This window comes from Puccinia triticina, chromosome 14A (genome assembly GCF_026914185.1).
Source record: "Puccinia triticina chromosome 14A, complete sequence".
Taxonomy (NCBI): Eukaryota; Fungi; Basidiomycota; class Pucciniomycetes; order Pucciniales; family Pucciniaceae; genus Puccinia; species Puccinia triticina.
The window spans coordinates 3979449-4103333 of NC_070571.1; the positions used below are offsets into that span (position 1 = coordinate 3979449).

Sequence of the window (123885 nt, forward strand, 5' to 3'; positions counted from 1 at the left end):
CTAGTTGCTTGATTAGGCCCCTCCTTGACAGCTCTTTCACAGAGTTTTTCACAACCGGCCCTTTTTTGCTTGTTGCTTTGGCACAGCTGGAGGGTCATCCATAGGGCCTTTGGGTCTTTGGGGATATTTTCAATGTCTGAATTGAGCAATCTTCTGTTGTCTCATTTTTTAATTAAAAATACGCCAAAACTTAGATCTAGGTTTCCACGTTTGTGTGGATTTAATAAACTTGGATTTGCGTCGCGTAGAAATGAGTAGAAAAAATCCGGGTGTGAATGCGGAAAAGGGGGTATAAAAAAAGAGGCAGGCTTTAGGCACGCCAAAAAATTCCCAGATGCACACCAAAAAAGGTGTGCACTCCTGACCACTCCAAGATTTTTGGAGTGCAGGATGGTTTACTCCAAAACCAGCCCCCATTTGGAGTGCACAACCCTGCACTCCAGGTGGTATGGAGTGAACACCCCGCCATGCCAAAACCAGCCCTCAGCTCCCCTCGACCGCCGGTCTGCAGCGGCTACACATGTCCCTCTCAATGACCGGGACCAACCGGTCATCAAGAGGACAAGCACAGCACTCTTGATGACCAGGGCGGACCAGTCATTGAGAGGACACACCCGTCTCAATGACCGGGACGGACCAGTCATCGAGAGGAAACACCCCTCTCAATGTCTATTCTGGTAATCAAGAGGGATGTGGCCTCTTCATGACTGGTCTGTACCGGTAATCAAGGGGATTAATTCATCCGGATGGCCGGGGGGTCTCAATGTAAGGACTTGGGATTGAGTCCTTCACTGGATGTCAAAGAGAGTGGCATGGGGGGGACGGGGCACAAATCTTGAAGTCAAAGTTCTAGTTTACGGCTGTTCTTTTCAGATGAGGAAGGAAGCTAGCACGGTAGAGATAAGATGAAGGGACCAGGATCTCTCAGTATGTACAATCAAGGGAAAGAGAAGAGAAGATAGAAGAGGAAAAGGGGATTAGACTTACCTAGCACGGTAGAGAGAAGATGAAGGGACCAGGATCTCTACCGGCTAGGAGAAGGAAGGGACTCAGACTAAGTACTCAGTGGATTATGTAATGTTATGACAGATCTTTTGAAACCCCACAAGGGGTGGGGGTTTACACTCAACGCGGCCACCTGTCACCGCATGGCACCCCGCGGATAGTTTTTTGGGGGGGAGCTGGTGGCGCTCACGGAGGGGGACCCAACATCAAGCAATTTTGCATCATTGGAAAATCCTGTTATGTCATGTTTGTAGTTGTTAATCCGCTTAGTGTACATAAATATCTTTTTGCTTGTTGAGTTTGAATAAAAAAATCAATCTGCTAAAGTAAAAATCATTGCTCTCCATCAACAAGACTGCCAATTGGGCTCGCGGCCCGCCCGGGTCTGAGCGCCAGTATTCTGCCACCTATGACCGACCTTGGGGGACGGTGTCTAAGGTTATGGCATGTTGGGGGCTTGTCACAATGCCACCCATTCTGTCGTCATCAAGACCGCCCTGGTTGTGTGAACAATCTGCTTGCTGTCATTGACACTGCTACTACACTGGGCATCCAACCGGTGTGCCTGCTGGCTCTTTGGCAGACATTGTGTGCCCCGCCATCATGTTGTCAACCACTGGTGGGTCAAACAGAGTCCCGAGTACGGGAAATCTCTGTCCTCCTGACGGCGAAACGCGCCCGCTGTGTAGGACTAGTAGGACTCATTTGGCAGGCGCCCCTAGGCGCGCACACCGCAAAAAGGTGGTGCCAACAACCGTAAAAGAGAAGCTCTCTTGTAAGTACACTAGAAACAACCAAAAGAAAGAGAGCAGAAGCAAGAGAAGATAGGGGGCTCACCCAGCTGGAAGAGAGAAGCTCCCTGCTGGACCAGGGGTGTGCAAGACCAAGTCTACGTATGTTCGCTTGGGACTGGGTTACGTAATATTGTAACACGGCGGGGGCTTCGCAATTCTAGGTCTTGCCGGCGAGCAGGGTAGGCACCTTCACCAAGAAAGCGAGAGATATCGACGCCGACGAGGGCTTGCGGACGCTTGATGATAAAGTCATGGTGCGGTCCGACGTCGGCTCGTTATATGAGATCATAACACCTCACTGTTTCGGTGCTCTGAGACGGACGCGCTTTGCGCTGCTGCCTTTAAGTTTTGGGAGCCTGTAGGTCTGAGTTTACCGACGCGTTTCGCGGGACGGGAAGTCATTTTCATGACTGTCAAATATTTATGGCTCTGCCAAGAAAACCCATCCGCTCCCCAAGAAATTTGTTTCGTCTTGATATCTCGTTGTATGTATAACATATTTGTTGTTCATGTTTGGAAGTTGGCCAAATTTACAAATCATTGGCTCGCAGATGAGCTGATCCACGGCATTAAAAGAAGTGAAACAAGCTGAAACAAGCTTCATGATGGATCATTTTCAGGAACGCGGGAATACTTTTAACACGGCAGGTATATGTACAACAAAATCCTGCCTGTACATAGAACAATTTGGGTTCACCCACCATCTCTTCGATTTATGAACTCGATTATTATACTTGAAAAAATCTTGCACGTATGATACACAGCTTGTCCTTCCCATCAAACATCTACAACACATCGACCATTACCCATCCTTGAATCGATTATACATACATTCAGCATGGAACATCACGTCTGTTTTTTACTCATGGCATTCCTATGCTGTCTTGATGTCAACATAATTTCCTGCGGATTGGTAAATAGGAATACCTTCGCAAAGCGGACCCATGAATATATAGATCTGGAGCTCTCTCTGGGTATGAGCGGTAGGAAGCAACCCATGGAGGGCAAGGTGAGATTTTGGGAACAAGTTTAGCTGAAACAAACCAAGCTGATCCAGACCCATCTCTATCATGCATAGTTACCACTGCCCAGTAAAACTGGAATGGAGATCAACAGAGCTGGATGGACACTGCTTACTCTATCTCCACTTGGTCCCGAGCAAGTTTCCGGTCGGAAAAGGGTCGCAAACATTGAAAATGAGGTGACCCATCCTCCAAAGCACTTGTGTGCACCATCAGTTGTCCCTCAGCAAATCATACCTTGGTCGTCGGAGCATCCTGAAAGAAGCAAGCAGACATCGTTGCATCCTCTGAAACTCTTCCCATCCACGAAAATATCAACCAGCATACAGCTTGGCGAAGCTGTCGATCATCAACAGCCATGTGTTGATGGACTCATGGCTAGTCAAAGAAACCCTCAAATGCCACATCTCGGGTTCAATGATTTTGGGCCTGGCATAATGCGTTCAAACAGCGTTCAACCCAGCCGCAGCCTTACTCCTCAGCTCAACAAAGACACTGATATTTTGAAATCTCATTACTCACTGGAGCCATTAGCAGGCAAACATGAAGGTACATCATCTACTGAAAGGCAAGGAACCAAAGACCAAAGTGATAACACCAGCAGCCTGTCTGAACAACTCAGAAGATACTACTCCTGTCAAATACTAGATTGGAATCCGGATAAAATCAACGAGATAGCTGCTTTAGCCACTCATTCCATGGTTTCCCAATTTTTTGAAAAGGCTCACTCTAGAATACAGGAGATGCATGGATCCCACTCAATCCTACTTCCATTCATTTATAAATTGGTGGTCAAAAAACCCACAAAGCACAATTGGAGAATCATTCTGAATGTCTGGAAAACAATCTGGGAAACTGAATCAAGTATGCAAGGTGATTTTCACATACTGAAGAAATACATTTGGCTCACAGACCTTATCACAGAAGCAACCCTTCCTGAAATATATCAAGATACTCCAAAGAACTTCAATGAAATTACTGGAAAACTGTGTCATGGGAATGGCATGTTGAATCCCAAATTGAAAATCATCCGGCGGCTCTCCGATGGAAGAACTGAGATGAGTTTTACTAACTGCCACAGGAAATGGGTGGCAGAATTGATCAGCATGTTTGAAAAAGATTCTTTTGAGCAAGGGACACCTCCAACACAACCTCAACTCCATGAAAAAGCCTTAACAAAATTGAACAAAAAAGCACAACTAATTTCTTCTGCAATGGACCAACTCAACTTCAGAGTCAATTCACTAAAAGAAATTCAATCCCTTCTAACAGTTGCAAAGAAAGTATGCCTAGACCAAAACATCCCATTGAAAATGAAGCTTACACCCAAAGGGTTGTATGTTCTTAGAAATCTTCAAGAAAAGAAATTTGGGCCAGATTCAACTTCTGAATCATTTTCCAGATTACCTGCTCATTTGAAGTTATATTCCATGTATCATCTCCGTAAAAACCTGCATTTAGTTCCGGAAGAAGTAACATTTTTACCAAAATTTATCAATAAATACTTCAATGAATTTTATCCTAGTACAGTGATCAATAGCTCTTTCTTATAAAATCCAATCAAGAAAAATTCACTGCCTCAATGAGTGGTAGTATTTTTGTTCAAGTATGAAACCTTTCTGAAACTTTTTCTTATTATCAGGCCTTTAGCATTTAGGAAGGCATCATTTCACAAATCATCAATCTTCTATTTTCTCATTTGAATATTATTTCATCTTGCCCATTGACTACTTCACCTAGAAAAAAATCTTATTTGTGTGCTTGCTTCCAAATATCACATATGCAACAGTGCAGCAGCTTTGTTGCACGCAACAGGTAGTGTAGAAAAAGTGCAGCAGATTTGGCCCTAGATGCTTTGTCCATGCCAGTAAGGTCCATTGCCATGATCCAATGATCTTCAGCCTTCTGTGCGGCCTTTGAGATTTGGCCCTAGACGCTTTGTCCATGCCAGTAAGGTCCATTGCCATGATCCAATGATCTTCAGCCTTCTGTGTGGCCTTTGCAGCCAATTTCATTGCTTTTTCCATAGAAGCCGCCCATTCCTTGGGAATTTTGACAAGCTCCTCTTGATTTTTGATAAGTATCCAACATGGCATCTTGATTCTTCATCTCGTTTCCTTTTAGCAGATTCTTGAGCTTTGGGGTGTTTTTCAGATCCAATGACAATACGGTTTGCTAGGTTGTCCTCCTCCTCCTCTGGTTGAGTGCTGCCACTTGATGGTACAATTTTGTTGGTCAATGGGGTGCTGCTTGGATTGCTTATCATAGTGCTTTGGGACTTTGGTTCCTTCAACTTTTTTTTCCGAGATCAACCTTGTGCTGAGTGGCCTGCCATTTAGGGTGGTCACATAAGATCCCCCAGCAATGATCAAGATTGAAAGTTGAATCATCTTTGGATTTGTACAGCTCCTTTGCCTCAGAAAGCTGAGAACAAAAGAATTATCAGCTAATTCTAAATATGACTGGCTTGAAATCTGGTGAGCCTACAATATCATTGCAGCTCATTCCGCTTCTCATCCAACGTTCAACTTGCAAATAGCATCCACCAAACTTGTTAAAAATCTGCATGATGTTACCCCAACAACATTTGACTGCATTGACCGGTTGCACCAATAATAGTTTTTGTGTCTTGGAGTGCTCGTTATCCTTGTTGAATTCAAGCACAAAGTCGGAGTATAGCTGGTGAACCTGTTCCCAGAAGGTTCCAGATTTCTGCCCAGTGCCAACAATACTGTCCCGGTTTGTATTCAACCATGCAGCACAGAGTTGCTTATCTTCTTCAATCCCCCATCTTGCAGCCTTCTTCTTTGGAGTAGAGATGGCCATTGGCACCCACTGGCGGGTACCCGCAACTCTTCAGCAGGTCCTTTATTCCCTGGGAAGTGCCAGCCAGCAGGCTTGGGGTGTTCAATTTTGGTAAAAAGTCAAACATTTAGCTTTACAACTGCCATGGTTTCCTTTAGATTGTAGGGGCAGATAGCTACCTGCTAAAGAGTGGCGGGTACCCGCCAGCGGGTGCCAATGGCCATCTCTACTTTGGAGCTTTGTTGGTGTTCTCAGGTATGACCAAATCTGGTGGGGGAGCCGAGGCTGTTGGTGTTGCATTCAAATCAGGCAGGTTTTGAGTTTCTGAAGTGATAGGAGCCGAGGCCATGGGTGTTGTATTGGGATTGGGTTGGTTTCTAGGCAAAGAGGGTCTGGTGGGAGTCATTGATCCTAGGAGTAGTGGATTGACAGGAACTTGTACCCTTTTGGGAGGCATGATGTTGAGGTTGTTGATGTGCAAAGTGTGCTTAAAAAATTGGAACACAACAACAAGTGGACCAAATTGGGGATGTAGCAGCTTGGAAGGTTGGATGCCAAAGCTGCCAAAACTAGCAGCCAAGGGCAACCTTGACCAACACCCGCAGAATTCAGATGCCCTCTCAGCAACTCTGCTGGAGGTCAAAAAAGCCTTGGGGGCCGCCAAAATTGGTCGCAGGTTGTGCAACTGCAGGAGCGTTGGAGATGCTCTTAGGGGGATTTGTGCAAGCCCTATAAAAATAAAATCTTGTGTTTTTGGTTCAAAAGTGGGCCGGGAAACCCTTGAACCAAAAGTCTATGAGTTATAGGTTTGAATAAACTTAAATAAATGTTGTGAATCACCATTTAGGTCATAATGAAAAGGTCTTCTAATTGATATGTTCTGGGGCTGTTATATTTTTTGACTGTGTCTGGTCAGGAGGAAATGGTAGATTTATATCTGTTCCAGTTTCTTTGCCCTTTTTCCCATCCCCAATTTCATTGCAAGGATGCCAGCCTCCTATTCAGGCTTGTACTTGTATCATAATTCCTGTTGAATGACTTGGATTTTTTGTGTTTCCATACATAGTTTGTTATCCATCTAAGACTGAGTTTTCTGAAAGAACATGTGTCTTACTCCATAATTTATGCAAGAGACCTATCTCAGATCTAGGTCCTATTCATAGCTCATAAAATGGACCTTAGCATATAATTGATGAAATTCTCTCTTTGTATGTCTCATAAGAATCTATGGAAATTCCACACTTATTTGTAAATTTCACGTGGCGCTGTGGTGATCCAGATCTGTGGCGCGCAACAAAACTGCCAAAACCTCAACTCACAGCCTAAAATACTTGCATATGATAGAATATTACTAGAGGAATAGATTCTACATACAAACTTAACCCTAGTCACTCACTTCAACTACCCAGCTAGCTCTTTTAGTATAGAGTTAGTTACAATTATAGGTTTAGTGCAGGCCATACCCAGGTGGAAAGTCATATAAATCATAAAAGGCATGCATATACAGAAGAGTATAGTTAGATTTACTAGTTAGGCAGGCCTCCACTATTAGCTACAGATCACCTCACGCAACCTGCGCGTTGGAGACTGCATTGACTAGGCCTCCACTCAACAACTCAACAGATTTGCGCGGACCTTACATTGATGCATGCGGTCAGAAAGCCTCCACTTTGGCAGTGCAACCAACCTATGCAGCCTTTGCCTTAAAAAGTACAAATCACACATTGTCATGCGGAACATCAGTTTAAGTTATGCACCCCTTGCAGAAGGCAGTGCAATCCACAGGGTCACCACCAGCAGAAATGCCTTGAGTGCAGCCCTCACCAGCAAAAATAACTCAGAAAAGAATATATAAGGAGGCCCTCCTCCCACCATTTTTCCAGCATCACCCAGGCAACCCAGCTCAGTGGTCACCAGTCATCATTTTGCCATCATCACGGAAGACACAGTCATCATACATTAACATAGAAATCTCATACCACACTCCATCATCATTTCCCTCTGCTGAAACCATTAAAAACCCAACAAAACATATTCTCACTTGATTATATTCTTTGCCCATCTTGCCATATAGAGGTTGTATACGCATCTTGTACTTGTTAAAACTGATCTAGGTCTGATAGAGACTACTACATACAAGTTCTCTCTGTCATAAAAGTCACGCCACAACAATAAATAAATTTGTTGTCAGAATTCTGTAGTATAATAGAGGGGCAGGTCTTTCAAACCACCCTTAACAGTAGTATTACTTAGCTGGAATATCATATTGTTATTTCCCCCTCAAAGGACTGCCAACCCATCCCAAAGGAGTTCTCACAGCGCAGCCACAATTTGTTGTAGTCTGTTACGTAATATACCATTACGTTACATCCCACACTGTCATGGTAAGTCATACTGTCATGACTTACCATAGGCATGGGACTTTCCCATGTTTCTCGACTTGACAGCACTATGCTATTACATACATATATACATATATATAGTCTATGTTTCTTCACTTGTTGTATTTTACTATTCCATTCTCTCTGTTCATTCCTCTACGAAATACATACACTCAAGTGTCAGACTCTATTAGGTTATGAGCAATTTTTCTCGCGTTTTCTCAGTTACAAAGTTATAAAGAGTCTCAGATCAATTTATTCCCCGAAGAAAGAGTTTAGTGGAAAGTTTATATTAGTATTGAAGTGTGTGCAGTGTTTGCAGGTGTATAGTGATAAATTCTAGTGTGAATATTGTTGTGTTGTGCCCGTTTTTTTAGTCTTAAGTGTATAGTTTTTTTGAATCTCTACCTGATACCCCTGAATATCTTTTTCCAAACTCAATCTACCTTATCCCTCTCTCTGCCATGGCCCCCGTCAACCGTTCCCCCAGCTCTATTGCCACTCGTTCCACCAACGCAGCGGCAGCCGCCTCGAGCAGCAACGCGGCCGGGAAACGAGTTGTACGCAGTCCTCCACCAACCTCTGACGACGAAGTTGATACAGTCATGGCACCACGAGAAGAACCACGCCAACATGTGCCTCAAGTCAACCTTCCAGACAATGATGCCCCTCTACCTCCCGATTTCTCATACGCGTTAGACCCCCGGAATAAGGACCAGATCATCAAACACGCACACCATCTTTTTCCAGAGGCGAAAAAGCTAATTCCGTTGGGTTCCAATTTCCGCACTTGGCTGATGAAAATGGAAGAACTCGCGGATTTTGCTCTTGATTATCGCAACTACTACTTCAAGGATTTTTCCCGTCACCCTGTTGATCACATCGCGCGTGTAATTTTCCGTATCGCTCTTTCCGACGAGATCAAGGAAGACATCAACCACCGCGATTCATGTTACGCCATTATGATCTCCATCCGGCGTCGCTTTACAACGTTCAGTCGTGCAGCCCAAATAAATCGATGGGCAGCTTTGAAGTCCATTCCCTGCGACCAAGGCGTCCCTGCCACTACGGTCGCGGCGACTTATCGACGACGTTTGTTGGATCTCAAAGAATCGGGAGCTTCTCTAACTCAGGATTCTATTTTCGGCATGATGCTTCAAGACTCAATTGCGCAGGGGTTGGCTTTACGACAAGAATTCAATTATCGAGTCGACCAGGAGCTGGCTGCTCGACGGCAAATCCCTTTACTGTTTGTCGAAATGATCGATCTTTTAAATGACTGCCAGGAGAAAGTTTGCGGCCGTGAGGCGGTACATCGAAACTCGGTACAACCTTCCACCTTTGAGGCTGAACCGAACCCTGCCCCGCGTCGGAACAATTCCATTGAAAGTCACCCTGACAACGTCTACACGATGGCCGCCTGCCCTTCGAAATTCAAACAATCGCCCTCTGCGGTCAGGCACTGTTTTCGTTGTGGATCCAGCAGTCATTTGATTAGTAACTGCCCTGTTCCCCCAGAAGCGGCGCCGAAGAACCCGTCAACTAATCATCAAACTCAGAATCTTCTGCAAACCCCTCAGTATCAAGCTTACTATCCAATACTGGCTCCACTGGTCCCGGGGTACAGTTTTCAGCAATTCTATCAACCAATCGTCCATACAGGCAATAACACGGCCAACACTGGTCGCCCCGCCGATAACTACCGGCCGGTTTATCCGCAAGGTTATCATCCTCAACCTGCTGCTCGCGAAGCATCGGCTGATGTTCCCCCAGATGGACCCCAGATGTTTGTTATGCAGCCTGCGCCTCCGATGTTTAACATGCCTCCCGAAATGTCCCCGATGATAGGTATGCAACCCGCCCCGCCCATGTTGTATGCAATGCCTCAAGACACGCCTTCGGCACCCGACATTCAGCCATCTGCTCAGATGTTTGAAATGGATTGCGATATCGTTTCGACTCAACCTTCTTTCGGCTGCTTGTCCTTTTCTGCCGCGTCCCCCGCTCCTTATGCGGATTTGCCTGCTATTTTTGACACCGGTGCTACTCATCACCTGACAGGTGACAGGTTAGCTTTAACCAACTTTACTCCCCTAAGTAAACCCATACCGCTGCGGGTAGCCACTAATGGCCCTCCTCGCTTCATTACAGCAAAAGGGACGCTGACTTTCCCGGGGGTGACTTCAACCCCTACACTGATCAATGATGTGCTGTACTGTTCCAATGCGGCTCACACTCTTGTTTCCCCCGCAGCTTTACGTCTCGCGGGTTTTTCACTATCTTTTCAGGCTGATTCTTTTTTCATCTCACACGGACGCCACTTCTGGACGCGCTCGACTCTCAACCCGGTTTCTAGGAAGTGGGAACTCCCTTCCCCTGCACGCTCGTTTGATCCTCCTCCTGTACATAGTTCATTGTCTCCGTCTGTCATTACTCCTTCCCAAACCAATGTACCCCGCCCTCATTCCGCCTGTGCTAGTGTTGTTGGATCTGTTCATCCGGTTTTGTCTTCGCCACCGACTTCTGCGCCTGTTGTTGTACTATCACATTGTACTGCTCTTCCGTCTGTATCCCCGGTCCAAACATCAAATGTGATAGTAAACAAAGATTACATCCCGTTTGAGTTTTCCGTTCCTGTTGCTACAAACAAGCCTTTTGAAATGCCTCACCTTACTGCAGATGAGTCCCTCCTGCTCCACGTACACCGGCGTTTTGGACACGCTAGCCTCCGAACAATACAGCGTATGATGACTCTCGGTGTAGCTTTGGGGCTACTCAAAACTCTTCCCCGTGGGGAAATCCAATGCCCCTCCTGTATGATCTCCAAAAGCGTTAACCAGAACACTCTCACCTCTGATCGCCGTGATTTTCAACCTATGGACGCATGGAATGTCGACCTGGTTGGACCCTTTGAGCTCGCTGCTCTTGGAGGTGGATTATATGTCTTGACGATCCGAGATATCGATTCCGGGTACGCTGAGGCGAAGGTTTTGGTCAAGAAAAGTGAAGCCTGTACTGTTCTTCAAGATACTATCTTACGTTTGGAACGTCGTACTGGTCAATGTCTGAAAATACTGCGTTCCAACAACGGCGGCGAATTCAATAGCAAGGTACTTGGCGAATTCCTAGCCAAAAAAGGCATTACCACCGAACGGTCTGTCGCCTACCATCACTACCAGAATGGTACTATAGAACGTTTCAATCGTACACTGCAAGACATGGGCCGCACAATTCTTTTAGATAGTACTCTTCCAAAAGAATTCTGGGGTCTGGCGTTTGTCTGGGCTTGTTACACTCTCAACCGGATCCCCAACGCGGCAAGTGGTGATGTGACTCCTTTCAAGAGGATTTTTGGTGTTAAACCAAATGTCGACCGTCTCCGGCCGTTTGGTTCCCTAGCTTTTGTGCACGTGCCCGCAGAGAAACGTTGTAAACTGGACAAACGTGCTTTGAAAGGCTATGCTGTGTTTTACCTCCCGGACTCCAAAGGTTGGGGATTTTGGATTCCGGATCTTGGCTCTTACTGCCATTCAGCTATCGCAACCTTTCCTGATTTTCCCAGCTCCATCTTGTCTTCACCCTCCTTTTCATTCGCCGATTCTCTTGTCTTACAACTTGGGAGTTTTGAAGACAAGGTTCTAGTGCAATCACAGGATGAAATGGTTGATATTATCTGCAACACAATCCCGCAAATTCTTGACGCCTTGGTACCTACTACTTACAAACAGGCAACCAAAGATGTTGATAGCGTAAAATGGTTGCAAGCAATAAATGAGGAACTTTTGAATCTCAACCGTCTAGGAGTATGGTCTGTAAAACCGGTTCCCAAGGGTACAAAGATTCTTTGCGCTAAGTGAGTCTTCGCCAGGAAACTGTCTGCCCTCGGGGTAGTTATACATTTCAAAGCCCGTTATGTGGCAAAGGGTTTCGCACAGATTGAAGGCGAACATTTTCACGGCACGTTTGCCCCCACCGCTACGTTCGTATCGATGCGACTGGTCTTGTCCATTGCAGCCATGAATGACTGGCCAGTCCACACTTTTGATTTTGTCGCTGCCTACCTTAACTCACCTATCAATGAGGAGGTGTGGGTGGCGCCCCCGGAAGGCCTCAATGTTGCTGCTGGCCATGCCTGTCTATTACATGAAGCCCTGTATGGTACTCGCCAGGCAGCTTGTTGCTGGTGGCAGCATTTATCAGCCACACTCAGACGGCTCGGTTACAAGAGCTCGCAATTCGACAGCAGTGTCTATGTTCTCCGCAGGCGTAACGGTCCATCAGTGATTTGGATACACGTTGACGATGGAATCTTCACGGGTTCGTCTACTCAGATCCTACGGGAACTGGAGTCCGCGTTATCGGACAGCCTGGAAATTAAGTGGTCCTCGTCTCTGTCAGATATCGTTGGGCTTAAGGTGACACGGGACCAGCGTGGTTTTAACCTTGGACAACCGAAACTGGTCTCCAAACTTCTCTCATTGCATTGGGACGGTGCCAGCCACGCCAAAACGCCTCTTCCGATTGGTAATTTACCGCTTTCATGCAGCGCGGACAACGGTTTAGAAGCGTCCAAATATCTCTCCATTCTTGGTTTTCTCAGTTATCTCTCAGCGGGATCCCGGCCTGATATTACTTTTGGCGTTAATTTCCTGTCACGTTTTTCAAAAAGCCCCGGAACTGAACACTGGAAATGCCTGCATCACCTTGTCAGTTATGTTGCCGCAACAAGGGATCAGCAGTTGATGCTGAAACCGAATGCAGCCAAACCTCGACTAGTCTGTTTCGCGGATGCTAATTGGGGTGGCGAGTTCTCTCGTTCCAACTACGGGATATTAATCTTATTTCATGGCAGCCCCATCCATTGGGTAGCACGACGTCTTGCTACGATTGCGTCGTCCACGGCACACGCCGAATACATGGCACTGGGACATGGGACCAAACAGCTACTATGGATTCGGCATCTTATCACCGATATGACCGGCTCGGAGACAACCGGCCACTTGTTCTGCGATAATCAGGCTGCGGTTAAGATTTGCTCCGATGAGGCGTCTAACAAGCGGACCCGGCACACTGATAGGGAGTTTTACATTACAAACCAAGCTCTATTTCAAAAACAGGTATCTCTGAGTTGGGTTGATACAAAGAATCAATTCGCTGACATTTTTACGAAGAACTTGCCAGTTCTCTCGCACCAGTATCAGGTCCGAGTGGTTCTTGGAGCGGTCTTGTCGAGTGGGGGGGTGTTGTAGTCTGTTACGTAATATACCATTACGTTACATCCCACACTGTCATGACTTACCATAGGCATGGGACTTTCCCATGTTTCTCGACTTGACAGCACTATGCTATTACATACATATATACATATATATAGTCTATGTTTCTTCACTTGTTGTATTTTACTATTCCATTCTCTCTGTTCATTCCTCTACGAAATACATACACTCAAGTGTCAGACTCTATTACAATTTCCCTAGTTGCCTGTTACGCTACACAAAAGCGGTGCTTGTTGTAGCGTAGGGCAGCTCTTGCACCGTTGACATATGGTTCTATGCACTTTATCTCTTTCTTCTGCTGGCTTATATAAACTTCAAAGTGGATACTGTTGTAAATGCAAAGGCATGTATTATCTTATTTTGCAGCATGTGCAACAACATAAATACACACGTGGCTTGAAGGTCCGACGTTTTGGACTCTGAAACAGCAACTCCACAGTGACTGTGCACATACTGCCGCAGCTATCAGGAACAAATGACTTCTGGAATAATGTGGTGGTACAACAGCAGTGATGTATGTTGGACTGTCCTGCAGGTCAACTGATACAAACTGAGCAACATTTAGCACCCAAGTCATCAATTCCACCTGGCCCCCTTCCCCGGGCCCCACCTGACACCAAATCGGTCATGCCAGTGTGTGAGGATGAGAACACAAAAGAGCAAGTAGTTTGAGACAGGAAAGAACACGGATCACTAATCTGTTGAAAAGCGAGAGATTTGAAAGAAATCACACAACTAAGATTTTATTTCTTGTTAGTTTAGCTGTATTTACAATGCAGTTCTTCTGAGTTTATCTTTTTACCTAAGAGCGGATCCAAGTCCGTAACAGAAAAGATAAGAGAACAGAAGAGAAGTTGGAAGGATCTGAATCGGATCTGGAAGATCTGATATCTCTATCAGTATCTGGTCTCACAACAAAGCTGTGAGGCTGAAGGGCTTACATTGGAGGCTATTGAGTCAAATACCTCAATCCTCGTTGATGCGCTCGGACAGGCGGGATACTATGCTAATGTCTACGTTCACGTTGCATTAGCTTTCCGCTTATCTAATGGGGGCTCTGCAGACAGACGACTCACCTCCTGACAGTGCCGGGGTGATTCTTCCTCTGAGGCTGGGACCGAGTTGGCCTTGGCGTTCCTGAGAGTCGTTGGTACTGCGGACTCAAAGTCTCTGTCAGTCCGCCGTCTTCTACTACGCTGGGGATCAGTTCGCATGACTCACCTTAACGGTTGCTTGCTCTGCTGGATCTTGGGGGGCTCTGCGTCGTTTGTTGACGTGGCTGAGGGGAGCAGAGATGTTAGCCGAAGCTTATTCATCCGCCTGGTCATGGGACTTATGCATATGCATAGTCTGAGGAAACGATCACTGACCTTTATTCCTGTTTGGGTTAGGTTTGCCACTAGGCCCTCTTTGCCTTTTCGGCGCGGGCGCGGCACTCAAATCTTCACAAGATTGTGGAAGGGTGCGATTCTAACAAGCGTTTGATTTGTGTGAAACGTGGGAAACATGGTGACTGTTTCTTGCCGGTTTCGACGGCTCCTCGATCAGCAGTCGCGGGAGTCGCGCCAGACGAGGATCTGAGGGCGCCGATTCGGCGGAGATCGGATGGGTGACGGCAGACTTAGCATGGTTGGCGGGTTCAGATGTTGAAGCCAGCGGACGAGCGATAGGTCTCTTTGAGATAGTAGTTGGGTTGGTGGGACTTGATTTGGCCTTGTTCTTGCTGGTGGTGTTGGTGGAGTTGGTGGTGATGATGATGATGATGACGGCTGTTGTTGTTGTTGTAGGGGGGTTCCGTTGGATGTTCGGGGGAATCGTCGTCATGCTAACTGCAACATTCGACGAGAGACAGTCGGCGTTGAGCTTGTAGACCAGGTGGCAATTCAAGGGCAGCTGCAAGACTGTTTGGAGTGCCAATCTGAAGACAATGGCGGCAAGTGTTGGTGGGATGGGGGATGGGACAGAGGCAGATCGTGTAGAGGAGGACTGAACTTGACGTGTTTGACCATCTTGCCGTCGCCGCCGACGTCGAGAGCGCCCGTTCTATGCCAGACGGCCAGGATGTCATCGCCTCTTCTGATACTGAGCACGGCCCCACAGATCTCCTTGTGTTCGCGGGTGGGGGATTGTTTGTCGTTGGAGAGGCTGTCCGGGTTGGCGATGAGCTTCTCGAGCCCGCCGCCGACGAGGCTGAAGATCAGCGTTTCCCAGAGCCCCCGGTTCGCCAGCCGCTTCTTTAGCTGGATCGTCCACTTCCCCCATCCTCCGTTCAGTGGGTCCTCCCATGCAGGCTTGATTGGGTCCACAAAGATGTGCAGGTCCGAGATCGGAAGGTGGTTCGACCGTCGACGCCAGCTATCATATACAAATTCAATGAACAAAACGTCTCCACCTGTGTAAACAAAGTAAAGCGAACAACTCAACTTGCGCGATCATCCGGAACTACATATGCCTCACAAGAATAGAAACTGAGCGACAGTAAACGTACAGCATCGCAGGACGTCCCATCGCTTTCCCGTACTCTTCTTCTGAGATTTTTCGGGAAGGGTGACGGTGCAAGAGCCAGAAGACCCGCTTGGATCTGAGCCAGCGATGTTGGCCGAGTGAGCTGTCGGGAGTGGGAGGGGTCGGATCGGACGCGTGCTCCTACTGCTCCTCTATCCCATTCGTATCTGAGTCATCTTTGAGCGCGTCTTGAGAACGGACTGTTGGTCGCCGGCGTGTTGGCTCGAACCGCAGAGGCGTAGTTAAGTTCGGTGTTGGCTGCATGTATCAGCCTCTCGAATTGACCGATCCGGGGTAAAACCCTACCCCACCGCAGTCGCCATCTGCGCTCATCTGAGTCTGCTTCACAACGTCTGCCTCCACCTCTATATAGTCCAGCCAGGGCTGATAAAGCTGGGAGCTGGATCCCCGCGGGCCCAGGCGGGCTTTCAGATGTTGCGCCCCAAAATTTCTACATGGGGAAATCTATGTAACTTTTTGGGCCATAATGGGAGGCTGCCCATTTTGATTATGCAGCCCGCTAGAGCCCGCCACAGAGCCAGATCTGGAGCCTGGAATACAGATTTTTGCATTAAACTATGTAGTCTCAGACAGTCTTGACCCTGTCGGGAGCTATAAGTCAAAGGGAAGTCTTCCAAGGACTTCCCATCATTCTGGGAACTCCTTCCAGGCCTAGATCTGAGTCAAATTTCGCAGGGAAATTTAGGCTTTGGGAATCTGGGAGCCTCCCAGATTGCTCCCAGATTGCGACGGGAAGGAGGAACTTCCTGTCAATTGGGAACTCAGATTTTTCCAGATTTCGCAGGGAAATCTGGGCTCGATCGTCCCAAATCCTTGATTTCCCTGGAAAAACTGGGAAAATCTGGGTTTCCAGAGGCAAGTCCTCCAGTCCTCCATTGATTTCTAGAGTCTGGGGGACTCGCAGATTTTACCGGAACTTCCTCCTCTTCTAGTCTTCTAGTACATAGTACATACATACACACTTCACACGCGTATGAGGCGAGTTTGGCTCAGTGGAGTGGACACGTGCAAGATGATGAAACAGAGGAAAGCCTCTGAGTTGGAAGAAGACTCAGGAGGAACTGGGGAGGAACGCGGGCTTCTTATGGCAGCGCGGCTACAGACCCAGAAACCTAAGCTGTTCCGACAAGAGGGGGACGTGTCTCCTGTTGCTCCATGCATCCACGATAACCGATGGGTTTACCTCACGCTTTCTTTGCCTCCCGTTCAATGCACGCCATGTTTTTGAAGCGCCACCAACTACCCTGTCTTGTTTTGTGCTGCTTTCAAGCGGCTCACTACATAGCCCGGCCTTCCCTGTCATTTCATGAAGCAGATCAAGAAGGTGTTTTCATCCGTTTTCTCTCCTCCTACATGATATATGTGAAATACGCAAATTACATGATTCACTGACAGGACGAAAACGGCTCCCTTCTCAGCTATACTGCTAGGTGATGTTGGCAGTCGACACCCTTCGAGTTCCGCAACAGTTTGGTCAGACGTACCGGAGAGTTCAAATGCCCAGCCAGCCGCGCTTCCAGTCGCCCAAAACCGTCAGTTACATGTCTCACCGCGTGGCAATCTAAGCTTAGAGGCAAAAGAAACTGAGTTTTTATGATCGTATTAATCTCCATCAGAGATAGGGGTCGCGGTCCCTACGACATGGGAATCAAGTATGAGCTTTCATTGCATCACTATCTTTGCATCAGTTCCATGATTTTGAAAACTGACAACAATAGCACTTGGATAAATCTCAGGGCCAGGAGCAGCGGATGAAGAATTTGTAATTTTCCGTAACCATCTCTCAATGTTTGCGAGGCACATTGAACGGGAATTTCTCAACTGCAAACCCATTCCGCACGAGGTTGGATTGGGGACAAGAATGCGACGCGATAAAAATAACACGTTGAAGGAATACCTTCAAGAACTAAGAGATATTTGGAATCTAATCGAACTTTGTAGGAAAGACCGTTTATTCAAGCCCACTGATAAGGGGTGTGAGGTTGAACCTCACCTGCCGACACAAGAAACTCCATGGATGCAATCGTTGGTCAACAGAATTTTTGAAGCAATGAGGTTTGTATAAATTCTAATCAGCTTGATGTGACAATTGATTGTGAAAAATTGAGATTTCCATTTGATTGTCACCTTCTTCCAGATTGAATGAGTTTTATGAACCCACAGGGACGAGCTCCACGGCGCCATTCAGCAAACTAAAAACTGAAGAGAATATACCGGAGAACACCAACAAGGAAACCACGAATGAGAAAACCTTGGAAGCCACAATGCAGAAAAGCCTGGACGTCGGACTGTATGATTTTCTCCTAGGGACCGGTCCTGAGCCAGGAAAACTGTCGGGGGACGTTCTGGATACCATCATAGATATGGCCAAATGGGAATGGCTCAAAAAATTAAATGATCTGTTGCACAGAATCCAGACGCTTCAAGTAGTGCGCAACTGGATTCGAATTCCTAGCAGTATGCATCCAAAAGATTGGGAATTCCTTTCGCTCCAGCAATTGGTATTCAGAGCGGTCGAAATTCTTCACAAGAGCAAAATTATACCTCCAAATTATCTAGAGATTTTCTTACAGCAGAACAATACACGTAAATTAGCTAGAATAATCACTGATATCACTGAAGAGGCTGCCGCTGGCGCCTCAACAGCCTCAACACCAATATTCCATCATAAGGCTCCGTGGTACTACACCAAATTGTGGCTTCTTGATGGATCTGAAGGTCGCTGAAATTCAGTTATTTGATAATCCTTGTCAATTTAGCTAAAATAAAATGCACAAATTTTTGCTCTGAAACGGTCATACATATCTCATCAATCCGATTGGGCCTGTTATCTTTCATCATTGTCTGTGCTAACCAGGCAATGGTGATTGTTCTCAAGAGGAAAATTGAAACAACCAGGATGACAGAGATCCAAAGCTCATTTTTGAGCTGGTTGTGTTGCCATGCTACCTTGTTGGCAACCAGCTTCAGGCCAACAAAATTCTCAGTGTCAGCTGGCTACTATGTCAGAGCCACCGTGACATAATGTCAAAAGCAAACATGAAATATTATTACGTAAGAAAGATACACTAGTACTGCTATTACTTATAATTAGACATATAAAACCTGGAATATTATTCCATATTCTGAATCTAAGCCTAATTTGACCTAGGGTGCCTCACTTCAAGGTACCCTTAATTGTTATTCCTTCCTTGTGTAAATTGACTTCAAAGTTTAAAAGGTGCACCACGTCCCTTGTGAATGCACCTGGATGCTTATATACATAAGCACATATGCTTTTACCCCAGCTTCAGTGATGAAACTGAGGTGTTGTAGTTTAGAAGATAGTAATATTGTTGTGTGGCGCATCCAAGCCCGCGTGCTCTGTAGTTTAAGGAGTGCTGTTTCATGAGGTTGTCCCCCCAGGGGCTCCAGTTTTGTCCTACCCCCTCCCTGGGAGCCCACTAATCAATTGATTAGGGCCTTCCTGGACTACTCTAACAACCGGCCCACTTTTGCTTGTTACTGCGGCACAGCTGGAGGTTCATCCATAAAGCCTTTGGGCCTTTGAGTATTTCAACTTGTGCCTGTGTTTATTTGTTGTAACTTTGTAAAAAAACACCCCAAAACTTAGATCCAGGAGTCTAGGATTCTGTGGATTTAAGAAAGTGGGATTCAACAACAAAATAGTTTTTTTTTTCCTTTTTGTGCCTTTCTTGCCTGGATAGGGGTTATAGATATCAATTATTCATTTTAATCTAGCACATTTCTGGATGGAAAAACCAAAACTGGGAATGTGCTTTGTGGTCATTTTTTCCCCAGAAATGCTATCATGCATAGTAGTCCTGTTGACTCTACGGGCTGGCAGATAACATTTCATTGAAATGGTAGGTTTGAAGACCTCATTCAAGATCAAGTTGATTCTAATTAATTAATCAACAGGCAATGTTGGTTTTGTGACAAATGCATTGAAATGGAGTCAAGAGAGGTGAGCCTAGCACCATATTTCAACTATGCACTATCACACATGGGTTTTGCCAATTCCTACCAACTTCTGATCATTCAAGAACATATTTTTTCCCCTTAGGAATCTATTTTGGTTCATGCAGGTCTATTTAAATATTCCCCTGGTCAATGTAACAATAGGAGGGTTCTAGAGGCCATTTTTATCACATTTTATCACTGAAATTTTGGCAAGCTTTCAATCATCAGAGTTAGTTTATTTAGATGAATCTGAAGAGTTTGAAAAATTGCAAAATTTGAATGCTAAATGGGATAAAAACAGCTTTAAAAATCTGATGTCAACCAGGCTAATGTAAGATTCATTTACAGTTTTAAATTGTGCATAAGAAGACTTTGTTGTGAACCATAAGATCACTTTGGGTATAGGAATGAGAAGGAGGCCTGGACATTTTCCCTGTTCTTTGCAGCGGCAAAGCCGCCTTGGCCTCTAGTTGCACTAATGCTACACTAAAAGTTAGCCAAATTCTGCTATATTATGTCACAATAATGCTAAGGTTAGTGTGCTTGCCCACCATTGGGAGTGTTTAGAATTTTGGTTCCCAGAAAGTTGTTTGTCTTTGTTGTCAACTTCCAGACAAGTTCAGGGCGCAGGTTTATCACAGAGACATTGTGAAAGTATGCAAGATTAAAAATACTAAGCCCTGCAGTCAAGCATATCAAAGTTTGGGTTGAACTGTATTGTTTTATCTTACACCCAGTCTGAGATGAGCGGCGGTGAAGCCGCCTTTAAATTCTAGTGATGTGAAAGGCCCATCTGAATTGGCATATCACCCTAAAAAAGGCAGGTATCATCTAGAGTTGAGCCAAAAAAGGATGAAAACAGGGTGAAAATATGAGTCACATCAAGCTTGGAGGTGTGTGGTACCAGATTTCAGCCAGGCATCCTGGCTTCTTAACCCATATAATATAAGCTTGTGATTTGTGTTTGTGTGTGTCTTTTTTCAATGTCTCCATGCAAATGCATGTGAGCTGTTTTCCACTTTGCCAATGTCACCTTTTTGTGCGCGTACATTGGGGTGACAGGTCACCAGAGGGGCCTTTAACAGCTCCATGACAAGTACAAACTGTCCAGAAAGCCATTAAAGCCACAGCTAGTCACATTTATGTTGGGTGAAACTCCTTGCACATTGACAAATTGATCAACAGAAATTCACCATAAATGATTGATCATTGGGCATTGAGTAACTATCATTTCATTATAGGTTGTAATTAAGTTATCCTTAGAGAATTAAATGGTTCTATACAACATTGCACAAGGTCCTGTGACAATTCTGCATCACTTCTGACACACTTCCCATTGACTTCTGAAGAATTTACAAATCATTTCCTAATCCACATCTGACTCACATCCAACCCAGAAAAACACAAAATTAGACTCTGGCACTCTATGGAGAGTGCATCAAAGTCTCCTCTGGTGCATGGTATTGAATTGTGATATATCAAAAAAACAATACAATATGTAGTATTGGCCAATACGGGTATATTATTGTGTTGTTTCACTATTTGTAAAATGTACTTGGTACATGTCAGGTACTGTGACATGTACTCTGAAGCTGAAATACATGGCCAAATCATATAAATCATTGGCTCTGACAAACTCCATTGCATCAAGAGAAGTGAAACAAGCTTCATGATAAATCAGTTTTCAATCACTTGGGGATGATTCTAGCCCTCAAGCTGACATCAATTTGGAAGGTACATAAAATTTTCCCTGGAAAAGAAAGAAACTCATTGGGGCTGAGTCCTGACCCATCATTCCCTTGATTAAAGTACTGAATTCTTTTATTTGTCAATATCGTTCACATATCATCCAGGACCACAGCTTGGCCCTCCCATCAAATATCTACAACTCATTGGCCATTGCTGATCCTTGAATAGAAAATACATATATTCAACATGCAACATCATTTCTGCTTTTTACTCATGGCATTAGTATACTGTCTTGATGTCAAGATAATTTCCTGTGGATTGGCAAGAAAGAATGCCTTTACCAATGGGGCCCAGTAAGATATAGATCTGGAGCTCTCTCTTGGTACGAGTGGTAGGAAGCAACCTGTGGAAGGCAAGGTGAGATTTTGGAAACAGACCAAGCTGAAAATAGCCGCACTGATTCAGAATTGTATTCATTTAACATGCATAGATTTCACCACCCAAAGAAACTGAAAAGGAGAGCAATAAAACTGGCAGGATAGCTCTTAATCAATTTCCACTTGGTCCAGAGCAAGTTTCCAGTCAAAAAAGGGCTGCAAAAATTGAAAATGAGGCATCCAATCCCCCAAAGCGCTGGTGTGGACCATCAGGTGCCCCTCAGAAAATCATACATTGGTCTTTGGTTCATCCTGAAGGTGGAAGCAAGCAGGTCTCCTTGCATCCTATGAGAGTCACCCCGTCCATGAAAATTTCAACAGGAGAACAGCTTGGTAAATATTTTGATCATCAGCATCCATGGGATGAGGGTCTCCTTGCTAATCAAAGAAATACCCAAACACCACATCTTGGGTGCAATGATTTTGAGCATGTTGCACATCCAATCCAGGCTGAAACAAGCCAAAGAATTACTCCTCAGCTCATGAAATACACTGATCATTTCAAGCTCCATTACCCACCAGGACTGTTGGCAGGCCAAGGGGAAGTTACATCATCAACTGGCAGGCAAGAAACTAATTACAAGATTGATAATGCCAGCAACCTGTCTGAACAACTCAGAAGATACTACTCCTGTCAAATACTAGAGTGGCACCCAGATAAAATAAATGAAATAGCTGCTTTAGCCACTTGTTCCATGGTCTACAAATTTTTGGATAAGGCTCACTATAGAATAAAGCAGATGAATGAATCACACTCAATCCTCCTTCCGTTCATTTATAAATTGGTGATCAGAAAATCCACAAAACACAATTGGAGAAGCATAATGGATGTGTGGAACACATTCTGGAAAATAAAATCAAGTGTGCAAGGGGATATTGACATACTGAAGAAATATATTTGGATTGCAGACCTTATCTCAGAAGCAACCCTGCCTGAAATATATCAGGGTACTCCAAGGAATTTAAATCACAATGGAAATCTATTTTACAGGAATGATATGTTGGATCCCAAGTTGAAAATCATCCGGCGGCTCTCAGACGGTAGAATTCCTCAGGTTTTTACCAAGAACCACAGGAAGTGGGTGTTTGAACTATCTAGCATGTTTGAGGAAGATTCTCTCAAGCAACAGGCACCTCCAACACAGAATCAACTCCATGAAAATGTCTTAACAAACTTGGAAGAAAAAGCGCAACTCATTTCTTCTGCAATGGACCAACTCAAATTCACAGTCAATTCGCCAAAGGAAATTCAATTGCTCCTCATAATTGCAAATAAAATATTCCTAAACAGTGACATAACACCCCATGTGAAGAAGCTTGCAGCCAAAGGTTCAGATATCCTTAGAAATCTTCAAGAAAACAACTTTGGGCCAGATGCAACTTCTGAATCATTTTCCAGATTACCCTTGCATTTAAAGTTATATTCTATGAACCATCTCCGTAAAAACCTGCATTTGGTTCCAAAAGAAGCAATATCTTTGCCAAAATTCATCAATAAATACTTTCATGAAATTTATCCTAGTGAAGTCAATATTCTTTTCTTATCAAAACCAATCACAAATCCCTAACTGCTTCAGTGAGTGGTTGCACCATCATTAAATTATGGAGCATTTCTGAATATTTGTCTTTTTATCAGGCCTTCATGCTTTAGGGAAGCTTCACTTCTCATATCATCACTCTTACATATTCTCATTTGAATATCATTTCATTTATGTCATCACTACCATTTATTTATTTTCTCTACCGTTTATTTCTAAAATTTAATTCCATAGAAATGGCTTCATTGTATGCTTGCTTCTGGATATCACATAAGGTTACATGCACATGTTCTCTTTCTGCTAGTTGTAGAGTATTTGCATATTTTTCAATTCTCCGTTGAGATGATGTTCTTATATGTCATAAATTTCAACGCTAGAACACAATCTATCCAAGTTCTAGTGTTGATTTGGCAGAGATCTTAATTTAGGAGTTAGAGGGGCATCTAGAGCTCTCTAAATGCCCATGGGAAGTCCTCCATTGTTAGCAAAGTGCTACCAGTTCACTTATGCACCAACACTTGCTGTTTTCCATAATTTGTTTGCTCTGCAGCCAAATTGGCTTGAACATGTCAGCAATATCTCCCAGACTATAACTGCATACTTGCATGAGGGGAATAACCTCTCAGACATCCTAATTTGTGACCACCAGAAAACAGTGGGTCAGCTACGCTAACATCAGGGTTACTTTAACATACATAGCACAGCAGAAAAGCTCTAGAAACCCAGCTAAGATGATGTTAGCTGTTACTTTAGCGCCAAAGCTCAAACATTGGGAAGCGCAGCGTTGGCTACACTGTGCTCCACCGCTGTTTAGCGTGTTTTCCTGCTAAGATTTGCGTAGCACAGCGGACTGTGAGTGCAGAAACGCTAAGGCCTGAGTATTCTTATCTTGCAGCCGCTAGGCTAAATATTCTTGGCCAAATAGTGTGCCTTGGCGTAGCAACCAGTGTTGCACCAGGTCCTCCAGCAAACCCTTCCAACCACACAACCTGCCAACCTGCATAATAAGTTGTGTCCACCCAGAGGTGTGAGGTTAGAGAGGGTTGGCTGTCCATACAAAGGCTTGTTTGTCTCTTCTTGTTTCACAGCGTGTGCAACACCATAACCACGTATGGGTGTTGCAGACTCTGAGACCCGTGAATCCATAGTGGCTGTGCAAATTCCCCAGCACCAGCCAGGAAAAAATCTGCATTCTCTGGAACAATGTGGAGGCACAACAGCAGGCATGTAGTTCTGACTGATCTGCATATCTACTGGTGCCGATTGAGCAGCTTTCAAAGCAATCAGATTATCCAGCCCGTCTTGACGCCCCTCAACGCCTCCCGAGCCCGCCTTGCAAACCTCACTCACAAAGAACCAAAAAAAGCAAAGGTATTTCCATTGACATGAACACACACACACACAAGAAGGTCAAGTGAGTATGTGTGCGTGAGGAAGAAGACACAAAAAACAGAAAGAATTCTGCGACGGGAAAGCGGACGGAGCGCTGATCTGATCACAAGCGAGAGAGTGTGTGGAAGGGGGGGCGGGCGGGGATTTTAACCAAGCATGTGACGTAAATCATGTAAGACGGGGTGGGGGGAAAGAAGTGTTACTCTTTCTTGCCGGTGTCGACGGCTGCGGCGTCGGCAGTGGATGCCGATCCGAGGGCGCCGAAGCCGGCGGAGAACGGATGGGTGACGGCAGGCTTGGCAAGGTCGGCGGGCTGAGAGGGGTTATTGAAGCCAGCAGACGAGCGATGGTTCTGTTTGAGATGGTAGTTGGGGTTGTAGTTTGGATGGTGGGCCTTGATTTGGCCTTGCTGCTGCTGGTAGTGTTGGTGGTGGTGGTGATGGCTGTTGTTGTTGTTGTTGTTGTTGTTGTTGCTGTTGTTATTGTTGCTATTGTAGGGGTTCTGTTGGATGTTCTGGGCAATCGTCGTCATGCTAACTGCAACGTTCGACGAGAGACAGTCGGCGTTGAGCTTGTAGACCAGGTGGCAGTTCAAGGGCAGCTGCAAGACTGTTTGGAGTGCCAATCTGAAGACAACGGTGTTAGTGGGATGAGGGAAGGGGCTGAGTGTGTGGAGGAGGACTGAACTTGACTTGTTTGGCCATCTTGCCGTCGCCGCCGACGTCGGGAGCGCCGGTTCTATGCCAGACGGCCAGGATGTCCTCGTCTCTTCTGATGCTGAGCACGGCCCCACAGATCTCCTTGTGTTCGCGGGCGGGCGATTCGTTGTCGTCGGAGAGGCTGTCCGGGTTCGCGATGAGCTTCTCGAGCCCGCCGCCGACGAGACTGAAGATCAGCGTCTCCCAGAGCCGGTTCGCCAGCCCCTTCTTCAGCCGTATCGTCCACTTCCCCCCTCCTACGTTCAGCGGGTCCTCCCATGCAGGCTTGATCGGATCCACAAAGATGTGCAGGTCCGAGATCGGGAGGTGGTTCGAGGGCCGCTTTATGTGCAAATACAGTGAATAAAACGTCTCCACCTATCCGAAAAAAAAAAAAAAACAGCGGGCGTGGTCAATCGGAGCTATAAGTCTAGGAGCAGAGGGACTGGTCACACGCACAGTGTCGCAGGAGCCTAACCGTCTCATCGCTTTCCCGTACTCTTCCTCTGAGATTTTTTTGGACGGGGGACGGTGCAAGAGCCAGAAGACCCATTTGGATCTGAGCTTATGTTGGGCGAGCGAGCTGTCGAGGGTGGGATGGGCCGGATCTGACGCATGCTCCGACTGCTCCTCTATCTCATTCTCATCCGAATCATCTTTGAGTGCGCCCGTTGCTCTTGAGATCGGACTGTTCGTCGCCGACGTGATGGCTGCCAACGAATTGAACGATCCTAATTTTCTTGGACGGTTTGCTGGACTATTTTGAACTGCAAAAACAACAGAGGGAAATGTCAGTCCATAATTTGATCGTTTCCTTGTTTCTCGGAAATGCTTACAGGTATGGTTTCCGGTAGATTGTTGTTGGGCGAGTTGATGGAAGGGTTTTTTGAGGTTGGATAGGTTATTACTATTGCTGTTGAAGATGCCGGGGGAGGGGGGCTGAGAGTGATCACCAACTCTGCCGAAGGTCTGGAAGGAAGATTTGCCGAATCCTAGCGAGTTAGGTGAGGCGGGGGACTGGGAGATGGAGTTTGGGAATACGCCGAGGGTGGGGGTGTTTCGCTTGGAGTGGAGAGGGTTGGCGGAGGAGGCCGAGTTGGGGTTGCTGAGGAGGGCGTTTTGCGAGTTGGCGGTCGTGAGACTGGGTTTCTTGGGGAGATGGGCGCTGGTATGGTTGTCGGCGGGGCTATTCTTGGGCTGTCCGTTGGATGATGAGGATGAGAGTCGGTTGAGGTTCGATGCTGAAGACATTCTTTCTCTTTTGGGGCGGTCAACTGGGTCTTTCTTTTCTGGAGGCTGGCCGTTGTGGAGTTTTCTGAGAAAATATTTGGTCAGGGGGGGTGACGAAACCCCGAGCTTAGCTAAGCAGACCCCGGGCTGCGACAAGCAGCAACCATAGCGGAGCAGCCCGCGGCGGGGGTTCCGGTCCAGACACCGCAGATCCGAGGGAATCCGGACACTCTGAGGACAGGATCCGCCTTCGCCGCTGGGCTGGGCAGATCCGGAATCCTTGCCGGATAGTGAAAAGCGGTCCAAAAGGGAAATCCGATGCGGGTAAACCGCGGAAACGGGGAATACCCGTCAAGCCCGCATGCATGAATCAGCAAGCCCAACCGCGGTCTGACGTGGGAGCAGACGTGGGGCCAACCTTCCTGCCCCTGCCTTGAAATTTTGGTGTGCTCCACAGCGGGATGACTCGGCACCCGCAGACTCAGTTGGTGCAACCCACGTGGTTCCCACGTGCGTAGCCCGCGGTCGGACAGGCAACCACCAACGGTGGCCTGCCGTAGGTGTCCAACGCGGGCCTCTCGTGCGTGCCCTGGGGGGGAGGGGATTGGCAAAAAAGGACTTGAACCCACGACCTCACTCAACCCACAAGTCAACACAAACACTAACATCATGCAGACACCACTAATTGATAACAATAGGCGCCACAAATCAAGCCAGAACCACATTTTCCCAAGTATCCTCAGAGTTTTAGACCTTGCAAATTTGACAAGTCTTTTTCCTTACATGGAAAGAGGCACAAAAAAACATGGTTTTTTTGTCTTCCTGGATTGGCCCATTATTGTGGGCCCACCCAGAGAATGATGTGGGCCCACAAGCTTTGGTTGGCTGGGGTCAAACTTAGCTAACTCCCTCAATTGGAGGTGCGTGGGGGCTGTTGCAAAGCAACCCTGCAAAGGAGGGACTCACACTCAACCTTGCAAAAGAGTAGGCAGCAGACGTCTGTTTTCAGTATTTTTTTTGTCCCTCCGTGGAAGCTACACAAGGACAGCTGGGGCCAAGTTAGCTGCTCCATAAGATGACAAAGAATCATGGCTCTGCTGGGTTTTTTTTTTTGTAACAATTGAACTTGATTTTTTTAAAAATGTGTAAGAGCTGCTAAGCTTTGACAGGTGTCAAAAGTATTGCTTTAACCAAGGGCTGTTGGAACAATGCACTCCAAAAACCCATGACTTCCTTTTTGTTTGATTTGGGATTCAAGAGAGGTTTTGGAGGGATCTGTAAACCCCACCTCCAGTGTGGTTTCACAAGGACTATCAGATGATTAGAAAAGCCTCTGGTACTTAGTCTCACCTCTCTTCTCTCCTAGTCCAGTAGAGATCTTGCACCCTTCTCTCTACTGGCTAGGTAACCTTTCCCTTTCTATTCTCTCTCTTTCCTCTAGTTGTACTTACAGAGATCTTGGACCCTTCTCTCTACTGGCTAGCCCCCTGAAATCCAGTACACATTGGAAATAGAAAGCTCCAAAGGCTCTGGCCTTGTCCCACTTGCCCGTTTCCTTGCTGTCCCCAGTGAGGGTCTACTGGGACCTTACAGGATCCAACTTCAAGAAGGTGGTAGGTGGAAGTGCTGATGTAGGCAGAAAAAAATGTCTACTCAGAATTTTGATAGCCTGTACCTGAGTCAAGATATAAAGAGTTGAAAATTTTGAGAGTTTTCCCCAGCAAAATGGGATTTCTGCTGCCTACTGTTTTGCAAGGTTGGGTGTAATTCCTGTCAGGATTCAGGTTTGAACTCAAACCAGAGGAAGCGCAAGGAGCACAACCCTAAACCCGCAAGGGGCAAGGTGAGCCCGTGTGACCTTCAGGTCCATGCATATGCATGTGAATCCCAGGCAGAGGACTAAGGTTTAGCTGTTGCCTCTGCTCCTTCCCCTTCAGCCACGTCAGCAAACAACAACGTGTCCAAGAGACCCAAGCAAACCAAATCACCTTCAATGTAACCAGGAATGCTGGGATTGAAGGGTCTCCTCTTGCAGTTGACCCATAAATTGGGAATACTGGGACCAACCATGGAGATGGAAGGCTTAGGCTTCCCTAGGATTGGAACTAAAGGGAAAACCCCTAAATGATCAGCTTCTGAATTCTTGGGGTTCAATTCATATTATTTACATGTGAATGAAGTTGTTCATTGTTTTCAATTTCTATTCTTAGAGAATGAAATGGTTCAATACAACATTGCACAAGTTCCTGTAACAATTCTGCATCAATCCTGACACGCTTCTCATGAAGAATTTGTAAATCATTTCCTAATCCACATCTGACTCATATCCAACCCAGAAAAACATAAAATTAGACTCTGGCACTCTCTGGAGAGTGAGTCAAAGTCTCCCCTGGTGTACACACCTAGGGATGGCAAAAGGGTACCTGCCTGCACTGACAGGTACCCGCAGACCAGTAGCGGGTGTCCAGTCTGAGTGAACTTTGAGGCAGGTACCCGCACCCGTGTCAGGTACCTGCGGTCAAAATGCCTCCCATACAGGCTAGGGATGGCCCTGGGTAATAGTTGGTGGGTACCCGGCGCCTGTAGGCAGGTACCTGTCTGTTTTTGCAGGTACCCGTTGGTGGGTGCCAGGTGCGGGTATGGGTGTCAAGAATTAGTGAAATTTTGTGGGGGTACCCACACCCGCAACAGGTACCCGTGTGCCATATTCCATCCCTATACACATCAGGGTTCAATGACTACATGGACAGATGTGGATCAGACTTCATAACAGGATTGGAGACAGACTACAACATGGAGGATTCAGATGTTGATGATATTTGATCTAGAAGAGGCTTAAGAATATAATTTGATGGAAGTGAAAAACTTCAAAGAACTAAGAGTTGTTTTCCTTATCAGACTATGTAACATAAGATATGTACAATAGATAGATTTATAAAGAAAATAAAAAGGTACCTAAGAGCTGGAACAGAGCCGCTGTCTACTTTTAGGTTGAGTCTGACTCTGAGATAAAGTGAGAAAAGGATAGCATTGGCTGTTGATGGTCTGCGGCCTGTCATGGTCAACAGCCATCATCATCTAACTTTCCTTTCTTGTTCTCTCCTGAAGGTTTGTTTGAGCCTTACTTGTATTGGTTTTTTGACCTGAGTGACTTTTTACTTTGTGTTGGCTATACGGCTGAGTAGAAATGCAACACAATCTACAAGATGAATGTTGCATCAGCTGCTGTTGTTTTATTCTAGCCTCTTCTTTCTTTGAACATGAATCACTTACCAATATTTCTTCCTGCTCTTTGAGTGGTATCAGGGTGTTTGCTCCGTCTTTTTTTGACGGTTCTGTCTAAGATAACTGAATAGAGTGTTGGCATCTATCTGTTCATCTTTCCATGAGTCTCTGCGACCGCTTAACTTTAGCGCTTGCTGAGATTCTCTTGATGAGCAATCTTGGGCCGGAATTTTCCGTAAGCCTAATCTTGCTGCTCGCGTGCGTCGGACCTGTTTACATCAGAAGATGATTTCAGTTTCACAACTCCTGCAGCGCGGGTTTGGACTGCGGAAATGGTTTGCTTTTGCTTACCAGATTCCACAGCTAATTCAGTTCCTGGCGTCTTCCTCAATTTATGAGTTAGGCGCTGTTCCCCTAAGCTGGTATTCTCACAGGAAGGAGGGGTTTTATCATTTTAGGGATGAGTGGAGACAGAATTCCAACAAAAGGTTGTGTACCTGCATTACACATCTTATTGACACCAATGTGCACCACCCCCCTGGTTGCTGAGGCATCAAGCTGCTTAGCTGACCAGGTAAGGCCAGATAGGACAAGTACAGCTTCTGTTAGACCAGATGAAATAATATGCCCAGGATCTTGAGGGAGCCATACAATCACCAACTTATAACAGCTGGGCTGGAATCAGCACTTGAATTGTGGATGAATTCCTGTCAAGATCTGTGGCAATGTTGTAACAGCTGTGCTGCTTTTAGCGCAGGGAAGCTGTTAGCGCAGCGGTTTTTTGTCCCGCCGCGCGCAGCGGCCAGACCGCTGGGCTAACCCCTTTTTGTTTTCCCTGGGAAAAAAAGATGATTTTAGCGCACTAAAAAAAGCGGCCACGTAGCGCTGAACCGCTGCGCTTCAGCGGTAGCTCAGCAGTTTGAAAAAGAAGAAAAAGAATGTTTAAATCATGTTAAATGTTGAGTATATTACTCAGGTTTTGTTTCTGGTTTCTGCTTCTCCCATGTCTTTCATCTTTCACATACATGTCACCAGTTGTATGTAGTTCATCTGAGGCAGCGGGTGTGGAAGGACCCTTTCATCATCCTTCCACAACCCTCAAACACCGCCCACATCGTGCCCGCTGTCCTCAGGTCTGTTTCTTCTTCTTTTCTCTCTTCTATCTCTCTTCTCTCTTTCTTTCCTTGTTTGTTTTTCTTCTCAGTCTGATGAAATCTGTCATCCTTCCACAACCCTTGAACACCGCCAACATCGTGCCCGCTGTCCTCAGCCCAGTTCAGCTCATCATTGAAAGAGGTTTAAAATACAATAAACTTCCGCTATCCGCTAAATTAGCGGATAGCGCAGCGGATTTCCGCTTCTGCTGCGCTATTGCTAATTGCCCTGGGTGGGTAGCGGTCAACCGTTGCGCGTAGCGAGTAGCGCAGCGGTTTTTTTAACAGCTTCTGCTACATGCCTCTGGGACGTAGCGGTGTGACCGCTGCGCTGCACTAAATGACCGCTTTTTTTAGCGCCGCACAGCGGTTACAAGATTGTCTGTGGGCCTCCCAGAAGTGATAAGCTAGATTTTGCTGCAAAAATTTAGACTTTTCAGGTCTAAACTGACATCCACGGGGGTCCCAGATTGCACGGGAAGTCCTCCAATCCCTTCTATCAATTAGCTCATGCGTCTTTGTCACCTTTAAAAAACACGTTTTTTCCCTGCGGATGATCACATATGTGAGATATGCATTGTAAGCTTTTGTAAGGCTCTTACAGTGATCAAACAACAAGATGTATTTCAAGAGCAAGAAAATTGAGAGCTACCTAGCTGAGCAGTTGTACAAGCCACATAGATAGACAGTCTGGAGAATCAAAAATAACAACAACATACAACTATAGATAAAAACGACGGGATATGTACGTGTATATATATGAGCGCCGAAGATATGCATAACAACAAGCAAGCGGATATATACTGAGATTGAATGCAAGAGAAGATACACTGGGTCCCGAACGCTACACCCCCTCTAGATTTTTTTGGGGGTCGAAGAAAGAGGGAAGCAACGGTTCGAAAGGCCCAAGGGATAAGGTACATATTTACAAAACGATGCCGACCGACTGATCGGAATCAAAGAGATCAAGCGGGGGGTTGATTAGAGGCGGGGGAAAGCGATTAGTTAGATTGTCGTTGGGTTTCCGGTTGAACAGGAGGGCGGCTTGATTCTGAATCGGTTTCATTTGCCGTAGCCTCCAGGTTGGTAGACGGCAGGCGGGGGTGGTGCGGGCACGTATGGCGACATCATCGGCGGGTTGTATCCCGGTTGTCTGTTATGTCCATGCAGTACGTTCCCGAAAGATGAACGCAATAAAACAAAAAGGGAAAACAAACGGATTTTGCTTTTATTAGCTTTTTCATGCTGCGATATTAGGGTTGATGAAGACTCTTACGTTTGAAATGATGGTGGAGGAAATGTGCTGGCGATGAGAGGCTGGAAGGTGCCTAGTTCAGCCTGCCAACCTGGATAAGGAGTTCAGATTAGACGACAAACGCCTAACGGATACAGTCTCGCTTTTGTCGCTTATCTTCAAGTGGAAGATCACAGAAGGCTAAACTCAACTGCAAATGTGGCAAGACCAAACCTCCTTATTCTTGAATGGGAACAGCGGAAGGAAGCAGATCTGTAAACGAGGAGGAACAAGACATAGATACGTCAGGCAAGTGCGCGCGTGGAATTTGTCTATGTATGTTGCCAGGTGACGTTGATTTGTAGACGAACCTCGAGCCAGCGCTGGCTTTTAGCTTGGAATACGCTGCCGTTGTTGCATCGGGGACAGATCCTGGCTTGACCATCGCCACCGGAAGGACTGACTTTCGTCGGGCATCCTACCCTTTTTTTCCCGATATCATGATGGAACAAAAAGATCCGAAAAGAACACACTTCAGTAACCCTCTTGTAAGCTCCTGTGGCTTGCCTTACTCCACAAAAACCACCTCACCACAATCGTCATAAAAAGGTCTGGCTGAAATCGGGAACTTACGATAGACAGATACAACATTCATCGCACATCTTCGGCCTCGATTTCTGATAGTTTCAAGCACGAAGTTCGATGCAATAAGTATTTGACTGCAGATGTATGCGCGTTTCTTCTTCGTCTAGTTCTTCTTGTTACCAGCTGATTTCTGCGGGCAAGCGCTTGCGGGAAGTGGGTTGATGGCTTTTATGCGAGGATGGCGAATGGCCGGGGGATGGCTGGAAGAGCTTGGCGATGGGTTTCCGAATGCCTGCTTTTGTAAGCCGAAGCAACGGTTGATAGGCAATGGCTTGGCTTGTGGAATCTCCAAAGCTAGATGTTTGGTATCGCCAGTCCGACCTGGGTGCTGGGAAAATACTTTCAATCGGATATCGCGGGCGATTATCGTGTGCTTGGGTGTAATTTCCACTGCAATGCTGATAAAAAGGAATACAACCGCGAACGCCCACTGCCGCAAGCCAACTGGAAGAAGGTACACGAGAGCCACAGAGCTGCCGGAAATGGGTAGATTCGGGGAAACTTGTCAGGGCGGAGCTGCGCTTGCTCAACAAGACAAGAAGACACTGCCACAGCCACTGGGACATGTAAAAAAATGTCTATGTATGTGCATAATTTATTTATGTATGTATATAGACCGGCTGGATGGATGATCACAGCTGATCACGGGATAAATTTGGCTGCCAAGTCCAAGTTTACGTCGCTTGAGTTCCGAAACTTAAATCGTTGAGCGACAGCTGACCGGTGACCGAGTTCGCTTGCGTCCTCTTGCGTTACGCCTGTCCGGGCCCCGGCCGACATAAATGCATGCCGTGAGTCGGCCTTGGCCCGCGATCCGGCCACCACGAAATGCCACATCAGTCGACGCCAAGAGCATCCCCTTATGGGGGGATCCGTGGCAACGAGGCTGCCGACCTCCTGGCCAAGGAAGCAACGAATAGGAACAAGAGCCCGGACCGACAACTACACCATAATGCATGCAAACTCACAAGATATCTCAAATCTCAAATCACGACACCCTCTCGGAAGGAGCTGAAGAAACGGATTTCCGATCTCCCAATCTTGCAGTCGGCACTGATCAATCAACTCCGATCGGGCCATGCGCCCCTCAACGCCTACCTTTTTAAAGTCAAACGAAGACTGGACCCCATCTGCCCCTTCTGCGAAGGCCGAGAAACTACCAATCACTTCCTCGACCTATGCCCAGCATATCGAAAACCTCGGAGGGAACTTATTCGGAAAGCCAGATCAAAGAAGCTCAAGGTTGACTCAAACAGACCTCATCTTCTACTCCATCTTTCAAAGGCGCATAGCCTGATTTTTGAATTCATCAGGAAGACAGGCCGGTTTCATTTCTTGGATTGATCCTATGCACGCTCTTGTAGTTTCACTTTTTATGTATTTTCTCCTTTTTTCTCTCTCTTTCTTCTTTCTTTCACCTCTCTCTGATTAGCTATCCTGTTACCGTGTACTCTCCTGAGTTTAACAATCTCTTTATGTTAATTCCTCTTTCCCTCTTCCCTACTTGTAAGTAGTCAGATACTTGAATATTCATAGTGTGCAATGCTCAAGGCGAAATTACACTTAAAAAAAAAAAAAAAAAAAAAAAAAGAGCATCCCCGGAGTCGCTCCTCAATTGACGCGCAAGCGGATGAGAGCGCTGCTGTAGCGCAAAACTGGAAATGCCCTTGTCCAGCTTCAAATCGTGCTGTCATAAGTCTTCGATGTGACCATGAGAACGCCGAGGTCAGCTATGTGACACATTGTGCTCTTAACAAATGTGTTTGACAAGAGACCGGGTATATGCCAAAGGATGTATGTAAACTGGTTTTGGGAAGCCGCTGGGGCAGGAGCACAGTCGAACTACGATCCAATTTCTGACATTCTCAATAAATAATAAAAATATGTAATATTCATGCCAACTCAACAAATAAAACCACACAGCAAAACTTGGTCCCTCAACGCCAGTACCTTTCAGACAACGTCATGGCGGTCTAAAAGGGTGAAAGTAAAAGCCCACAGCCCGTAGTGAAGGCTTCACAGTGCAAGCAAGATGAGGGTCCAACTCATTGAAGCACCGCAACCGCTGCACTGCAAGCAAGCGGTAAAATAGCGCAGCGCAGAAGCCATCCGCTTTTGTTGGTGCCAAAACGCGATAGCGGCAGCGGCCAGACGCTGTTTTCAGCGCCAGCGCAGCAATTTTTTTTGCTGTAAATTAGCGCAGCAGAAGCGGCGTAGCGGTTGGCGGCGCTTTTCTATTCTGTTGGCGGCTTTTTGCTGCGCAAAGCGTTTATAGCCCAGAGTGCTGCTGTGCTTTTCTCCGCTGAGTCGCTGTTTTCTGAAAATAGCAATGGGAGCGCAGAGCACCGCTGCCCTTTTGTGCGCTGAAGAGCGGGTGATTATCACCACTAGGGTTTAAGGGCGGCTCCGCCGCCCCGTGACCATTACTGCCATGTCAACTGCACACGTTATGTAAAAAGTTCCGACGGAATCGCATATCATTACGGGAACAGTTCTACAAAAGTTGAAGCAAGTCGCGGGTTCATGACCCTTGGTGAAGCCGAGTCCACTACTAAGTAATACCACACTAAAAAGGTTGATGGTACCTCAATTCCAAATTCCCAGCATAAAATTGAGAGAAAAATTTAATATTCCACAATAAAGGTCTAATTTAAGACATATCTATTAACTACATTGAGGAGATCTTTTGATGTTCCAATTTGGAAAATAGCCAACTTCTCCGGAGAAGTCACTCGTGACAAGGCTACATACAATTGACCATGAGAAAAAACCTGAGACTTCAATAAAAGTACTACATTATTCAATGTTTGGCCCTGGCTCTTATTAATAGTCATTGAGAAACATGCTACTACGGGGAACTGATTGCGGTAGACAGAGATCTTAGCCTGGGCCTCCCCCTTGTATCGCAGTGTTATCTTTGTTAATGTAACTTCTTTTCCTCTGTGAGACCCCGTCAAAATCTTCGCGCCCATCGTCCACTTTGTTAAGTGCGTCACCATCATTCGAGTACTGTTGCACAAGCCTTGCGGAATATTCAAGTTCCGTAACAACATTACAGGCATTCCAATTGCTAAGGATAAGTGGTGTTGAGGAAAGGCAGGGAAATCCAGTTTATTCAGACTTTCTTCTGGCAAGGAGTCCAAGGCTTAGAAATATCTCACAACAATGTGTATGGAGCGTCCGATTTCCCCAGCGATGTATCCATAAAAAAGGACCACATTCCTAATGAGTAGGCCACTCTTAATGCCGGCGTTGACACCGGGCCCAAAGTGTAATATGAAGCGCGGGCCATGCTGCATCGTGGAAAGAGTATCAGCAAAGAAGATTACGCCTGTAGGTAATTATTTTGTTGTCTCACAGGGCCAGTAGCCGGCAAAAAAGCTCGGATCTTGTTTCCTATATTGTCAATGCACAAGCAACCAGCAATGCTTGGGCGGACATAGGTTGAGTAGAGGGCATCAGGAGTAATAGCCCAGCAATCAACCTCCGCAATTATTTTGACAAAAATTGAAGTTTTGGTAATAGATGTTAGGTTGAGGGTGCCATTGAAAGAAAGCCAGGAGCTCCCAAAAATAGGATTCTTGGTGGATCGGCGAAGGAGAATTTTGTAGAGAGGATCACATATGTGTGAAGACGGCGTTGAAGATATAGGTCCTGCTGGGGAATAGAGATAGGTAATGAATTCATCTTGGGTAGGGATGTGTTGTAGTTGGGAAAGCGGTATGGAAGCGCTGACTGTTGGGAAAGCCATCTGGTCAACGTGGATGAAGAGAATAAGTTGTGGCATGAGTATCAGGTGTTTTATGGATGTTTGAGAAATAATATTTGGCCGTGGGGAGTGGTTTGCTGTGGGCAATGAATAGCTCAACAGTCCCATAAAAGACAAAGTCAATGTGGGCCGCCGGCAAAAGGGGGAAAAGGAAAAAATGTAGGGAGTAGATTATTACACTCCTCATGATTAAGGGACCACGCCCACAGTCTCATCTTCCCGGGTTTCGCAACCGTCCTCAAAATGGCAATACACGAAGGAACTTGATATCCCGGGACCCGGTCTCAGTATCCCGGAATTGGTGATATATGAGGGAATTAGTGATTTGCAGCAAACAGCGATACGGCCGAGAGCGGCATATGATTACACAAGGTGCCGAAGTCGGCATAACAACGAATGAAGCAAGGACCAATAGCGGTGAGAGGAAGAGATCAGGCCGAGGGTCTGACCTTAAGCAGAAGGCAAGGAGCGGCTTCCTGATCCGGAGGCTTCACAACCAGAAATAGGAGGGAAAAATAAAAAAGCATTGATGAGATGAGGATTTGGGCCACAGTATAAAAAAGCACGGCTTGTAGACAATTTAAGGTCATCGCTTGGCTCCTGCTCGGCGCCAATTGCTTAAGGAGCCAAGCGATCCAGGACAATCGTGACCTGTAGTTTATTGCAAAGTGGGGGGGGGGGCGGAATGCTGCCTTTTTTTTTTTGGTGTGAGCGTCGGTCCGCTTAATGTTAAACCATTAATTCCGCCCAGAACCCACAAAAAAAGTCTCTCTTGATCCCAGGATTTATTCCTACCCAGCTATTTCAGCGGAATTACAGCTTTTCAGACCTCAGAGCAGGGAATTGAATTAAAACACTAGGTGGGTGGTGGGGAGCTACAGACTAAGAGTGTGTGTTGAGGAGAGATCTGTGAGGTGTGAAACCTGCGTCGAGCACGGTGCTCACAGAACAATCAGCAAAAAGCGCAGCAAGCCACTCGCTTTTAAAAGCGCGTGCAAAGCGGGGACGAAACCGCTGCGCGCAGCCTGCTAGTTAGCCTTACGACTGTTGTCATCCAAAATGGCACATTGATATGATCTCAAATCAACTACCATCGTGCAGGTGTCTACCTTGCCAAGATTGAAATTGGTCTCAGGATATTGTGTGCACTCTGATTGAAACACAAGGGTCTCATGAGGTCATTTCCAGTTGGAAGTGCTATCCCTACAGGTTGGGGTGTTCCCTGGGAATCATGACAGCCTTTTCATGATTTTTAAAAGCTTGGTTGTACTGTTGAATCTTGATCAAAAGGACCACCTTGGTTTAGGAACCTTTTCTCTTCCCCTCCCCTTGAAGTTTCTGGCTAACTCGTTCAAAATTACTTCAGTTTATCCAGTGAAGATTGGAGTGGTTGCTTTTCCCTTCCTTTTCCTCTGCAAGCATGCATGATGTACACACTTCTTGATTTTGCAAGCAGCTGATTGAGGGGTTAGGTTTGATCATCACTGGAGATTGCATCTTTGCAAAAATGTATATTTTTATCGAGAAGTTAAGACGTCAATAAACGATGGTCGTTGCTGGACAGACTATGGGTGTGATAGAGAAGCTATTTACAAGTGATTGTAGACCGCTATTGGTTAAGCTGAAGATCATGCCGCTGTTGTGAAAATGATTGTATGAAGGGGATGAACTGGTAGGCAGGTGATTTCAATGCGCGGGAGCCGGCACTGACGCTGGCTGGACATACACCACTCCAGGTTGTGGCTGCACGGAGTAGATCTGAGCGGGAGGCGACGTCAATACGACGGTCGGGTTTGGGGGTGGTGGGGGAGGCGGGGTCACTACGACCGGTGGGGGAGGCGGGGTCACTACGACCGGTGGGGGAGGAGGCGTCACTACGACTGGTGGTTGAGTAACTTGCACGATTTGTGGTGGGGGAGGCGGGGGAGGATTGGGCTTGGGCGGGTCCGGTTTCTTGTGTAGGTCTTCGCACTTGTCTTGAAGCTCTTGCGTGTGCACAAAAAGGAATGGACTGAGTTGAAGGAATCGCGAAGCAATTCGTCGGGATGTCAGTCCTGGATGATAGGCTCGATGTTTGGATGCCGGAGGTAGGCAAGGAACAAATGAGAAGTTAAGGATCATACTAACCTTTCACAGACCACATGACAACATGCGTCATCTCCAGATAGACATCGTTCTCCCTTACGCAAAGATACGCAGGCTGAAGGACACGTAACGTTTGTGTCGGTGAAAAAGAATTATTTTGATCAGATGACTTCTCATTTGAGAGGGGGGGGGGGGGGCGGTAATTGAGGAGCACGAACTACAAACTTACTATATATAACGTTTCGTTTGGCCAGGGGCGCTGGATGTGCAGATACAGCGTTGAGCGCTACGAGTGATATGAAAATAGCAACGAAAGATAATCTGAACATTGTGGGTTCGATGTAATGAGTAACTGTGAAATGATGGTCGCTGATGGGGGTGGGAGGACGAGCCAGAGCCGAGCGGAAGTCATGAACATTTTAATAGGATGTTGCCACTGCCCGAACAGGCCCGAACAGAAACTACAGGTTGACGATGGCACGTGAGCCCTTGACTGATGAAACATCTTCACCATCCGACCTGGGTGGGAATAAATTGTGACCAGAGTATGTATCGGCGGCAGGGTCGTATCAAGAAGTCGAATTCCACCTGGATGTTTCAAGAATGCTTCTGCGCAATATACAGGAAACTGCTGACCGGTCTTGAGCCTGCCAGGGTCCATCACCGCCTCCCTCTGACCGAATACGTGTAGATACGTGTGTATCTTGGCAGAGAAGAATGGAATGTGAACCGCGGCGGAGGGTGAAGCCGATATGTGTTTCATGGCCGTGCGGTCGTCTCAGGTCGTCTCCTGTCGTTTCTCGAGTCTGCACCTGCTGTATTCTTCCAACGAACAAAGAACAACAAGCGTAGCTGAAGCATACCCTCGCCCGCCGGAGGCGCCTTGCATGAGGTCTGAAGGGGCAACCCCTGAGATAGAGACCCTGAAGGGCTCTCATTGGCTTGGCGTAGCTCGGGCTCAATGGATGTCCCCCGTGCTAGCAAACGACACTCGACAAGCAGAAGCACGATTTTCGGCGGCTGGAGGTCCAGACGGATCGGCAGGCGCTCAGCGGGCTCTTTCTGTAAACTGGCCTCCTCCTCCTCCACCAGAGATCGGTCGGGCAGATGATGAGCGGGCGACAGATGGAAGCCCGGGTGAGGTGGTCGAGGGCGAGGATCTGGGCGAGGATGGCGCGGTGGGTCCCGGGTGACGGTCTTCGTTTCCTAGGGCGGGGAGACGGGGGAAGGGGCGGGTTTGGAAGCGGAGCAGGTCGTGGAGGGCGCGCAAAAGGAGGGTGATGATGGACGGGGACCGAGAGGGGCAAACACTTCCACCGGCGGAGACACTGTGTTATCCCTGGCCAGATCCATGGATGAGGGCGGGGTGGATGACATGGGGGAAGAAGACGGAGGGGTGGGGGGCAGGAAGAGCCTAGAGGGCCAGCTTCGCGTCCTGCCGTCGCCGGAAACGCCGCTCGGCTTGCACATCCGGCAACACTTCTCCGGCACGCCGTCCAGCGTAAAGCTGTCCGGCTCCACCGGGCCCCGGTCCATCCTTTGTACCCCCATCACCATCCTTATCCGCTTATCCGCTTCTCCAGGCTGTTGTGCCCTAGGTCACAGTTGTACTCGGCTGCTGCTCAGCCAGCTGGATGAGAGTACATCAGTCTCCTCCGGACTCCATCAGGAGCAATACTTACTACCCTCGTCTGCGACATACAATGGAGAGGCTGTCTCATCTCCCTCGTGCTGCCGCGTCGATCCAAAACCGTCCGGTAAGTGCACTACAGGGTAGGCCCTTTGGAGGTCCTTTATACCCGGTCACCAGGCACTTGACCAATCTTCCCCGGGCGTGATAAGCACTGAAAAAATCTCTCAAGAATGAGATCATCAAGGACTATTCTCTAGTGGTGTGTGATGGTCGGAGCTTCTCTGTATGTTTGCAAAACATTAGATTTTTGTAGAGAATGAAGAACGTCAATGAATGATAATTGTCGATGTGCTAGAACAGCTATTTACAAGTACTCGCGGATCTCTTTCAGTTTAAGCTCAAGATCATGCTTCTCCTATGAAAATGTGTTGATGGAGTGGATGAAGATAATGGACAGGCGATTTCAGTGCGCTTGAGCAGGCACTTGGGCCGGCTGGGCGTACACGACTGCGGGTTGAGGCTGCACCAAGTAGGCTGTAGGAGGAGGAGGCGCCGTCACTACGATGGTCTGCGGTGGGTTTACTGGGGGTGGGGTTTTGGCCCGTTTCGGCTTGTGGTGCAGTGCGTCGCACTTGTCTTTGAGCGCTATCCACCACGAATGACGCATCGGACTAAAGTTGAAGGGATGGCAAAAAAGTTCAATGGGATATCAGTCCGGAGTATTGTAGGCACGATGTTCGGTAGAAGAAGGCAAGGATGAAATGCGTTTGCAAGACTGACTGGCTACAGACCACATGGCAGCAGGCGTTGTCTCCATGAAGGCAGCGCCGCTTCTGATGGAAGCTTGCACAGACTTGAGGCACGTTTGTGTCGGTGAGCAAGAAGTGATTTGATCAGGCATCAGAGTGTTTGGGGGGAGGGGACTTACCATGCCAAGTACTGCCTCGTTTGGCCAAGGCGTGAGGTTCTTCTTGACTTGCGTATACAGCATTGAGCGCTACGAGTGAGAGGAAGATAGCAACAAGAGATAATCTGAGCATTGCGGCTTGGATATGAGTGACTGTGGATTAGTGCTGGTGGTTGGGAGCAGTGATGGACCTTTTAAACCTTTTTTAAGATATCTTGCCACTGCCCGAACAGGCCCAAACCGATGGGACGCGAGCCCACGCCAGACGAAACGTCTTCGAAATTCAACCTGCATGGAAATTGCCGGGGAGGCTCGTTCGGATTGTTTCTGGATGCCCCGAAGAAGCCGATACATATTGTAAATGTTTCATGGCCGCCCTTTGTACGTCTCGTGCCTTGGACAAAGAGCGGGGCTGGAGCACACCCGTGCCCGGCGGAGGCTTCTGGCAGCTCCTTTGAGGCTCTTCCTGAGCCAGAGGATTTGTGAAGCCCAAGCTCATTAGGTCTGCCCTCAGCGCGATCTTCACGCCATAGCTTGCGTGGACGGGGCCATGTGGCCCGGCGGCCCCTCCCAGACAAGGCATGGTTGATGCCATCAACCATGCTGATGAGCAATCCGGGTAGAAGCCGGCAGAAGAATCCACGAGGAAAAAAGCCAAACGCGTCTCGAGTAAAGACTTCCCCTCTGCAAGGAGACAGTAGTACCGCATATGTACATATCCCAAAAAGCGTGCTTTCTGGCTCTGCCTACCGTACTCTTCAGCCTCCCCTGCTGTGCCCTCTGGTTGTCGGCGCCACCGCACCCGCGCACTTTGTCTGAAAATGTGGGTTGGCGCGCACCCACAGAGAGACTAATTTTGTCAGGAGCTGGGAAAGAGTTTAAACCAAGTCCCAGGACCATCAATAATGAAATTTGAATCACTGATGGCCCTGGGAATCAAAGTTCAGAGTATTCAACTCAAGTGGAAAGTAAAGAGTGAGGGCTAACTGAGACTCGCCGAAGCTTGATGAGGCTGTCATCCTTACTTGTCTCTTTGTAGGTGGTCTTCAACCAACACTGGGTCGCTACGCTACGCTACGCTATTTCAGCGCTACGCATTAGCGTAGCGGCAGAAAGCGCCCATCTATTTTGCATAGCGTTAGCGCGCTGTTAGCGCCGCTACGCTGCGCTAATTTTCAGCGGCGCTAACAGCGCGCCAATTCTTTGTTAGCGTTAGCGCGCCGCTACAGTCGCTACGCTACGCTGCGCTGCGCTACAGCGCTTTTAGCGGAAAAAAGCGCTTTTTTCCCGCTAAAGGCGCTGTAGCGCAGCGTAGCGCGCGCTCTTTTGCGCCCTGCATGTGTAGCGTTAGCGCAATTGCGCGCATCTGCGCTAACGCTACGCTATCAGCTAAAATAGCTGCGCACCGCGTGCGCGTAGCGTTAGCGCATATGCGTGCAATTGCGCTAACGCTACGCTAAAAAATAGCACATTTGCACTGCGCTATGCTACGCTAACCGCTATGGTTAGCGTAGTGACCCAGTGTTGCTTCAACCTTCTGCTTGTTTATTCTTTCAACAAGCCAAATCTGCTTTAATCCGCCAACTAGAACCTTGCCTGCTGCACTCAATTGGTCAAAGCCGTCTGTTTCCCATGGGCCAAAATGGGCTGGCTTCCTGATGTCCAATCTCCAAAATGTGTGATACAGACATTTACTCCAGGTTTGAGCCGTTCAAACAACACTTTTGAAAAAAGAGAAGCTGAGAAAGCAAAAAAACTGGAAAAGAAAACTCCTAGTATGAAAACATGAACCTATATCACCAGGAAAAAAAATATTGACACTTGATGGCAAGTGACATGATGCAGCTTTGGTTTCTGCTCCAGAGCTTCTACAGCGCTGCTCCAATTCTGCTCCTCCAGCACTTGTAGAGCTTGCAGAACTGCACCAGAGCATTCAATGTGGCACAGTCAGCTGATCCTAAATTTTTCCCAGGAACAGCTGATGCTCATCAAAAGCTGAGCAGTAGGCATTGACTGAGCCTGGGCCAAAGCTGAGCATTGGCTGAGCCTTGGCCACATCTGAGCATTGGCTATTCCCAGCCTGATACAAAGCCAAGTGTCAGCTGGAGCAAGAATATTCCAAATTTGTGCATCAGCTTAGCCAACAATGGCCCAAAGCTGGGCATCATCTTGGAAAAGACTTGTGCAGAGCTGAGGATAGAGATGTCACTTTGCACCTGGGTACCTGCCTCAAATTTCCAGGATTCTGGACACCCGCACCCGCACCCGGCACTCGTTGACGGGTACCTGGATGCAAAAGGCAGGTACCCGCGGGTACCTGCAGCCATCCCTCTCAATGACCGGTGTAAGACTCAAAAGGTGTTGTGAGACCCTTTTGCTGAATGGCGAAAGGTATGGATGAGGTGCAAGCTCTGCCTTTCTATATATCAGAAAACAAGACCACCAAGGTAAGCTTGGCAATTTATTTTGTGATAGGATATGTTCAAAGATGAGATATATAAGAGGATTGTTGTCGATGTCCAAGGTTGATGGGGTTACTGATGTATGAGATAGGTGATGGTGACTTGATGTCTCGAGTGGGGCTTGAACCTAGGTCCTTGGCCTGGGGGTATATAAGTTCAGAAAGTGAGGAGTGATGAGGGTGAGAGGGAGCTAAGCTCAACCAGGAGTGGAACCGGGGACTGGTTACTGGTCAAAGGTGTGTGACTGAGTGGTGATATAAATTTCAAATAAAGTGTGAAAGGTATGTGAAACTGAGTGGTGATATGAACTGATAACTGTGATATGGATAGAGGATAATATGAGTGATGATAAGTGAGTAGGGAATATAGACTCCGGATGGCATGAGGATCTGAGGGGGAATGTCCCCTGATGGGATGAGGAGAAAACAACTGGCAGGCAGAGGCCTCCTTATATAGACAATGATGAGGGGATTTAGCTCCAGGGGAGCAGCTTTGAGGGAATTTGGCTGGTGAGAAAGTAAAACTGAGGGAATTTAGCTAGTCTATCTACAATGTGTCCCTTTGATATGCAAACAGGATCATATATATTCATACAAGGATTTTCCAAGACCATAGGTATGCAAATGAGAAACAAACATATGCAAAGAGAAAATAGGAGGTGAGGACTGATAAAAGGAAGGAAGAAAATTAATTCATGTGCCGTATGCATTATGCCAAGTATGGTAGCCAAGAGTTGAGTCTGTGTGTGAACCCACTCGGACTGGTGCGTGAAAGGGGTGATTTGTGTATCTTCTGATCCGGTAGAGATATGAGGGTGGTTTCAGTGGGTGACTAGGGGTTATTTTGGTCCTAGATTCCATTTCTGCTTTCCATTTGGCTGTATCTTGAGGCGTTTTGTGAGTACACATAAAATTTTGAATTTTCCTCCTACAAACACAGGAATAATGACCACATCCTCCCCCAACTTATTGACTGTCCCCAGTCAATTATGACTTATGACTGTGTTTGATTTTATATGATGGAGAGCTTTGATCCAAAAAGATGATGAAATCATGCTTTGACTTGAGTGTTGATTGAGCAGTGATCCTCCGCAGACGCGGGATTTTGTTTGAGGGTTGAGGTATAAATTTGGTTGAGTGTGTGTTTTGAACCCATGATCTGATAGTTTTTGTGTTTTTCAGAGAGTGGGACTTAAACCCAAGTTCTATTACTGAGAGAGGTTGGTTTTACTGGGGATTTGAACTGCAGTCTGCTTGCGCAAAAAGTTGGGTTCATGAGTAGGGGTTGAACCGGCGTTCTGGCTGAGGTTTTAATTCTTGTTTGTTGGCGGGAATTGAAACCAGGTATGAGGTTGTAGCCTCCCAGGGGTTTTGTGGTTGGTTGGTGTGCGTGGAGTCCGCTTTGCGTGTGCCTTTGCGCTCTTTGAGTGCCTCGGGTGTTGAGTAGTCATCGGGGGGTATGTACTGGTTTTGCGTGATTGGTCGCGCAGGCCTTGCTGCTGCGCCCGCACTCGCGCTCTACGCTTTCTGGTGACGTGTGCGTTCCTCCAATTCGGAGTACGAGTCCGTGACAGGTCTTCGCGCCTGTGATCCTTTCTAGCTGGTCCGATCCCGGCTTTCGATCTCCAGCAGCTTCCATGCCTCCTATCAACGATCCACGACTACTTGATCGATTTGGCTAGCGGTTCTTCAACTAGGTAAGTCGTCTCCTGTCATCTTTGTTCGGAGTTCATGTCTAGCGGAAACGATCCGGAATCAACTCCTGTTCTCCGCTTCCTTTGTATTTAAGAGCCTCGCCAAACTTGTCTGATTGTCCTTACTTGCCAATACTCTTTGAACTCCGTAGCCAGTACTCGATGCTCTTCGATCATTCCCAACTATAGATTCTGTCTTGTTTGAAGCTGATCATAGTTTCCTTGTGTGGTTTTCTTCTCTAGAACAATGATTTTGGTTCGAAGTCGCAATATAAACTACCGTCCCATTATTGTTGATGCTTTTTAAATGTCTGAATTGTGATGAATGATGATAATAATATAGTTGTTTTTGAATTGCTGGTGGCAATTGGTTCCTTGGTCCTCAGCCGATCCGGTTGCGAATACAAAACACTTTATCCAGCGCTGTCTTCCGCGAGTTATTTCTAGTTGTCCAACCTGCATCGAGACGAGTTTGTGTCCGCAAAAAGCTTTTAATTTTTAGAATTCTAGCCGAATGAAGGATGCCCTCCCCCAACTTAGATGGTTGTCCTCAACCAAGAGAAATTGTAAGCCAAAAAACTACACAGAGGTCTTCTCCCCCAACTTATATAAGAAAAATTAGAACTTGAGAATGAAGAGGGATGGAAGGAAGGTGGCAATGAAAGATTGTTGTGTGAAAGAAGTGTAAGTTCCTCCCCCAACTTGAAAAGATTCTAACTCTGAGAGTGTAAGAATTTAGAGCTGATATCTGATTTTGATGAGTGTAGAAAACAAGAAAACAGGAAAAAATGATGAATGTTTAACCAATTCCAACAAGGAGCCTTGGGAGGTTGAAGGTTTTCTGGAGTTGTCCAAAGCGGTCTGGTGGAATCTTCAGGGTTGATTTAAAAATGAGCTTCTTGAGTAAGTAAAATAAGAGGAGAAATTGATTCCTGTGTGATTTGAGTTGAGATAGATTGTTGATTGATCTGAATTCTTGTTTCAGTTTTGATTCATTTCTTGAATGATTTGGTTTTGAGGCAATATCCGGAGGAACTGGTGGCGGCGGAGTCTCAAATGTTTCTTCAGAAGGCTGACAAATTGTATTTGGTTTGATTGAAGTTGGTGAGTTTATTGGTTTGAGATCTGTAAAATTTTCATTTGGGTGGCATAGATTGATGGTTCTGTCTTTCTTTTCTTCAGGGTCTGTATCTGTGGGTCCTGGGTCCAGAGGTGAAGGTTTGTTGAAAATTTCTTCATGTTGATCCAAGTGAGGTTTGAAGAGATGCTTGTTGAAGATTTTGTCTTTGAGCTTGTTGAGAGCTTGAATGCGGCTGATACACTTTCCTGATAGCTGATTGTTTTTGATGTGCCATAGCTTTCCATTCCTCCAGATTTTACAGAGTTGTTCCAGGAACAAAATTCACAACCTGGTTAGGTTTTGGACTGTTTCTTTGCCAAGTCGGAAAAGATATAAAATAATAACCAATATAATTCCGCTCATAACCTCAAAGCTTTTTATACTGATCTTTGATAGCTTCTTGATTCCCTCCACGATCATCATGGTCAAGGCCATTATCCAACATAACAAAACCCGTCCCATTTTGAGCCCTTGTGGAACCAAGCTGAACCCAAACGATCTTATATTATTTGTGCCGAGATCCCTCATGTTGTTCCAGCCTCTTCCTTGGCCTATTCTCGCAAGTGGTACTGATACTTTTATTCCATGCTTGGCTCCTGGAGATTGGTCTTGTAGCTTCGAGATATTCTGGGCGGTGTATGTTGGTGAGATTGCTGTTAGCTGAGCAAATGTTGTTGGTATTTTGACGCTGTCTAGTTCCTGGAGTAGCGCTTCTTCCGGATTCAATTCCTTCTCCTTTCCAGCTAGCCCCTTCTCTTTGGTCCATACTTTCTCAACCATCCGTCTTGCCGGGCTGCGTACCGGTGTTTTGGGTTCTTCCTCCTGATTGACATCCATTCGTTCCTCTTGGCCGGGCTCCTGGATCCTTAGGCTTCTTCGTCCTTTCTGATCTTCTGACCTTGTCATTGGGTGAGACTTGAGGTAACTTTCTGCACTAAGAGTTGGTGGTTCCCAGTCTATTGTTTGAGCTGATGTTTTGACTGAAGTTGGCTTTTGATCCTCCACTATTTCCCTGGATTCTTCTTGTATCTTGGTGTTTGCTGAAGCTGTAGCTACTACTGATTGGATTGGTCTTGTTGGGTTCCAAGGGATCTGGTGTCCATCAGGTAAGTACCAGTCTCTTCCGCTTGAGCTATACCTTACTAATCCTTCTGCTTTGTCTTTTGCCAATTCTCCACATTGGTTTGTTGAGTGCCCTTCTTCATGACAGTAGTAACAGTTCAAGTGATCGTAAAGTGGCATTGATGGCCTAGTATTCCCCCTCGAGAATTCTGAACGTTCCAAGGGTTGGTCCATAGTTTTATTTGGTGTGTAAGTTGCTGGTACCAGGCTTCTCATTTGCTGCTTGAGTGCTGACATATCCTGCGCTAGATCTTGAACTTGCTTTTCCATGACTTTGGGGTTATCCGTAAGCATCTTCTCTCGTTGGTGTTCATCTAGGTTCCTTTGCATGATTTGGTTGGAGTCTGAAAAGGTTCTGATGTCAAAGTATCCGTTCTCTTCTGTCTGGACTTCCAATTCTGCAGCTGCCGTGGCGTCTTTCCAAAGTGGTGGTTTGCTGCTTCCATCTTTCCCTTTTGGTATTTTTCCCTGACTGAAAAGGTGTCTTCTGATGTTTTTCTTGTAGAGGCTGTAAAATGAAGATGTGTCTGGTGAGAGTCAAACTCACGACCTCAGCTATGCTGAGACACATACTAGAGTGCTGCCTTTACCAACTAGGCTACAGACGCTTGTGGCTGCCAGATGGGTGGTTGGTTGGTAGTGCTCATGGGTCAATCCGACAGCCCTCCATACTGTGGTGATACATCATGGTAGCAGACTAACAGACAACTCAACATTTCTGGCTTTCCCGTCAAAATGCACTTAAAAATAATAGCAAGGCATCCTCTTTTTTGTTTATGTGCTCATTGCTGACTAGGTACTTGAGGATTGTGGTGAATTTCCCAAGGTATGCTTTGTATTTTTGATGACTGCTAAGTTGACCTTCCTTGGAGTATTCTTCTGCTACTTTGATTAGATCGGCTGTGGTGTATAGAACTGTGTCGTCCAATTCGCCCCACGATTCTACCATATCTTTTCGTAACTTCTTCCAATCACATTTGTTGTATCCGTCCATTGCCTCAAGTTCGCTCTTGAGTTCCTCCGTCTGCACAAATCGTACGATCTGTAACGCCTTATCGTAATCCGTTGCCTGGTATGTCCTTGCTGCTCTCTCGTATCGTTTTAAAAACTTCATAAAGTGGGTCCCGCTGTAGAGTAATCCTGGTTCTTTAATAATCTTTGGTGCTCCTCTTTGTATGACAGGAGACTCGTCTTCTTCTTCCATAGGTCCTTCAGATTGGCAAACATTATGCATCCCGTATCCCTGAGCTTGTGGTCTAGGTTGACTTTTGTTCTGAGGTGTACCAGAGTCTGATTCATTGCCGCCTTCCTCTTGATCTCTATACATGTTTGCAGGTCCTTTGCCTTTGTCTGGGTGTGGTGGTGGTAAATCGGTTTGTGGATTCCAGTTTGAGGTGTTTGCAAAAAATCGGTTTCTTGAAGGAGTTTCTGGAGGAGCAAATCCGCCTTCCAATTCTGGCATGTTTGTAAATGGTAAGCCCATTTTGACTTCTGTTGATTTTCTGGTTGTTCTAAAAAAATTCTATCTGTTGAGTATTTATCCTGCTAATCTCTGATTTTCTTGATTATAAATGGTCTCTGGTCTCTTTACCAGGGCAAGTTGAGGGGTTTATTCCAAATAACTAATAGTAGCTGGGAGGGTTCTTCTAACAGTATACGATTATCCAGAGTCTATTTCTGTCCGGCTTCTTCAGGTGCAATAACCTTTCTTCCGAGCTTCTAATCGTCCGCTTCCTTCGAGTGGTGCTCCAACATTCTCTTCTAACAGGATCCTAGTTATCCAAATCCTTTGGCAATCTTCCGTCTTCTGGTATATAACTGGCTGCTTTCTTCAAGATACGTCCTTCAGTACTGGTTCGTTGTTCAATCTTTATTCTTCAGAGATGGTGAGTCTTTTTCGTCGCTGGATAGTCTTTTTCAGTAGACTAGTTGATCTTCAGAGTAACTGAGTTTTTCCGTTTATTTAAATGACAGTAGTGGCTGATAAATTTGTTCTTCTTTCTTCTTATTCGAGTATTCGACTAATTTGGTTGACTTTGTTCGACAATCCGATCACGTTGGGGACTCCCTTGTAAGACTCAAAAGGTGTCGTGAGACCCTTTTGCTGAATGGCGAAAGGTATGGATGAGGTGCAAGCTCTGCCTTTCTATATATCAGAAAACAAGACCACCAAGGTAAGCTTGGCAATTTATTTTGTGATAGGATATGTTCAAAGATGAGATATATAAGAGGATTGTTGTCGATGTCCAAGGTTGATGGGGTTACTGATGTATGAGATAGGTGATGGTGACTTGATGTCTCGAGTGGGGCTTGAACCTAGGTCCTTGGCCTGGGGGTATATAAGTTCAGAAAGTGAGGAGTGATGAGGGTGAGGGGGAGCTAAGATCAACCAGGAGTGGAACCGGGGACTGGTTACTGGTCAAAGGTGTGTGACTGAGTGGTGATATAAATTTCAAATAAAGTGTGAAAGGTATGTGAAACTGAGTGGTGATATGAACTGATAACTGTGATATGGATAGAGGATAATATGAGTGGTGATAAGTGAGTAGGGAATATAGACTCCGGATGGCATGAGGATCTGAGGGGGAATGTCCCCTGATGGGATGAGGAGAAAACAACTGGCAGGCAGAGGCCTCCTTATATAGACAATGATGAGGGGATTTAGCTCCAGGGGAGCAGCTTTGAGGGAATTTGGCTGGTGAGAAAGTAAAACTGAGGGAATTTAGCTAGTCTATCTACAATGTGTCCCTTTGATATGCAAACAGGATCATATATATTCATACAAGGATTTTCCAAGACCATAGGTATGCAAATGAGAAACAAACATATGCAAAGAGAAAATAGGAGGTGAGGACTGATAAAAGGAAGGAAGAAAATTAATTCATGTGCCGTATGCATTATGCCAAGTATGGTAGCCAAGAGTTGAGTCTGTGTGTGAACCCACTCGGACTGGTGCGTGAAAGGGGTGATTTGTGTATCTTCTGATCCGGTAGAGATATGAGGGTGGTTTCAGTGGGTGACTAGGGGTTATTTTGGTCCTAGATTCCATTTCTGCTTTCCATTTGGCTGTATCTTGAGGCGTTTTGTGAGTACACATAAAAGTTTGAATTTTCCTCCTACAAACACAGGAATAATGACCACACCGGACAGACCGGTCACCAAGAGGGCTTTGTCCCCTCGATGACCGGACAGACCGGTCATCAAGAGGGCTGCAGTCCCCTTGATGACCGGACAGACCGGTCACCAAGAGGGCTGCAGTCTTCTTGTTGACCGGACAGATTGGTCACCAAGAGGGCTGCAGTCCCCTTGATGACCGGACAGACCGGTCACCGAGAGGGCTGCAGTCCCCTTGATGACCGGACAGACCGGTCACCGAGAGGGCTGCAGTCCCCTTGATGACCAGACAGACCAATCACCAAGAGGGCTGCAGTCCCCTTGATGACCAGACAGACCAATCACCGAGAGGGCTGCAGTCCCCTTGATGACCGGACAGACCGGTCATCAAGGGGACTGCAGTCTTGATGACTGGACAGACCGGTCATCAAGAGGGCTGTGTCACCTCAATGAACGGACCAACCGGTAATTGAGCTGCAGTCCCCTCGAGGACTGGACAGCCCTCTTGACTGACAGAAAGGTGATTGGGCTGCAGTCCCCTCTGTCCGGTCATCGAGGGGAAATTTGGGGCGGGTACCTATGTGGGTACCCGGGTACCCGCCTTAAAAACCCAGGATTCAGGATACCTGCACCCGTGGGCGGGTACCCGTCACTGAAGGCGGGTACCCGTCACTGAAGGCGGGTACCCGCCCACAGGTGCCGGGTACCTGCCGACGGGTACCTGCCCACTGGTGCCGGGTACCCGCCAACGGGTACCCAGTGACATCTCTAGCTGAGGATCAGCTGGGACAATACTGTTCCAAATATTAACACCAGCTGGGCCACAAATCTTCAAAAGCTGCGCATCAGCTGAGCCAATATTGGTCCAAAGATGATCATTGGCTGAGCTGAGGCTGTTCCAAAGCTGAGAATGAGGTGTTTCAAGACTATTCAAAAGATGAGTATCACCTGAGCCAAGGCTTTTCCACAGCTGAGCATCAGCTGATCCAAGGCTGGTCCACAGCTGAGCATCATCTGAGCCAAGGCTGGTCCACAGCTGAGCATCATCTGAGCCAAGGCTGGTCCACAGCTGAGCATCATCTGAGCCAAGGCTGGACCGCAGCTGAGCATCAGCTGAGCCAAGGTTGGTCCACAGATTAGCATCAGCTGAGCCAAGGCTGGTCCACATATGAGCATCAGCTCTTACAGGAGTGGCCAGAAGCTGAGCATTGGCTGGTCCAAGATTTATCCAAAGCTGAAGATCAGCTGAGCCAATACTGGTCCAAAGCTGCACATTGGCTGGGCCAATGATCATCCTAATCGGAGTCTAAGCTGAGCGATTACTTGACTAAAGCTGAGAATCAGCTGGGCCAGGACTGGTTCCAAGCTGAGCATTAGCTGGACACCAAAGCTGAGTATGAGCTGGGCACCAAATAGAGATGGCCATTTTGCACCCGCTGGCGGGTACCCGCCACCTTTCAGGATGCAACTGTGTGCCCTGGCAGGTACCCAGGGCTGCTGTGGAGTGAATTCCTTGAATTTTTACTAGGATTGAGCATCCCACACCGCCATGGGTATCTGAAAGTGCACACAGTTGCCTTCTGAAAGGTGGCGGGTACCCGCCAGCGGGTGCAAAATGGCCATCTCTAGCACCAAAGCTGAGCATTAGCTGGGAGCCAAAGCCGATTATCAGCTGACCAGAAATGAGGATTAGTGGTACCCAGCCAAAACTGAGGATCTTCTGTGGAAATTCTGAAAGTTGAGTAGATGGGGGGGAAGGGATGTGGTTAGATATTTGGTAGATGGTGGGTAGATGGTGGGTGGCCCGCTGGAGCTGGCATGATGTCACTTTTCATCAAGTGAATATTCTTTTTTCCTGGTGTATACAACTCCTTCCTTAAGCTCCAGCCAAGCTGGAAGCATTTGAAGAAGGTGTTTTTGACCAAGATCAAGCTTGGAATGAGGTGCTCCTCTCACGGGAAGGTGCCTTCATGGATACACTGTTTGACTTTGATTTGTTGGAACACTTTCCTCCACTAAACTAGGATAACAAGTTTGTTGATGTTGATGTGATTAATACCAACTGTCACACAGCGTCTGGTACAGGCAGGCGGGTGGGCACTTGATGAACAAAAGGAAGTGATGAGAAGATTAACAGCAATGGAAGGCTGAGTCCAAAGTATCTTCTAACTTTGGGAAGGTGCTTTTGATAGATGGACTTTAAGCCAGAAACACTAGAAGCAGCGGTGCCTGTCAAATCCTGGGTATAGATAGTGAAGTGGCTGCAAGCTGACCGTAAGCGAGGCGAGGGGTGTTTGCTTTGAGGTCATGCGCCAAACAAGATGAGAATAAAATTGAGACTTGACCCATGATACCCGTGAGTCACGCTAGTTGAGAGATGGATACGTGACCAGACGTGTTTAAGGACTCCAATTGCACTAGTCAAGAATTGAGTACGTGACTAGTTGCAATGGTTGAGATGTTCTGAAGAAGCAACAAAGCGAGATTTCTGATTACATAGGTTGGGTGAATGGCCAAGAAGGTTATTGGCCGGGTTGGGTTGAATGGCCAAGAAGGTTATTGGCCGGAAAACCCTCAAGAAGATCAGATTGATCTTCTCGTCTAGATGCTTAACCCATTCTGTTGTATGACACCAACCCAAACAAGGATCCAAACTGAAAACCCAAAGACCTCATGTGCTGATCTACTTGAAAATGTGTCTCCTTGTCTTATGCATTTACATATTTACTTCAAAAATTTATAAATTTTATGATTTTACAAAACAAATGCTCCGCGTCCCCAGCCAAAGGCGCCAGCTGCTGGCATTTTTTGAGGCGCTGTCTGGCCCACACTTTTTCAAAAGTGGCGCCAACAACCATATGCCCAAGATATAACAATTAAGGTCTTGATGGACCCTGTGGGTGTGATTGACTCTTGCTCTCTTGATCCATCCATCTAGCATGATTGATACCAAATTTACTGGATGATGATCCCATGGGGTTAATATGGAGTTAAGGTGGAGTTAAATTGGTGTTTAAGGTGGAGGTGAAGGTGACTTGGTTAAGATTACATTCTGGTTGAGAGCACCTTGGTTGAGATCACATTCTGGTTGAGAGCACCTTGGTTGAGATCACATTTTGGTTGAGATCACCTTGGTTGAGATCACATTCTGGTTGAGAGCACCTTGGTTAAGAGCACATCTGTTGAGATCACATCACTTAAGATCACCTCTGTTAAGATCACATTGGTTGAGATCATATCTTCAAATGTTATGTTGAGGTGAGACTCCCCATTTGAATGCTTCACTTGTTCATTGCTATTATGTGTCAGTTGCAGGGATTCATCAGTTGACTTGTCAATCTTCTGAAGTTTGTAGGCCACTGTTGGGACACCAGATGTGAGAACTCCTTTGGGACGGGTGGCAGTTCTGTGAGGGGGAGATAACAAATATGATATTTGCAGTTAAGCAATATTTATGTTACGGGTGGTTTGAACGACCTGCCCCTCTATTGTACTACACAAGGATTCTGACAACAAAATTTATTTATTGTTGTGGCAAAACCTTGATAGAGATCACTATGTGTAGTAGTCTCTATCAGACTTAGATCAAAAAATGTAGATGATGTGCAATGACACAAGCTATTTAAGAACCTGATTATGATCACAGGTGTTGGGTGAGTGGATGTTTGAGATCACACTGTTAAATGAATGAGTGACTGGTTGGTTGGTGGCTGCTATTCACATGCTGAATTCAAATGAGGGGGGAGGAAGGGCTCCTTATATAGTAAAATGTGAGGGATTTTTGCTGTTGGGGAAGTCAGTTGAGGGATTTATGCTGGTGTGACTTCTCCTGTGAGGGATTTTTGCTGCATGGAAGCTTCCGTTGAGGGACTTTAGCTAGTGGGCCTTCTGATAAACGTGTGATTCAACATGTGACTGATGATGTCATGCGACCATACAGGGGTACGTGTGTGCACCTGTAGAAACTACACCCTAACTATGTACTTGTACCTGATTCTATACTATGTACTACCAAATATAATTCTATAGTATTTGATTATGTTCTGTCACAAACTATTTGACCAAAATAACGCTTGACTGAGTGGAGCTATCCTAGTGGTTCAAGTGAGTGACTCGGGGTTAAATGACATTCAGAATCTAATTATGCAATAATAAATCTAAGAATATATCTCCTTCTCATGTATTCAACCATCACTTTATGTAATTTGATACTTGAAACAGATTTGGCACACCACACCGGTCTCCTAATCATGCATCTGGCTGATTAATATGCACTTGTGAATTGATGATGAGTTAGGTTGATTGGTGACAGCTCTGTTTATGAAGCTTAGGGCAAAAACCCGTCAAAAATAAGGGTTTTGGGCCCTAGAACTATAACTGTGCTGATGTAAACACTAGTAATGTAAATTACTAAACTTGTTACATGGTAAATATGGCCACTACAAGGGTTTAAAACACTCTTAAAAAGAGGAGGATTTATTATGTTAATTATTAATTACAGGGAATAAATTAGGCGTAAAAAGTGGGTGGTAAGCGCTTAAACTGATTGGCTGCTTGTCAGAGGCGGTGGTCTTACGGCAACTACTTATAAGGATAAAGTTTTAAATATGCTAATAAGGGATTTTGGATAATTCAAAAGGTTTAATCCAGTGGATTTTGCGTGCTGGGGATGGTTTAAAGGGAAAAGGGGCTACAGTAGTAGCAGAGGAGAATATTCACGGCAAACTTACAGTTTCTGGGCGGTGAATGGTCTGGGGGATCTTTCCCTGAGGGCCAAATAGGCCTCTATTTATAGAGGGGACTTTAGTGGGCGCAACCACTAAGTCCTTTTCTCCCTATGGGAGTATCCTGAGGTGTACACGTGAACCAGGCTTGGCTGTGGGTAATTTATTTGTATTATGATAGACTAATTTCCCTGACTCTGTCACATGACATGTTTATAACCAATTGTCATGTAAAAGAGCTTCAGTAGAAGTCTACATAATACTTTCACGGGGTATTTTTACACGAGTAATATTACTCTTAAATGTACAACAGTTTATTTTCATGTACATTATTTATTTTACTAATTTTTGGTATGTAATGCTATTTTTGGGCGCTTTCTGGGGCCAATTTCTTATTTATACAATTAGTACATGAAGGAATAGGAATAAGGGGTTACTTTGAGTGGGTGACCCCCCTTAAGTTATGATGAGGAATCTGATTCTGCAATAATAATTCACTAATTACTATTATTTATTAAGTTATTGCAGTCTTTTGGATACTTGATGTATCTCTGAGGCTGACAATTGGCAATCAGAACTCCTTGTTAATTATGGTATTGTAATTTCAATCTGCTTGATCATGACATATTTTGTTCTGAATTGTGTCATCGAGAAACATCATCCTTTTGGATCTACTTTGGTTCCCTCTTCCTTTCTCTCTTTTCCCTATTGGTGTATTCTTTGTCATTATTCTCATCACATCAGTGTATCTATTGTGATTCCAGGAATGCTTGGACAGAGTTTGAGCTGTGAGCTCAAAATCATGGAATCCAGCCATTTGGGTTGAGGTTTTTAGCCTTCTGGGTGGGCAACAACAGGGGGCTGACATGCCAAGTGTGCAGCTGTGTTGCTCAGAAACCCAAGATTTGACTGGTGCTGTGACTCAAAGGCCATATCTTGAGCCCACTGAAAATCATGAATTGTTCAAGCTTCAGCGGAATCACAAGAGTTAGGATCAAATCTACTATTCAAGCATTGGGCATCCTCTCGGACAAGTTTCACAGCCGCATAGCAAGCTGAGGAGTAGGTTGGGCCTTACACAAGGCTGCACAGGATGCAAATTGGCTAGCGGCCCACCTTTGTGCTCTGCTGTGAGCCGCCCCGTTCGCGCCCCGCGACGGCGCCTGCAAAGCCTCCAAAGCGCCGAACTGGATCCCGTGCTCGCGGGGCGCAAGCTTCCCGCCTCCGCGGAGAGGCCTAGTTACACTTGAACTAAAGTCCCTCTGCTGCGGGCGTGTGTCTTGCAAAGCAAGCCTCCGACAGCCCTTGGCAGGAGGCACTTGGGCGCTATCGCCCCTTCGTGGCGTGCCAAGAATCTGAGTTTGGCCGTGTGGGATTTTTGAAGCTTTATCAGTCCGTGCAGCCCGCTTGACATTCTTTGGAATAAACTAGCTCATAAGGTTGTAGGCCTGATTTCTCCTGTCCAACCTATGCCATGATTTCAGGTGATTGGCAAGGAATCATGCCACCTGCAGGAATTCCACAAAGATCCCCAAACAGCTGGAATGACAAGCAGTGCGCAACTTGACCGCTGCACCATGCAGCATGTGTGCACAATGGGTGGATGTTTTCTTGTCTAGCTTTCTCTCAGAGGATGCTACCAGCCCTACAAGACCACAGTTGTTCACCAGCTGTGAACATAACGGGAATCGAAGTGGCATTCCTGCTGTGCCAATGTGGGGAGGCACGGTGTAAGTCCCTCCTGACGGAGGCTCGCCTATCCCCCGGGGGCCCAAAGTCTCGAGGGACTTGGTCAAGTTCGAGTTACGCTCGACAGAGCGAGAGGATTCTCATGGCGCAGCTCTCTCAACCCGAGAGGATCCGAAACCTACGCAAGTAACAATGTTTTCTCCTCGTCCATATTACGGGGGCAGATACAGGCTGGGAAGGCACAACAAGCTGAGCATTGAGCCGCCTCCAATCCGGGAAGAGCTGTACCACGACGGGGGTGGTGGCCGTGCCGCTGCAGGCCACACCCCCGCCCCATCCCACTTGCGCCGGCTACCTCCGGCCTTGGTCCGGCCGAATAGAGCGGGAAAACCCCAGTGCTCTGCACAGGCCGGGCGGGGGCGCGCGAGTGGCCGTGCATGCGCGCGTCCAGGAGGCGCTGTCGTCGGGGCCCGGCAGGGCGTCCGGCCGCCGCTCGTTCGGTTTGAATTTTGTTTCTGTGGAACAGGCCGAGGATGGATGAGAGAGACCGCGGGGGGCGGTTTCCGGGCAGACAATCAGCGGACAAGAGGGCCGAAAGGCCGGCGGAGGGGGGGGGGGGATGCCAGTGCGGGGCCACCGTGGCGGCTCATTGGTCGAGCGAGTGGCCGGCGTCGGGCGGGGCGATGCCGTATGCGATGAGGTCGAGCTGGGCCACGGCGGCGGCCTTGCGCAGGAACTCTACACACACACACACAGATGGTCAGCATCTTCCCCGACCGCAACGACGAAAGGGGACGGACCGAGGGAGAAATGGGAGAGGGCGGCGGCGCGCACGAAGGGCGGGTCGAGGCTTTGGGTCTCGGCGGCGATCCAGCGCGCGACGGCGGCGAGCTCGGCGGGCCATTGGAGCGAGCGATGGACGGCGTCAGTGTCGGCGGCGAAGCAGACGCGGAGGTCGGCGAGGAGGCTTGAGTCCTGCGGGGCGGGATGAGTGGGGTGGAGGGCGGCCCGGCGGGGGCGGACGAGGGCGTGGGCGGCGGCGCGCGCCTCCGCCGACACCGTCGGCCGGGCCAGCAGGACCCAGACCGCCGCGTAGTCCCGGGCGAGCAACAGACACTCGACCAGCAGCAGCACGTTCTTCGCCGGCAGCAGGTCCAGCCGCGTCGGCAGCCGCTCGTCCTCCGCAGGCCGGCCGGCCAGCGGGCGACAGAGCGCGGCCCGGGCGTGGTGGTCGAGGGCCAGGATCTGGGCCAGGATGGCGCGGTGGGTGCCGGGGGAGGGTCTGCGTTTGCGAGGGCTCTTGATTGCGGCGGCTCCCTCGGTGGGCAGGGCGGGACGCGGGGTGGGGCGGGTTTGGAAGCGGAGCAGGTCGCGCAGGGCGCGCAGGAGCAGGCCGATGATGAGCGGGGAGGGGCGATACTTCCAGGAGTTGACGGTGTGTTGGCCCTGATGGGGTCCCTGGATGAGCGCGTTGTGTGCTGCGGGAGGCGGGGGACGGAGGATGGGCGGGCGGGCGCGATGGAGGAGGAAGAGGGCGAGCAGACGGGCGAGGGCGGCGGCGAGGACGGCGAGGGTGGCCTGCTGGGGTCTGCGGAAGCCCCAGCCGGCGCGCATCCGGTAGCGCATCTCCAGCAGCCCGTCCAGCGCATAGCTGTCCAGCTCCACCCCGCCCCGTCGCCCCAGACTCTCCAGCACCCCCGCCACCATCCCCATCCGCCTCGCAAGCCCGCCCTGCGTCGTCCGCGACACGCCCCGCAGAAACGTCACCTCCGCCGTCACCTCCCGCGCCTCGGACGCGCCGGCTTGCTCCACAGCCCTCCGGTGGAAACACACGACCCCATACGCCCGTCGCAGGTCCTTGCAGGCCATGTATCCGGTCACCAGGAACTTGACCAGTCTGCCCGACGGGAGCTCGTCGGGCGCGAGCGGGCCCTCGCTCGGCAGCGTTTCCGAGCCCGAGGATGATGGGGGGTAGAGGTGGAGGCCTAGTTGATGGGTGTAGCGGGGGTAGAAGTCGCGGAGGATGGAGACGATCCAGTCCATGTCACCGAGCTTGAGGATGTTCGCGAGGACGACCTCGAGGACGCGGGTGTTGGGTGTGGGGGCGGTTGTGCGGGGCGTGGATGCGCCTCGGAGGTGGTGGCTGGCGAGCTCGAGGAGCGAGTGGGCGAGATGGGCGTGCTGGGCGTGGTGGCCGGGGTCGGGCGGCCGCTGGGGTTCCGGGCGGGGGTCGTTCCAGACGAGCTGGCTGGCGGCCTGGAGGGCGGCGACGCGGGCGTGGGTGGGCGCGGGGAGGCGGCGCTGGAGGCGGGCGAAGAGGCGGAGGGCGAGATGGGGCTGGTCGTAGGAGCGGAAGAGGCCGGCGGTGCGCCAGAGCCAGCCGTCGTGCGTGCTTCCCGAGCGGGTGTGGCGGGCGAGGTCGGCGGTGGCGAGCTGGGCGGCCTGGGCGGCCTGGTTGGTCCGGAGGAGGGTGCGGACCCGCAGGAACAGCGCCTGGGGTCCAGCGAGGCGCCGGGCGGCTGCTGGCCCGGAAACAGTCAGCCGGCGTCTCGGACACTCTCGGCGGGGTGTGCTTACCAGGCGGGGCCATCGGCGCGGAGCTGAGCCTGAGGGGCGAGGTGGTCGTTGCGGGTGGGCTTGCGGGCAGTCGGCTGGCTGGAGGACTTGCCGCGAATCTGCAGCCCCCTGCAGACCCAGATCTGCAGCCGGGATGTTTGCGGGGACATACAGACTGCAGATCTAATTCTGCAGGGGGCTGCAGATCTCGGCTGCCACTGCCCCACCCACCCACAGGCCAACCACCCACAGGCCACAATGGGCCTCGCCACCAGCCAACAGGCAGATTGTACAAACACGTTCATTGCACTGCCAACTTCCTGCACCGTCTTCGCACACACAACAGAACAGCACAGACGCAGACCGGCACAGAAACGCACGACGCTCAGATACGGGGCTTTCGTGCTCATTTTTGGAAGTAAAAATACATGGGTTTGTGCGTGCATATGTCGGTATGTTTGGGGGAGGCTCCCGCCACGAGCAAACAAGAAGGAAGGCGCAGGCTTAGCGTGACCGCCAATCCGGAAGGGAGGAGGCGCGGCTCGCACCAAAGCAGAGCGAGAGAGAGAAGTCAGGCGGAATAAGCCTTGAGGAGGGAGTCGACGAGCTGGAGGCCGGCGGCGGCCCAGTCGACGGGGGCGAGGCGGATGACGGAGTACTTGGTGCGGCTGACGTCGTTGTAGGTCTCCTCCTTGGCGCGGCAGACCATCGTGTAGGTCTTGGCGGTCGCCTCGGCGACGGTCCGCTGGTACTGCGCCTCGTCGCTCTCCTTGATCGCCACCAGCTCGTTGGCCGTCAGCGGCAGGACCACCTGCCCGACCTCGTTGAACCCCGACAGCCAGATCGTCCCCGTGTGGTCTTGCGCCGTCATCTGGATCAAGTATCTGCTCGTGTGCTCACACACGCCTCGCTAAGCCTTTTCATCAAGAACATCAACAGAACTCCACAGCTGCTTACCGATGGTCCGGGGCTGGGAACAGCTTGTCGCACTTCTCGCACCTCCACTCGTCGTCCCCGTCCCGCAGGAGCTTCTTGTTGCAGCGCTCGGTCGGACAGGCGGGATAGCTGATCGTCTCGTTCTTGATGTACATGATCGTCGCGCGGAAGTTGAAGAAGTCGCCGCGCTCGGCCATTCCGAGCGGGGCCTCCTTGATCTCGGCGATCGTCTTGAGCGAGTCCTCGGTGATCTCGCGGCCGATCCCGCCGGCGGTCGAGCTGAAGCTCTGGATCGTCGCGTTCACGCCCTCGTTGTCGTACCATCCCTTCAGCTCAAACGCCTCCGGGATGTCCGGGTTCACCAGCATCGCCGAGCTCGAGAGCATGCTCAGGTTCCGCCCCCCGAAGTCGCCCACCTTCACCCCCTGGAAGGCCACGATCGACTCCGTCGGCGCCTCAAACGTCTCCGCCGTCTTCCCCCACAGCGTCATGCGCACCGAATACGCCGACTGATCAACCAACGTGATGTCTCGCTTGATCATCTACAACCCCACCCATCTCAGACACTCATTCGGCCTTCCCAAACAACGAGCAGCAAACATGCCTACCGTCTTCTGGCTAACTTTGCCAATTATCTCCGCAATCTCCCCCACCTCTTTCACCACTGCTACAACATCGACCATCGAGTCCTTTTCGACATCGTTCAGGTCCCCCAACTTGGTCAGTTTTTGCAGCACGATCTTCGGCGTATCGGCGCTGTCTTGGCACTGCAAACGGGCAAGAGCCATCATCAGCTTCAGAGCGTCCACACAAAAAGAGAGAAAGTTACCTCTTCGACCTCGGTCGCGTTTTCGAAAACGATCTCGTAATCGTGGCCGGTGTTGTTGTACTGCTTCTTAGCGATATTGATCTTGCCGCGAGAGACGAGGTAGACCTTGCCTTCCTGGAGCGAATCGTACAGGTTATCGACGGCATCGTTGAAGCCGGTCGCCCTGACCTGTCCGCTCTCGTCCAGGAAGGTCACCGAGAACAGCTTCCCGTCTCCACGGGCATTCGACCATCGCTTGATCTCCGATTTTTGCGACACTCGGGCCTTGATCTTCCAGCTACGAAAAGCCTCCAACCATCAGTGTTCTTCCTTTTTATTGGCGGGGGGTGTCGTCGGGCTTACTTGTTGGCAAAGGGGCTGAGTCCGGCGATCGGGATGTGACTTCCGGCGCGCCGGGCGCCGCCGGGCTTGGTCGGTTTGGAGGCGGGGGCGTTGGGCTTGTAGGTCGATGGTTTCGGCTTGACGTCGGCCTCGGGCTTGGGGTCGGCTTTGGGCGGCGCGCGGCTGGCGGGCGCCGGGGCGGGCTTGGAGGCGCTGTTCTCCTTGGCCGCGTTGGCCTCGCCGTCGCAGGTGACCGGATTGCCGATCCGCTCGGGGTAGTCCGACTGGACCACCTCGACCCCCAGCAGGACGACCACGTGGCGCGAGCCGATCACGTTCACCGTGTAGGACGGCACGCGGAGGATCGAGTGCTTCTTGATCTGGTTGTTTTGCACAAAATGGTTCAGCTGGGTCGCGAGCATCGCCGTGATGAACATCTGCCCATCCGAAATGATGATCCTGTGCACAGCTCGTCAACTCCCTCCTCGACCCAGAGCTTGATATTCGCATCCCGCTCACCTCCATCGCTGGGGCGCAGCTGCCATGTTGGCCGCTCCGACGGACTTGATGCTGATCACTTGGACCGTCAGATTCTCGATCTCGAGGTTTTGGTCCTCGAACATCCTCTTGATCGCATCTTGCGTAAGCTGCCCAACATAAACAACACGGAGGACAGAGCGTCAGTCAGCGGGCCGGTGGTCCTCGTCAGCAGGCTGCTTGCTTACTTGGACTGCCATTTCGTCGAGGAAAGCTGGAGGGGTTGGTGGAGAGAGACAAGTTGTGCGCGGCGGCGAGTGTCGAGACGTGCGTGGCCCCCTTTCGGGGCTACCGCGCCCCCTTTCATCAATCCGATATCCTGGATATCCGGTCGCAGTGAACACAAACATCACACTCATCACCTCCCCACTATCGCCGCCAATCGCGTCCGTGACAACAAGAAAACAACGCACCGGATGCGTCAAGATACACAAATAAATATGCCCGGTTGACGCGTCCGGCTCCGCCCTGGGGCCCACTGATATGAATATACTTGTGTGGTTATTTGGGATCCCATCCTGTGTATATCTCTGCGATGAAAGCCTTCTTTGCAGGCAAATATGCAGATTGCACAAGCAGATGTTTGCGAAGCAGGCTCCATGTTTTCATGGCAAATCTGCCACAACAGGCCCTCACTTCAAGGACCCTGACTCAATAGGGGGGTTCACGTTAGCCTGATTTCAAAATCAGTCAAAAAACCTTGCTAAAAATTGATGGCTGCTCATGCAGGTCTATGCAAGGATATTCTAGAAAATAAATAGAGTTCTCAGCAAGACCTCCCCTTTAAAGGCCTTGCTGAAGGGAATGCTTATGCAGCATTTTTTTTAAGTTTATGCAGGAAGTGTGCATGAGATTTGAAACCATCTGTGACAAGCAGCCGAAATCAGGCTAACGTGAACCCCCCTAATTATCATTCAACTTTTGGTCGTATTTCTCAGGACACCAACCAGGGCTGTAAGGTTTCAGAGAACATGTTGCTGTATCAAAACATCAAGTCTGGGTTAGAACCAACAATGCTGGGGGTGGGAGGGGGGGTTGAGAGAGAAACATGTGGTGCGGTTCTTGACATATATAGAGATTATGAAGGAGAAGGGCAAGCCACTACCAAATATATGGCTACCAATGATTAAAAATCACAACATAGGGTCCTAAACAATCTGTATTTTTTGTTGCTTCTAAGGAAGCTTTCAGGTGCAAGCCATAAATCAACAAAGCTCTGCTAACCTTCTAATAATCTAATCAAAAATTCTATCTGTTCCTTCTCTCCTAGATCTTGAGGCTCTGTCCTGATAGATCTAGTTTCCTTTTCAAATTATTCTGGCCTATTCCGACTGTATATGGGAGTATTAATTGATATAGATGAAGAAAATCACCCCAACAGTGTTTGAAATAGTATGAACAGAGAATGAATATTGCAGATTCCTCTGTTTTGGCATTTTCTGGATGATCTTCAGAAAAGTGCTCCATTATTGCTAGTTGAACTTCGCCAAATAAGTTCTTGCGTTGGTTGTCAGGTTCCTCCCATGGGGCAAGCATTTTCTTTGTGTCAGTTTCGACAGGTCCCAAGACAGTCAGACCTTTGCTTGGATTGAGGATACTTTTGATTAGCCATTCAAGCAACGATTTTCTTCTTTCATTCATGTGTACTATTGCTTTTATTCCCAAGATATGGATGAGTTTTTTGTGGAAGAAATCCACTGTTGTTGCCAAACTTTTGAACCTCGCAGGTAACTCTGGCATTTGAATCAATTTTCCACCGTCTTTATACAAAATTCGAAGGATTTGCTTGTCTGAGTTGTATTCAGGGTGGTATGCTGCAATTGGTAACTTTGGATGAGCGCTCCTCAACGTTACTCCTCTCTTACCCGCTTGCTTGTATTTGTTTTCAAATCTAACCTGGATTACTAATAGAAGGTTGTCATTGGGGTCGTAATAGCCAAGTTGGTCGTCTGCAACTGCAGCTTGACCAATTAAGACAGATCTGATGGCCAGAAACTCTGAACTTTCAGATTTTTTAATCAAGGTTTCCGGATAGTACTTTGAGGCTAAATAATCATCTGATTTGAGTTGATTGATCGATAGTTAAAAATCAGTTTAACTCAGCCCTCTCTTAAAAGGCTTCAATCCATCCGACCACTTGCGGAAAGTAAAACTCACCTGGATGCAGAGTCATAAACTCTTTGACTAGACTCGAAGTAATGGCATTTGCGCTCAAACTTAAAGGTTGGACGAAGTAGTTTATTAATTGAGACTGAATAGAACCGAAACTATGATCCTTCCAATGAAAAGGCTTGGAAGCTGGACTCTCAATTGTCCCCATGACTGGAAGACCGGTGGGCGGTGTAAAAATCTGGACTTCCAACCAGTCAATCAATTTGCCGTGCTGCAACCTGAATGCATATGTGGGTAGGTTGGCACGGTGTAAAATTCTCTCATGCAAATCATAAATCCACGCTATTAAAATTTTGTAATGCAATTCGATTTGCAGATTGGTCAGGCATTTTCTTGTTGAATGGTCTATGACTCGTAATTGCCTTTGCCGCTTTTCGCTTGATTTCCCCCTCGACTCCTCCATCACAATCGGCAACGTGGCGTGTGGCTTGACTTCGCGCGGTTGGCGAAAATGTTTCAGGATCTCCCGTGATCGGACCTTGAAGTGCTGATGACAATTTTTCAGAAATACTGTTTGTAATGCCCTGCTGGAAATGTAGATTTCACTTGGCTCGTTGGGGTCGTTCCCAATGTCATCAAAATTTATATTGTCCACCGTTGGCCAAGGGGCTGCACATGGGATCCAAGCAATCAGTTTGTGAACGTCTTCTCACTCAGCTGATGAATCCTCTGAATGGATCCAGGCTGATCCAGGTAGATTGACTTGAATGCCGAACGGACGCACCTGCAGCTGTCTCCATATCGGGTGGTGCGGTTGGAATTTCATAGGTAGCCTGGTTCATCATCCCGCGGGCTGGGAAGATGAGATATTATAAAAACTTACAGTTACTTCCCTCTTTACTCGTTATTCAATGAGCGTACTGGGCGGAATAAAAATGAACTTGACCCACAGCTACTCGAAGGCTCATTTTGGAACAAGGTAGAAATGGTTGGCATTAGGACCTCATGGTTCTGTCTAAATCGCGTTCCATCTGGGCTCGTTGGGTAATGATGATGCGGTGTATTTGGAGACCAAGTGGTGGGTTCTAGGTTTGAGTACAAGGAGAAAAAGTCTGAAGTTGAGGGCTGCGGTGAAAGGACTGGATTGAAGGCTCCGCCAGCATCCGCGGAATACGCAACCCCATCAAGCAGTATTGGTTCGTCGATGGTCTCCCAAGTGCCTTCGACTGACACCAGCTCGGGTGGCAACTCGTACGCAACGGAAACTATTGTTAGACCCCAGATGAAAACGAGGTAGGTCACGTAACACCGGCGCAGGGCGATGTCGAAGATATACATTTTGTGTTTTGTCGAAGGAGGCCAAACTTGCTGATTGAACCAGCGCCGGTGAGCATGCTTAAAACAAACTTGCACAGAGGGTCCGCTACCCTCCAGTGCAACACAAAACGCGATACATGTATGAGAACCTATCTACTGTGCTCATCAAACTCGGGAAACCCTGGGGAAGGTGCTGTCGGAATCCAGACCCAAGCATGTGTCACTCACCCCTGCTAAACAGTACAGAATCTACACAAAGACAATCACAGATCAGGTTTGAGACACATGGAAAAAGTACAAGTATCCTTCATACTGCAACAATTGTGGCCAGTGTTGGTATAAGCTTCTTGGCAATATTGATTTTCCCTCTAGAAACTAAATAAGCTTTATACTTTTTCAGAAATCTATTCATGATAATCATGCAACCTGATTCTGATTGCCTAGGGTGGCCCAAGAGTTATTCCTTTAACTCCCTAAGTCATCCAAGTTTGGGATAAGGGGGGATCAATCTCCTCCCTTATTCATCATCCCTGCTCCTTCTGACTCTCCGCGTGGGTTGTGTGGACACAGAGGAAAAGAAGGGTGGATCTGAGAGAGGGGCCCAGTGCTCTTTATTAGGAAGTGTGGTGCCTTCACTCAGTAGCCGGGACTCCTACTGGGTGGGTGGATGAGGAAAAAAACTTTCTTTTACTTCTTGAGGCAAGTGGAGAGGCGGGGCTGAATCTAGCCACAAAAAGTCCATCTAAGTGCATAATGTACCAACGGTTCTTTCAAGGCCCCGCTTTGACGCATCATAAATGCAGGTGTTATATTGCACCAATCTTGGATTGTGCAAGTCATGAATCAATAAAGCTAGTCAACCTCTAATTAGAGATGGCCACTTTGCATCTGGATAACCCCATGTGTTTGGGTCCTTCACTTATATTGTCACTGTTTCCCACATCAGCATCCAGCTGCAGTTACCCGCTCACCTGGGCGGATACCCGCGCAGGTATCTGCGGGTATTGGCCCCAATTGAGGAGGGAGAAATACCTTCTTTTGGTTGCAGAGGTTGTCATGAACTTAACAAAAGTCCCTCATGCCTATGCAAGTGGGGCCCAAAGGGCCGGCCTCCCAAATCAAGGGACTTGCATCAAAAATTAGCAAGGGGAGTAGAGATTGTTGATTTGCACCCGGGTATAACCCGCAGGCTTTTTTGGCCTAAATGAGACACCCGCACCCGCCAAGCAGGTACTGGCAGTACCTTGGCAGTGAGGCTGTGCGGGTATTTGCGGGTACCTGCCAATTAAAGCTCACTAATTCAAACGGGTTTCATTACTATTTATATCTCAATCTACTGTCAACACTGAACTTAACTAAGTCCCTCTCTTGCCTGAGGCTTTGCCGGAGGGACTTTTGACTTATCAGGAATTCTTGCGTGAGAGAACCAGATATTTCAGCACTCATTTCTTTACATCCACCATATCTCATGTAATCCAATCTGCAGCTATATGTTAGCAGCCCGTAGAGGAATTCATTCTTGTTGCGCGTGCTGGCACGTTCCTTTGGTTGACTCTTTCAACTACTAACATAAGATAAATTCCTATTAGTCATCTAGAGCAGTGTTCTCTCCAAGCTGCTCAAGTATGGGTTGTGGGGGGGTGGAACCCCCTTCTCTCTCTCTTTGGCTCCCGCAAGCAATTTTGAATCTGCTAGCTGGGCCTTGAGAGGAGAGGGGGGTGTGTGCCTTTCAGGTCACCACACTCCATCTAGCCTGTCCAGGGAAATCTCCCTAAGGTCCAAGCCCAACCCGTAATTCCAGGGAACTGGAGCCCTGCTTGGAGCTAGCCTATCCACACCCAACTCTAGCTACTGTGCTCCCAAAATGTCCTGCGCCTCGGTGGAGTCTGTAAATTTTTCATTACGCTACTACGTGCTCTATCAAGTTTAAAGTCATCAGGTATTTCTATATCTATTTGGTTGTGTCTGTAATAGTTCCTCTGTGATCCTCATGAAAGCGCGTCAGCCCAGTTTGCTTTTGAAATAACCCTTTTGGCTACCAGATTTACCTGCCACTCTATAAGGATATTTTGGATGATTTTCCACTCTTTGTTTATGAACTTGTCTTTTGATTTCTGTTTGTTTATCACTGTCTCTGTGGTTGTGTTATCCGTCCATACAATAAAGTTCTTACCACGTCTTGCGCTGAGTTTAATTAGCATCAGCAGCCCTAGTCTCACTGCAATGGTCTCAAGCCATGATATCCTTTCTTCTTCAATATTGAGCTATAGGGAGATCCCTTTCTCTAACTCCTTGCGCGACTTGAGGAAAAACAGCGCACATTGTTTCCCAATGGAGAGTCCTATACCAAACCCGGTTGAGGCGTCTCCTACCCAGCCCACCTCCGTTGGCTCTTGCAATGCAATCAAGCGTGTTGGTTCAAAGTTTCTAAGCGTTGAAAACCAAACCTTGAGATCTTCTTCCATGTCTATTGGCTGAGGTCACCTTTTTTCTTTGTATACCCAGCTATTCAACCATTGGTATATGTAGGGGTTTTATTACACAACAAAGTCATGTACATACACATAGTAGGCGTTGTAGGGGGATCAAACCCCCGGGGAAAAATAGATTCTACATATAGTAGGCAGTGTAGGGGGATCAAACCCCCGGGGGAAAATAGATTCTTGATTCAGAACCACTATCTTGCTCTATAGTATATCACCAGGAAAAAAGAATATTCCCTTGTAGACAAGTGACATTTGAAAGCTTTGGTTGCAGCTCCAAAGAAGCTCTGATCCTGTGTCACCTGTGTCCTTGGTGCTCAGTGAGTTTTAGTGGGGTATGTACATAAATAAATACATAGCCTCATGGCGCAGGGCTCACTGGCCCAGCTGATCGATCCCCAGCGCCACACAGCATTGTTCATTCTGGCACAGTTTTTTGCTCAGTGAGCCACTCAGCTCGAGCTTAAAAAAGAACTGTGAGAGCCCCAAAGGGGCAGCCCCGCAGGGTCTCTCACTCTGTCTCACAGAGAGGGAGGTCACACTTTGTGCGAGGGACTTCAAGCCCCTGCCCCCCGGCAGGCGAGGGACTGTGCCAAGTTTGGAATGTTTGGTTACCAGGAGCAAAGAGGGAGGTGGGTGCCGTCCATGGGGACCCCCCAGTCACGACCTGTATGCAGAAACCTGAGACACGTGTGTTTGGGGTCTGTACAGACTATAAGACACCCGCAAGGGTGAATGCAAATCTGACGGTAAGAAGTGCGTCGCTGATCAGCTCAGGCACGCTTGGTATTGGGTCCACTCTCGGTGAGGAAAGAGAGTGGCTGGTACCGGGCGCGCTGAGTTAGACTGGGTACAAGTGGCGTATGCATGTATCTACAGGATTGTCTACATGCATAAACATGACTAAACTAAGATTGATTAAGTTTGTCATCTTGGCACCCCCGGTCTCCAACACGGACCACATGTCCCAGATAGATCTGTACCGCGTACAGGGAGACGGAGGTCTGACATGACCATTCCCAACAGCTAGGTCCCGTTCAGGTCCTGTTCCCCCCAGCGCCTCCCAGGAGTCCCCTCTTTCCACTTCCTTCGCCCTTCTTGTGTATCATGGAAATCCCCTTATTTCGCGACCACCCGCCCACCTTACATAGTATATACCTTAGCTCAAAGGGGGATAGAACACCCACGCCCACAAGCGGGGTGGGCTAGCGCCTTTGACCTCACACCCTAAGGTGATTTGTCTGCTCCGGGAGGTTCCAACACGCAGACCTCTTCCCCCTTGGGAGCCTCTCGCTAGGGAGTCCTCCCAGGCTCCCTCCCGGGAGGCTCAACGCGAGAGGGATTTCAAATGAGAGTCAACAAAGTGGGTCGGGGACTCAACCTCTCCCAACCCGCACTAGGGAGTCTGAAGCCACTTGGGCTCTTTTCTCTTCCCAGAAGCCACAACAAGCTCCGGCTGCCGTGATGGAAGAATCAGAAAAGTCTTTGGCTCATCTCAATTTGCCCAGCCTTCTGAGCGCGGACTCTCTTTGGGGAACCCCTTGCAGCCCCACCTCGCCTACCCACCTTTCGCGCAAGTCGCAAATCAAACGGCAGATGTCGTCGACCCACACCATCCATGATTCCGTGAGTCTTTCAAAGGTGGGCAGCAGTTGGATTGGGGGCGAGGATGGGATGTTTTTGATCAACCGAGTGCCGGGGGGATGTAACGAAGAGGAGTCTAACGAGATCAAGGCACTCCGCAAAACCAACCTGGCTGTCCAGAAAGCTATCTCCCGCAGACTCTTGACACCCGAGTTAGTCAAGTCGCCCTCCTCTTTATTCGACCAGTCAGCTTGGAGGGCCTTTGGCCAACCGGAGTAGCCGGATTGGCTGAGAGCCTTGATCTCAGTAGCTGAACGGACAAAGGAGGAGGATTCTGGGAGCAGGAGCTCGGCCGATTGCTCCTCAATAACCATGCAATTGGGCCTGAAGCAGAGACGGACGGACAAACCACCGAAATTCCGACCAAAAGCGTTTGTGAGAATCACGACACGAGGGGGCAGCTGAACCATCCTCCAGCCCTGCCACACTCAAAGAGGCCACTCATTCTCAAAATGACTTTATTTCTAGCATATGCGAGCCCTGGTGTAGCCTGGGCTGGTGCAAAGGGCCCCTGAGGCTTGCTTCGCGAGGCGCCTTTGGTGCGTGGTGTCCCCCAGCCCCTGTAACAAGGTGATTGCACTAAATAAGCTACTCGTTGCGTGAAGTATTTTCCGCTCAATAACCGGTAGGTACCAGCCATTGAGTATGTGTCAAAGGAAAAGAAGGTTCAAGAAGGTCAATGAACTCAGGTGTTGCTTACCTGAGCAGCTGCACATCAAAAGCTGTGCACACACAGGAATGAGCTACACCAGCAGTGTCAGCCTTAGAGTCATCACAGCTGACCTAAAAGCTGCCTGTTCTACCTTTGTTACATATAAATTACTTTATATCTTTTTCATCTTAAGAGATAACCTTGTTTTGACTTCATATTCTGTTTCCTCATGCAATTTTAACCTTAGTTACAACTTACCAATTCTTTGTAACTATACTCCTTCCCTGAGTTACTAAGTTGTAGCGCGCATGCGCAGTTGTGACGTGTCAGCGCTACCAGGCGCGCCAAACCACATGTACATATGTAAATTACATAAGCAAACTGTGAAAATTGTTGTAGTCAGGATCCCCCTTGCCTGAGGAGGATCTACAGACTTCAGCACACCAGAACCACACCCCAGATAACCCTAGGATCACCACCAAAGAGATTACCACGCTCCCAGTATACCTACCGTCACAGGCGCTGTGGTGATTTATATAGGCTAGTGTGGTAGAATGTCCACGCGGGGATAGCGCGGGCGGGGAATGCACAAAGCCGCTCAGGCAGAGTGCATTCCGGTGACATAAGCACTGAGGATGAGGTCAGGAAAGCACGCTAGGAAAGCTTACGGAAAGTCACGCGTGGATTGGAATGCACGGATCACGGATTTTGGATTGGAGCGGAAAAGACAGGGCTGGACTGCGGCGGGACTACACATGTGGACTGGTAGCAGCGGCGCGTCAGCGGGTGAGCCATGACAGCCAGAGCGGGTTCCACCAGCGGGTGGAACCGGGGTGAAGGCGGTGGCGAGAGAACGGCTGACGGGGGCTAGACAGAGGACGGTGGGAGGACAAGCGTCGGAGAGGAGCGGAGTCTGGGAGAGTGACGAGCAGGATAGCGGGCGGAGCTGGAGGACTAGTGCGGGAAAGTGTCAGGTGTGCGGGATTGGGTGGGAACGGTGACATGCGTGGAGGGAAGGACGGGGGTGGCTCAGGGTTTTCTCCTCTCTTTTCCTCATCCTATTATCTTTATCCTATCAATTATTACGGATTTCACTCATCATTGTACTTACAACTACGGACATACAAGAGTTATTGGGAGATTATCTGTGATCTTATTCTTATTGGAGAGTTACTGCGGATTCTTGCGCTTACAAAGTGCGGAGCTTTATTCACTTGCGGATTATTACGCTATAGATCAGGCTTGGTAGAGGAGCGCTGAAGGCTAGCGGAAAGTAGCAGTGCGGAGCCAAGTTACCGACAATCACACAGCCCGGACATCAATATTCTTGAAGGAGGCGGTCAGCAGACATTCTACACCAGCTAACCATCCTTCTTACTCACAGCGCCTAGGATATTGACAATAAGTATCCTCTTCCACTGAACCTTGTTTATCTCAGAGGTACAACTCTGTGTCTGTTTGATCTGCTCTTCTTTGCTGGCCTTTGCCTTATCCTTGATCACAGGGCTGCCCCTGCTTAACATCATTCTTTTTCTGTGGTTTTTGCAAGAAACAAACCACATAAGTTTCCCTTTAAAGAACCTTGACTATCCAGAAGGAAGCTAAAAAATTGTGGCTGGAGTAAACTTGTCTAATCCAGAAGCCCTCCACGTTTCTTTGGTGAGAGGAGGCTGTTGCACTCTCTAGCACAGCTTGGCAGCACTCTTCTGAAGAGGTAGCATTGCCAGTGGACGTACATTCCCACCAGAATAACCTTGAAAATCTGCTTAATCTTGAATCTGCTCAGTCTCTTTCTCTCTTTCTCTCTCTCTCTTATATTTGTATTTTCTTTATCCAAAGAAAGCCAAATATTCCCCTCTTCTTTCTTGTGTCCTGCTGTCACTATGGAGACTCAGGCTCACATTTTTCCTCCGGGAGTTGGACAGTTTTGTTGGTTCTGTTCCACACAAAGTCCACAAACTTTTGTTCTTCCGCAAACAGCACATATTTTTCTTGATTTGTCTTCACTCCAAGTTTGTTGGACCTTTTCAGAGACATGGCTATTTGATCCATCGGCTTTAAACCAAAGATAAATTCGCCGTTATCTTTGGTTTGGAACCAATGGGAGGGCGGAGCTGGATGGAGCTGGGAGGAGCTGTGTCAGAACCACAGAGAACAAGGTTACCACACGCTTCTGACCAGTATTGCCCAAGTTTTTTTTTCATATCCCCCCTAATCCCTAATCCCAAACCCCTAACCCCTAACCCCTAACCCCTAACCCCTAACCCCTAACCCCTAACCCCTAACCCCTAACCCCTAACCCCTAACCCCTAACCCCTAACCCCTAACCCCTAACCCCTAACCCCTAACCCCTAACCCCTAACCCCTAACCCCTAACCCCTAATCCCTAACCCCTAATCCCTAACCCCTAATCCCTAACCCCTAACCCCTAACCCCTAACCCCTAATCCCTAATCCCTAACCCCTAACCCCTAACCCCTAATCCCTAACCCCTAACCCCTAAAACCTGCCCCCTATCCTCCAAATGGGGGATGGGGACAGGGGGGATCAAACCAGCAACCTGCCTATTACCTGGTTTGCAGCAGAGCTGCAAACCACTAGGCTATGAAACATTTTCTGCATAAGGCTGTTTGGGGGAATTTATTACCCAGGCCAGCTCCAATCAGCTTCATCCAGCTCCGCCCTCCCATTGGTTCCAAACCAAAGATAATGGCGAATTTATCTTTGGTTTAAAGCGGAAGAATTGGATTGACACAGGTGCCTTTTCACCACGTCTGTCATGAGCAGGCTTGAACCTGCTATTTTCAAAAATAAATTTTTGTCCACCCACCTAAATATGGTGAGGACTTTTGTGTCTGCCATCATCTCTCGTTTCCATGTGTCTGCCGGTCGCCCAAACAGCCTGCAACCGGCTACGCCTCCAAATCCAATCCTTGTATCTAGCATGATCTTGTCTTCAAAATCCCAAACCATTAGGTATCACCACTGATCCGGTCTTGTTGGGCAAATGGACCTTTTCCCAATCAAAAGTGGCCAACAGGATGGGTTCTTTTTCTTTTTCGAGAATCTCGCGACAACATTGAAGTCGTCCCATGTGGTTTGGAATTTGTCTGAGTCTACAAAAGAGTTTACCAACAGGATTCCATTCCTCCCATGGAGGAAGGAAAGGTCATTTATCAGCCGTAGTTATCTGTCACCATTGATTGCCGCTCCTAGCGGGCTAGTTTGGAAGAAAGGAAAGTGCTGTTATGAGCCGTAGCGCGGGCTCCGCAGCGCAGACTCACATGTACATAGACTACACGTACATGTCACAGACCATACTCAAGGTTCAAGAGGCTGGAGATCCAAGCCTCTTCCTCATCCTGCAATCTACCATTTTGGATCCAGAACCCCCAGAACCCCAGAACCCAGACCCCATCTTCCTCTCCACAGAACAGACCTTAACATATTGTAGGATCTACTTAACGGAGACGAAGACCAAGAACCCAACAGACCAACCAGAACCAGATCGCTCTGACTCCGAAACCTTGAACATCCCGACTCCAAAACCTTGAATATCCCGCAATCCACTCCTAGAAACCTTGAATATCCCGCTCCAACATCACACAGCAATACGATGGATGCCTCCGAAGCCGCCAAACTCCAACAACAACTGGCGGACATTACTAAGAAGGCCAACAACGAGGAGGAAAAACGCCGCCAGGCCAAGGCCAAGTTGGAGGACGCACTCCGCACTCCAAATCCACCCCCTCCCCCAACCGCAACCAAGACCCCCAAGATTGCTCAACCCAACAAGTTCAATGGAGATCGCGGAGCGGTGGCGGAGACGTTTGCCCGCCAGGTTGGCATCTATATGACTGTGAACAAGCACTTGTTCCCGACCAACACGACACGAATCCTTTTTGTGTCCTCGTACATGACCGGACCCGCAGGCATGTGGGCAGCCCCGTTCCTTGACCAGGCAACAGTGGAACCACCCACCCTTACCTACGCGGAGTTCACAGCGGCCTTACGGGGCATGTTTTTTGACCCAGAAAAGAAGGCAAAGGCGGAACAAGCCCTCCAAGCGCTGAAGCAGACCAGTTCTGTGGCGGACTACACCCACACCTTTGTCCAGCACGCCTCCGCAGCAGGATGGGAAATCCCCACCCTCCTCAGCCAGTACTGCCAAGGTCTGAAGCGGGACATCCAGATGGCGCTCATTGTTTCCCGCACCGCATTCACAACCATTAACAAGGTTGCTACCTTGGCCCTGGAGCTTGACACGGCGATGAGCGGAGCGGAGGCCAGAACAGCACCGGCTAAACAGAAGATCGACCCCGACGCCATGGACCTATTGGCGTTAAACGGACGACTATCCGACTCCAAGAAGGCCCGGATGATGCGGGAAGGACTCTGTTTCCGATGCGGAGCGCAGGGCCACATCTCCCGCGACTGTCCAACCAAGAAGGGAAAAGGCCGCGGAAACACCAGGATTGCGGCAATGGAGGATCAGATCCAACAATTAGTGGAAGGGATGGCGGCAATAGGCGGAGGCGGACCAGCAGATAAAGGCGGAAAAGGCCGGGCCGACTCGTCAAAAAATGGAGGCGCTCAGGAATGAAGGTTGTGCCTTTCCTGAGCGCAGCGGAGTTGTCTTGTAGTATTGGTGCTAGTCAAACTTTAACCAGAAATGAAATTGACCCCAGATGTTTCATCTCTCGCACCATCACAACTCCCAGAGCCACACCCCAGAACCCCTTACCCCCTGCCTCCTTTTTGATTGATTCCAGAGCGACCCATGATGTGTTGAGCAAGTCCTATGCCGCCGCAGCGGGATTACTCCGCAACACCACCGCCTCAAGGCGGACGGTGTTGGGATTCAATGGATCCACATCCCGAGCGGCATATGAGATCGACCTGACCCTGAATGAAGAACCCCGCCCTTCAAAATTCATCATCACCCAAGTGAAAGACACGTACAAAGGCATCCTTGGGATGCCATGGATCCGCAAACACGGACACCAAATTGACTGGACCACCCGCACACTCCGCTCTGACCACTCCGACATTGCAGCTGCCTCTGCAGCTTCGTCCACTCCAAAAACATCCTCAACAGAGGGCCAAGGGCCCATGATGGGGAAAGCTAGGATTCGTGACAAGGGGGTGTGTGTTTTACCGCCCCCGCAATGTGAGTTCGATAGACTACCCTCTTCCATACTCCCTGAAACGGCTGGCAAGCTTTTTGTCCATGTAGATAGTACTCCGCACCCCGACTGGAATCCCGCCCCCACACAGCTGGAATAGAACCCCGCCAACCCTGCCGACAATTTTGCTGCCGCTTTGGCGGTATTGTCCACTCCGCAAACATCCTCAACAGAGGGCCAAGGGCCCATGATGGGGAAAGCTAGGATTTGTGACAAGGGGGTGTGTATTTTACCGCCCCCGCAATGTGAGTCCAATAAAGTTTCTCCACAATCATTTTCCAAAGCAGCTGGCAAGCCCCTTTCTCTCCTAGAACTGTACACTGCAGAGATTAGCGCCGCCAAGACATCGTGGTCGACCTCCGCCCGGCTAGCAGCGGCGGGAAAGGCCGCTATTGCAACACGGACCGTTGAGGAACTTGTCCCGCAGTGCTACCATCAATTCATTGACATGTTCCGGAAATCCAGCGCTAAGAGCCTACCGCCACAAAGAAAGTATGACTTCTGTGTTGACCTAGTCCCAGGAGCCACACCGCAAGCAAGCCGGATCATTCCGCTTTCACCGGCGGAGAACCAGGCACTCGACACACTGATTGCGGAAGGACTGGCCAGCGGAACAATCCGGTGGACCACGTCACCATGGGCGGCCCCAGTTCTATTCACCGGAAAGAAGGAAGGAAACCTTTGCCCCTGTTTTGACTACCAAAAACTCAACGCACTGACAGTGAAGAACCGCTACCCCCTTCTGCTGACCATGGACCTAGTTGACAGCCTGCTAGACGCCAACACCTTCACAAAGCTGGACCTCCGCAACGCCTACGGAAACCTCCGAGTGGCGGAGGGAGATGAGGATAAGCTAGCTTTCATCTGCAAGGCGGGGCAATTTGCTCCGCTGACCATGCTGTTTGGACCCACAGGAGCACCGGGATACTTTCAATACTTCATGCAGGACATTCTCCTTGGACGAATTGGAAAGGATACCGCCGCATACCTGGATGACATTATGGTATACACACAGAAAGGCTCCAATCACACGGCGGCGGTCAACGGAATCCTGGAGACCCTGAGCAAGCATCAATTATGGCTGAAACCGGAGAAATGTGAATTTTCAAAACCGGAGGTGGAATATCTTGGACTCTTAATTGCGTGTAACCGGATTAGAATTGACCCCGCAAAAGTGAAGGCGGTGACGGAGTGGCCTGCACCGCGGAACGTTACGGAACTTCAGCGGTTCATTGGATTCTCCAACTTTTACCGCTGGTTCATTGACCACTTCTTGGGGAAGACCAGACCTCTACACGACTTGAACAAAGCAAAAACCCCCTTTGTCTGGGATGAAAAATGTAACTCCGCTTTCAAATGCCTAAAGACCACCTTCACCTCTGCTCCAATACTTAAGATTGCGGACCCGTACAAGCCGTTTATCCTGGAATGTGACTGCTCCGACTTCGCGCTTGGAGCAGTCTTGTCTCAAGTCTGCAACAAAGACAAAGAGCTCCACCCCGTCGCTTACTTATCCCAATCATTGGTGCAGGCGGAGAAGAACTACGAGATCTTTGACAAGGAACTATTGGCCATTGTTGCCGCTTTCAAAGAGTGGCGGCAGTACCTGGAAGGAAACCCGCACCGCCTGACCGCCATTGTTTACACGGACCACCGGAACCTAGAAAGCTTCATGACCACCAAGGAGCTCACTCGGAGACAGGCGCGGTGGGCGGAGACCATGGGTTGCTTTGATTTTGAAATCATCTTCCGCCCGGGCCGCCAAGTCACCAAGCCCGATGCCCTATCAAGAAGACCGGACCTAGCCCCCGCCCCTGGTGAAAAACTGACCTTTGGACAGCTGCTGAAGCCCAATAAAATCACGGAGCGGACTTTTGCGGAGATATCGGAGTTTGAATCCTGGTTCGAAGACAAATCAATTGACTTGGCGGAGGCGGAGCACTGGTTTGAGGTAGACGTACTGGGGATAGACGCGGAGCATGAAGCGGAAAATGAACTGGCAATGGCTGATGCGGAGATCATTGCAAGAATCAGAGAATTGACCCCACTCAATGCCCAACTGACCGGATGGATAGAATCCTTGAAAACCCCCACAGGTAACCGGAACAGATACACAGAGACTGATGGCATCTTGTACAACAAAGGGCAGATAGGGGTACCGGCAGACCCAGCACTGCGGACCGAGATCCTGAAGAGCCGACACAAAACCAAAGCGGCGGGCCACCCACGCCGATCCCGCACCCTTGCCCTGGTCCGACGGAGTTTTGTATGGAACGGCCAGAAGAAGTTCGTCAACCAATACGTGGATGGATGTGATTCTTGTCAAAGAGTTAAAGCCTTGACGCAACAGCCATTTGGGACACTGGAGCCGCTGCCAATTCCGGCGGGGCCGTGGACAGACATCAGCTATGACCTCATCACAGACCTACCTGAATCCCGCTCCCACAACAGCATACTGACTGTTGTTGACCGTCTGACAAAGATGGCACACTTTATCCCCTGCAGGAAGTCCATGAATGCGGAGCAGTTAGCGGACCTGATGGCGGAGCACGTTTGGAAACTCCACGGCACTCCAAAGACTATTGTTTCCGACCGAGGGAGCATTTTTGTATCCCAAATCACCCGGGAATTGGACAACAGACTTGGCATCCGCCTCCAACCATCTACGGCTTACCATCCAAGGACAGACTGACAGTTGGAAATCGCAAACAAAGCGGTGGAGCAATATCTCCGCCATTTTGTGAGCTATCAACAGGACAATTGGGCTCCGCTCCTGGCAACGGCGGAATTTGCTTACAACAACAACGATCACACGTCAACAGGGGTGTCACCATTCAAGGCAAATTACGGTTTCAACCCATTTTACAGCGGAATTCCATCGGCGGGACAGTGTGTACCGGCGGTGGCAGAGCGACTCCGCCAGCTTGCGGAGGTACAGGAAGAACTGAAGCACTGTCTAGAAGCGGCGCAGGAGGCCATGAAAAGCCAGTTTGACCGCGGAGTGCGGAAAACACCGGAATGGAACAGTGGAGACAAGGTTTGGCTAGATGGGCGCAATATCTCAACAACACGCCCCAGCCCCAAATTGGAACACCGCTGGCTTGGACCATTCCCAATAGCTAGCAGAATTTCACCCTCCGCTTACAAACTGACCCTTCCGCTTTCCATGCAGGGAGTCCACCCAGTTTTTCACGTGTCAGTACTCCGCAAACACAAGCCCGACGAGATTGCCCACCGACAGCGGCGGACCCTGGAGCCAGTAACAGTCAACAGCGGAGATGAGTGGGAGGTTGACGGAATACTGGACAGCCGGCGGAGAGGGCGGAAGACTCAATACCTTGTCAGCTGGCGCGGATTTGGACCGGTGGAAAATTCTTGGGAGCCGGAGGCGAACTTGAAGAACAGCGGAGACCTATTGGCTGAGTTTAACTTGAAATTTCCGGAGGCGGCGGCCAGGCATTGGAGGACGCGGAGAAGAAAGTGAGAGGGCAAGCTTTCTCCCACTGGGTTTTTTAATGCTGCCCGGGGACAGAATGCAGAGCCAAAAGAGGAGGACTTTTTTTCTCATTGACCAACCAGAAAAGGGGGCGGCTTGGGCATTAAAGGGGGGATAATGTTATGAGCCGTAGCGCGGGCTCTGCAGCGCAGACTCACATGTACATAGACTACACGTACATGTCACGGACCATACTCAAGGTTTGAGAGGCTGGAGATCCAAGCCTCTTCCTCATCCTGCAATCTACCATTTTGGATCCAGAACCCCCAGAACCCCAGAACCCAGACCCCATCTTCCTCTCCACAGAACAGACCTTAACAAGTGCTCATTCACTTGTTCTTGTGTATACAGCCCGTACATCCTCCCCGCTTCCAACGCAGGCGCGGGCAAAGAATCCTTAGAGCATCCACATTTGGCACTAAGTTAGCCCAGATTAGGGAACTTAGTCCACCCTTGCATCCGCATTGGCTCGGATCAACTTGGGATCAACTCGACCCGGACGTCCGTTTGGAGCTAGTGGGGTCTACATGTAGACCCCACTCATCCTTGGATTAATCTCAAAATACATATTCAACATGCTCACAAGCATGAGCTCTATGTGTTTAGGTGCCAAACACATATCATACTGGCACCTCAACACATAACCTCCAACAGCCTTGGACCCGCTAATCCCCACGCATGCAGTTGGCCAATTGGATTAGCTTATTCCAAGCATAATCCAAGCTAGTTAGTCCGTACTAACTTAGCCACCAATGCTGATGCTCTTAGGCCCCGTTTGGAGCCAATATAATTGCACAATATAATCTGGAAACTTGTGACATCTGATCAAGTTTTGGTGGACCTGATCAGATGTCACATAGGATGTCATGCAAAAAAACTCATATATTGTGCGGATTATATTGGCTCCAAATGGTAAATTGCATAAGACAATTACATTATGAATCAAGTAGCGCAGGCGCAGGCGTAAGAGATACAAATTGCATAAGACAAAAACACTATGAATTAAAGGGTAAGGTGCAAAGTAGAAGAGAAGTAAACATGTAACACTCATGTAAGATAAAGATAAAGGTATTATAGAAAGATATACCCCAACCACAAGTAAAGAAACAGGCCAAAGAATATCAAAGGGAGTCAGCAAGGATGGGATAGCCTCCCTCTTTTCCCCAGTACATTTTGATTCCAGTCTAACAAAGTTATATCCTCAAGTCTTTTCACTCAGTCTCCTGAGCATTCATCAACCCTAGCTTTGGAAATTCCTCAGGTCATCTGCCTCTGCTTCTAAGTACCATAACCTGCTAGCCTTGATGTACCCTTCCTTTATAATTATCACGCCTCTCCTCTACAAACTTTCACGCCTACTTTATGACCATTAGAAATACTTTTTGACCTAGGTGTGTTATTTATTCATTTTATGTTACATCATTCCCACCAAGATCTTAGTACATTGTTGCTGGATTGCCCCATTCTTAAGACTGCTGGAAGCCGCATCAGCCTTGTCAAGTTACTCCAAGTAGCTCATCAGGAAATTAATACTAAGAATTGATCCTTTCTCTTTGATAGTCAACAGCTATAACAGTACGGACACTGCCATAAGTAGTATAAGTCTGACAGCCAGACATGCCACATTAGAGGCAAGTCTCTACGCTCCCCCAAGGAGTGACTTGTGTTAAGTTCAATAAAAACTCTGGTACTGGAAGAGATCAAACATTCTGTTTGAGGTTAAAGAACCACCAAAACTGGGGGGGGGGGGGGGGTCTAGTCAAAGAGGTGGGGCTGACTGAAACCAGGGTATCCACTGGATTTTCCCAGGATCTTATAAATCTCCATGCTAGAGATGGCACTTTGTTCCCAGGTACCCTGACAGAATCCAAGTTTATTAAAGACAGATAAACACAGAAACAAAGATCAAGAGTTCATCCTACAAATCAACCAAATTACAAAAAAAAAAAAAATGCAAGGGTTCCCTCTTCCAAAAAAACCAATTACAAAAACAAGCCTTCTAAACACAAAATCCAAACATCACAAACTGGACCCACTATCCATCCCTGTCTAGCAGGGGTTAAAATAGTGGGTGGATGGCCCACAGAGCGCCACATTGAAGGCATTATGCAAAGGTGGGCCACCAAGTAGAGCCCCTCAAACTGTGCAAGTGCAACAGCAGAGGGGGTTGAGGACAAACCACACGCCGGAAGTACAGCGGCAGAGGACGCCCTGGGGATTATCCAAACACACAAGGGCACCGCTTTTTATACACGTTCCACCAGCAATCTCGCCTCAACTCCGCCCTGCATGCTTCTTGACAACAATAGCCCGGTTCATGTTGGGGCATTTTATGCCCCCAACTAAAATTGGTGTTGCTGATCAATAAAAAAGTAAGCTTAAAAAGCTTAAAAATGGCCGTGTGAGTCTGACTTTCAGCAAGAGCTGACATTAAACACGCATGATTCTAATTAAAATCTTGCTGGTCAAAGCCCAATGTGAACCGGGCTAATGCCACCACCACACCCCTGATGTATATCTGAACTGTGTGGCACTAACTACGACTCAACAGCTTTACCTTTGCATCAATGTGAATGTGGCGCGGCCATCCCACTCATTCAAAACTCACGCCTTTCTGCCCAGCAGCCAACCCCAAAAACCAGCAGTAACAACAAAAGCAACAGTAACAGCAACAACAGCAACACCCAAAAAAAGCAATGACCAGCCTTTGAAAACAGTCTCACTCTTGAACCTCCGCCAACTGAACCCACTGGCCAGGCCAGATTCACAGATGCTGTCAATCGCCGGCGGCCTCCTGGCCATCTAATTGATCGTCATTCTGTCAATGTCCTTCCTGTGGGGCCTGTTCATCGACATGTTCACCAGCCCCAAACAGCTCAGCGCCTTCTTGAGCTCCCTTCTCACCGGCCTGTTCCTTGTCGGCTCAGGCGCTAAAAGTTTCCAAATCATCCTTGTGCACATCACAGGCCAGCGGATCATCAACCGGCTCCACAGCGCCGCCTTTGCCTCGATCATGCGCGCCGACATCTCCTGGCAAGACCTTTGTGCCTCCTCCTCCTCCAACAAAATCACAGAAGCGACTGCCATTTGGTTGGGGACTAAATCACCCGAGATCTGGCAGACGGCACCAAGGCCCTTGTCACCGTGCTTGCAGGGGTCTTGATGATGTTCCAGATCTCCTTGAAGCTCACCGTCGCCCCCCCCCCCCCCCCCCCCCCCCCCCCCCCCCCCCCCCCCCCCCCCCCCACCGCCATCGGGACCACCTCAAAAAAAGTCTCCCAATCCAGCCATATTGCCCTCGCCCAGATCACCAGCCACACTGAGGAGGAAATCAACCAGCTCCAAACCGTACATAACTTTAACGCTGTCCCTATCCAGACCAACAGCTTCAATAAAAAGGCTAATATATAACCCTCTTGGAACTCGCCTGTAAGTAAGCTTATGTAAGAGTCTTATTTGTTGGAGGCAGGCGTGATTGAAATTTTTTCTCTCTCCATCTCCAAGTTGAAAAACAACTATTGCAACACTTTTTATGCTCTCTTGTCTTTATGTTGGTGGCTTCATGGGTCATGCAAGCATCAACAGTGGGCCAGCTACGCTAACCGTAGCGTAGCGGAATTCCAGAATTGCACCGCCTCCACACTAACGCAGCGCGCACAGGGTGCGCAGCTAATTTAGCTGTTAGCGTAGCATTACCGCAGATGGGAGAAATTGCGCTAACGCGACACACAGAGAAAGAGCGCGCGCTACGCTGCGCTACAGGGCTTTTAGCGGTACCAAAGGCCTTTTTTCCCGCTAAAAGTGCTGTAGCGCAGCGTAGCGTAGCTTAGCGACTGTAGCGGCGCGCTAAAGCTAACAAAGGATTGGCGTGCTGTTAGCGCCGCTGAAAATTAGCGCAGCGTAGCGGCGCTAACAGCGCGCTAACGCTATTCAAAATTGGTGGGCGCTTTTTGCCGCTACGCTAATGCGTAGCGCTGAAATAGCGTAGTGTAGCATAGCGGCCCACCGTTGCAAGCATTGGCTTATTAACGTACGGGGGTGCATTAGTTAGTTGAGGAGAGATCTCAGTTGGCAATCTGCGAGCATTTTTTCTTCCCAATCCCAATAGAAAGTGTTTTTGATACTCCATTGATCAGATCAACTGGGTCTTCTCTGATGATGTAAACAGCCTATGTTGGCTTGCCGTTGATAGGTCCCAACTGTTGGCTGGCGGGGGCCTGATTGGATATAATTACGGTCTTGTCTATTTATTTCTTTCTCTTGATGGGATTGTTTGTTACCCGCCTCTGCTGCATCAAAGATACATACATAGATCAATGAATAGAACAGGTTTGTGGAGATCTAGGTGACACCTGATACCAAGTGCAAGCAAGATTTACTGAGTGATTGCTCCCCACCCCCTAAATAGCATTGAATGTGAGGGATGCTGACTTGCTAATCAGCATAAGCATCCTTGCTGCCATCACCACTCTGGAACCAGAAACCACCACCAAAGGGGAAAAGGTTGTTAGTGTCATCAACCTCATCAATTCAAGCCGGACAATTTGACAAGATGTGGGCATGTCTGATATGTTTGCAGGAGATACTTGGGTCTCTCCAATCAACATGCTGCGGGCCATGGAGATACACCAGGGGAGAAAGTGTGGCACTCTCTAGAGAGTGCCAGACCGTAACTTTATCTTTGACTTGGTCAGAAGTCAGTTCAATGTGGGTGGGCAACTTGTGTTCAACTTTGTTGGTGAGCTTATTAGCAACTATTGTATAAGAAAATGATGAGTTCAGTGCAACTCATCTGTAACTCCTGATAGTATCAGTTTGGATTTTATTCTATCCTTCAGGCATCTGGATTTGAAGATAAGTCATGATGACTGCCAGATACTTACCTAAACTTGTCTGATTCTGTCCTCATTACAGGCCATTTGCGTGATTTGTGAAGATTTTTTTTGGCTTCCTCATGGACCATATTAAGCCACCTTATTCACATGAGCTATTTAGATGCAGATGTGAATTATCTGGTTTCTCCCTATGACCCATATTGTTTGTCTCCTAGTGGTTTCCTGCAGCTGTTACTTGACCCTGATGACCTGGAGAGTGGGTGATGGTGCCCATTCAGGGGATTGGGGAATCCTCTTGGTGGCATGGTTGTACTTGCCGTTGAGGAGACACACCCCCTTTGATGGCCAATACAGCCCAGCCATCAAAGGGAGTTGCCCCCTAGTTGCATACTACATGTCCACCTGTGACATAGGCCAGCAATTTCACATGAAGATCCTGTGCAACATTGTCACCCTGATGTTCGCCCAAACATCAGGGTGACATTCATGGCCAGGTTGTACCCGCCATCAAGAGGAGTTGATGGCGAGTAAAACTTGGCCATTGATTTGGATGCAGACTCCCTTTGATGGCCGGTTTCCACTGGCCATTGAAGGGAGTACACACCCTGTTTGATGGCTGTTGAAACCCAGCCATCAAAGGGCTTCAATGGCTGAGTTGTAACAGTCATCAAACAGATGTTTTACTTCCTTTGATGTCCAGTGCAACCGGGCTATCAAAGGGAGGCTGCCTTCATTAATTTTCCGCGCTGTACCAGCCATTGCGGGAAGTTCATACTCCCTTCAATTGCTGGGCTGCAGCGGCCATCAAAAGGAGTACACACTCCCTTTTCGCTGGTACAACTCTGCCATCAAAGGGAGTGGAGGAGTGGAAAATTCTCTTGATGGCAGGGCTGTACCCGTCATTGAGGAGACACCCTCCCTTTGATGGCAAGTAAAACCCGGCCATAAAAGGGATTTGCCTGCTAGTTTCATCCTACAGGTCTATCCGTGACATAGGCCATCAATGTCACATTAAGATCCTGCTCGAAATTGTCACCCTCATGTTTGCCCAAACATCAGGGTGACATTCATGGCCAGGTTGTACCTGCCATCAAGAGGAGTTGATGGCGGGTATAACTTGGCCATCGGAGGCAGACTCCCTTTGATGGCCAGGTTGTACTGGCCATCAAAGGGAGTACACACCCTTTTCAATTTCTGTCACAACTCAACCATCTAAGGGCTTTGATGGCCGAGTTGTAACAGCCATCAAACTAATTTTGAACTCGCTTCAATGTCCAGTGAAAAACAGCTATTGAAGGGATTCTGCATCCAATTTCTGAGCTATACCAGCCATTGGGGGGATCTAACACTCTCTTTGATTGATAGGCTGTATCTGCCATCAAAAGGAGTACACTCTCCCTTTGATGGCTGGTGCCACTCTTCCATCAAAGGGAGTAGGGGGAGTGGGAAATCCTCTTGATGGCTGGGTTGTACCAGCCATTGAGGAGACACAATCACTTTGATGGCCAGTAAAAACTGGACATTGAAGGGAGTTTCCCACTAGCTGCATCCTACAGGTCCAAGTGTGAAGTAGGCCAGAAATTTCACAAGATACTGTTCAACCATTTTCACCCTGAAGTTTGCCCAAATTTGAGGGTGAAATTCATTTGCAAGTTGTAATTGCCATCAAGAGGAGTTGAAAATCCCATCAATGACTGGTATAAATCAGCCATCATAAGCAGGTTGCATCCAATTAACCAGCGCTCTGTACCATCCATGATGAGAAATTCACACTTCCTTCATTGGCTGGGTTGTAGCAGCTATTGAGGGGAGTACACACTCCCTTAGAATGCTGTTACAACTCTGCCATTAAAAAGAGTGCACACTCCTCTTGATGGCAGGTTTGTGTTGGCCATTGAGGAGACACTCCCTCAAATTGCCAGTACAACCCTGGCATCAAAACTCTGTCAAATGAGGCTGGTAACAATAGTGATTCCAAGACCACACTTGTTCACGCACTTCATAACCTAAGGTGCAATCCTAGATAAGGTAGCCACTACTCAGGTCTGGTGATGATTAACTGTTGAACTGTGGAGCCCAGGGGATCATGAGTTTCCAGTGGTCAGGCAATTTGAAAAATTGATGCTAATTACATGACATTTGAACAATGTTTGGCCTGAACACAATTTTTGCAACACGCCAGACAGGTAAGAGATGATTATGGTGTATTCCACCTCCTCCTTGAGGTCTATCTCACAGAGAAGTTGGATTGTACCACCCTGAAATGATAACCAGGAGATGCATACATCTTGAGGTCCCCTTGTGGCTTGATCAGTTGAGCCTAGAGATGGCCTTGCGGTACCAGTTTGGGGGTACCTGGTACCGCCTGGAGGGTACCCTCTGGTGCGCTGGCAAACCAGCCCAGAGGTACCAGGTGCCTGCTTTGGGGGGAAAAAACTGAAGACACCCGGGTGTACCGCTGGTGTACCGTTGGCGCACCTGCCCGGCCAGAGGTCCCCGGTGTACTCCAGGACCCCCAATCAATAAACTGCTTTTCCAAGGAGTTCAGACATTGTGTGTATGCACATACAGATGATTTTTTTTTTTTTAAAGTGTAATTTCGCCTTTGGCATTGCACACTATGGATATGATGTTGTCTACACCACGGCGCGGCCCCAAACGCAGTCTGACGTGGGAGCCAGCGTGGGGCCAACCTCCCCGCTTCCCCCCCCCCCCCCCCCAGCGTTTTTGGTGTGCCATGCAGTGGGAAGTCGCGGGAGCCGCGGTTGGCACGCCTCCCCACGCGGATCCCATGTGCGCGCCTGCGGTTGGGCAAATAACGGACAGTGGCCCGCCGTGGGCTAATTTTCTGATGTGGGCCTTGCATCGGCCCCTCCCCAGGGCCGCACGTGGGGGAATGCCATCAGGGTCCCGTGAGTTGGCCGTCGGCACCGACCTTGAGCACCTGCCGTTGAGCCAAACGCAAAGTGGGCCCCGGGTCAAGCTTTTTTTTAAAAAAGAAGGGGCTATTTGATGGCTCAAAACCGCCGGATTCAGGGTTTGGGCGGTTTTTTTTGAGAAAAGATTGAAAGACCGCCGGATCCCTCTTGGGAAGACCGGCGGATGATAAATTTGAATAAAAAACTAATTACATATCTTGAAAGGGTAACATTTGGAAAAAAATACCTTGTTGACAGCACAGATGGAGAGGAAAGGAAGGAAGGAAACACCGGGTGGAATGGGAAAATAAATGGAAAAAACCATGAGAGAGGAAAAAGAAAGAACATAATGCGGTTCTGTTGACCAACGGATTTTGGAGGATACAAAAAAAAACATTACTATTGAATGATTGAAGGGGTCACTCCAGTGTTCACCAAAGCTTGGACCTCTTCAAGTTTTGGCGCGGTGAAGTCACTGTTGCCCATGTTCTTGTACTCGTATTTGTGAGAAAACAGCTCAAAGTCTTTGTTCAAGACAATTAGGATCAAGTGGCTTCAGATGAAAATTAATTTCAGCTAAGGAGATGTCAGAGATTTAAGGGTTAAACACTTACTGTTCTTGGAATGCAGCCAATGATCCTTGCAGAATACCTAAACGCTCATCAATCTCCAACCATTGCGAGTTGTTCCTGTTTTTGTGCACGTAAAAATAGACCATGACGAGTTGGCAATAGCACATCCAAGCTCGCATCAAGAAATTTGTTTGGCATTGCTCCACAATCTGCGCCTCAGTTAGCTTATGTCCCTTTGCTGGTAACTCGTTGTATATCTAAAAATGCAACATATTTAAACATGTACATAATTATAATTGAAGTCTGAGAATATTAAATAGTGGACTTACTGATGTTAGCAAAGCCCGGCAATTAGGAACGGGGCCAGTAATTTTCATCTTCTTAGTCTCAAGGGTATTTGCCATAAGCTAGCAAATACAAAAAAGAACTGAGTGTGGTTTGTTGGATGAAACACTCCACAAAAATACTTACCAGTTCACAAAGGTTGCTCCGTCAATACATCAGGAGGTCCCCCATGGCGTCACGATAATCCAAAAGCCCTGTCGGAGTTTCTTGGATATGCGGCGGCGCGAGATGATCTTCCTTCCATTTGCTAGGCTGTCGGTCAACGGCTTCCTAAAGGGGAGAAATCAGAATTGGATGAATACAAAAGAAAGAAAGAAAAACTCACAAGCAATAAGAAGTGTAATGTCTTTGGGAGAGCCCCATTGTTGTTTGGGTTGTTAGAGTAAGCTTCAAGGGTTGGCTTAAGCAAAAGCATCCGGGCGGTGTTTTGGACAAATTCCCAAAAAGGGGATTGATAATCAATATTGTCAATAAGATGTTATGTTGAAGCTAAACCAGACAAGATTGAAAAAGGATAACTTACCTTAGCAGTTTGATCATATTCATGGGACGCAGGCTGTTCAGAATGGCTGGCGCCAATAGCCCCAATTTGGTGATAGGCACCGTTAGCAAAGATAATTGCCACGTCACATTTATCAGTAACATACTTGGGAAAGACAAGTAAAAACAGACATATCAGTCTTACGGTTTAATTGCATTAATAGATTGACTAAAGATAAAGCCAAGAAAACATTACCTTGCTTGCAACAAGAGCAATCTTCAAATGATCGGGGTCGGGGTTCAGTTCAGCTTGAAGTTGCGTGCATACTTGCTGGATTGTATCAGTGGGATTAAAAGAGGCCAATGGGGCGGCCATGTCAACATCGCGGGTACTATTTCTGTTGAAATTGAAGAGATCAGTCGGGTTGGTTGGCTTGTATTCATCGGAGTTGTTTTGATTGCCAGTGGGTGAGGGTGGTTCTTCATGAGAGCCCGGAAGGTAGGAATTATCGCCAAAATCTCCTTGGAGAATTTCATTGATGTTCAGTGGCATCACTGCATTGATGAAGGGGGAGGGTTGAAAAAAGAAAGGGATCAAGCAATCACCAAGAGAAGATGTTTGGTGGGGGAGTGAGGATCAAGGTCTGAGTGGAAGTTTGTGATTGCTTGTCTGGGTCGATTGAAGGTTTATAAGGAGGAAAAAACTGAAAGAATTGGTAAAGGGCATGGTCAGTTAGAGGTACAGGTCAAAAAAATTGGCTAAGTCATCCAATCTTTTGATTGACCTCACAGTTGAGCCACAAGCATCCCGATCATCAAAAAAAGTGTCAAGAACAAGTTGCACAGTAGAAAAATCAAGGAAAATTACCCACTTGCCAAGATGGACCTCGGTTTTAGATGTAAGCCTGCCTTCCATGATTTTCAGAGACAGAATGAAAAAAAAACTGACTTTTTATGAAGATTTTATGGAGAGGAACTTGACAGGATTGAAAAAGTATAAGTGCTGTTTATTTAGAGGAAGGGCAACAGCTAACTGCACTTGACATACCAAGAATGTTGGTCACCAAACGCAAAAGGAACTTCTGCCAAGTGCTGGCGTCAAGAGAATCCATCTGATTTCCCGCTCCAACTGCCCCTTTGTCAATTACATCTCCCAGGCCCATCTCAACCAGGAAATTTCCGGCTCCAATGGAAAACTGCTGCAAGCCCTTGACCCCTATTGCAAGCCCCTCCTCTTTTGGATCTGCAAGCCCAAGGACAAAATCAAGAGCTGCGTCAGCGGCTTGCACCGCTCTGACCCCTCCCACAGTTCTTGCAGTTGCAGTTTTGTTTTTGTTGGTTCTTTATGCAATTAAGCTTGTTTTGTGCGGTAAAAAGTGGGGGGTACCCGCGGTACCCGCCAGGCAGTGTTGGGTGAAAAAGAGGTGTGGTACCTGGGTGTCACCACTGTGGCATTCCTTGCTGCAGACTTGGGAGGATTCTTGCCAGAGTATAGTGGATACCCACAGCAGGTGCAAATTGACCATCTCTACCTCTTATCATTTGACCAAATGTTCCATTTTTGATTGTTCCTTACATCTTGAGATTCAGTCATGAAGAATTTACTTTCCTTTTCAAACCCTTCTTTATTTTATGCAAAAGTATTGAATGATGTACTGATTTAAAGTCATCCAGATGATGCTCGGAATAATATGAACAGACAAGGAATGTTGCAGATTCCATTCTTTTGGGATACGGATGATAATTAGAAAAGTGTTCAATGATCTCTAGTTGAACTTGTCCAAATATGTTGACTTGTTGGTTGGCAGGTTCCTCCCATGGGGCAAGCTTTTTTGGCCCTGCTTCCACAGGAACCAAGACAGTCAGACCATAGCTTGGGTTGATGATACTTTTGAGTAGCCAGTCAAGCAATTCTTTTCTTCTTTTGTTGGAAACTGTCTCTGATGTTTTCAAAATACGGAGGAGCCTGTTGTGAAAGAAATCCACTGCTTTTGCTAAACTTTTGAACCTTGGAGGTAATTGTGGCATTGGAATCAACTCCTTAGTGTCTCCGTACAAAATTCAAAGAATGAGTTTGTCTGAGTCAACTCCGTAGAGGTATGCTGCAATTCGTAACTTCGGATGAGCGGTCCTCAACATTAATGTTGTTTTACTTGCCTGCTTGTAATCTTCAAATTTGTTTTGGATTGATGATAGAATGTTGTCACTGGGTTGGTAATAGCAAAGTTTGTGGTCTGCATTGGCAGTTAAGACTGATCTGATTTCCAGAAATTCTAGACTTTCAGATTTTTGAATCAAAGTTTCCGGATTGTAATTAGAGGCTAGATATTGATTTGATTCAAATTGATTGATCCATATATATTTAAAAATTAATTTAATTCAGTGCAATCAAAAACATTAAAAGGTTTTAATCACTCCAACCACTTGCTTGAAATGAAACTTACTTGGATGGTGCTTCACAAACTCTGTGACTAGACTCAAGGTAATGGCTTTTAAGCTACAATGTTTGCCGAAGTAATTTATCAATTGAGACTGAATAGGCCTGAAATAATGATCATTCCAATCAAAAGGCTTTGAAGTTGGACTATCAATCATCCCCATGACTGGAGGGCTGATGGAAGGTGTAAAGATCTGTGCTTCCAACCAGCAAATCAACCTGTTGTGCTGTAACCTGTATGCATATAAGGGTAGGTTGGCCTGGTCTAGAATTCTCTCATGCAAATCATATATCCATGCTATTAAAATCTTGTATTGCGTATTGCTATTCGTGATGCTGAGATTTTTATTTGTTGAATGGTTTATGAGGCGTAATTGCCTTTTCCGCGTTTGTGGTGATTGCCCCTTTGACTCCTGCATCACAATGGGTAATGTGCCGTGTGGTTCGACTTGGCGCACTTGGATAAAAGGTTTTGGGAGCTTACTTGATCGGGTCTTGAAGTGCTCATGGGCATGTGAGAGAAATATTGTTTGTAATCCCGTGTTTGAACTCATGTAGAGTTTACTTGGCTCTTTGGGATTCTTCAAAATGTCATTAAACTCTTTATCGTGATGTATCGGCCAAGGAGCTGCACATGGGATCCAACACATCAGTTCGAGTGTTTCTTCCCACTCAGCTTATGGATCCTCTAAATACATACAAGTAGACTAACCTGAATATTGAACGGACGCACTTGAACCGGTCTCCGGGTTGGGCAGCGCAATTGTCATCTCATTGTTAAAGTGGCCCTGGTTCATCATTTTCCTGGCTGTGAAGATGAGAGATTGATGTCAATGAACGTACTTGACGGGATAAAAATTTATTTGACCCACAGCTAGCCAAAGGTCCTTCTTGGGACAGGGGATTAGCAGTAGGCAATAGCACCTCACGGTCGTGTATAAATTTTGTTCCATCTGGGCTCGCTGGGTAAGGATAATGTGGTATATTTGGAGACCAAGTGGTGGGTTCTGGTCCTGACGAGAAGAAAGATTTTGAATGCAAGGACTGGGGTGAACTGGCTGCGTTAAAGGCTTTGCTGATATCCGCGGAATGCGTAACTCTGTCAAGCACCATTGGGTTATCAATGGTCTTCCAAGCGTCTTCAGTCAAAGGTCCTTCTTGTAACAATGTAGTAGTAGGCATTAGCACCTCATGGTCGGCTATTGATTGCATTCCATCTGGACTTGCCGGGTAAAGATCATGCGGAATATTTCAAGACCAAGTGGTGGGTTCTGGCCTTGACAAGGAGAAAAGGTTTGAATGTGAGGAGTGAAGTGAATGGGTTGGATGGAAGGCTCCGCCAACATCCGTGGAATACGTGACCCCATCAAGTAAAATTGGGTCGTCAATGGTCTTCCATACGACTTTGGCTGACACAAGCTCGGGTGGCAACTGAAAGGCACCGCAAACTGTTTTCAAACCCCAGACAAGAGCAAGGTAAATCAGGTAATACCGGCGCAGATGGATGCCAGGGATGGTCATTTTGTGATACATCAAGTCCGGCAAATTTTGCATGTCAAACCAGGTTCGAGGAGCACCCTTTAATATAAACATGCACAGTGGGTTCGGTAGCCTCCAGAGAGCTCCAAAGCAACACAAAACGCAAAGATGTATGTATGAAAACCAAATTTGTTCATTATACTTGAGGAACCCGTGGGGATCAAAGTGTCCATGGATCACTCAAGTGAAACACCGGATCCGAGAGAAACGGAGCGCACTGCGGTTGGAAAATGCTGACTGAAACATTAAATCAGTATACATACACCCTACCTCCTGAAATAGGGTGGTAAGGGGACGCCGTGTGTGAGGGCCCACCTAATACTCTTACTTCTTGAGTGGCTATGAACAAAGTTCAAGAGAACCCGTCGCCTATTTTCAGATGTATTAGAGGTAGTCTATCTTTGAAGCGAAGAATAGACTCTTGAAAGGAGTTTTAATAGAGGTTGAGATTACGCGACTGGAATGATAATGATAACAAAGAACAAAGAATATCGCAATGAGGAAAAAGAAAAGGGGAAACAACGGAATGAAAGACAACCGGGTTTATAACAATACACTCAGACCCTCAGATAAAACCTTCACAATCAAAGAAAGGAAAAAAGTTGTAAAAGATATTAATGATTCTTAGCATAATAAGGACCATTCTCCAATCATTAATCAGCTTCATCTTTGCATGATTATCAGTAACAAAGAAAACGTTACAAATTGGCCTGACCTTGTACCTGCAATCCTTCCGCTGCCTTCTTAGCCTTCTTACTCCTTCTCTTTCTCTTAGCGCCAAAATGCTTTTCATTTAATAGCTTAAAAGAATCTAAAGACGACTTAACTAAGAGTGGAATATGTTCCTTGGCGACCCACGTGTTGTTCGCCACCGTTGCGCCCTTCCAAGAAATTAAAAACTCAAACTTACCCTTCTTTTGAGACCGTACATCCAAAATTGCCTTCATCAACGACCAGTCAACCACTTCTTCATCTTTATAATACTTATCCTTTATACCATCAACGACGCCACGATCCAAAACACTATTTGGATGAACATATCTAACAATCAGCAAAACATTTAAAACAGGATGTAATTTAGGGTATTCCTTTTCAATGTCTAACTCTACCGCATTTGTTCCTACCATCCTCTTTACTGCAAAAGGACCAATATACCTATAGTCTAATTTAGAATTCAAATGCCTTGACTGAATAAACTTACGCAAAAGCAACACCATTTCTCCTTCTGAATACACCAGTGCCGGCTTCTTCTTCACATTATAATATGCTGCTTGTTTATTCCGCGCTAAAACCAGGCACTCCATCGCCTTTTCCTGTGTCAATTGCATTTCCAACAAAAATTCGTCCAAATCCTTACGCCCCAATGATTCAGTCATTATATTAAATTTTGGATGATGACCATAAGAAAAGAAAAATGGAGAAACACCCAAACTCGCCAAGTCCAAATTGTTTATAGAGAATTCCGCCATGTCTAAACACCTATCCCAGTTGTCTTGATAATACAAACAATAATGCCGCAAATAGTCCTCTAAAACTTGATTCATTCGTTCAGTCTGACCGTCTGTTTGCAGATGATAAGCCGTTGACAACCCTGAACGAATATTCAAAGAAATCATCAGTGACTTCCAAAAGTCACTCACAAAAGTGGCGCCCCAATCAGATATTATCTTATCCGGTAGCCCATGTAACCAAAATACATGCTTCCTGAATAAACTCGCTAGTACTGCCGACGAAGAGGCTTCTTTACATGGAATAAAATGAGTCAATTTGCTTAACAAATCAATAACGACTAAAATAGAATCATACCCTGCTAAAACCGGCAACTTCGTAATCATGTCCATACCAATAGTGCTCCATGGTTTAGGACCCGGGACTAAAGAAACCAACTCTCTGTCTTGAGCCTGCCTCCGCGCCTTCACTTGCTGGCAAGAGTTGCAAGACCTAACGTAGTCAGCCACCATCCTTCCTATTGAAGGCCATGAAAAAGTCCAAGTCAAAACCAACAAGGTTCGAGCCACTCCAGGGTGACCCACTGTGGGAGCGTTGTGATACATCCCAATCAGCTTTATTCTTAAAGACTCCGGGACTAACAACCTATCACCATGAAACCATAATTCATCAACTGTATGGACATTCTTTCCCAACAAGTCAGCCTCTGTATAATTCCGGGCAAAATGATCCAAAAGGAGTTGATTTGGCCTTTGAAACGCCAAGTCATGAATACCGTGAAAACCCACCGTATCTGAAGGGATTATTTCTTCAACCGCGTCCATCGGTACCATCCTCTCAGTAATCGACCTAGCTTCCGGGAACTTGCTTCGCTCCCCAACAAAATCTTCACGTCTACTCGGCGCATTGGCTGGGTTCTGCTTTCCTGCAACGTGATAAATAAGCATGTTGAAACTATCTAAAGTCAATGCCCATCGCGCCTGCTTAGGCGACAAATATTTAGCTGTCTTAAAATACAAAAGATTTGAATGATCCAAAAAGATTTTCACCGGTTCCTCTGTGCCCATAAGCCAAGCCCGCCATTCTTCACAAGCCTCCACAATTTCTAACAACTCTAGGTCAAAGATCATCCACGAACGCTCTCTGTCTGATAATTTCCTTGAAAAATAACTTACCAGCAACAGTCGTCCATCCTTATCCGGCTGACTCAACACTGCCACAATTGCAAAACCCGAGCTGTCCGTATGTACATACCTAGGTTTATCAAAATCAAAGTGTACTAACAGCGGTTCGTTGACAAACAGCGCTTTCAAATCACCAAACGCCCTTACGGAATCCTGAGTCTTCCATCCAACTCGATCTCCCAGATCTCCCTTCGTCAAAGCAGTTAAAGGCCCCACCACATCCGAAAATCCAGGAATAAATTTCCTGTAGAAGTTAGTAAAACCCAGAAACTTCCGCAACTCCTTCAGATTTGAGGGATAAGGCCATTGATTAATAGTGTCTAATTTCTTTATGTTCATTTTCAAACCCTCTTGCGTAATGTCAAAACCTAAAAACGTAACCTTCAGGCAAAAAAACTCACATTTAGACAGCAACGCCTTTAGAGAATATTCCCTCAACTTAAATAAGATGTTCTTCAAATCTACCAAATGCGCCTCCTTAGTTCGTGAAAAAATAAGTATATCTTCAATGTAAACAAAACAACAAACATCTAAATACTCACGCAAAACATGCTGTATGAACCGCTGAAAAGTTGCGGGAGCATTAGCCAAACCAAAAGGCATCACCTGATATTCATACAACCCCCACGGGGTCCTAAACGCCATCTTCCATTTGTGACCCGGGGCAACCCTCAGAAGGTTAATTAACGCCGCCTTCAAATCAATTTTAGATAAAAACTTGCAGCCGTGTAAATTGTTTAAAAAATGAGAAATTACAGGAAGAGGATAAGAGTCTCGTACCGTCATCCCATTCAGTAACCTATAATCCACACAAGGTCTGTCCGCTTTACCCTCCACCTTAACATAAAAAATGGGAGCGGCCGCCGGCAAAGAGGAAACCTTGATAAACCCTTGAGCTAAATTATCATCAACATATACCTTCAACACATCCCTCTCCCCTTTACTCAAATTATACATCTTACCAAACGGAGGTATTGCCCCTTCTTTCAAATTGATCTCACAATTGAAGCTCGGCCAATGAGGAGGAAGGGACGCTAAACTTTCCAATACAAACACATCTGAGAATTCTTTTAATAAATACAAACCCGGTGACTCATCAATTGCAGAATTAAAGGAAACACAACCATTTATCACAATTTTATTATCTCTCCCACCAATGAAAGTATTTGTGTCCTTGAGCCAAGTGCTGCCTAGAATAATCTTGGAAAAAGACAGTCTAGTTACATTGAGCCAAACCTTTGATTCTAAAAATTTACCATCTATAATAGGAATAAGAATTGAAATCTTGACATAAGAACAAACATCTCCGGAAACCGCCTTCGAACCATCGAATGATCTTATTGATAAAGGCTGAGAAAGTGAATGCATAGAAAAATCCTGCGAAGCAACAAGCCAATCATCAATAAAAATTCGAAGCTCCAGAATCAACCAGAACTGAAACATCAATAATCTTATTTTTATTTGTGAATATTTTCCCAACAAAAGTAGGCCAATTACTTAATGTAGAGACTATAACATGGTGAAAGGGCTCACATTTGTCGTGCTCTTCCTTACTCAACTCTTGATTGAACAACAGTTCAGCAACCATCAAGGTTTCGTTTGAAATAGAGTTGATGTAACGAATCCCACCGTATTCTGCTCCCGGCTGCTGAGTCATCAAGATGGAAGGAGCCACGTTGGATTGGTTAGAAGCCAAAGAAGATCTTTTCTTAGGAACCGGCTGATCAATGATTTCAGAAACCGATTCTCTCTTCTTCCCCTTGTCCGCATAACGAGAACAAGTTGGATCCAATTGATTCCTATCTTCTCGTAAAGAACCCCCCCCAACTCTTCCAAATGGGCAGCAAATCATCTTTCTTCAACCACTCGTCTTTGGGAAGAGGGCAGCCTCACTTCTTGTAATGTTCTTCATCAAAGTTTCCAGCACAGCAAATACAAATCCCACGTCTGGTGGCTTCAACCCTCCACAACAGAAAATTAAAACCCGCCTCCGCCGTCATGATATCAATATCCATTGGCACTTGTTGATTTGACTTGACAGGTGGAGCAACGGGCGGAACCGCGACTCGATATTCGATCCTAGGGGCTGAGGGAGCTGATTTTCAATGATTCAACGCCGCTGACTCTCCCGCATCCAGAGCCAAAGCTACCGCACGCAACTGCTTCTCCTTCAAAGTCTGAATCAAAGACCAATCTCCACAAAACAACCCGCACTCGTGAATCTTGATATTAACACCGTCTTGATACAACACCACCAAAGTTGCTTCCAAAAAATCCACCAGATGTAGATAAGAATTGAATTCAATATTATAATCTGTAATTGACTTTGAACCTTGACGCAAAGCTGGAAGTTTAGCCCGAGCTTCTTTGACTTCTTTGTGATTAGAAAATAGAAATTCCAATGCTTGCAAAAACGTCTCCAAATCCGCGAGCTCACTGATTACAAAATCATTCAAAGCCGAAGCCCGCAAAACCGGAAGACCCTGCTTTTCCGTGTTTTCTTTCAAAAGTCCATGCCACCAATTATATTAAGGACAATCCTCGCCTAAATTCCCAACGCCACTCTAAAATAGGAAGTAATCCATAGAATCTTTTGTCGTTGTGGTGGCCCCTCTTGTGGCCAGCTAGTCAGGAGCAACACCACCGCCAGCGAGATCATCAAGGTCCCTCTTTTCCCCTCATCTTCCAACCTCCTTCAAGATCTTTCTGCCCTTCTTCCTTCTTCCTCCTTTCCACCCTTCCATCTCCTCTTTCCTTTCCATTCCCCCTTTTTTCCTTCATCCTCAAAATCCCCCTCTTCTTCTCAGTCTCCGTCCCTGTCTCATCTTTCTTGGTCCTAACACAGCATCTGCTGTGGGTTTATTCCCTGTTTTTGTCTTCTGGCTCCTTCTCTCCTGTTTGATTTTTGTCTGTCTTGAGTGTTTCTTTCTCCTCTGTTCTCTTTCCCTTTCTTTTCTCTGTTTCTTCTCCTTCTGTCTCATCTCATTCTGATTTCCTCATTTCTTTGTGTTGTGTCTTCTTTTCTCCTTCTTCTGTTGTCTGTTGTGTGTGTGTGCACGAGTAGCGCGCGGAGGATATGATGAAATCTATGTGACATGTGGCTCTCCCGGAGTCCAAGTTCGCTGAACTTGGATGATGGGAGAGGCATGGCATTCTGATCCCCAGAATACGGACCATCACTGAGCTTATAGATCCTATCTTCAGAGTTTCAACTTACGGGCTCCGCCCGCCGATCATCCTTCATCAGAGTTTTCCGGATCTTTTTCCTTCCTCTTCCTTAAGATCACATCTCCCTTCCCCTCAAACAAAACAACCGCCGCCGAGGATCCAAAACCCCGGCGAACTTCTCAAAACCACCCAAAACCCAATAGCTATCCCTGATCCCCCCCATTTTCAGCGCTCATCACCCAGACCACCCAGCCACGAGGGCAGCCTAAACAGCACCCATTCCCTCACACGACTGCCTCTGCTTGTACGGACAGGAGTCCCTCATTTGGTCCCCCGAGCCGGGATCGAACCAGCGACCTCAAGATTTACAGTCTTGGCTGTGGTTTTGAGGCGCTCTGAGCGGTTTCCAATTTTTCTTTCTTTTCGCTTCTCTACCGGTCTCTTATCAAAACATCTCCGCATAAAACGATTACTGAAATCCTTGATCTTATTTTCTTCAACGAGGACAACTGGTCATCGCGTTTCGGCATCATCGTCTTTCGAACGATCGCGCTAGTCGTCGTTTTGATTGGGATCAAGACGTTTCAGGAGTCATTCACCCTCGGAGCTCTCCTCTTGTCCTTTTGTTTTCTTCTCCTTTTTTTTTAGGGTTCAGCGGCGGGGCACTTAGGTTGTAGAAGCAAGTCTTCTCCACTCAGTAGCACCTCCAAAGTCTACACTCGTGTCGAAAACATCATCGCCACTCTGTGAGCCGCCCCCGTATTTCGCTCGTTTGCCTTCGCAGTTCTTTTTTTTTTTTTTTCTTCTTTGCCATGGCCAATTTGGGGGGCGATCCACGACCCTCGAAAATGAAGAAAATCAAGCCGCAGGAGGGCTTGAAATTCAACGGCTCAAACATAGAGCGTTTCCTGGCCGACTACGAGCTAGCGGCTGAGTTAGACGAAGCTTCAGACTACGACAAGGCTCGACAGGTCGTGCGCTTCGTCGAAAACGGCGAGACGCGCGCCGTTTTGGAGACGCTGGAAGGCAATGTTCTGCCGAATTGGTCTAAGCTGAAAGCCGCCATGCTCAGCTACTGGGCAGATGTAGACACCGCGCTCTTTACCGAAAGGGACATCGCTAGTTTGGTGGCCAAGTGGGTAGTGAAGGGCGGAGTGTCGTCGGTCTCGGATTATCACGAGTTTTGCAAGGCCTGGGACCCAATCCAGGCCTATCTCGTCTCCAAGGGACACATCGAGTCCGATGAAGAGCTGAAGAAACAGTTCTACCAGGCTTTCTCGGTGGGGTTTCAAGGGCGCATCCGGGACCAGATGATTAAGGACAGCACCCTCTTCACGACGGCGGACAATCGGGCACGCTTGCCGGCTTTCAGGATCCTTCGCGGTGCTGTCGACACCGTCATGAATCGGCAGATTTCCCTTTCTTTTGAGGATACTCGATCCGCAGCCCCGGTAGTGTCGCCTTTTCAAGAGGCGAATGACACTATGAAGAAAATGTTGTCCGATCAGCGACCCGCAGCATCGCCCTCGGCTCCCAAAGCCGACCTCTCAATGGACGAACTCACCAAGATGTTTAAGGCGTTCGAGCAGTACATGAAGCAGGGAAATGGGAAGACTGGGCCGTCGAACGAGCGTGGGCCGATGATATGCTACTATTGTCATCGTGAGAACCACGGGACTCTTCGTTGCGCCGAGTTACAGAAGGATAAAGAGGTCGGGCTGGTGGAGCAGCGAGGGAACAACTACTTCCTGCCAAACGGCGCTCTGATTCCTTTCGATCGAAGTCGTCCAATCCGTCACGTGGTGGCGTCTTATCAGCCGAATCAACACTCCACTACTCGACCTCAGTCTCCGGGACCCCGCCCATCGACTCATTCGGCCTCGGTAGAGTTCAAGGCAACCTGCGGGTCCCTAGAGCAGTGGTACCCACCTGCGGTCTTATCGCGATCGTTTGCCGGGAATTACGAGTCAGACGCGGCGGGGAGAAAGCGGCATGAAGAGGCCAAGCCTTATAAGGCCCCGCTAAATTCTCCTTCCCAACTGAAGTGGCCGCTCCGAAAGCCAGCCGTTGTGCCTAGCGGTCCTGCTGACCGGGATCCATCCGACGAGCAGGAAGTCTTTGATCGCATCATGAACGACCCAGACCCTCAGGCTGCCACGCCAAACGAGACCACGGCTCAGTCGGGAACCCCCCCAAAGACGACCAGCTCTCAGCCCAAGGTTCGTTTCGAGCGCGATGTCTCACGCGACCATCCCGCGGCGGTGGATGGGTTCATCAAGAAGATTTTCGATTTGCCGGTTTCAACGACGGTGTCGGAAATCTGTTCGATTTCGCCAGCCGTCTCGGACGGCGTTAAAAAGTGGGTCTCTCGTCGCCGCGTGGAGGTGGGACCGGAGGAGCTCAAGGTACATTCCGGAACTCTAGCCGAGGGAAGGGAGTTCAGGGAAAACAATCCTGAACCCTGCCTATACTCCTGCCCACTGGGTTATTTAGCGTGTTTGGTTGGGGCGGGGGAGAGTGCAGCATCACCTCTGATCAACTCGGGCTCTCAGCTCAACATCATATCGGACGCGATGGCGAACAGGTTCAACTTGACCCCCAGGGTCAACTTCAGCTCGGCGGTCTATGGGATCAACAACCAAGCGTGCGAGTTGATCGGCGTCGCTGAGGACGTTCCTATTCGGGTGGGAAAGAGCATCGTTGGCACTTGCCACTTTTGGATCACTCGACACGAAAGTCCGTTCATTCTGGGTCGGCCGTTTCTGATTGACTTTGAGGCGACCCTTCTGTTTTCCCCCACAGCGGGGGAGCGGATCATTCTTCCGGACTCGGAAGGCCGCAACATTGAAGTGTCACTCTGTCCTGTCGAGAAGGGACGATGGGAAAGGGAGTTTCCGGCTCACGGACGAAAGGCGGTACTCACTCATTGCGGGCGTATTCTTGAAATGCCCGACGATGGGCCCGATCAACCTTTTTTATGAAGGGAGTCGATTCGTTGACTGGCAGTTTTAATCTCAAGCCTCGCATTCTGTCCGGTGAATCGACTCCCTTTCCTGAGGCTCAAATCTTTCGATCAGCTCCATTTTCATTTTCGTCTCCGACTCCTTTCACTTCTTTCCCGACTCCGTTCTCTTCTCGTCAAAATTTTAAAACCCAAAAACATCTACAAAATGGTCAAACATCAAAAAACAGAGCCGATTCCAACTTCCAATCTCCAATTCCTCTTCTTGCCGACTCCTTTTCTCTTGACCCAACAAAAAGAATCCGACTGGCGCGAGAGAGGCCTTGCATCTTGGTGATGCCGCAGGGGCACTCAAACCAGAAGTAAGTCCCCTCCAAAGTATGCATCTCCGGGTAGATTCTACCGTCAAGTCGAAAACATTACCTTTGGCCACACTCGTGAGCGACCCGCCGGATCCTGGTTTGTTTATTTGTCCAGGCGAACCCCTATCTCACTCGTCTCGTCTCCGCGACAAGACTAAACTACCTCCCGACGCTCTTCTCCGCGATGAGAATAAACTAGTTTCGTCTTGTTTGAAGACACTCCGCGATGAGAATAAACTAGGCGTGTCTGCAAGGGCCCTCCGCAACGAGGCAAAACTTCCGAGCCTCCGCGACGAGGGAAAACTAATGATCCTCCGAGATGAGGTGAAACTACCAACATCAGATCCGACCCGAATCCGCGACAAGCATAAACTATGCTCCTGGAAATTGGTATGCAAAGAGGGAGAAGTGGAGTACTTTCTGCCGTGGAGGCAACTTGGGGTAGAAGTAAGTTCCTCCCAATGTGCACCTCCAAGGCATGATGCTCCGCAACTTTCGAAAACTCTACCACGCGCCACACTTGTGAGCCCCGAATGTACCTTTTGCTCTTCATTTGCAGAAAAGGCGGCGTTCGAGGACGGCGCGAAGCATCGGACCTTTCGACTTTTGGATTGCGGCCTCAGTAACACGGCTCAGCTTGCTCTTGTGGACGCTTGGCGGGGGGGCGGAGCGCTTTCTTTCGCGGCAAAATACAAGCCGGTGGCCCGCAAGATCAAGCTGGTCAACCAGCCAATGCCGCAGGATATCAACCCCCCACTCCAACGGCCTCCATTGTCACGGGACCCTTACTGTGGTTTACCAAGATCCCTCGCCGGTCCTTTTGTTCCCCAAGGGCGGGTCACCGAAGAGAGGCTAGCGGTGGTTAATTTCGGGCCGGCGGGCTGGTTGTACCCTAGCGAGCTCGACCTCATCAAAAATGTTCTTTCCTTCCGTAATCAGTCAATTGCGTTCCAGGAATCAGAGCGTGGACTACTTAAGGAATCTTACGGGATGCCTTACATCATCCCGGTCGTGGAGCACGAGCCTTGGCAAAAGAGGAAGATTCCGGTACCGGCAGCTAAGATGGACGAGTATATTCGACTCATCAGAGAACGCATCAGCACCGGGCTGTACGAGCAATCTACGTCGAGCTACAGTAGCCCAGTCTTTTGTGTAGTCAAGAGTAATGGGAAGTTGCGTATTGTGCACGACCTCCAGCCGCTCAATAAGGTCACGGTTAGGGATGCCGGCGTCCCGCCGGCTACAGAAGATTTTGTGGAGTCGTTTTCTGGACGGGCCTGCTACGGGCTCGGAGATATTATGGGCGGCTACGACGAGCGCGCGCTGCATCCAATTTCGCGGCCTCTGACAACTTTTGATACTCCTCTCGGGAGGTTTCAGCTGACGTGTCTCCCCCAGGGAGCCACCAACTCGGTGGCGGTGTACCAAGCTCAAATGGTCTGGATCCTCCAGGATGAGATTCCGGACCACGCTGGCATCTTCATTGATGACGGGGGTATAAAGGGGCCCACTTCCGATTACGACAACGAGCTCCTTTCGTGGCATCCCGGCATTCGGCGATTCATTTGGGAATACGCCGAGACACTGGAGCGGATTCTTTTTCGAATTGAGGAGTCCGGCTTGACGGTGTCCGCGTCAAAGTTAGCTGCCTGCGTCCCGGCGCTTGAGATAGTGGGGCACGTGGTTTGTAAGGAGGGTCGGAAAATGGCGCGGAGCAAGGTGAACAAGATACTCTCGTGGCCTCAACCAAAAGATGCGACGGAGGTGCGCGGGTTCTTGGGCGTGGTAGTGTATGTCCGAACCTTTATTCCCTCCTTGTCCCAAATTTGTGTACCTTTGCGGCGTCTGACGAGGAAGGAAGCGGAATTTGTTTGGACAACGGAGTGAGAGGAGGCTTTCGCGGCTTTGAAAACAATCGTGGGCGAGGACATTGTGCTGGCAAAAATCAACTATGGGCCTGAAGGAGGACTAATTAAGCTCGCCGTAGACTCTAGTTTCCACGCGGCGGGAGCGGTGCTCACTCAGGCGGATTCAGAGGGTCGGGACCGACCGGCGTTGTACGAGTCCTATTTGTTTACGGACGTAGAATCTCGCTATTCTCAGGCTAAGCTCGAGCTCTGCGGGGTGGCGAGGATACTGAAGAAGCTCCAGACGGTGTTGTGGGGCCAGTATTTCGAGCTCCAAGTCGACGCGCAATCCCTCATTCAAATGATTAACGCGCCCAGCTTACCGAACACTCCGATGACCTGTTGGGTCGCCTTTATTCAACTCTTCTCCTTTTACATCGTCCATTGGCCAGGCAAAGCATTCACGTTGCCCGACAGTCTCTCCAGGCGCCCTCAAGGGGACGACGACTCAGATCCACCGGCTTCTGACTTCGATGAAGACGCGCCTCATGTTAAACCTTTGCAGGCGTATTCAGCGAGCTCCGGTCACTCTTACAGCGGGTATCAAGAAGGTTTTTGGCGGAAGTTAGAGCAGTACCTCACGACTCTGGTTCGCCCACCCGGGTTGAGCACTAAGGAGTTTCAGGCCCTTAAGCGCAAGTCATCTGAATTTTTTGTTCAGGCCAATTGGCTTATGAAGCGCGGCAGCCCGCTACCTCGAATTGTCGTCACAATACCCAGCAAGCAAGAAGAAATCCTAGGAAATCTCCACAAAGGCTTGGGGCACCGCGGAGTTGCGGAAACTTATTGCCGGATTGCGGACCGATTCTGGTGGCCCTCTTTGAAGCAGGCCGTCGCGCGCTGGTGTCAGAGCTGTGAGCCCTGCCAGAAGAGGGACCTCCGCCGGCCCCTAGAGATGCGGTACCCGACCGGAGAGGCGACTGTTTTTGGGCGGGTATCAATGGACGTGGTTCACATAAAGGCGGGCGGCGCCAAATATCTTATAGTCGCGCGCGATGATTTTTCTGGGTGGGTGGAGGCAAAGTTTCTCAATAACATTACCTCGGAGGCGGTGGCCGCCTTCCTCCAGGAACACTGGACCATGAGGTATGGTTTGGCTAGGTCCTATTCCACCGACAGCGGGTCGGAGTTCGGTGGCGCTCTTGCGGAGATGCTGAGGGCCCTTCCAGGTCAGCACAGGGTCTCAACGCCTTACTACCCCGAAGCTCAAGGCATGGTCGAGCGCGGGCACGGGCCTTTGAAAGCGGCGCTAGTCAAGTTAGCAGGCGAGTCGGGCAAGAACTGTCGCAAATTCTTGCCCCTGGTGCTGTTTGCTGATCGGATTTCGACGAAGCGAACTACGGGATACTCGCCTTACGAGTTGATTTTCGGGCAGCGGGCAGCGCTCACAATTGACCTAGACATCGAATCCTTTCTGGGCGTCGACTGGGAAGACGTACGTGACACTTCGGATCTGTTGGTGGCTCGATCTCGACAGCTTGAGCGGAGCGAAGATTCTCGGCGTCTTGCATATGATCGAATGATGAACTCGCGGCAAGAGTCTATCCGTTACTGGCACGAAAAGAACCTCGGTAAATTTTGGGATCCACTCAAGCCTGGCGACCTCGTCCTCGCCTACCATCGATCGCTAGAAGTGCAGTGGGGGCAGCTTTTCGCCCACAAGTGGAACGGGCCCTACCGGATCGTCCAGCAGGTTCAAGGGGGCTCCTACGTCCTCGCCAAGCTTGACGGGACGGAGCTCAAACGCCGTTTCGCGGCGGATCAGGTCAAGCGGTACTTTCCGCGTGGGGGCATTACTGACCAGAAGTAAGTCCCCCTCCTTAGTATGCATCTCGGGCTCTACTGCCATCATAGTCGTAAGCTCTACTCCAGCCACTGTCGTGAGCCGCTCGCGGGGAACCCCTCCTCTTTTTGTTTGTTTTAGGTTTTCCCTTTCTCTCCTGGTCGCGCATCCGTCGAAGGAGTCTGGGGACAGACTCCAAATGGTGGGTGGATGTGGTGGCCCCTCTCGTGGCCAGCTAGTCAGGAGCAACACCGCCGCCAGCGAGATCATCAAGGTCCCTCTTTTCCCCTCATCTTCCAACCTCCTTCAAGATCTTTCTGCCCTTCTTCCTTCTTCCTCCTTTCCACCCTTCCATCTCCTCTTTCCTTTCCATTCCCCCTTTTTTCCTTCATCCTCAAAATCCCCCTCTTCTTCTCAGTCTCCGTCCCTGTCTCATCTTTCTTGGTCCTAACACAGCATCTGCTGTGGGTTTATTCCCTGTTTTTGTCTTCTGGCTCCTTCTCTCCTGTTTGATTTTTGTCTGTCTTGAGTGTTTCTTTCTCCTCTGTTCTCTTTCCCTTTCTTTTCTCTGTTTCTTCTCCTTCTGTCTCATCTCATTCTGATTTCCTCATTTCTTTGTGTTGTGTCTTCTTTTCTCCTTCTTCTGTTGTCTGTTGTGTGTGTGTGCACGAGTAGCGCGCGGAGGATATGATGAAATCTATGTGACATGTGGCTCTCCCGGAGTCCAAGTTCGCTGAACTTGGATGATGGGAGAGGCATGGCATTCTGATCCCCAGAATACGGACCATCACTGAGCTTATAGATCCTATCTTCAGAGTTTCAACTTACGGGCTCCGCCCGCCGATCATCCTTCATCAGAGTTTTCCGGATCTTTTTCCTTCCTCTTCCTTAAGATCACATCTCCCTTCCCCTCAAACAAAACAACCGCCGCCGAGGATCCAAAACCACGGCGAACTTCTCAAAACCACCCAAAACCCAATAGCTATCCCTGATCCCCCCCATTTTCAGCGCTCATCACCACGGACCACCCAGCCACGAGGGCAGCCTAAACAGCACCCATCCCCTCACACGACTGCCTCCGCTTGTACGGACAGGAGTCCCTCATCGTTCAGAAGAAAAGCTATTCGGAAATTGGGCAAAAGTGTCCCTCATAGTTGCACAAAATCTGTAAGTTTCTTTAATGTTTCCCAAAAAATAAATGTGAGAAGAATGTGGAGGTTTGGGATGAGACTGTACAATATTCTTATGAGACACGGAATCCTCCAAAACGGTCAAACAAGAATTGATGGAATTGTTAACGGAATCAACCGTATTTTGGACCTGTAAAAACTCTTGATAAATATTGGAGCTTCATTCGAGTAAAATACTTTGCAAAAACCAACAATTGAGACAAGTCTTTGATTGTCTCATTGTTTCTTCATTTCGCCTGGCTTGAGCTTGGAGATACCCAATGGCTTGTGAGTTGGCAAAAATTGTTTGATCTCTATCTGGAAGCTTGTTGACATCCAAACCGGCAATCAACCCCGAGACGTCCTCCATTGGTTGATTTGACGCAGATCCTCGATGTGGACCTGGCGAAGTCAAAATTGGCAAAGAATCAATTGGTTGGGGCTCAAAACCATCTGGAAACGGGACGAGGGGAGGAAGGGATTGTTGTGCATCGTCCAAAACCGTAAAATTTGGAAGAGGGCTCTGGAAAGGCGTCACATAGGATTGACCGGCGAGATGTGCGAAAGAATTTGGGTTCAGGGACGGGGGTAATGACATGCAAAGAGGAAGTTGTGGAGAAGAGTTATCGGACATGTTTATAACTTTGTGCTTTATTGGAAGCTTGATTTGAATTATTTGAATATAGAAGTGATGAAAGTTGATTATGAGGATGATGATGAGGCGAAGATAATGTGTAGCTTAATTTTAGAGTGTCAAGAATGAGAGGAGCAAAACTTGAATCGAACAATTTATAACTTTGAGAAAAAGAATAAGGTTGGATACACCAAAGATAGCCAAAATTTTAAATGTATGGAATCTAAGGTTGAAGATCGCGATATAATTGTGAGGGCCCACCTAATACTCTTACTTCTTGAGTGGCTATGAACAAAGTTCAAGAGAACCCGTCGCCTATTTTCAGATGTATTAGAGGTAGTCTATCTTTGAAGCAAAGAATAGACTCTTGAAAGGAGTTTTAATAGAGGTTGAGATTACGCGACTGGAATGATAATGATAACAAAGAACAAAGAATATCGCGATGAGGAAAAAGAAAAGGGGAAACAACGGAATGAAAGACAACCGGGTTTATAACAATACACTCAGACCCTCAGATAAAACCTTCACAATCAAAGAAAGGAAAAAAGTTGTAAAAGATATTAATGATTCTTAGCATAATAAGGACCATTCTCCAATCATTAATCAGCTCCATCTTTGCATGATTATCAGTAACAAAGAAAACATTACACCGTGCCGCAGGTACCTTCTGATTCCTGAAGGAGAGATGATGGGCCAAGTCAACCCTATTGTAAAGCCCGCTTGTCACACGGGTTTCACAAATCAATCACAGAATTACATAAGCAACATTGAATCAACATCTCCCGCACCCTGCCTAGCTCAGTAGAGAACAAGCCAAACCGTTCAAACGGCAGTCTTATCAAGTGTGTGGTGGTATTAATATTTGACCGGTTGACCTATTGAATGACTTTTTTTTTTTTTTTAAGTGAAATTTGGCCAATGGCATTGCTCACTATGAATCTCAGAAACAACAAGATAAGGAAATACAACTCTTGAAAATCTACCACACAAAGCACGGAGCGTAAAGTGAACTCAAGTCAAGATTTGAGAATATAACAATGTTAAATGAAGCAAAAAGAAGAGAAAAAAGGGAGTTATTGGGGGGGGAAGTTGTTCCAGGAAACGGTTTGAGTCACGCAGAAAGACTGCTAAAGCCATCTTGGCTTTCTGAATGTTGAGGATTTTGTCGAGCCTCTCCGATCTGAACCAAATTTTCAAATGCCGCAATTGTTTCCGGAGAATCACCCGCTGACTCTTGACTTTTGGGCAAAAATTCATCAAATGGAAAACGGTCTCCTTTGCCCCACAATTTGGAAAAAGAGGATCAAAGGCCCTACAAATGCGGAAGAGATGCTTTTTCAGTGCACAATGACCTGAATCTATTTGGTTTATCAAGGCGCTATAACCAATAGGCAAATCTGAGGGCTATGCCTTCCACCATCCTGTGAAGAACCTTCTTGTAGTTGCTTTTGATTTCCAAGGCCTGCGTTGAGGGGGACTCCAATGCATCTTTGGCCAATTGATCTGCCATCTCATTGCCTACGATGTCTTTGTGACCCAGACACCATACAAGTGATATTGTTAAACTAGACGGTAGGTCTGCAAAGGCATCATCAATCTGCATGAATAGCCACTGCCCTGGCTTCGGAGTAGCTGGATTTTTGGTTCTTAGAATGACACCTTGATTGTAAAAAAAGATCAGTAGTCGTCGATGTTGCAAATCCCTGCATATCTCCTTGGCCAGTCTGATGGCAGCCAGAACCCCCGCCGCTTTGCTTTCATGGTTTGACAAGATTGCCTTCTTCCCTAGGGAATAAGCGCTGAAGCTGTTCAGAGTCAGGCATATTGCCGCACCCGCTCCTCCCTTCTCCGGGTGGAAGGACCCGTTGCTGAAAACCAGCAAAGCCCTTGGATCAGAAGAGTATGAGGAAATGAGGGACTTAACCGAGATTATTGCCTCCTCCTTTGACTGCCCCAGGTTATAATATCCCAGTGCTCTTGATGGCCAAGGATTGAAATCAAAGGTTAGGTGAATCCGCTCCGGATCCGCCGCCAAGGCTTCATCCACCAAGTGTGCCAATAAGCCAACTCTGGCTGCGTCCGGAAAACGAGCGCCTGAATCGGCTCTGCTGGACAAAATAAAAGATCAGACAACGTTACTAGTCTTCACTGTAATTATTTTCCTATAGAAAAATGAAAGACTGGTTTTGATGACTTCACCAAATAAAGATTGCGCCGCCGATCTTGACTGAATAAACTTGGACGAAGTTGACTTGAACACCCCTAGGGTGAAAATCCCCACCAAGCGGTCAACCTTTCCAGCCAGGGATTCAACCTTTCCCTTGTTTGACTTTGTTGCCCAAAGAGCAGCGCCTTAAGTGATCCTAGGGAACAGGACACTCTTGATCAGTTTCAACCGTTCCGGCTTCTTGGTGCCCCACCAAGAGTTGCCAAAGATCCTTAGCTGGTTGATAGTTTTGTGAGCTTTTTCTTCCAAAGTCCTGAAATTCTTGTTGAACAAGAGCTTCCGGTCCAGCCAGACACCCATCCACTTGACGTCTGTCATTGGCTTGAGGCACTGAGCCCCAAAAGGGAAGTCCCCCTTGGGTACCTTGCCCTTGGACAGCCAGAGAAACTGTGCTTTGGCTTGATCAAAAATTGCCCCGTGGGAATCACCCCAGCGGAGCAATCTCTGACCTTCCTCAATCAGCAGCTCTCTGGCTGCCTCCGTCGAGTCCGCCGCGACCAAATGGACCACATCGTCCACGTATCCTATCAAAACCAAATCTAGTGAGGTGCAAAATTCCTTATTCAGCAACGAGTTGTTGTATAAAATGTACAGGATTACAGATAAGGGAGAGCCTTGGGGGAGTACAGTCTTGACGGAGAAAGCCGCCGAGGTAAAATCATCCAGTCTTATTGTAGTCGACCTGTCCTTCAAAAAATTGGCAATGGTCAATACCAGGTACGTTGGGCACTTTAGTTGAAACAGATAGTATATGAGCCTGTTGGGGTGGACTGAACGGTACGCCGACTTCACGTCTAGGAACAACGCGGCCACGACCTTCCCCTCTTGCCATTTTGATTTGACCCAATGTTTAAAGGCAAAGAGCGCGTCTTCCGTCCCCGATCCCTTGCGTCTGCCAAAGTGGCCGCCCGCAAGTACTCCGGCCTCTTTGGCCCACACCGTGAGACGCCTGGCGAGTATGAGCTCGAACAGTTTTCTCATGGTGCTGAGTAATGCAATGGGGCAATAAGCCCCCGGGTTGGTGTAGTCGGGCTTTCCGTGTTTCCGGATTATTGCCGTAACTGCAATCTTCCAGGAAGCCGGAAATTTGTTGCTTGTTAAAATGTTGTTATACAACTTTAATAAATTTTCCTCTAACGGCACGGGAAAGGACTTAAGAAGTTCGTTGGCAATCCCGTCTATTCCCGGGGCTTTTTTCGGGCGGATTCTCCAAATAGCTGAAGCGACTTCCTCCTTGGTTATAGGGGGGTAGCTGCCGAACCTGCAAGATAAGTCCAGATTTATATCCAACAGATCAATTGGAGCATCTGTCAATGAAGTTCCTTTGAAGAGTAACTCAGCCTGTTTATGCTTGTCGTGCACGATCACACCACCATCGCCCTTCAGAGGCAGGACCTCCCCACCCGTTGATTTTGACAAAAATCAAAGGACCCTATAGAGGTCACCCTCTTCCGGGTTCTCCAAGAGTCGCCTCCATTTCTGTTGTTTCAAATTCCTAACAAGCAAAAGGAAATAATCATTCCACTGCTTATAACACTTGCAGGCTTTGGGGGACTTAGCCAAAATCATCCACTTCCGCGCTTGGTTGCGGGTCCTGAGAACCAGGTCCAACGTCTCGCGGCACCACCAAACCTTAGCCTTAGCCTTGTTTGACTGGACCTTGCGGCCGAGATGTTCCTGAGCCTGCTTCAGACAGGTCGTCAGTTTTTCAGCGTGCGCATCCGGGTCCTCTGCAGTCTCAGCAGTAAGGGAATATAACTTAGCAGTGACAGAATTGATTTTCTGAGCATCAAGATCCGACCATTTTGGGAGTCTCCAGTGATGGGAGGGGGTATTGAGATATCTCAGTAAAAGCATACTCATCAACCGGTTGTAAAGTGATACTCAAAGTTGTAATGTAGTTGTGAAACCTAAATGATCATGTTAAATAGTCTCTGTTGTACCGGATCCTATTTTCTTTTCTTCATTCAAGTTTCTCATCTCTTGTCTCAACTTCAACTCCGCACAACCAGGTGTGCTCATCCGTGGTCTCGTCAAGTTTGCTCGTGTGCTGTACTCACACATTGCTGGTCTTTCCAAGGTGTGCTCGTCGGTGGTCTCGTCAAGTTTGCTCGTGTGCTGTGCTCACACATCGCTGGTCTTTCCAAGACCCTCTGCGCCTTTTCGTTCTTTAGGTTATGAGCCCAGAGTCCTAACTCTGAGGACGCGCTTATAATTACAACACACGATCCATTCCTCTGCTGTCATGTCCGAATCCAAGACTCAGATTCCCGATCTCTCGAAGGTCGACTTCCCAACCTGGAAGCACAAGATTCTGGGATACTGTCAGCAGCTCGGATTCAAGTTTTACCTGACAACCTCTGTTGCTCCCGCTGGATTAACTCAATTCAATCTGAATAGATCCAAGACGGCTGGTATACTCCTCTCTCATATGGGAATCAGCAACTTCAATCGCTTTGTGACAGACGCGAATGAAGAGAACCCGGTCAAGCTCTGGAAACTCCTGACCGATCACTATGAGGCCAAGACCAAAGGTAACCAGTCTCGAGTCTACAACGAGTTTCTTGCAGCCCCCTATAAGCCCGACCTAGCCAACTATCTTGACAGTGTCAACCAACACATCAAGATGATGATGTCGGCAGGAATGAAGTTCACCGGACCCAATCTCGACATTAAAGAGACTTACATTGCCAAAACTATTGTTCTTAAACTTCCGGACAAATACTCGACTGAAAGGGCCCTTCTGTATGCCCAAAGACCACTGACCATCAATCAAGTCATGAAAGCACTCGACAACACTCGTCAGAATGCAAAACTCACCTCGGTCAACATCAAAACCAAAGACACCGCCATGGCCGCTTCATCTAAGAAGAAAGGCAAGAACAGGCAAGAATTTTGCTCAGGGGGAAAGCACAACCCCAAAGCTGACCATTCTGAACGCGAGTGCTGGCAGCTTAACAAGTCATCCTCCTCAAAGAATGCGAACGCAGCTCAAGCAAACGACTCAGATAGTGGCAACTCCAAGTCTACTGGTAATGGACTTTGCTGCACCATCAAAGCTTTTGCGGCCATCAAGACTCCAAACATGTGTTATCTTGACAGCGGCGCTTCACACCATATGTTCACCAAAAAAGCGCTGTTCAAGGACTATTGTCCGAAATCAAGTCAAGTCGAGCTGGCTGACGGACACACACTTGAAGTCAAAGGCAGCGGTTTCGTCAACGATATCACTGAAAACAACTGCATCATCCCGTTAAAATCACTTCATGTTCCTGGTCTGAGCACCACTCTAGTCAGTCTTGGCCGACTTCTTGAGCGTGGCTGTGAGCTGAAAAGAACTAGTTCCTCGTCGTTTGTCATAATTTGAGAAGGAGAAGTAATTTTCAAGACTTTGATTGTTGGCGGCACGTGTATGGTTCAATTGAATACAACCACCGAAGGTCAGTCATCTCTAGCGACCGCTCTCTTGTCAACAATCACTGATGTAAATCTACTTCACAGACGCGCCGGCCACTGCAGCAACGAGGCACTAAGACGAATGTTTGGAATAAAATCGCCAAATGTTAAATGTGATTCTTGTTCAATGTCTAAATCTCATCGCCTTGTATTCCCGTCTCAACTGCCGCAAGCCTCTCATCCTCTTGAATCAGTCCACATGGATCTCAGTGGAAAAATCACTCCGGCATCATGTGGAGGCGGCAGCTACTACTTTAAGCTTACTGATTGGTTTACTCGTTATCGTCATGTTTTCATTCTCTCATTGAAATCTCAAACGTTCTCAAAATTTGTAGAAGATTTTAACAATGTCACAACATTTCACGGGCGACCAATCAAATCTGTTGTCTTTGATGGTGGAGGAGAGTTTAACTCCAACGAGTTCACTGAGTTCCTCAAGTCTAAAGGAGTCACAATTCACGTTACAGCGCCCTACACCCCTCAACAGAACGCGGTGGCCGAACGTGGTAATAGAACAACCAGTGAGAAGGCTCGGGCAATGCTCAAGCAAGCAAATCTCCCTTCAGTTTACTGGGGGGAAGCTGTCTGTACAGCGGTATTCCTTGAAAACATCACGCCGGTCCGCAAGCTCAAGTGGAAGACACCCTACGAACTGTGGTTTGACTCCAGCTTTGACAAGTCTCGTCTTCGCCCATTTGGCTGCAAGGCATACGCAAATATTCCCAAAAAGCTTCGAGACGGCAAGTTTGGAGAGACGGCGAAAAAAGGACTGATGGTCGGATATCAGCTGGGAATGCATAACTGGCGCATTCTACTTCCGGGAGGGAAGGTTGAGCGCTGCCATGATGTCTCTTTTGACGAAGCAGACTTCCCAGGAGTCTCCCTTTTCTCCCCAGCTGACCCGTCTGGACTCGTTGACCCTCAGGACCCGGTGGAGTTCGAAGAACTTGAAGACTCTCCGCTACTTCACAGTACTGAAGAAACACCAGAAGTTACCCGCTCAGGATCGAATTTCGGGGAAGACAATCATCAAGATCACTCTGAGGAGCGAGAAGACCGGCCTCCTGAGGCTGAGACATCGAACCCTGCCCCTAAAGCTGACCCACCCAGGCCCAAACCCGGCTGGGACATTGTCCTTGCACCGGAGAAAGCACCAAGAGACATATCATCTGTGATTGACGCATCCAACATTCTCGAGCATAAAAGGAGGGCCAATGTCTGCATCCTGGACAGGTTTGACGGGTTCATGCTGGATCACCTCGATCCTTACTTCGACATCCATGCCGTAGCCTACGTTTCGGTAGGAGTTCCTCAAACATACAACCAAGCCATGGCCTCGGGTGAATCTAAAGAATGGCTGGCCGCGGTTGACAACGAACTGTCGGCAATGGCGGATCTAGGCGTGTGGGAAGTCGTCAGAATTCCTAAAGATCACCAGCTCCTAGGGACGATCTGGGTCTTTAGGAAGAAAGTTGACGAAGACGGTGCGGTCTGCAAGTTTAAGGCTCGGTTGTGTGCGCAAGGTTCCCTTCAAGCGGTGGAGGACATTCTTCACACCTATGCTCCAACTGGCAGGTTCGCAGCGCTTAGAACGGTCGTGACGGTCGGTATATCCCGTGGGTACAAAATCCATCAGATGGATGCCAAGAACGCCTTCTTAAATGGCGAACTTGAGGAGGAAGTGTATCTGCGCGCTCCGGCAGGTCTGTCGATTCCGGCTGGGCACTGTCTTCGGCTGAAGAAGGCAATCTATGGCCTCCGCCAAGCCCCTCGTGTCTGGTACTCAGCGCTGGCAATTTTTTTCAAATCTATCGACTTCCGTCCGTCTGCTGCCGACCCCTGCCTCTTCATCAGCAAATCGCCGTCGTGGGTGTGCTTCGTGCACGTCTATGTCGACGACATGGTAATTGTCAGTCCGGATGTTCAGCGCTTCAAGGATCTTATCTCAGCTCGGTTCAAAATGGAAGATATTTGCGAGTTAAAGCATCTTCTTGGAGTCAAGGTTGCCCAAGTCGATGGCAAACAGCTGTATCTCTCACAGGAAGCCTATCTGGCCAAAATTCTAGCCGACCATAACATGATGGATGTCAAACCGGTATCGACTCCAATGACACCTAACACTCAGCTTGTGCGCTCAACGTAGTTCGAGCGGCAGCAGTTTGAAAGGGTAGGGGCCAACTACCGCAGATCGGTTGGGATGTTAATGTATCTAGCAGTCTGTACTCGGCCAGACATCGCGTTCGCAATTTCTCAGTTATCTCAGCATTTAGAATCACCAGGTATCACTCATTGGAGAGCCATTGTCCACCTGCTTCGGTATCTGTCAGGCACTAAAAATCACGGCATACTTCTCGACGGCCGCTCGAAAACCAACCAGCTCAAAGTATACTCCGATGCAGACTGGGCGAACGATGTCAAGGATCGTCACTTGTACTCGGGCTACATCACAACATTCAACAACTCAATAATCTCCTGGCGGTCCCACAAGCAGCCGGTGGTTGCAGTCTCCACAACTGAAGCAGAATACATCTCTCTGTTTGAAGCCGCTCAGGAAGCTAAGTGGCTTCTGACACTTCTTGATTCTCTCGACGTCAAACTCTCCGGTAAACTCTCACTTCTTGTCAACAACCAATCAGCTATTGCTCTAGCAAACAATCCCATGTTTCAGCAAAGAACCAAGCATATCCCAATCAAGTATCACTGGATTAGGGAATTCATTGCAGAAGGACAAGCCGCAACTCATTATGTCGGGACAAATGATCAACTGTCCGACTTTCTCACCAAAGCGCTTGCAAAGAAGAAGCACTCTGAATCACTCATCAAGCTCAACATCAACAGGTTTTGAGCAAGGGAGGGTATTGAGATATCTCAGTAAAAGCATACTCATCAACCGGTTGTGTAGTGATACTCAAAGCTGTGACCTAGTTGTGAAACCTAAATGATCATGTTAAATAGTCTCTGTTGTACCGGATCCTATTTTCTTTTCTTCATTCAAGTTTCTCATCTCTTGTCTCAACTTCAACTCCGCACAACCAGGTGTGCTCGTCGGTGGTCTTGTCAAGTTTGCTTGTGTGCTGTACTCACACATTGCTGGTCTTTCCAAGGTTCTTTCTAAAACTTTCTTTGTTTTTCTTTCTCATTTATTTCATTGTGAAATTCATTCAAGTTTCTCATCTCTTGTCTCAACTTCAACTCCGCACAACCAGGTGTGCTTGTTGGTGGTCTTGTCAAGTTTGCTCGTGTGCTGTACTCACACATTGCTGGTCTTTCCAAGGTGTGCTTGTTGGTGGTCTCGTCAAGTTTGCTCGTGTGCTGTACTCACACATTGCTGGTCTTTCCAAGACCCTCTGCGTCTTTTCGTTCTTTAGGGGGGTGGCCGCTTCATTGCGAGCTGGATCTGGATCGCCTGATGATCAGATCCGAAGTTCTCACTTGAGACCGCTGTTGAAGCAACCAGCTTGGAACCTAGAAAATTAGCCCAGATCAGGTCAATTGTGAATCCCTTCCCCTTGGATGAAAAGAAAGGGGGAATGTGTCTTGGCAATGCAAGACAAAAACCAGAATGAGAAAGTGAACTTTGCAGGTCTCGGGCCTCTGGCTTGACTTTCCAAACTCCTGGAGGGTTCCAATGCCGATGGTGCAGGTTGGCATCCATCGCGATAATCATCACCTGTTGTCGAGAATAGAATTGTGTCAGCCAGTTCTTCAATTCGGGGATTGCAGAAAAGGAGGACAGAGGGTTATAGATGTTCAGGAGCCAAAAGACCTTCCCCAAGGGATGTCTCACTTCCACCCCGACAAAAGTCTGGGAACCCCCCTCAAGTAACATTATTGACTCCAAGGGGATCAACCGCTGTGTATATATCACAGTCTTATGTCTTTCATTTCAACATCTGGGCACACGCTCATAAGCAACATATGAGCGCCAAGCTGCATGTTGAGGCGGGCAGAGATCAATCGAGTTGATCCAAGGTTCCTGTCAGGCTTGGTGATGCCAAGAGCAATAGAGCTCCTCTAGCTACGCCGGCGACAGAGCATGGTGCGATAGCGCGCGCAGCAAAAGCGCGGTACAAGTGCGAAGTAACTGTAAACAGTTACTTCTAATGAGCCCAAAAAAGGGGTTAAACAGAGGGGCCAGGGGCGCCCGGGGTGTTTTAGTGCCCTCCGCAGTTCTTACAGGGCCTGAGCACGGGATGCGCAGGGGTGTTTGTGACCTGTCACCAGGAAAAAACAATGATCACTTGTCTGCAAGTGACATCAAAAAGTACAAAGGCCCCTTTGTACTTTGCTATCTCACTTGTTGGCAAGTGATCATTCTTTTTTCCTGGTGTGTGACGTCTGGGGTGTTTGCGCGATGAAACACTCCCAGGAGATAAAGGGGATAGAGATCCCAATAGAAAGGAAAAAAACGCAGACTTACTTGTGAAAGGAAGTCTGCGGCAAAAAAAACACAATCAATCCAAAAAACCAAAGTCGAGGCAATGTCAGGCTGGCGAACTGGTCGATGTGACGAGTGGCGAGACTGGCGAGGCGTCGAACTGGTTATGAAGGTATCTGAGGGGCCTTCCTTCGCCCAAAGGCCCTCGATTATATATTCGAGCTACAACCGGTAGGGTTGTAGCTCTTATTGCAAATACTTCCTTGGTTTCTTGGCCGGAGGAAGTAGTGCTTCTTTCAAGGGTGACGGGAGTGAAGCGGGATTCTACTAGTCCCTTCGCTCCCGTTCCATTTATTTGTTATTCGATCCTGTTATTCAATCCTTTTGCTATTTCTCGGCTCGAGGAATAGCATGGTTTGTGTTCCATCATTGGCTAGGGGAGGAGGAGTAGTATAATTCTGTTTCTCTCCTCCCCGGCCGAAGTGCTTCTATTTCTTGTAGAGACTACTCTCTGTTTAGTAGTCTCTTGAGAGTGTCTTACAACCCGTTCTCTTGGCTTGAGAACGGGTTTGAACTAATATTCTTTCTCCTGCCGATTCTTTGGCCGGAGCTTTATTTTCCTTACTCGTCTAAGGAATCTTTATTATTATGTGCGCGGCGCTCCGCGCCGCAGCTAGGTCTTTTTACAAGAAAGAAGTCTATTTTGTACGCGGCGCTCTGCGCCGCTATTATTACATACAATTTTTGTAATGCTACAATAGTTAGCCGGGCTCTAACTTATTATAGTAGCCCAGCTGAAAGTTCCTGAAGCAGTAAAATATCAAAAGAAAGACACCAGGAAAAAAAAAAGTCACTTGATGACAAGTGAAATCATGCCAGCTCCAGTGGGCTACCCACCATCTACCCACCATCCCCCCATCATCTACCCACCATCTAACCACCATCTAACCAGTTTAAGAATTTCCACAGGAGATCCTCAGTTTTTGCTGGGCACCACTGATCCCCATTTCTGGTCAGCTGATACTCAGCTTTAGCTCCCAGCTTATGCTCAGCTTTGGTGCCCAGCTCATGCTCAGCTTTGTTGCCCAGATCAGAACCAGTCCTGGCCCAGCTTATTTTCAGCTTTATTCCAGTCATGGCTCAGCTTAGACTCAGATTAGGACTATCATTGGCCCAGCCAATGTTCAGCTTTGGACTAGTATTGGCTCAGCTGATTTTCAGCTTTGGATAAATCTCAGCCCAGCCAATGCTCAGATTCTGAGTCTGACCACTTCTGTAACAGCTTATGCTCATCTGTGGACCAGCCTTGGATCAGCTGATGCTCAGCTGTGGACCAACCTTGGCTAAGACAATGCTCAGCTGTGGACCAGCCTTGGCTTAGCTGATGCTCAGCTGTGGACCAGCCTTGGCTCAGCTGATGCTCAGCTGCGGACCAGCCTTGGCTCAGCTGATGCTCATCTGTGGAACAGCCTTGGCTCAGGTGATTTTAATCTTTTGAATAGTCTCAAAACATCTGACACTCAGCTTTAGAACAGCCTTGGCTCAGCCAATGCTCAGCTTTGTACCAGCATTGGCTCAGCTGATGCTCAGCTTTTGAAAAGTTTTTGCCCAGCTGGTGTTAATCTTTGGAACAGTATTGTCCCAGCTGATCCTAAGCTCTGCACAAGCCTTTTCCAAGATGATGCTCAGCTTTGGACCATTGTTGGCCAAGCTGATGCTCAGATTTGGAATATTCTTGGTCCAGCTGACACTTGGATTTGTATCAGGCTTGGAATAGTCAATGCTCAGATGTGGCCAAGGCTCAGCCAATGCTCAGCTTTGGCCCAGGCTCAGTCAATGCCTACTGCTCAGCTTATGATGAGCATCAGCTGTTCCTGGGAAAAAATTAGGATCAGCTGACTGTGCCACATTGAGCGCTCTGGTGCAGTCCTGCAAGGTCTACAAGTGCTGGTGGAGCAGACTTGGAGCAGCGCTGGAGTAGCTCTGGAGCAGAAACCAAAGCTGCATCATGTCACTTGCCATCAAGTGACTATTTTTTTTCCTGGTGAGAGGTGAATTCAAAAGACTTAGTGTGACGGGTTGTGAGACGTGGCAATTCAAATTGAGCAGAGAGAAGGCGTTGGGATTGAGGTTTTGAGAAGGGGAAGAAGCGTTGAAGTCATGATGAAGGGCATTGGCGGAGGCAATGTGAGAAGGAGGATCTGGCGAGGAGACTTGAGAGGGGTGCTGCGGTTGGTGTTGAGTGTAGTCGCGGGTTACGTTGGTTGTATATATCATTGAGAGGGTAGGGGTTTTTTGTCAAACCATCCCTTCTTGTAGGGACAAGTTAAACTGAAGGGGGTATGGTCAATGCCGGTGACGCCAAAGGTCTTGTTCTTGAGGCCGGCAGTGCAAAGCACACAGGTCTTGACTCCTCCAATACCGTCGGGGCACTCATTTGTTGGGTGTTTGCCCGCGCAGAAGCACCAATCTGCTGTTCGGCCTTCATCATTGTCTATTGATCAACAACCAAACATCGTCAATCTGGTTCAGGAAGTTAAGATGGCTGATACACTGGCGAGCCCAAAAGAAAAGCTGTTGTGAATTGAAGCCATGATGAATGAACACGCCTCTCAGCTTGCTCACATCACCGGTGATCTTGTGCCTCCTCCAAAGAATGAGAAAATCATTGGCGGAATGTGGGTTCTTTGTTGAAAGTTGAATGAAGCAAATGAAGTTATCCGGTACAAGGCGCGCTGGGTTGGATTTGGTAACCATCAAGAACCCAATAAGCATTATTATCTCATGTATGCATTGGTTGGCCATATTGAAACATTCAAGATACTGTTGTCCATTGCGGTGACATACAAATGGCATGTGTTTCAGTTTGATGTTGAAACTGCATTTCTTCATGGGGAGATGGATGCCGACATGTACGTTTGACAAGTTTCCGGTTTCGAAGTTAAAGGAAAGGAAAACTGGGTGTGGAAATTGAACAAGTCGTTGTACGGTATGAAGCAAGTGCCTCAAATGTGAAAAAATCATCTCACAAATATGTTGCGCTCACTTGGCCTCACTCCATTAAACATGGAAGATGCTTTGTTTTTCAATGCTGATCGGACGTTGTTTATACATATGTATGTGGAAGATGGCCTGATTGTAGGTCAAACCAAGTCTTTAATTACGTCTTTTCTATCAAAGCTTGAACAAGTGTACAAGCTCAAAGTGAAAAAAAAACTGTGCCAACACCTTGGGTATACGTTGGAATGGAAAGCTAACTCGGTTATTTTGCATCATCAGGCATATGCTGAGAAGATCCTTTGCGCTTTCAACATGGAAGGGGCGAATGCAGTAAAAACTCCATTGCCTACGAATGCGTTGCATCAAGTGGAGCTTGAATCTACACCGTTCAATGCATCAATAATGCAGAAGGCAATGGGCTATATTAATTACTTGGCAATTCACACGCGTCCGGATATTGCTTTTGCGACAAATTTGCTCTCTCGGTACTCATCAAGGCCAACTCAACATCATTGGAGCCTAGTAAAACATCTCTTGAGGTACATCAAGGGTACAAAAAATCTCGGCGTTGAAATCAAGGCTCGCGGTTCACCTCGCAAACTCATCGGTTATGCGGATGAAGATTTTGCTATGTCTAGTCCAGACAAGAAATTGACTACTTGCTTTGTTGTAACATTTCAAGGAAACGTGGTCTGCTGGAAGTCAAAGAAACAGTCAATTGTAGCGCAATCAACTACCAAGGCTGAATTCATTTCTATCAATAGGGGGATTAAAACTTGGCGATGCACAACTTGCATGCACTTTTGCAAGTTGGTGTTCAAGGCTTTTATTGAAAACCAAATTTCAAAAAAACATTCAAGAAGGCTTAGGGGGTGTAGTACAGTGTGGCTTGCATGCACTTTTGCCACTTGGTGTTCAAGAATGAACTTGAACACCGACTTGCAAAATCGCATGCAAGTTGCATCTGGCCAACTTTGAAACCCCCTAATGTATGTGCTAAACAAGTTCAATGGATGAATAATCTTTTAGTGGACATGAAAGTTCCAGTTGGCGTTCCGTGTATCAAGAATGATAATTTGGGAGCAGTTATTATCAGCAAGGAACTACGGTTGTCTGAAAATTCCAAACACATCGAGATCCGTTATCAGTATTTGCGGGATATTGTGGCCAAGAATCAACTTAACATTGGAGACATCTCTACGAATGACATGATTGCCGACATCTTAACAAAATTACTCGGTTTCATCAAGGTTTCTATTGCATTGAACAGTTGACGCTTGTGTGCTCAAATTAAGGAGGAGTGTTGAGTGTAATTTGTAGACACGCACATTATGCATATTCATTATGTGATGTACGCGTGGAAGTGTGTCCAAAAGCCGGGCCCAACTGGCCGGAGTCTCTAGATGCTTGCTTTTCTCAGTCGATTCACGGATTCAACTCAGGTTCGGAACACAACGCTTACTCGCCGTTTTCACCAGGAAAAATTTCAGGTCAAATGGGGGCAGGTGACGTGAAGGCATCTCCAGTTCAGTCTCCATTCCAACTCCACTGGGCCCACCACTTGTACTGCTCATGCAATGAGCTTGTTTCATGTTCAGCTAGTCTGCTCACCTCCATGTATGTACTTGGTTAGCACAGCTCATCAACACATCAGGCCGTATTATGCTCAGAACATGTACATACATGTATGTATGTATGTATGTATGTATGTATGTATGTATGTATGTATGTATGTATGTATGTATGTATGTATGTATGTATGTATGTATGTATGTATGTATGTATGTATGTATGTATGTATGTATGTATGTATGTATGTATGTATATATGTATGTATGTATGTATGTATGTATGTATGTATGTATGTATGTATGTATGTATGTATGTACATACATATATACAAATGAGCTGGGCTTTCCCCTTCTCTGGTCATCCAGCTGAGGCTTCCCTTCACTCAATGGCACAGCTCCTGCTTGCAATGATACAGGGGCCTCGGGGTGGACTCAGCCAAGCCCTTGCATCAAGGAGGACAACACAGGGCCGGTGTGTAGCAGAGCGAAGCCCCTGCTCAATGGCCGGTGTGTATGGGCCATTGAGCAGAGGCAAGCCCCTGCTTGATGGCCGGTATGTATGGGCCATCAAGCAGAGCAAAGCCCCTGCTTGATGGCCGGTATGTATGGGCCATCAAGCAGAGGGAAGCCCCTGCTCAATGGCCGGTGTGTATGGGCCATTGAGCAGAGGCAAGCCCCTGCTTGATGGCCGGTGTGTATGGGCCATTGAGCAGAGGCAAGCCTGCCTGGATCACTGGATGGTGGACATGTGTACCGGTCATCAAGCAAAGCCCCGCTGGATGGCCAGTATGTATGGGCCATCGAGTGGTGTCAATGGCAATGGCCAGCCACACAATGGCCATAGTCAAGAGAGATCCTTCTCAAGGTGTAAATGCATATCCTTGCAACTGAAGCTGAACAAAAGTCTGAACTCCAACTTTTGAGCTCAGGAGTTCAGCAATGTTGGTGGATGAGCCGACTCAATCTTACTCACCAGTGCGCAAATGAGTAAAACAAAATGTTGCACAGAGTCATGCTGAAATTGCGGCAGAGTTTCAGCCTGTGTTCCTTCATGTCACCTGCCCCCAGTTGACATGAATTTTTTCCTGGTGTTTAGTACACTTGAAAAGTCCTCAATCAAAAGTCTTAGCTACTCAGGTAAAGAGCAAATCTACACAGGACAAACTCAATCACTTGCTTACACCAGTGTCTGTTTAACAACTCAGTTAGCTCAAGATTTGAAAGTCAACGTCGTTTCAGGAGAAGAAATCATCAAGAAAATTGGAGTCACAGCGTTGGTTTTCTGCTACTTATCATTTACCTTGTTAGATTTCAACACTAAATCATGTTTTTTGTCTTTAGTTTGCTTGTTGTGCTAGTTCTGATTGTTCTACATTGTGGTCGCCCGTGTTCAGTTCATTTGTGAAGATAGCTTCTTTATTCTGTTAGTGGTTGTTATCTTTTCTTCACTCTTTCTTGTTAACTCATGGCGCTTATGATTCTTATTTTCATTATTGTTTGTTAGTCACTCTGTTACTAATACTGGCTTAAAATATTAATCTGATTTACAACAAAGAGTCACCACGCAAAATCACACTTGAACTTTGTTTTTGAGGGGCTGTGTACCCAATCCGTGAGTATTTGGCAGGTTGAAAGCCCCAGGGGAGCAGGAGTCTGCGCTCAGGTTATTTTTCGTGCTTATTATTCATCCTTTTTTTGTATCCAGCTGGGGGCTCCAAATCCTCCAAGAATTTGATGGAGGAGCAGGAGAAATCCCCTCTGCCGGCTGGCAGAAAAAAAAGTGAGAATTTCATAGTTTTGCGTTTGCAGTGCGCGAAGCGTTTTGAGCTACCGCGCACTGTGGCTGGGACGTCGAGTGCACGCCCCCTGCAGTGCGCAACAAGTTTTTTGCAGTGCGTGAAGTACATCCGTAAATATTTCTCTATTTTCTGGGATTTTTTGCAAAATTAAAATCCCAACTCCCGTTTGGGATTGCGCAATTACAACTCCGACTCCCAAAACGCCCCCAGGTCAAAATGCGGTTGCAAGGATCCGGGAAAGACGTCCCGAGGCGGTCCGCGCAACGTAAATTGCATTTGGGAGTTGATTTTTTAATTTGTGGGAGTTGAT

At 47.8% G+C, this 123885-nt stretch overlaps 15 protein-coding genes across 15 annotated transcripts; 2 read left to right on the forward strand and 13 right to left on the reverse strand.

Moving 5' to 3' along the window:
• Positions 1-1956: 1956 nt before the first annotated feature.
• On the reverse strand, positions 1957-2201 carry PtA15_14A368 (uncharacterized protein; the record flags this gene model as incomplete). The annotated part of the gene is made up of 2 exons (XM_053163076.1): positions 1957-2035; positions 2122-2201. The coding sequence occupies 2 exons, from the start codon at positions 2199-2201 to the stop codon at positions 1957-1959; spliced, it is 159 nt and encodes a 52-aa protein (XP_053027039.1).
• A 12552-nt stretch (positions 2202-14753) lies between these two features.
• PtA15_14A369 (uncharacterized protein) lies at positions 14754-16121 on the reverse strand (the record flags this gene model as incomplete). Its single annotated transcript, XM_053163077.1, has 5 exons — positions 14754-14957; positions 15114-15201; positions 15276-15675; positions 15772-15940; positions 16074-16121. The coding sequence occupies 5 exons, from the start codon at positions 16119-16121 to the stop codon at positions 14754-14756; spliced, it is 909 nt and encodes a 302-aa protein (XP_053027040.1).
• An 8906-nt stretch (positions 16122-25027) lies between these two features.
• PtA15_14A370 (uncharacterized protein) lies at positions 25028-26777 on the reverse strand (the record flags this gene model as incomplete). Its single annotated transcript, XM_053163079.1, has 4 exons — positions 25028-25454; positions 25516-25904; positions 25986-26293; positions 26363-26777. 4 exons carry the CDS (start codon positions 26775-26777, stop codon positions 25028-25030), a joined length of 1539 nt encoding a protein of 512 aa, XP_053027041.1.
• Positions 26778-32197: 5420 nt separating this feature from the next.
• Positions 32198-33031, reverse strand: PtA15_14A371 (uncharacterized protein; the record flags this gene model as incomplete). The annotated part of the gene is made up of 5 exons (XM_053163080.1): positions 32198-32288; positions 32412-32481; positions 32582-32642; positions 32741-32852; positions 33003-33031. 5 exons carry the CDS (start codon positions 33029-33031, stop codon positions 32198-32200), a joined length of 363 nt encoding a protein of 120 aa, XP_053027042.1.
• A 99-nt stretch (positions 33032-33130) lies between these two features.
• On the reverse strand, positions 33131-33580 carry PtA15_14A372 (uncharacterized protein; the record flags this gene model as incomplete). Its single annotated transcript, XM_053163081.1, has 1 exon — positions 33131-33580. The coding sequence occupies one exon, from the start codon at positions 33578-33580 to the stop codon at positions 33131-33133; it is 450 nt and encodes a 149-aa protein (XP_053027043.1).
• A 262-nt stretch (positions 33581-33842) lies between these two features.
• On the forward strand, positions 33843-34378 carry PtA15_14A373 (uncharacterized protein; the record flags this gene model as incomplete). The annotated part of the gene is made up of 2 exons (XM_053163082.1): positions 33843-34256; positions 34328-34378. 2 exons carry the CDS (start codon positions 33843-33845, stop codon positions 34376-34378), a joined length of 465 nt encoding a protein of 154 aa, XP_053027044.1.
• Positions 34379-38392: 4014 nt separating this feature from the next.
• PtA15_14A374 (uncharacterized protein) lies at positions 38393-39197 on the reverse strand (the record flags this gene model as incomplete). The annotated part of the gene is made up of 3 exons (XM_053163083.1): positions 38393-38837; positions 38911-38983; positions 39098-39197. 3 exons carry the CDS (start codon positions 39195-39197, stop codon positions 38393-38395), a joined length of 618 nt encoding a protein of 205 aa, XP_053027045.1.
• Positions 39198-39629: 432 nt separating this feature from the next.
• PtA15_14A375 (uncharacterized protein) lies at positions 39630-40686 on the forward strand (the record flags this gene model as incomplete). Its single annotated transcript, XM_053163084.1, has 3 exons — positions 39630-40046; positions 40079-40398; positions 40641-40686. The coding sequence occupies 3 exons, from the start codon at positions 39630-39632 to the stop codon at positions 40684-40686; spliced, it is 783 nt and encodes a 260-aa protein (XP_053027046.1).
• Positions 40687-40964: 278 nt separating this feature from the next.
• PtA15_14A376 (uncharacterized protein) lies at positions 40965-41762 on the reverse strand (the record flags this gene model as incomplete). Its single annotated transcript, XM_053163085.1, has 4 exons — positions 40965-41172; positions 41282-41354; positions 41430-41498; positions 41600-41762. 4 exons carry the CDS (start codon positions 41760-41762, stop codon positions 40965-40967), a joined length of 513 nt encoding a protein of 170 aa, XP_053027047.1.
• Positions 41763-57978: 16216 nt separating this feature from the next.
• PtA15_14A377 (uncharacterized protein) lies at positions 57979-59922 on the reverse strand (the record flags this gene model as incomplete). Its single annotated transcript, XM_053163086.1, has 5 exons — positions 57979-58070; positions 58133-58299; positions 58390-58448; positions 58911-59851; positions 59910-59922. 5 exons carry the CDS (start codon positions 59920-59922, stop codon positions 57979-57981), a joined length of 1272 nt encoding a protein of 423 aa, XP_053027048.1.
• Positions 59923-60459: 537 nt separating this feature from the next.
• On the reverse strand, positions 60460-62870 carry PtA15_14A378 (uncharacterized protein; the record flags this gene model as incomplete). Its single annotated transcript, XM_053163087.1, has 7 exons — positions 60460-60772; positions 60846-61366; positions 61433-61591; positions 61654-61930; positions 61996-62433; positions 62494-62621; positions 62700-62870. 7 exons carry the CDS (start codon positions 62868-62870, stop codon positions 60460-60462), a joined length of 2007 nt encoding a protein of 668 aa, XP_053027049.1.
• A 907-nt stretch (positions 62871-63777) lies between these two features.
• Positions 63778-65961, reverse strand: PtA15_14A379 (uncharacterized protein; the record flags this gene model as incomplete). Its single annotated transcript, XM_053163088.1, has 4 exons — positions 63778-64568; positions 64669-65292; positions 65408-65476; positions 65574-65961. 4 exons carry the CDS (start codon positions 65959-65961, stop codon positions 63778-63780), a joined length of 1872 nt encoding a protein of 623 aa, XP_053027050.1.
• Positions 65962-69913: 3952 nt separating this feature from the next.
• PtA15_14A380 (uncharacterized protein) lies at positions 69914-70477 on the reverse strand (the record flags this gene model as incomplete). The annotated part of the gene is made up of 1 exon (XM_053163090.1): positions 69914-70477. The coding sequence occupies one exon, from the start codon at positions 70475-70477 to the stop codon at positions 69914-69916; it is 564 nt and encodes a 187-aa protein (XP_053027051.1).
• Positions 70478-87552: 17075 nt separating this feature from the next.
• PtA15_14A381 (uncharacterized protein) lies at positions 87553-88102 on the reverse strand (the record flags this gene model as incomplete). The annotated part of the gene is made up of 3 exons (XM_053163091.1): positions 87553-87706; positions 87768-87982; positions 88055-88102. 3 exons carry the CDS (start codon positions 88100-88102, stop codon positions 87553-87555), a joined length of 417 nt encoding a protein of 138 aa, XP_053027052.1.
• A 115-nt stretch (positions 88103-88217) lies between these two features.
• Positions 88218-89103, reverse strand: PtA15_14A382 (uncharacterized protein; the record flags this gene model as incomplete). Its single annotated transcript, XM_053163092.1, has 3 exons — positions 88218-88340; positions 88594-88716; positions 88933-89103. The coding sequence occupies 3 exons, from the start codon at positions 89101-89103 to the stop codon at positions 88218-88220; spliced, it is 417 nt and encodes a 138-aa protein (XP_053027053.1).
• Between the last annotated feature and the right edge of the window lie 34782 nt (positions 89104-123885).